The sequence below is a fragment of the Ursus americanus genome, chromosome 9, assembly GCF_024610735.1.
Source record: "Ursus americanus isolate L20-20 chromosome 9, mUrsAme1.1.p, whole genome shotgun sequence".
In the NCBI taxonomy this organism is placed as follows: Eukaryota; Metazoa; Chordata; class Mammalia; order Carnivora; family Ursidae; genus Ursus; species Ursus americanus.
Genome location: NC_142135.1, coordinates 13,738,029 through 13,882,207, shown reverse-complemented (window position 1 = coordinate 13,882,207; position 144,179 = coordinate 13,738,029). Strand labels below are relative to the sequence as shown.

The window sequence follows — 144,179 nt, the reverse complement described above, 5'->3', positions numbered from 1 at the left end:
CAAATTATCTTCTCAAGGTGGAGCAGGAAGAAGTCAGTGGCTCCACGGCCAGAGTCCATGCCAAAGCCCTCGGTCTGTCTCCTTCTCCTTGCCAGCTCACCTGTCCTTCCTTTGCCGTCTCTTAAAATGCTAGGTGTGGACACTGGCCGAGACTGAGCACTGGAAATGCCTATGTGGCAGAGGGGCACTCAAGAGGTTGGTTAGCAAGCGTATTTGTGGGTCGTTGTTTTGCTTAGTTGTTTGTTTTGCGCTGCAGTCTTTCTCAGGAACCAAGCCCTATCTGTCACCTACTGTTAAAGTAACCAGTCTCTGAGTTCATTCCAGGTCTTCAGCCCTATTTTTGCCCTGATGGGATGATGTTTTCCCCTCTTTTACCTGGGTTCTCATCACTTCCTTCTCTTCATCCTTATCAGCTTCTCAGAGATCTTTCTCTGACTCTTCAGACTAGGTTAAGCCTCTCTGGAACTCTCCCCGAGCTCCCTGGCATCTGCTTTTTGAGCACGTGTTTATATATATTTAGTTGCTACTTAAGGCGAAGCAGGGTAACACAGAGCTTAAGTACGTGGGCTCCAGAGCTGACCTGTCTGGGTCCGTAACCTAGGATCTCCTATTTACTAGCTGTATATATCTTGGGCAGGCTACTTAACCACTGTGTGCCTCAGTTTCCTCATCTGTAGAATGGTCTCATGATAGTACCCAGTATTCACCGGGGAGCAGTGCTGGTTAAATCAGTTGGTCTATGTGAAGTTCTCAGAACAGTGCCTCGCGCACAGAAAGCCCTCGGTCCTTGTGAGCTGTATCATTTTCTGTCTTATTTTCTCAATGGACTGTGGTTCTGTTGGGGCAGATCCTGTATCTGTCTCATTTGCTGTTGTATTCAGTGTCTCCCCACATTGTGGACGCTCATGAAGTATTTATTGCCTGCTCTAGTTACTACCTTTCTGCATCACACAGCTCTGTATCCTACTGAATGCTTGCCCCGTGCTGGGAACTTTCATACAGATAATCTCTCCTGGCTCTTGTAAGTTAGTTATTGGCATAACAATTCTACTGACAAGGAAAGTAAGGTTCAGAGAGGTAAACGGCTCTGCCTTAGGTCACACAGCCATTGAATAGTTGAGGTAGTATTGAAACCCAGCTCTGGGGACTCTGGGCCCCGTGCTCTTGCTCTTTTTTCTTCCCCAGGCTGGCCCTTTTTGCCACGGAAAGAACAATGAACCTTATGTAAACCCTATGTAAATAGGAGGTTTGGTTTCATGAAACCAAAGCCAAAGCCAAGTAAGCAGAAGTTAACAAAAGAGTGGCAGTCATCTGATATTTTAATAATAATAAAAAAAAAGACATCTCCTTTTTTTCCTAGATACCAAAACGGACGTTGATTCCCAAGTGAAGTTGGAAAACCATTAAGACCTCTCCTGTGGAGGTCACAGCTTTCTGTATAGAGGACTAAAGATCCGCTTGCTAACGCTGATTTATAAGTAACCGTGATGGTCCCCTGGGGCCACTCTGAACTCTAATAATTCCCAGTGTGGACGGCTGAGCTAGAGGACTGGTGGAGAACTGTGATATTTGTCCTGAATTAAAGGCAGTTAATGTTGGTGCTTCTCAAACTTTAATGCGCACGGGAACTCCCTGGGGGCCTTATCACAAAGGTGGATTCTAAATGAGTGGGTCTGGGGAGGGGCCTGCATCTGTAACATGTTTCCAGCTGATGTCGATGCTCTTGGATCACAGACGACCCTTTGGAAAGTAACGGTTTATGGGACTTCCTTGGGCTGCATTCTGGTTAAACATAGTGACTCCAGAAAAGAATAATCTTTGCAGGGAGGTGCCTGGTTGGCTCAGTCGGTTAAGCATCTGCCTTCGGGGCTCAGGTCATGACATCAGGGTCCTGGAATCTAGCCCTGCTTAGGGCTTCTCTGCTCAGTGGGGAGTCTGCTTCTCCCTCTCCCTCAGCCCTTCCCCCTGCTCATGCTCTCTCTCTTTCAAAAAATAAATAAAATCTTTTAAAAAAATAGTTTTTGCAGCAACGGAAAGAGCAGGAGTCTATTGGGGGAGCTACGTGCATTCAACTCCAGCTCTGCCTTTTACTGGGAATGGAATCTTGAGGTGTGGTGTTCTCACATAGAAGTGAGTGTGCTGAATATTGGGAAGAAGCAGTGGTTTGACGTAAATTACCTGTAAGTTTCTTGCAGTTACAAGATTGCATGACTGCCTGATTCATTCTAATGCCTGAACTGAAGTTGATTTTTTTTTTTTTAAGAAGGGAGTGGTGGGGGGCACCTGGGGGGCTCAGGTGGTTGAGCATCTAACTCTTGATTTCAGCTCAGGTCATGACCTCAGGGTCATGAGATCAAGTCCAGTGTTGGGCTTGGCACTCAGTATGGAGTCTGCTTGTTCCTCTCCCTCTGCTTCTTCCCCGCATGTGTTCTCTCTGTCTCTCAAATAAATAAATGAATGTGATTAAAAAAAAAGAAGAAGAATGTAGTGGGGAGGGGCTCAGAATCTTGTGAAGGAGATCAACAGTGGCCTTGGGAGAGTAAATACCCCCAGATACTGCTGTTCATGATACAACTCCTTAGCCCTCTTTTGCTTCTCTGTGCTCTCTGTCCATCCCACCAGATGGCCAAGAACATTTTGTCACCAGAATACACTGGCTTTGGTCCTAAAATTTCCTGACCATAAAGACGTCCTTGGAAAAATGACAGTGACCTTTAGCTAGAGCAAAATAGGTATGGAGCTTTACTGCTGGAGTGAAGCTTGGGTGCCACAGAGCCAAAAGACCTTATTTCAGAGAGGGGAGGAGACTTATCCAAGAACACACAGTCAGTTGCAAAGCAATTTGAGCCCAGAGCCCCTGTGGGCTCATTGCCAGCCCCACCTTTTCTCTGCAGTATAAATGAATGCAACGTGCGGGTTTTAATAATGTGCCTGGATGTCCTTAGGCCACTGTCATAAAATAGCATTCCCACGTAAGGTACGCTGTGTTCCAAGTTGTTCCTGATATTATTTATTTATTTATTTATTTAGCCCATCCAGTTTAAAAATAAGATTCCTAATAGCTTTCTCTGGTATTAAGCATTAGGCATTGTTGGCGGGAATTGAAAACACTGCACTGGAAAGTTGCCTTTCTTCTCCAATCATATGTGGCGAGAATTATGCCTGTTTCCCAGGGCCTAATGCTACCATCTTGCCCCAAGTATGCTGCACGCTGAGAAGTGCTTTCTGTTGGAAAGCCAGGAGAGATCAAGGAAAGTCAGAAAAGAAGATAAGAAACACAGGGGAGAAGACTGCGAAGTTGTTCTTGGCATCATGGAAAACTGAAATATGCCCTCACCACCTTCCTTGCTTCCCATCTCCCTGGGTCCCACACTTTCTGAGGAATTTGCATTCTGTGCTGTATTTAGGGCTTTTAGAATGTGGCTCTCAACAGGAATGAAGGCAGGGAGAAAGGAAAGAAGGAAAGCTTCTTGTTTCTCTGTTGGTTAATGTAAGACTTTATGAGAACACACTGTGTCATAGAGTATGATTTGTGTTGGCTTCTTCTCATGAAGTGAGATATTAAGAATACTACGAAAAGAAAGATGTACCTTCACAAGTAGCCTCCACACCTCACACGTGAGATCATCACACTGACCACTGTCATTGTCTTCAGGCACACCATTCATCAACATTTATTCAGAGATGATTTGGTATCAGGAGCCATGGAAGGTGACATATGAGCTACAGATATACATCGTGCATGGAACCGTGGTTCCCAGTGTGGTGAGCGGCAGGTCCCCTCCTATGAGAGAGCTGCCAGGACTCTACAATGTCAGGTGTATCCTTGCCCTGTCATAATGCAGCCAACCATTTCTACCTCCCATCCCTCCCACTGTTCTCAACGCCAGTCTTGAAGCTCATACCCCTTGTTCCCTACATCTCATCTCACCCTGCCATTGATCTTCCTAGCTCCCTCCTTTGTCATTCGTTCTTCTGTTTCATCGTGTCTTTCTGTCTTAGTGTTTAGGACCACTCTTCCAGCTCTGCTTATCTTCTTCCTCCTTGACTCGCCAGGTCACATTCTCTCTCTGGCTATACTCTCCCAGGCCATCTGGATAGGCGATAGTGAACACTGTCCCCAAGAGCTCCTGCATTATATAACTTCAAGGGTCTGTGCATTAGTTTCCTATTGCTGCTGGGACAAATTACCGCACACTCAGTGGCTTAAAACATAAATCAAGTATCTTACAGTTTGGAGATCAGAAGTCCAAAGTGGACCTCACTGGGTTAAAATCATGCTATCAACAGGACTAGGTTCCTGTGTAGGCTTTAGGGGAGATTCTGTTTCTTTGTCTTTTCCAGCTTCTAGAGGCTGCTTATTCCTTGGCTCATGGGTCCTTCCACCAGCTTCAAAGCAGCGATCGCCTAGTGGGTCTTTTTTTATGCTATCTTACTTTCTGATCCTTCTGCTTCCCTCTTCCCCATTTAAGGACCCTGTGATTACATTGGGCCACCCAGATATCCCAGGATATTTTCCTAACCATAAGATCAGCTGGTTTTAGCAAACTGTATTTCATCTGCAACCTTAATTTTCTCTTGCCGGGTAACATCCCAGATTCACAGGATCCAATTCATTCCCTGGACCTGGGAGAAGACTCTACCGAGAGATGGGCAGGAGGTGGCTTGGGGAGGCATTGGTCAGAGAAGATAAAAGAGGCCTCAGAAATATTCTTGCCACTGTACCACATGGCTTGCTGTCACTTACTTCACAGTTTAGCCAAGACTCCCCCTATCTTGCTAAAAAACGTATTAATCACTCAAGACTACAACACAAATCACAAATCCAATATGTAGTTATTGCCATCAAAAAGACAAAACGAACATGCATTAAATATTTAAATTACAACCTAAGGAACATCTAATATTCAATGCACATTATCAGTGCAATAAATAATACTCATAAATAGTTTTCGATGTTTTAAAGCCAACGCTCTCGGGCAACAAGCTGAGTACTTTCCACGCAAACTACCTTTTAATTTCTAAAGCAGCTCTATTGATACTCACATTTTTCAGTGAGTCAGTATAGACTCAAAGAGGCTCCAGATATTGCAAAAGGTTACATAGCTAAGTATGTGGAGAGGCAGGATTTGAAGCTGGGCTGGATTCCGTCACCCAGACACGACCACTAGGCAGCACTGCCACCTTAGGGGTTCAGAGGAGACACCCATCAGAGGAGGCTTGTAGTACCTAAGAAATGCATCCTGAAGGTGGTGATATGTGACCACACATTTAAGAGGTTGCTCAATGGGAATCCTCTTAAAATTCCTCTAAGACTATAGGGGAAATCAGAACTTACTTACACTCCAGTTACCAAAACAGGTTCACCCCAGGGCTTGCCTGTGCTATGAAGGCAATGTGCGTTCCCGAACCGTGCTCCTTTCATTTCAACTTCCCATTCCCATCTTGGCGAGGCAATGAAAAAAGTCATCCCTGTTTTCTTTAGGTCTTAGATAAGCTCTTGCCTGCAGCTGCAGAGGGAACATTTCCCAGCACAGCCAGATGAGGGCGCTTGGGTGTGGCGAAAGGACGGCTGGGAAACTGAGTGTGGGAGTGCTCCCAGTGGGCTCTGGAGGCCATTTTAGGGAGCACAAACCAACAGATGGAAATCACTCATATCCCTTCAGAGACTGCAGACCACACAAGTCATTCATTCATGCACGCATGCATCATCAAGCTTTCATTTTACAGGTGATATGGATACACATGTGAGCAAGTCATGACTCCTAAAATTCTAAGAATCCATAGGAGACCATAAATAAAAACTACCCTCTATCAACAGATAAATACAGACTCAGACATAGCAAATAAGTATTAAGCACAAAGCGTCAAGAGTCTGGCATGTATACTTAACGCGCATATGTATGTGTTCTGTATTCTGATGCGTTTGTGTACATTTTGTAGCTTCTACTAGGGTGAGATCTCTCTGAATACAAGACTGTTAGAGCCACTTGCGCTTCGTTAGAGAGCACTACATGAATTCTTCCCCACTGGAAAACCTGACAGTGTTGAGGCAGATGGAATGAATTGTAATTTACCAAGGAGACTCTGTGGAGTTGGCCACGCATATTTGTCTTGTTTTGCACCAAGTCGCTAATTCTGAGACAGGAAAAGGCATGGATTTGCTCCTTAGAGTGGTTTTTAGAAGGAACCTAGACCTTCAGGGGTAGATTGGTTTTCAGGCATCACAACTGTGCATGTGAAGCAAGGCAGCCTAAAGCTTCAGACCCTGAGCTTCAGGGGTAGAGAGATCTGGTCATAAATTTGCTTCTGCCCTTTCTGGGATATCATGGTTCATATATTAAAATACATCCATGATGATGATGATAAAGTTCATGTTCATTGAGTCTGTAGCTTGGCCAGGCACTGGTTACACGTAGGAGATCATTTCTTTCTCACACCAAGAAACGGTATTATTCTCATTTGTTAGATGGACAACCTGAGGCACAGAGGGGTTAAGTAATTTTCTCAGGGTCACCCAGCTAGGAAGTGACAGATTGGGATTCAACTCAGATATGCTGGGGCTACAGAGCCCGTCCTTTATTATTATTAAAACTCCTGGGGCACCTGGGTGGCACAACGGTTAAGCGTCTGCCTTCGGCTCAGGGCGTGATCCCGGCGTTGTGGGATCGAGCCCCACATCAGGCTCCTCCACTATGAGCCTGCTTCTTCCTCTCCCACTCCCCCTGCTTGTGTTCCCTCTCTCACTGGCTGTCTCTATCTCTGTCAAATAAATAAATAAAATCTTTAAAAAAAAACAAAACAAAACTCCTGTGATATTTGTGACTTCTCCAGGGGAAAGTTATATGAGGAACTATGGTTTCAGTAGAACTTGGGTGGAGGTCTCTCAAACCTGAGTTTGGAACCAAAGGTGGCTCTCCCTCTCTCTAAAATTATGAGCATTATCAAAGTAGAAGCCACATCATCTGCTAAGAATATTTTTTGATTTTTTAAAAACCCATTGAGCGAGTGGCTGGTGCTGTTGGAGAGGGGTCTCCCCCACCACACCTCTCTATCCTTCTGTAAGCAGAGAAATCTCCCTCTGAGTGGTATGAGATTGTTCATGCTATAGTGGTTGGGACCGAGGGGAACAGTTGTGTGTTTAAAGGAGGGTGAGAAGAGTTGAGGTGATGGTTAAACCCAGGTGGTCAGTCTACAGAAGAGAAGACTCAGGGCCCATGGTAGTGGTCCTCAAGCATGTGACAGATGGCTGTTCCACTGAAGACCATCAAACATCATGGTCAAGACCTGACGCATGATGTGCTACGGAGGTAGGGTGACCTGGGTCTCAAACCCAACTTCATCCTTATGAGCTATGTGTGTCAGGGAAAATACTTCCGTTTCTTTATTTGCACAATGGAAACAGTAATACAAATCCAAAATGCCTCATTTGCATTTCTGAAATCCAAAAATATCTGAAAACAGAAAATATTTTCATAAGCCCATGGTAAACTCACTTGACAGCTAAACTCGACTTGAACTGGCATAAGCTTGTTACGGCTGTCTCCCTCCCGCTCTGTGTGAATACGCATGTGTCTCACTGCAAAATATTAATGTGTTTGATTAAAGCACAATATCCCAGGCCCTGCTAATGGTCAGATTAAATACAACATATATACTCTATTACCTTTCTAAAATAATTAAGAGAGCGATGAATTTAAAAATGCATCTTGCCTCAAGAGTTGTGGATAGGGGATAGTGTGCCTGTACCAACCACGTCATTAGGTTTCCATGTGGATTAAGTGGAAAAGGTTTAGCAGTTACTAGCACATTCTAAACCAACAAATAGTCCATTTCCTAAATAGTTATTTCATTCAATGTATTAGGTACTTCGGTTAAGCAATTCTGTTGTACTGTGCCATCAATTTTATTCTCCTTATAAGAACATTGGAATGCAGTGTTTAAAGTGCTTCAGGATTGGGGTGCCTGCGTGGCTCAGTTGGTTAAGCATCCGACTCTTGGTTTCGGCTCAGGTCACGATCTCAGGGTCCTGGGATCAAGCCCCACGTCAGGCTCCCTGCTGTGGAGTCTGCTTCTCCCTCTCCTTCTGTCCCTCCTCCAGCTCCTGAGCATGGGCTCTCTCTCTCTCTCTCAAATAATAAATAAAATATTTGAAGGGCTTCTGTATTGCCTCCAGGATTTTTTTTCAGGATGCCTTCCAAACGTTGTCTTTTTGTGTTTTGTTTTGTTTTGTTTCCACGCTTTTGTGATTTTCAGGAAGTTTCAACTGCTAAGTTTTTTTAGGTTGTGAAGCAGACTTAAGTTCCTTACTCCAAAGGCACCATTCAGTTTGATGACTGAAGGAAGAGCCCGGCTCAAAGGTGCACAAGCAACAAGGAATCACGTCACTGCCTGCCAAGCACCGTCATAAGATGCCTTCAGCTGCTAAGGGGTCCTCTGCGTTCAGAGATAAAATGTAAAAACTATGCATCTTAGACTTTATGAATTGCAGTGTTGCCTCACAAAAAGTGGCCTTTAGATGGGGCTCAGGAAGGCCACTTTCAGATTGCCTCGAGGAAACAAACAACAAAACCTCCTTGGAGACGGAATCGTTGAAAGATGGAACGGGCTACCTTTGGTTTTATGAACCTGCCAGCCTGGAAACACTGTTAGCAGGGGTTTTGTGGTAGGGTTTCAGATTCCTCAGAGTGGTTTGCATGCGGTGACCTCTGAGAATCCTCTGAGATTCTGCAAGCCTCAAGGAGGACAGAAGAGACAGTCCAGGGGTCTGTGGGAGAAGCCCAGGAGCTCCCCAGAACTCCTGCTTCTGCGTGGCTCCTGCATTGTTCTCTTGAGGGGCTGGATTTGAAGGCTGAGCTAAGTGCTCATCAGGGGTACGTTCTGCTCTCTTCTGTCCAAAGAGCAAGGTGGAGAAAAAAGAGTACGGGGTTTTGGAACATCTTTCAACTGTGATGAAGAAAAGCATTTACATTTCACATGAAACTGTGGACCAACGTGACGTTCACAGAAACCTTGAGGAAGCTTCTCAGGCTTTAAATTGGCCACTGCTACTGCACAGTGACGGTCTCTGATGGAAGGGCTGAGCTCACCACACCCCCTTGTCCGGTCGGAACTCTGAATCAGCAAGAGACACAAGGGGGTTGATGGACAGAAAACAAAATGCCCACTTTCTTACTGACAAAGACAATACTGGAGATTCAGGAATTGTTCCCCAGAATTAGGCTGGCTTTCCCACCAGCCACTGATGTGCTAGAAAAGTCATGTTTCTCTTTGGGGTAGGACCTTATTCTCATGGCAGAGAGCACAACTGCCCTCAGCCAGCAGTTATGGGATGTCAGAGGGGAGAGAAAGATGAGCTCTGGAGACCCCATGCTTTGTCCTGGACTTTTCAATTCAGTTGTTTTAGGGAGTCACCACGGGGAGCAATGAGGCAGCGGGATGGGAGTGTTTGGCGAGAATTTTTCTTCAGGGAGACCTGTGGAGTGGGGAGCAAGCATTCCCCATCTAATTAGCCTTTCCTTGTGTGAAGCCTCTTTTGAGAGAAAAGAACGTATATCCTTTACAGTTTTGGAAGCATTCCACGTTGCTTCCTGGAATTTTCTATTTGCAAACTTCCACATAAAAAGAAAAAATTGTAGCTAACCCTGACTTGATGTTTGGGGAAAAAAAGAAGCGAAGTGTTCTGTCGAGAGGAGGGATCCATATAATTGCGTGCTGATGGACGAAGAAGCATCCCTCCCCGTTTTCTTTAGACGCATCTGTGTGGCACGAACTAGTTGTATGAACTTGGCCAAGTCACGTCACATCTCCAGGTCTCCTTTCCCGCAGGGGTTAACCCAGTGGGGTGTTGGATGGCTGCCTTAATCCCTTCCATCCCTCTCGCTCTCTCAGGCTCTGGTCTCCTATTTCCAAGAACAATAATTACCGCAGAAAATATCATCTTGCCCGAGATTGTGATCTTCATGACTTCATCTGTGTGAACAAACATCAAAAAACAGCTGAAGCATAACACAGGATCTACAGCAATGTCAAGGGGCCCTTCCCGAAACCCTCCAGTGGAGATAAACTTTCAAACAAACAGCACTTGTGTGTCCGGAGGGAGGCGGGAGAAGGTGGCAGGGTATGAAGCAGGGTCTTTATTCAGGGTGTAAGCTCCCCTCTCCTGGAACAGTGAGAACTTTGTCTTTTGGGAAAGTCTGTGTGAAGTGTTTGCCTGTGTTGTCGCTCGAGGACAGGGAAGAAGAATGACATGTGTATGAGCGGCTTCCTTCCTAAATCCTTCAGTCCTTCTCTGCAGCCCAAGCCTGCAGCCTCTGTGGCTTCTCGCTAGGCTGCTCTGCGGGACCAGGCCAGCGCGCGCGCGTGCGCACACACACACACACACACACAAGTGCATATACACGCCTTTCTAGCCCTGAGCTGAGCAAGGATGGGGTCCCCTGGAGGAAGGGCCTGTGTGCTTCACCCTCATGACGTGCACTCCTCCTGAGTCACAGTCTTGATTCACCTGGGGCCTTAACTGCTCCTCCCTTAAAGCCCCCAGGACACCGGGCACCTGTCTCCATTAGACTTTTTTGCCTAGTAGGGCATTTATCTTGTCTCATGTTGGTCCATCCCTGCTAGACCGTGAGCTCTTTGAATGCAAGGACTGTAACAGAATTAACTTTTGTTCCCTAGTCCCAAGCCTTACCATATAAGCAGCAATCAATAAATGCTTTTTAAAATGAATTTGGGGTTAAGGAACATAGGAAACACCATTGGGGTTTCTGCTTATCTTACAGCCACCCCCATTTACTGAGAACAACCACTGTTCACTAGTTGGGGTGGGCCCTTGGCAGCATGTTTTTACTACCTGGGACCCCTCCCCTGGCAACAGTAGAAGAGACCTTGGCCAGTCAGATTCCCTCTGGCAGGCTGAGAGGTAGGCCCAGGCGTTCCCATGGCAGGAACCAAGACGTAAGGTAGCTTTCTTCTGCCGGGTGTCCAAAGAAACAGTGTAAGCTCTGCAAAATACAGAAATGAAACCTGTTTTCATGAACAAAAGTAATGCTTGTTTAATGTAAATATTCAGACAGTGCATACAATTTATGATGTAGAAGTTCATGTTTAAGAAAGGCTAAGACCTGAAGCTGCATGATGGGAGGGAGGGAAGAAAAGAAGGACGGAAGGAAGGGAGGAAGGGAGGAAGGAAGGAAGGGAAGAAGGAAGGAAAGAAAGAAGGAAGGAATGTAAGAAGGGAAGGAAGGAAAGGAAGACAAATCCTCCATATCAACTTCGGCGGATTCTGTCCCTCGTGCAGTTCCTCCTCCAGCCACATGATGGCGGCATGAGCCTTGCAGCGCTCCGGCGGCGAGAGTCTGGCACTTTAAATCCCCATCTGTTAAAGCGAGGGGCGCCTGGGTGTGTTTGTGTTTGTGCCTGTGCCTGGGAGTCAAAGCTACACCCAGCTTCAGCACTCTCAGCTGAGCTGTAGTGCAGGTCGACAGGAGAATCTTCAAGGATTTCACGGGTTTCCTTTCTAGAAAAATCCCAAAAGGAGTTTGAGAGTCAAAAGGACTTTGTAGTCGTTTTCAAATGGGGAGAATTTCCTTAAACACACAGCATCTGCTCGGCGGGGTTTGCAATCTGTGTGCAGGTATTGCCATGAATGAGCCACCGGCTTGTGCTCCAGGGGCCAGGCTGGAGCAGTCAGCTGGTGGAAGGATGGGAGCTGCAATCACCAGCCCTGCACCAGCATGCCCCGGGATGGAAAATGTGATTTGTGACACAGCAGCTAGGGAATCATAATGAAAACATAATTGCTCCGGGCGGATTGCTCTCTCTTTCAGTTGCAAAGCTGCTTCACATCATATGAGAAGAATTGGAGTTCTTAGCTTTTGTTTCTCTGGGACAACCAAAGGCACACCCAGCCACTGTCCTTCTGCCCCCAGTTACTGAGCTGTTTCTTTGAACCCTGGAGAAAGGCTGTCCCCAAAGCAGGAAGAACTTGCCTCAGCTCCTGCTTCCTGTGGCAGCCTGTCTGGTCAAGCAGGGCCACCCGTCATGCATGTGGCTTTGAAACCTGTTCGTCCCATCCTCTGCTATTAGGACTGTGCTAGGATGTTTTTCTGTTTGTTTTCTCCTTTTTGAAAAAAATTAATTAAGTCCTCGTGTATGTCTTTGTAGTTTACGCACATTTGTCATTTTGTCTTCATTACGGCCCAGAAAGGAGGCAGAATCATTGACATGCTCTTAAGGACAAGGACCCCAAGAATCAGGAAGATGTCAATGACCTGTGTCCAGAATCCCCATCTCCCAGCTCAGTGACGAAGAGCAGAGGATTCTGATGTGGGTAGCCCAGGGCTGAGAGCCTGTTGGGCTCCCTTAGGTTACCTGATGTCTCTGAGGTCCAGCTTTCCCCTCTGTAAGTTGAAGAGGAAGATGCCAGTCTCCTGGGGCTTGGGGAGACCCGAAGGAGGTCGTGCACATCCATGTCCATACAGTACTAAGTCCTATGGCACTTAGCTCAGGCCTACGTCATCTGCTGTGCGGGGGGCATAAGTGGACAAACTGTGTATCAAGCCCATTTTTACACCTTTTCCCCTCCTCCCAGCCCCATATTCTGTGCACAGAGGTCCACGCAGTTTCTATAGGTTTTATGCAGGGGCAGTTCTTGGCCTGGGGATCCCCTGGCTCACTGTAGACCTTTGCTCAGCTTTTAAGGACTATAGGAGAGGTTCATACTGGAGGGGCACTCCTGACCGAAGGGGGGCTAGAACTGTTGCAGAAATCTTTTCATTCCCCCTCCCCCCTGTAGATGGTTCTGAGACATAGGTCACGTGGGGGAGAGACTAAGCCACAGTCACTCCCAGTGCTGACCAAATTGCGTAGTGTTATTTTCATGTTCTGGTTTCGCTCGCTGGTGCTCCACTCACATTCCCTGGGGTCCCCTCCCAAATAAACTACCTCCAAGAAAACTCTGAGTCAGGCTTTTCATTTGGGAACCCAAGCTAGGACGAGATGGGATAGAAGCCAGACCTCTGAGCTCTGCCTCCAAGGTCAGGATTCCTTCAGTTAACACGCGCACGCAGACACATGCACACGGACACACGCACACTTGTTCCACGTCCGTAGCAAGCAGGTGGAGCAAGATATAAATTTGATGAGCTCTAGAGTGTTTTCAGAGCATCTCATAGGTTGCCAGGGGCCCCCCAAAGGGCAGGAAGTGTTTGTCAGGTCCCTGAAGGACATGCGTTCCTACGCAGCAATGGGCATTGCCATCCAACCGGATAGACTGACAACAGCGATCACCTTAGACCCGAGGCTGGCATCAGGTGGAGTCAGAAGCTGTCTCCACGATGTGATTTAAAGGCACCATTAGGCTCTGCGATGCAAATATATTATGTGGGTGAGGTGACATGTTCACCTCAGGCTCTTGGCCACGGCAGGTAAGCTGGAGCTTGCAGGAGAATGGCAGTTGTAGGTGAGGGCAACTTGCCCCCCATCACTTCAGCTACCACTTACGGATGGCCAATTATGAGTCAGCCCCATGCGAACACTTCCATACACATCAGTGTTTTCCTACCGCAGGCTGTGTGATAGAATTACCTGGAGTGGCTGTGAAAATGCCAGGGGGAGCCTGTACCCCCCGTTCTGTCTTCATGGGTCTGAGGGTGGGGCTTGGGCACCCAGAAAGTTCATCAAGTGGTTTTCAGTGCAGTCAGGTTTGAGAACCATTGATCGGAATTGTCTGAATTGTCTGTTTTCGCTCGTCCCCCTACTTCCCCAGGAAGGCACCCCCGCCCCATGGCAGCAGGGGAACCAGTGAGTGTCTCAGAGCATGTAGGACACACAGCCAGTTAGGAATGGACTGAAGAGTCGCACGCAGGTCGGCCTGGCTCTGAAATGTCAGGCTCCGACAAAGGGTGTACTTGCCAAACTTCGCGGCTAAAAATCCTAAGAGAGAGGTGGATAAGCATGTTCCTCCAGGGGAGAATATTAGGGAAACCAAAAGCAGCCTGGAAAATTTGTTGCAGTCCCAGGCTGCCTCTTTAAAAACTCCTTGTTTGTTTTTGTTTTTTAATAAAAAGATAAAGATTTTGCATGATTTTCTATAAATGGATACTCCAAGGAGACAGGCTAATGGATCCTTCCCCGGGTCGTTCGCACCGCACCACCGTTGAAGGGGGACTGGAGGCTGTGGTTTGAGCAAGTCCACCTTGATCTGTTTACCACCCGCCTCCGCACACACGGAAAGGAGAAGATCGTCCCTAGGAGGGGATGGACACAGATGGATGAGAAGGAAGAATGTGGGGAGGAAGAGTGAGAAAGCCTGGGATTCCTTCAGGGTCACCTCTGTCACTATTTCCCCTCATAGTGGGAAAGAAAAGTTAGTAGCTTTGGAAGATGGAGTCATTAAAAGACTGGTGCAGGGACAGAAGCTCCCAGAATATCCCTTGTCTTCTGTTTCCGAGGTCAACAAACATTTTCTGTAAAGGGTCGGATAGTAAATATTTTGGGCTTGTGGCCCATCTGGTCTCTGTCACAACTACTCAGCTCTGTGGCTGTAACATAAAAGCAGCCTTAGACACGACAGAAATGCATGGGCGTGGCTGACAGCCAATAAAACGCCATTTACAAAAACAGGCAGGCGGACCGGATTTGGCCTGTGGGCAGTAGTTTGCCGACCTCTGCTCGATTTGCTTACTTACAAACAGGAGAGCGAGGCAATTAGCTTAACTCCTCCTATCCTCACTGGACTTATCTGTGAAATCTCAAAGCAAGGGCTGGGCGAGATGCTTCACCTGCACCTGCACACACATCTGCGCATGCGCCTTCGCAACCCGGATTTGCTTTCTGGGTGAAACGAGGCGGCTTAGGGCAATTGGGTCTAATGCTTCCCATGTAGTCAGTATAAGGCCAGAATTTGTGCCCAGGCCTTCTGGTAACTGAAGCTGATGCTCTTCCAGCTAAAGGAATGCTTCTAAGCGATTCTTTGAAAATACTGCTAGCGCAGAGATCTAGGAAGCTATGATTTCATTTACTTTCTCTAGGTGGCTCTTTGCCCAACATGCAGACGGTGCAGAAATGTACCAGCCAAGCCACTTTTTTTTTTTTTAATAATGTACCTAAGGTTAAAATCTATTCAACTGAGCAGGTTGACTTGGCATCCTATAGGCAAATGTCAGGAGACCCATTTCTAGGAGACCAGCCTCCTGCATCAAGGATATATTTGGAAATATATCTGAAGCACCTCCTTATTCTGACCGTGCAGCTGTCTCCATTCTCACAGGGTCACATAAGCACGCGGACAGTCCGATCCCAATGACACCAGCCTGCTGAATGCAGTAAATACACTCTCTGTGTGTCATTGGCTCTAAATGGCCTCTCTGGAAATATCCAAGAGGCCAGAAATCACCGTGGTCCAGATGCCTGCTTACCCCGTCACTCATTTTCCCTCTATTTAAAATGTCATCCCAGCATGTATTTATGTGTCCAACGATCCTAGGTGCCCAAATGAAGACTAAAAGTGTGGTCTTTGCATTTGCCCTCTAGGATCTGTGGTACCAGGGCTTATGTTAGATGCTTACATCCGTTACATATATTATGCCTCGAAATTCTTCCAGCAGCCTCATGAGGTAGACTTTATTATTTCCATTTTACATGTGGACAAGATGTGTGCCAGAACGGCACCTCTTCCCCTTGGAAAACTGCAGGAGTTGGCTCCAATCGTCCCTCTCGTTCATGGGGAGAATCTTCAGCCTCCTGGAGATCGCTGTGAAGTCATCAGTGGGTGCAGCTTTCATGCTTACTCTGTGATGACTTAAAAATATTTGCAAGTGGTTGAATAGAAAAGGGACAAGCCTCAAGTCATAGAGATGCATATACCAGTGGCCCTTAACTCTTTGAGATCATAGATTTGTTTTTAAATATATGATAAAAATTTAACATCTTTTCCCTTAAAAATGTACAATTATCCATAGTTTGCACAACATTTCAGAAGCTCCATGAACAAAAACAAGTATCTGCTCAATGTCGGTTACTATGATAGATGCTGGGCCATTGCCGGTGAACAGTGGTCACTGGGAGCAGATGCTTTTGGAAACCTCTCCCTGCACCTCTCCATATCCCATCCCCCTATCACTAAAGTGACACTGGACTCACTTCCAGGTGCAGCTCCTGCATTTCTCTGCCCAAGGGCTTTCTCTTACAGATAGATTTGCCATCCTCATAGCAACTGGAGCGCCAGGAGATGACTGCCCTGGGAGAACAGCTCTCCAACAAAGATTGACAGGTGTATAAATACCCCAGCTCCCTTTCCCTTTAGTGGGATCAACCCAAGGAGGCACACGCTCTGCCGTGTCTCCTGGTTTGCTCAGTGGGATTAAGCTCAGTTGCCCACCCTGATGACTCTCTTCTATTTCCCTACTCTTCCTCCAGTGCCCTCTTTCTTGTCAGATCAATCAGTTGCACTTGTATCCTCGTTTCAGAGACTATTTCTGGGAACTCAAACGAAGACAGCCCTAACAGTTATGTGTAGAATGATTTATCCCCTATGCTATATAAGGTGGGTCTTAATGGGTATTTATTTTACAGATGGGGAAATCTAACACACGAACAGGCTTAGTAACAAGCTCAAAGTTCTATGGAAGATTGATCTAAGCTCATCCTGGACCCAAGTCTCTTTATGCAGAGACTTGCTCTCTTTTTAATTTATTTAGACAATAAAACTGCTATGTGCTAGGCAGTAGGTAAGACATTGGGGATACACAGGATAGTCAGATAAGGTCTCTTATATGGAGCTCGTATTCTAGGGAGTGGAGAGAGACAGGAAGCCCATACAGCAATGAAATAATTACAAGTTGTGTTGAAGAATATCAAAGAAATACATAGCATGGTACAATATTCATGAAAAAGGAAGAAATTGGAGGGAAGGCCAACCTTAGAAAGGGTTCAAGAGGACTCTTCATCCTCCTGGGTTCTCCCTCTTAGTTCATTGTACCTCTGTTCTTACCTCCAGCAAATGTTGAATGCATAGTCTGTACCAGCAAAGAAAGTGGATATTATCTTTACTCTAAGGAGTTAGTCAAGCAGAAGAGATAGGGAATAAGCAAATAAGGAGATGAATGAGGAAAGATACCTCTTAATGCTCATCACTTTCAGAAGACTAACAATTGATAAGGGGACACGTGTTGCCTTTTGCAATAGGGGTTCCCCTAAAGAATTAAGTACAGCTGCCCTAAGGCATACTTTGGATGTTAAGTAAGTCACTTCTCTTTTATGACTCAAGAATGGTACTAGTAATATACAGTCCTTGAGAAAGTCTGAGGGAGAAAGGTAATGAAATCATTTGCTGGGTTCTGTGGTTCTGATGAGGAACCGCAGGTGAGAAAGTTATTATTTAAGCAGAGCTCTGGATGTCAAGGAAAAGCTAGCCATTGAGGATCAGTGCTTGCAGGGTGTGGAGAAGGGCCACTACAAAGCCCTGAGAAGGCCAGTGAGACTGGAGCAGGGTGGATGAGACGGGAGGGGGAAGGAAGTGGGACTAATGAGGTGGGAGAGGGCCACAATGTGGGCAGTTTTGTGCATCAAAGAGCATGACTCTATTCAAAGGGTAGGGAATAGTTCCTAGAAAGACAACAATCAAAGAAGGGAGAGCAGGTAAGATGTTATTGCAGTATCTGGACAAAAGGTGGTGGTGGATTTATCCAAGATGGCAGTGGAGTCAACAGGACTTGCTAATGAATTGGATATTGGGAGGAAGGGATGAGAAATCAAAGGAAATGCTTGGCTTTATGAATGGTGGATAAAGGATGGGGCCATTTACTAGGATGGGGAAGCCTAAGAAGGAACAGGTGGGCAGGAATAAATTCTAGAATTCTGTTTTGCCTATGTTACAATTGAAGCGCTTGTTTGAATCCAAGTAGAAGCGTTAAGGCGATTACTGAGTACGTGAGTCCTGAGTATATAGAGAAAGATTTCAGAATCTTTGCCAGGCAGGATGTGGTCACCTAGAAAGCCATCTGTGGTCCTATAGTACTTATTGTCTGGGTTAGGATCTTAGCTGTCTCAAGGTGGTCCTGTGTTGGATGGTAAATTATACAGGCACCCTCCATGGGGAGAGAATAGATGGAAAACTTAAGGAAATTTAGGCAAGATCCCAGGGTACTTCAGTATATTTGTAGGTTAAAGAAAAGAGGAAGAGCCAGAACAGGTGACCGAAGAGAGAGAATAATCAGTGAGGTAGGAGGACCACCAGCAAATTGTGGTCAGGAAGACAAAGGAAAATACATTTTACAGAAGGTGAGATGGTCAGCCATGTCAAATGTTGCTAGAAGGTCAAAGACCATCCAGAAGACTTCCTTGCTGGAAGTCGTGGTTCTAATGGATGAGATAGCCTCTCTCTAGGACACAAAACCACCTGCTCCTGGAGAAATCTAGTCTATGGTATCACAAATGATTTAAGGACAATTGGCAGGGTACTTGGAAAGACCACAGGGTATTTTATCTAGCATGCTTAGAACAACTTAGACAATTTGAAATTTCTTCAGATGAAAGAACAATGTCTTGCCTGCGAAAATTCCAGATCTTCCAAGAGCTCTGGCTTACTGATGACTGTTCTACTACTATTATTACTACTGTTGGTTACTACTACCAACTGTTTGTATCACCTCATCTCTTCCAGCTCCAGGCCAGTGCTATTTTCTAGCAGATTGTGCTGTCTCAGCAAAGCTCTCTGGCTGGTTACATAAAAAGCAATGTGGGAAAGAGTTAATTGGCAAACAGAGTGACTACATTTGCAACCCAAGAAGGCCTGCTGTGACTTGTTATCTGCTGAGCTAAGCAGCTTGCTGTACAAGTGATATTTGAGGCTCATTGCTGTTAATGCCAATGGGTGCATTTAACACCTCTCTGGAAATGATCTCAAGATTAATATCTTGCCATTTATTTTATATTATTTTTTTCCCTCTTTGGAGTGGAAGCCTTTCCTCATCCTTTGCCTTCAGGAGCCAGAGCCGAGAGAAGGTCAGATGTAGCGTGAACCTGGGGGGTGGGGGGGTGGAGATACTAACTTGATGGCTCCTTCCAGACTTCTCCCTGTGCCGCGTGAGTCATGGAGTTGGAGCATTACTCAGCAGAATGGAAAGAACATGGGTTTGGGGATCACAATGCTGTCTTAAAATATGTAATAACTGAAAGATCTACTTGACATAGCTCAACATTATTTTTTTCATTTATTAAAGTAAAAAAACATAATGAAATCTGTATTACAGGTTTACTATGAACAATATTCTCAAATCTGGCTTCTGACTTCTCCACTTACGGAAGGTGGTGTTGAGCTGCTACCATTTCTTTTTTTTTTTTTTTTAAGATTTTATTTATTTATTCGACAGAGATAGAGACGGCCAGCGAGAGAGGGAACACAAGCAGGGGAGTGGGAGAGGAAGAAGCAGGCTCATAGTGGAGGAGCCTGATGTGGGGCTCGATCCCGTAACGCCGGGATCACGCCCTGAGCCGAAGGCAGACGCTTAACCACTGTGCCACCCAGGCGCCCCTAGCTGCTACCATTTCAATTGAATATTCATCACAAGTGACCCACCCTCCTCCCCGAAACATACTCTTCCTTTCATATCTGTGATCTCACGCATTCCTGTTCTTGTTCTTGGTGTTTTTTTTTTTTTTTTTTTTACTACGTCTCTGACTGCACCTGCTCAAGCTTCTGCACGGGTTTCTTCTCCTCTCTCTGATCTCAGAACTTGAAGATAGGTTTTCTTCCCTCTTCCCTTTATAATCTCTCTCTAGATAATAGGCATTATCATCTCATTAAACACCACGTATATGCTGGTGACTCTCCAGACCAGGCGTATCTTGTGAGATACGGTCTCGTTCATTCCCCTGCCCACGTGACAGCTGCACTGAGGTGCCTCCCAAGCACCTACCACTCAACATGCCTATGAATCTTGAGCTTTTTAAGAATCCATTATATCCCAAACCTACCACATCTCAGTAACTAGCACCATAACAACCCTGTGACTCCAGATAGAAGCTCAAGGAACAGAGTTAATGCCTCGCGCCTACTCTCCGTATAAAATACGTATGCACCTCATGGGAATTCTATATCCAACTATATCTTGAAATCTTCCATTTACCTTTATTTCCACTATCCCCTGGGGGGGGCATATTTGCCATTTTCCCTTCCAGATCCATTCTCCACCCTTCTCCATCCTGCTGTATTCCTCGACAGGCTAGTATGCATAAGCTATGTCAATAAGACCCCTTGCCCTTGGACTTCTGGTCAGATTCAGTTCATGGACAGTAATGGCAGGAAACTGGAGGAAGGGAGTGAGTGAGGTTGAGGTACGTGTTCCATGGGCTCCCTCCTTTCAGGAGGCCACAGACTTGCAGGGATATGAGCACAAAGTCTCATTTTCTGACAGGAGGCAGCCCTTTGTCTCCATGAACTAGTTACCCTTCTCTCCATTTGTGCCTTTGTGCCTTCTGGTAGAGTACTGGCTCTCTTCTGTTCCTTGTTCCCGGGGAACTGCAATGCCCTCTTCTGGCTTCCCTATACCCCATCTCTACCTTTATCCGGTATTAAACTCCCAAACTGTCCTTGTTTGAAAGTGCTTTCTGTTTCCCGCTGAAGCCTGAATGATAAGTCATCAAAGAACAAACAAGAAAACAAAAAACATACTCCTCATTGGTCTCCTACACTCACTGAAACCAGCTCAATATAGTTTCTCTGCAACAGCATTGAGCAATCATTTTAAAACATATCATTTCACTCCTCTGCTGAAAAGCATTCAGGAGCTCCCTATTGTGTTTGCAATAACCTCCTTATTATGGGATTAAGTCCTTTTGTGATCTGGCCTCTGCCTACTTTTCCAAGCATGTCTTGCACTTTTCTATGACTTCTTTTCTGCATTTTGGCCATGCAGATATATATTTTTTAATTTACTTACTTGAGAGAGAGACAGAATGAGCAGGAGGGAAATGGAGAGAGAATCTGAAGCAGACTCCAAGCTGAGCACAGAGCCTGACACAGGGCTCAATCCTATAATCCTGAGATCACTACCTGAGCAGAAACTAAGAGACGCTTAACCGACTGAGCCACCTGGGTGCCCCATCCATGCAGATATTATTGTATCTAAAACACAAGAAGCTCTTCTCTGCCTCATGGATCCTATATGTGTGTTTGTTTCTGCCTGAAATGTTCTCCTCATGGAGAATGTATTTGTCCCCTCCTCATTGTTGAGTTCTAGCTTGGATGTCACATCTTCAGAAATACCCTTCCTGTTGCTCACCTTAAGTAGCCCTTTGCCCATTATTCTGTGCTGTAACTTTCTGTTCTTTTCTTTCATGGCACTGATTTCACTCAGAATTATTTATTATTTAATTATTTAATGCGTGTATCCCTGCTGTAGACAATGAATTTAAGGCAGAATGGCTGTTGTTTTTGACCGCGTTATGCACATTGCCTGATATATAGTAGAAATTCAGCAAATACTCGTGGAACTAAGAAATTAGGCAGACAGAAGGACCTGGCTCATAGCCTGTGCTGTAATTACTGAGGACATACTGTTTACCAAGTACTTTCTGATACTTGATATTAGTTAATAATATTAGTAACATCATCGGGTCCACTCTTTCTTCAGATGCTTCTAGTTATCATGGATTGACCTCAAGACATAATCCATGGGAATATGTAAGATGACTAATCAAATTTACGTGTATCATTAGGGGTGTGAAGATACCTATTTTATTCTCTAAAGGGACTATTTTCTACATGAGTCAGAATAAAAAGAATGAAGCAGGTTTACTCTTCTGGAAGTTTGGAAAATGGAATTTAGTGGAGACCAGGATCAACCTGTCCAAATAAATAAATAAATAAATAAATAAATATATTGCTTTTTTTTTTTTTTTTAAGATTTGTTATTCGTGATGAAGTAAATTCCAAACATAAAGAACTAGAGAGGGGCGCCTGGGTGGCTCAGTCGTTAAGCGTCTGCCTTTGGCTCAGGTCATGATCCCAGGGCTTTGGAATCGAGCCGCGCATCAGGTTCCCTGCTCCGCTGGGAGCCTGCTTCCCTGCTTCTTCTTCTCCCACTCCCCCTGCTTGTGTTCTCTCTCTCTGTGTCAAATAAATAAATAAAATCTTTTTTAAAAATAAAAAAAAAAAAAAACTAGAGAAACACTTCTGGATGAATTTGCCATGATCTGCGACTTCTCCACCTAGTGGTGTTTATCTGAATTGCAGGCACGGTGTGGGGAAGAAATCAGCCCGCCTCCAGGTAGCCACTGTTTGAACAAAGACAGACAATATTATTTCTATTTATAGATATAAAGAAATAGATATAATGAATAAATATAGATAGAATATAAATAGAAATAGATATAATGACTAATCGTATCACAAACAATTTTGGCCCATTTGGATGATGGGAAAGATGACAAATGCCTGCTATAGGACTTCGGTGAAAATAAGCACCTTTTCCCACGGAAGTATGCATTTTAAATGTAGAAGGGAATTTCAAGGGGTTGCTGTCTTCTGTGGACCCTGGCTCCTGGGGGATAGACGAAGTGTCATTCACATCATTTTATAAGCGAGGTAGCTGAGGACTGGCGATTACACCTTGTCCACCAGAGCCCGTGTACTTGGTATTTGCCTCCTGATACAGCGATGGTCTGATGCGTGCTGAGGAAGTCCTCCCTGGGTGCACATTTCAGGTCTTTTAAATTCATTCAGCATCCATTTTGCACCATGTGTGGCAGTTTTAACAAGAGGAGCAGGTCCAAGCAGGAGTCCTTTCTATTCCTATTCTTGGTTTAGCTTCATAGCCACTTTGTGAAGTTGGTATTTCGATTAAAGACTCAGATGGAGGAAGACATCAGCTTTCCTAGGAAAACAGGGTCTTTCTTTCCTTTTTTTTGTGAGATAGTGACAAAATAAGGGCTCAGATTGTGGGCATGTTGATTCTAGGTCTTATCCCCCTTCCTACCTTGTGATGCAAAACCAGTGGAAATGGCAGGGGGTCTCTTTTCTTTCTGTTTTGGTTTTTCTGCAACAATTTTCTTTTAACACCTGTCACCAAAGTGTGACACACATTTTGTTTTGCTTTACTTCTTTTTTAAAAAATTTTATTTTGTAACTGAAGTATAGTTGACATACAATATCGTGTTAGTTTCAGGGGCACAGCATAGTGATCGAACAGTTCTGTATATTACAAAATGCTCATTTCTTCCCTGAGGCCAAGGAGTGGCACCTTCCTCTGATGGTTGCTAGGGTGGTCATGTGTTAGCACCTGCTTCGGTGTGGGGCCACCTACAGGATCATGACAAGAGAATTTAGACCAAAGGACCTTGCTCAATAAAGACACCGAGAAAAGGAACGCAGAATGGAATGGGGCTTTCCCCCACTGTCTTTCTAATTACTTTTTATTGGCGATGTTATAGCAATGCATAATTGCAGACAAATAATCATAGCTCTTGTTCCCAGAATGCAGGCTACGAGGTTCTCCATAAATGGAACCTATCTTTCAGCGCTGTGTGGTGTGGAGGAATGAGGACAGGTCAGGGAGGACACGGACTTGGGTTCAAAACACAGTTTTATCACCTGCTAGCTTTATGGCCTCAGACAAGATGCTTCACATCTTTGATCCCTACTTCTTCATATCTCAAAGAAGGATAATAACATTGACCTCAATATGCTTTGGAAGTTTAATTCATAGAACTATACGGACAGTGCATAATATAGTACTTGAAATCAAATAGACACTTTAGAAACATTGGTTTCCTTGCCCTTCTCCATCTGATAGTGAGTAGAATAGACCTCTCCATAACACGTGCCAGTGGCAATGCAAATGAATCCTATTTTCGCCTGAGTGCAGGTGTGCATGTAGGAAATTGCTAAATGTTGTGATGCTGTCAGCTTGTCTAGGGAACCATTGGTCAAGGAAGTACCATTTCAGCTGAAATTTAAAGGAGGAGCTAGAAGGAACTAGGAGAGAAGGAAAGTGAAAAGTGTTTGGATCAAATGCCTTTGTGCAGCTGTGGAACAGGACGGAGATCAGGTGTGAGGAACCTAGAAACAGAGAGAGCCTGGGGCAGTAAGAGCCGAAGAGGCCAGCAGAGGCCAGGAACGGTCAGCAACTTGGAGGCCATGCCAGGGGGTGTGGATTTTATTTTAAGAGTGAGTAGAGGTCATTGCAGGTTTTAAGCAGGAGAATAGCATGATTTTCTGAGAGCTTGTTAGGTACTGGATATTGTAATCCTCACAACAATTTTATGCATTGAGCACGGTTGACTAGACTGAGGCCTAGGGAGATTAACTAATTTGCTTAAGAAAGCATAGGTAGTACATGGTAATAGCAGGATTTACCTGAGGCTAACCTGCTCCAGAGCCTTCACTTTCACCTTGGTCCTGTTGTTCAGGGTACAGCACACACTCTATGTGGTAAATCTCTCTTCCCTCTGGCCCGGTTCCATCTGGTTGCAATTCCTGCAGTGCCATCCACACACCAGTGACTTCCCCACTGATGAATCCAGTGCATTCCTAGGAATGACCCACTAACTGATCCACTTGGCATCTCCACCTGCACTTGTGAGAACGTGTGCTCTTGACTCCCCTGCAAAGTTCCTCATCCTACAGTCCTTCTCAGCCCAGCAAGGAGCGGCTCCTTCTGCCTACTGTCCAGGTTACAAAGTTGACTGTCAGCCCCCACTCCTGTCTCTCACACCCCAAATCCAATCTGTCAGCCACTTGGTTCGGCTCTACTTTCAAAACACGCTCTCCTTCATAATAGTGAGGTGGGAGATACTGGTGGTCTGTATTCATATCAAGAAACACGCTCTCCTTCTTGATATGAATACAGACCACCAGCATCTCCCACCTCAGTATTATGAAAGCCTCCTTACGATTACCCTGGTTTCCCAAGTGATCATGGTAAGTCACGGAAATCATAACTTGTTACCCCCCAGTGGTTTTCTGTCTCAGTGAGTGAAGGCCAGAGACCTCACCAGGACCCTCAAATCTCTACCTGTTTTGTTTTCTTGCTATTGCCCACTTGTTTACCTTTTGTCTGTGGCTGCTGTCTCGCCACAACAGCAGAATTGAATGCCTGCAACAGAGACCGTAAGGCCCCCAGATCTAAGATATTTGCTATTGGCCTTTTGCGGAAAAGGTTTGCTGAGCCACAGTCTGCATAATCTGCACGCTGTCCTCAAGATGGGCACACACACAGCACAGGCACAAGTCCACACCCCTCGCTAACCTCATGTTCCAGTACCCCCACCCCTTCTACTACTCTAGCTTCTGTGCAATTTGAGGAACTTTCTAAGCATGTCCCCACCTCAAGGTGTTTTGATTGCTGCTCACATTCCCCAGACCACCCTTCACTCATCTGTCCGAATGCAAAGCTCCCTAGTGCCCTGCAGGTCTCTGATTTAAAAGGTCTTCCCAAGTCGTCTCAGATAAAAGAGCACTGTCCCCATTGCTCTCTTTTCCTCTTACCTTGCTTCTTCATCTTTCCTCTTCTCCCTTACCTCCACTGGCAGTGTGTTTTTATTTCAGTATTCTCTGTCCCTCTACAAAAATGTCAACACTCTGAAAGCGGAGACTTGAACTTACTCAGTTTTATCATCTGTGACCTGAAAAGACCCAGGCACATAATAGATGCTCAGTTACCATTTTTGAATGAATCTGACAGTAGCTAGAGTGTAGTAGATAATTACAGCATACGTTCTAGAATGTTCCTTGGGTGTCCGCTATATGCTGGGCCCTTGCTGAGCACTTTCACATACATTGATTTCATGTTTACCCTCTCTACAACCTTGGTAGGAAGGGGCCCTTGTTTCTCTCCCGTGCTTTCCATAAAAAGATAAGGATATCCCTGAAACAATGCGCTATGGGAACTGTTGTGGACAGTGGCAGGAAGGGGCTGTGTCTCCGGTGTGCTCACAAGTGACCATTCCTGAGGTCTGAGCCACTTCTTTCCTCCAGGTGGCAGCTAGGAAAAGCGCTGTCTCTTTAAAATAACTCACATCATTGAGGTACTAATAATAAATCAGAGTTAGTCGATTTTTCCTAAAAGGATTAAATCCAGGATCCTTCCCCAGAAATTCAGTTCCCGCCACAATGGGCATCCTGTTTACTGTATTCTCGATAATAAAGTCCTTACTGGACAATGTCAGAGTGGAGTTAAAGGCCAAAGTACACGTGGGTGTCGTGCTTGGAATTTTCCTTTGTGTTGAATACCATATACATATGTACGTCTCAACGTGTTGCCTGGCACTGATCTTGTTTTGTTCATTGTGGTGTAAAACTACGCACACCACCCTGTCTACCATTGACCATTTTGAAGCGAACCCTTCGGTGGCACTAAGTACATTCATAATGTTGTGTAATCATCACCATCGTCCGTTTCTAGAACTTTTTCATCTTCCCAAACTGAAACTCTGCCCCCATTAAACCCTAACTCTCCCCTCCCCACTCCCCCCAGTCCCTGTAATCACCATTCCACTTTCTGCCTCTGAATTTGACTCCTCCAGGAGACTCACGGAAGCGGGATCATACAGTATTTGTCCTTTGGTGGCTGGCTTATTTCGCTGTGCGTAAGTCTTCGAGGTTCCTCCGTGTTGTAGCACGTGACAAGATTTCCTTCCTTTTCAGAAACTGAATAATATGCTATTGTATGTACGTACCACCTCGTTTTTCCGGTCCTGCATTGACGGACACTGGGTTGCTCCACATTTCGGCTACTGTGAGTAAGGCTGCTTTGAACATGGGTGTGCAAATATCCATTTGGTCCCTGCTCTCAGATCTTTTGGGGTGAATGTCCAGAAGTGGAATCCCAGGATTATATGTTAATTCTATGTTTATTTTTTTGAGGAACTGCCATGATGGTTTATGAAATTTAAAATTTTAATTTACTTAAATTAATTTTATTTAAATGTTAAACTTTTATTACAACTTTAAGTAATCCCTAAATGTCTAGAATAACATTTTAACATCTGGATTAAAAGACTGGTTTTGAAAAATGTTACGAAATAACAAAAAGTGCTGGTCTCTCATCTGGTCTCAAGTGTCACAACTTAGTCACTGACTTCGCAGACCGCCTTAAATACCACTTTATAGGAAGGCACAGGTATTCTGTATTTTTTTTCCTGTGTTTTTGTTCTCTGCATGAGTCAGCCGAGGAAGCTAAGAGGCTGAGGGAGCACTGGCAAGCTTTCTGTATTTTTTCCTTCCCTGTTCCCCTAATTCCACCGACTCCATATCATCGGGGCCTAGCCAGTGAGCCAAGCACTCAGGCCGTTTCCTCGCAACCCATCTGTGACCTTATGAACCTCCGGATGGGCATTAACTGACCTTGCCAGACCAAAGGAAAGAGCTGGAATCACACAATGACGTTCGCTCAGCACAGGGATCGGAGTATTAGGCGTGTGAAGAGCGCTGGCGCTTTGTGGGCACGAACGTCCCCCTGGAAACGGGAGTTAGAGGTGGTTCTGGGTCCTACTCTGTGCCCTGCTCCCAACTCACTTTGCCGCATCTTGGCGAACCTGATTCCCTCACTCTGGGAGAGAATGAATCCTTCTCTCCATTTTTTTTTTTTTTTATCAATAGGTCCCCCCAAGCAAATAAAATATGACACAGAATGTCAAGAAATAGCACAAATGATAATAAAGGTGCTCCAGGAAAACCATTTCTCTACTCACAATGCTTCGGACACCAAAGGTGTGGGATCTTTCCTCACAGCAACAACCGGTTTTCCACCTCTGCACACCAGCTGGGTGCCCTACTGTTCAGTGCAGTCTGCAGCCATCCACCTGTCAAGGTCAAGGGCTCAGTCAGATGCCAGTCACAGGTCCAGATTGTCATCTGTGTGCTTGACCAACCGGCTGTAACCGGGGGTTCCCTCAGCCCCCTCCTCTGGTTTGGTAGTTTGCTAAAATAGCCCAGGCGACTCAGGGGAACACTCACTTATATTGACTGCTTTATTACAAAGGATATGAAGGAACAACCAGATGAAGGCGGGGGGGTGCACAGGGCGAGGTCTGGGAGGGTCCCGAGGGCAGGAGCTTCCATGTCCCCATGGAGTTGGGGTGTGTCACCCTCCTGGCACCCAGATGCAGTCAACCCCGAAGCTCTCTGTGGCCTCGGGGTTTTTATGCAGGCTTCGCCACCTCAGCATGATCCATTGTTCACTCATTCTCTAGCTCCTCTCCCCTCCTCAGAGGTTGGGAGTGAGGCTGAAAGTTCCAAACTTCTTTTCATGGCTTGGTTTTTCTTGTGACAAGCTCCTATCTTAAAACTATCCAGGAGCCCGCCAAGAGTCATCTCATTAGAACAAAAAAGGCTTTTATAACCCAGAAAACTCCAGGGATATAGGACCTCTTGTGTAAGACTCTCCCATCACCCCCATCACTCAGGACATTACAAAGGTTATAGGATGGCTGTGTTAGGAATGGGAGCAGAGACCAAATATATATTTTTATTATGTCACAGGTGCTTTGCCTAAAAAAAGGATAGAGGGGAAGAAACTCATCTACTTATTGCCACTCACCTATTTCACCCCTCTTCTCTCCCCTCGAGACTTTGGAAGCTTCACTGGGGCACCCTAGCGCTCAGTGGAACCCAGTTTGGAAACCACTGAAGTCGATGACTCGATATTGTTAACCAGCTTCTGTGTACAGCAAACGTGAGAGACAAGAGCAGCATTCATTGCACTTCTCACCTCTGTTGTTCCAATACCGCTGTGAGAGGGGTCTGTCCCTGGCCAAAGTCACCAACCTGCTTCCTTGCAGAACCCAAGTCTCCTGGTGACAGCCCGGGGCCCACGTACACATCAGCAGAGCTCTTTAGCAAGTTCCAGCAATCAAAGTGATTCAGTTAAAGGTTCAGAGCTACAAAACAATTCATTTGGTCCAAGATTGGGTCTTTGGGATTGAATTTTCAATCAATTTCCACATCTCTTTTGCTCCTTCTTTTTGCCTTGTAAGGGGGGCTTGTCCTTTTTAATTATACAGATGCTTCCTCTTAGGTCTTATTTTCTTCCTCAGGGCTCCCTGCAGAGAATTTGCTACAGCCGATTGATAAGAAGGTATTGATTCCAAGGGCAGAGTTCAGGAATATTCTTATAAATGGATCATGTTGTTAATAAAGGGTCACCGCAGAAGGGCCTCTGGGGTGTGGAAGTTGCTGAAATCAGAGCTCTCAGCGATGGTAGCAAGAGAGAGAATGGCCCGATGACCCATGCTCAAGAAGGGAAATTAAGAGAAGGAAGGCATGGGATCAAAATTACCATTTATCAAATACCTCTGGCGTCCTGGCTCTGCTAATACTAACCTTGTGACCTGGGACAGGCTTTTTAACATTTCACACCGAAGCTGCTGGAACTGTGAAGTGATATAAGGTACATCTTTGAAGAGTATTGTCAGGGTTAAATAAAACAATATATGTCAAGTGCTTGATTGCCACCACGTAGACAATACTAGAAATGTCTGTTGTTATAGCCATTATTCCTGTTACTATCTATGCTTTTCATAACCTAGCCTAGCCTCCCCAGTGATAGGTATCAGCTGGAATTCTGGGCTTCGAAATCATAAAGCAAAATTGACATAATTCTCTTTTGTCGGGTGAAGGGACTTTGCTTCTGTTTATGACTTTCCTATGAAAATCAGACAAAAATAATGATTGTTGGGCAAGGGAAAGTTGCAGAGAAATGAAGCCAGTTGAAGGGCAGAACTTGTAAATTTTGCAACTGTCCTCGGTTAAATGTTTGGTGTTCTGTCCTCATTACTGACTGGGCATGGCTTCACAGCAGACGGAATTTGCTATGTGAGGAAATGAAGATTTATACAAAGCCAAATTGGACAAATGGTGAATAATTGATTTAGCTGACCTGACAACTCCCACTTGTACATAACACAGAATGTTTTATTCTGGTTGTAATTTAGTTTTCTGGGCATCCTAATTCCTTCTAGCAATTCACGGGAAAGGCCTAGTTGCCTTCTGACTTTGCCTTACAGCAGAAAATTTTAGATGATGTGCTCTGTTCTCACAGCATTCTAGCATAATCTATAATAAGTAGGGTTCATATTAGATACTCTTTGAAGAACGTGAGGATCTTTTGGTTAGTCCTCTGATGTAGAATATAGTTTGGTTCCTACTTAATAAAACAAATATATTTGGTTGGAGCCAAGAATTACTATGCTTACCCATCTTAAAATACAGTCTTTAGGAATAAAGTAAACCAAAAATAAATAAAAGAATCATAAAACCAACAATGCTGTGTCATTATTTAAAACCCCCATGCTGGCATCTGGGTATAGTACCTGCCATCTTAGAACACATTAGCAAAGGAAGCATTTATTTTCAAGCTTGGCATCCCAAGGAAAGGTATGAATATTCCTTGGACATTCCCACATCAGTGACTATGTGAATCACAGATAGCTTATTAAACAAAATACAGAAGCAAATGAGGACGTATAGAAGACCTCTCATAGTCCATGCTAAAATCATGCATTACTAGGATTGAAAGTGTCTTTGAGAGATCATCCTGGTTACCCTCTTCATTATAGATTCACTTTTATTCAGTAAACACACAGTGAACTCCTAGAAGGTGACAAGCATTGGGCTCAGGTTATTGATGGGGGCATATGTTTTGGGGGGACACTGAAAAAAAAAAGAGTGTGTCATCAAGGAGTTTATATGCTAGTGGAAGGGCTGTTTGGCTATACAAGGACTGAGGCCAATGCCATGAGGTCAGTGTGAATAAAGTACTCAAGGAGCAATTTGGGAGGAGAAAGCTACTTCGTGTTATTAGCCTAGCCAACAGATAACCATCCTTAAACATAAGCTCCTTTTCATTTTACTCATTCATCAAAAATCTGCTGACCATCTTCTCTCCACCAAAATCCTGTGCTGGGCATTTGGAGATGGCTTCATGGGCCCGAAGTGTAACAAAGATGGCTAGAAATTGAACAGGATATCACAGTGTTGCGAGTTTTCTTAAATGTTGACATGTTTCCCTGATTCACGTAGACCTGTATGTCTCCAAATGCCTGTGGGATGCGATGACCTAGTATGATGACAGATTGCCCAGTTTTTGACCCCTCGTTCCTAAGTTGCAGAGATGAGGTGCATGAATGAGAGAGTGGCTAGCTTATCTTTATTTAAAAAATAAGACCTCCAATAAACATGAGTTGTCCTAATTTTTCTAGCCAAAATACTAATGAACTGAAAAGGTTCTTGTGATTTCTTGCTATGATTTTGCACAGTTGGACACTCTCTGGACTGTGAATCAGGAGTTCTAGGTGGGTGTGTTAGCTTTGCCGCAGACCAGACGTGTCTCTTTATCTGCAGGGTCTTATTCAGGTATATTGAGCCTCGTTTTCTTTGATGGGAAGTGAGGAAGTCATGCTCGCTACACGCTGGGTCTGTGTGTGTTCTCGGACGGTTAGTGTAATGCTGTTTACTGACCCCTGGAAGTCACTCATGACCCTAGAAGGCTCTTTGGCCATATGGTACAATTAAGCTGACATACCTTTCGAAGGTAATGTATGCTTTGGACACAGACCTAGTTGTAGGGCCTGCAAGTGCCCCATCATTGCACTTCTGTTCATATTTATGATACGGCAGCTTCCCATTTTTGGTTTATATAAATATGAACCACCAACATTTAAAAAGCAAATGTTGCCAGTGCATCCTATCCTGGAGTTATTTTTAATGAGCAATGAGAAAATGATTATGGCAAGGTGCACAGACTCTGTGCATGAGTTTGTCATTTGTGGCTGTGTGACATTGGTGGATTTATATAACCTCTCTGTGTCTCTGATTTCTCCTCCTAAAAATACGGCTTCCATTGGGCCATTTAACATAGAAAAGGTATGTAGCCCACCCATCAGAGTGTCTGCCACATGGTAAATTCTCCATGACGATAGCTCCTGTTAATGTGGATTCCCCAGCTGACAGTGGTGTCTGCTCTTGAGTGTCTTTATGACGGGACTGATTTCTATTCATGTAGGGGGAAAGTGGCAAAGCTGAGATTTGGATCCCGTCAGATATCAGAGACTGAACTCAAATTACTGTACTGTCTCACTGATCAGAATCAGTGACTTTTATACAGGAAAACTCTGATAATATAAACCTATGGAATTCTCCTTCCTGCCAGGCTTTTCACACCTGTCTGTTGACTCTTCCATTTACCCAGTGAAAACTGGTATTTGTTGTTAATACAATTCTTCCTGCTTTGTCCTAGGACCAGAACTGCAATCCAATTAAGTTTAGTCGTGATGGAACATTAGGATCTCAGAGTATATTTGAGAGATATCATTAGAGAGGATTATTTTTAGATTTTTTTATCTTTTACATAGTAATTTGTGTGTGCCAGAGGTTTCTGATTTCCTGCTGTGTCACGGCTAGCCGGCTTTTTGATCTAGGGGAGCTAGATATTTGAAGTACATGATGGTAAAACATATTAATAATAGTAGCTGTTATTTTTTTAGCATGTCTTATGTGCCACATACTTTATGTATTTTATTTCTATTTTCATAATAATCTTGAAAGCTAGATATCATTTGATTGATTTAGAAATGGAGGCTCAGAGAACTTAAATACCCTGCCCATCATCATAAGTGTTAGAACCCAGATGGCAACCAAAATTAGCCCATCTCCAAACTCAGCAAATTTCACTTCTACTCTGCCTCCCCAGAGTGGAAGGGAATGATGGTTACAGGAGGAATAGGAAGGGAAAGCCTTGTTCTAACCAACAATGTGTGTACGTGTGCGCATGTGTAAGGTAGTATTTTGTGTGTGCAATATAAGATATTGCACACAAACAGCACAGAGGATCCGGGTGGGGGAAACTAATGGGAAGTCATGAGAGAGGGAGACAAATCACGAGAGAACTCTTCACTTTAGGAAACAAACTGAGGGTTGCTGTGGCGGGCAGGTGGGCGGAAGAGAGAAATTAGATGATGGGCATTAAGGAGGGCTTGCGATGTGATGAGCACTGGGTGTAATACGTAACTGATGAATTATTGAACTCTACAGCTGACACTAATAATGTACTATATGTCGGCTAATAGACTTTAAAGAAAAAGAGAAAAAAAGAAGATACTGCACACATTCTGAAGACCTTGCTACATAAATGAACCAAATAATTATACTTTTTGCAAAATAAAAAGTATTTTTGCACGGAAATAACAATCCCATAATAATTGGTGTGGGAAATCTTCATTTTGATCTAATAGATTTGCTTAAACGAGCTAGATATCCATGTTGTGCTTTTCTCGTGACAACCACGATTGATCCTGATTTCACCCCCATCAGGGGCAAAGGGGAAAATAAATACTGCATGAGGAGGTGCAGCTGTTACAAAAAGAAATAATAACTTACGTTCATGCAGAACTTCAACATTCGTATTGGATCAACTTTACAATTACACAGGAAAGTAGTCATCTCCGCATTGTCCTCATTGAATGACAGTGGTCATAGATGAGCAAAGTAGGGTACAAAGCAGTTAAGAGCTTGCCAGATATCAAACAGTCAGAAAAAGAAGAACCAGGACTTACACTTTGATCGGTGTGTGCCCAAAAGAATGTTCTTTCTTTTTTTAAAAAAGATTATTTATTTATGTATTTATTTGAGAGACAGAGAAAGAAGATGAACATGGGGGAGGAGCACGGGGAGAGGGAGAAGCAGACTCCCCACCGAGCAGGAAGCCTGACCTGGGCTCCATCCCAGGACCCCAGGATCATAACCTGAGCCGAAGGAAGACACTTAACTGACTGAGCCACCCAGGTGCCCCAAAAGAATGTTATTTCATCTATCTCACCCTGTTATGCTAGAGTAGCTGGGAGAGAAGAGATCCGGGAGTTTGGGGGCAGCAACGACCAACAGAAGCAATCATTAACATGGCGATAATTAGCACAGGTTGGTGTTTTGTTGATATTATTAATTTTTAAAAAAATTTTTTTAAAGATTTTATTTATTCGACATAGAGACAGCCAGCGAGAGAGGGAACACAAGCAGGGGGAGTGGGAGAGGAAGAAGCAGGCTCATAGCGGAGGAGCCTGATGTGGGGCTCGATCCCATAACGCCGGGATCACGCCCTGAGCCGAAGGCAGACGCTTAACCGCTGTACCACCCAGGCGCCCCGATATTATTAATTTTTAACCGAGTACTCACTTTGGTTACTTAACACAAAATTTAAATTACCAGTTATATCCCTAACAGTCTATAATCAGATTTTTGTGCAAACCTATTTTTTTTACAAATATATTTTTGTTAAAAAATATTCCAGAAAGTTTAGAAATATAATTTATGCAGAATTACTTGAGCATATACTCTGTGCAATGCCGTTTTCATTCTAGGAGGAGAAAGGTCAGAATACAAATTACCACAGAATAGTGGATGTTGTAGGAGTATAGATGACTTAGTCTTGAGGGTGGTGGTGAATATAGCCTTGGTTTAAGTGTCAAATGAGAAAACTAAAACAATTCAGAAATGAATTTGATTTCCTTTATTCAAAGGAAAACGTTCTATGGATTGGGAGAGTACAGTGCCAGTAAACAGTGAGCACTGTTCCCAAGGGGTTTTGGGTAAGAGTAAGTTTGAGTGATAGAAGGGGCAATATGGAAACGGGGCATGATTGGCTAGGGTGTGAGGAATTTTGTTATAAGATGGGCAGGTCCCGTTTTCTAGGGTAAAGTAAGCTAGCTAAAGCTGAGTTGGAGGGTTGTGATTGGTGCCTGTCAGTTTCCTTGACAGGTGTTTCCCATAAGTACAGACTAACTTAGGTTTAAATGCGTGGCATGGGCCGGGCCACTGGGGCAGCCTCCATATTGTGGGTCCCCACCTACAAACTAACATTACCACAGGTGAGGATATTTAAGTTGGGTCTTGAAGAATATTAGAAGTTCGCCAGAAATCCAGAGGGAGAAACCGAATCCCGATTGAGGTAAGTATCATATGAAGTACCATGAAGCCATGAAAAGACAGAGGGTGTTTTCAAAACGGCAAATAGAAAACAACTTAATGTGTCTGGAACATAGAATAGGAAGAGGAAATGTCTGTAGATAAAACTGAACAAAAATGTCTGACTTCTTTGTGATGAGCCTAGTTTGCTCTGCTAGAGAGTGTAGACTGTGTCCTGTAAGCCGGGCGAAGTCGTTGACTGTTTCCGAGACGGGGGGAGTGGCATGAGCAGATGTGAGGACTGTTTCACTGGCAGTGACGTGAGGAATGCGCGCAGGGCATGGGAAGAGGAGAGACAAGTTCAGAGGCTGATGCAGCAGGACTAGAAGGAGATGGTGGTCCGGCAGGGCAGTGGCGGCGGGGGTGGAGACGATGCCCCGAAAGGAGGAGAAACCGAGTTTTGTGGGAATGTTTCCCAATAGCTTGTGCGGACCAGATCTTTAACTTCTATCCCACACTCTTTGTGCCTTCCTCCAGTGAAGAGCCATGATAAGAACGTTTGGGCTTTTTTATTCATTGATTTAATTTATCTTCAAAAAATTACACAAGAAACTTGTCTTTGCTACAGCAAATTAAGCAGTTTAAAGACATGGAAAAACAGCTAATAATATTCCTTCAGCCCATTCCTTGTCCTTCTAGGAAACCAGTTTTAACAGCATGATGGATATCTTTGCCTTTCCGTCCCTCCCCTCCCCTCTTTCTTTCTTTCTTTCTTTCTTTCTTTCTTTCTTTCTTTCTTTCTTTCTTTCTTTCTTGATTTTATTGGAGAGAGAGCAAAAGAGCACAAGCGGGAAGGGAGGGGCAGGGAGAGGGAGAAGCAGACTCCCCACTGAGCAGGGAGCCTGAGGTAGGGCTCAATCCCAGGACCCCGGATCATGACCTGAGTGGAAGGCAGATGCTTAACCAACTGACCCACCCAGGCGCCCTATCTTTGCCTTCATTTTCGATATTCATGTAAAACATATAGACATATGCTTTTTGTCCTTTTTATTGAAAGCATCAGATTCATGCACACACACACACACACACATTTCTTCAACTTGCTTAAATTCTCTATAAATGTCTCACTTTTACAACTCATCATGGACATCCCTTGAGGGTAATAGATAGCAATTAAACTCTTATTTTTAAGTGGCTGGATAATATTCCTTGCGTGGATGTGTCACAATGTGCAGCCATTTCCTTATTTAAAAACACGCAGCTTGTGTCTTTTTTTGTCACTAGAAACTATTAAAAAAAAGATATTTACATGTCTTTTTATTAGATTATGTAAACAATGACCACAGAAGTTAAAAAAAAAAAAAGGCAACATTCTACACCCTTTCACGGCTAGAAAGGACCTTACAAATATCAGCCAACCTCCTAATTTACAGGGGAGGCATCAGAGGCACTGAAAAGTGCAGGGAAGAGCTCAGAGTCACATAAGCAGTTTGGTGGTGCCTCTGTAGCCAGAATCCAGTCCCCTGACAGCAGCCTAACCCCCTACCATAGGGCAGATGCTTGTAGAGAATGGAGATGTGGGTCCCAAAATGGTGGGAGATTTGTAATCACAACACAGAATTCACATGCAGAAGAGATCTTCCTGGCCTAACTTCCATCATTAAGACAGCCCTTCTTCTACCCAAAGCCTCCTTGCCACAGGCCAGGGCAGAGGTGAGGGAGAGCTCGGAACTCACCTCAGTCTGTCCCCAGAGGCAACCAAAGAATTCACCCTTCCTCCTACTCTAAGGAAGTACCCTTCCAGCAATAGTATGTCGTTTCGTGGTTGGCGGACAGAGGGCAGCTGCTCTTGCCTTTCTAGAGCAGACCCCCTTTGACCTCTGAAACATCCTTGGAGGCCCCGTCTCACTTACTCTCCTATATGCACAGCCTCCAGGCTCCCGGGAACAGGCAGGAGAGAAAAACACTTTGGTATTCCTACCATGAAATGCTAACCAGAAGAAAACCAGTGACCTCTTTCTCTAATGATTTTCAGACCTGTCTAATCTTCAGAATCACACAGAGAACTTATTAACAATTTACAGATTACTGATCCCAAATACACAAATATATATGTATTTATATTTTTCCTTTGGAATTGCCATATCTATATATGGCAATTCCAGAGAAGAAAATATTTATTATATATTATTTAAAGTCTATTATTTAAATATCACATATGTATTCTGTAGTAGTTTTCCTTTGGAGTCCCCAGGTATTGCAATGATTAGCACACTTTTGACCTGTGGACCATGTCCAACATTGTTATTTTCTCAGTGAGAAAGTCGCGGTCTAGAAATGTTGTACAACTTGCCAGAAACCATTCAGCATGTCTGTGGCAGAGCCGGGACCACTCCCTGTCTCCTAGGTCCCAGGTCAAAATTCTTTCACCAGATTTATAAATACAGATTCCTTTTAAAACCAAGAGAGATTTATCTTTGTCAAAGTGCCACTGTGAGAGGATGTAAGGGGGAAAAAAAAAACCCAGAAACCAGACAAGTGCTCAGGTTTTCGTGGTGTTGAACAGAAGCAGTGTTTCTGAACTGAGTGATGGGGGTGCAGGAAGGTGGGCGCCCAGAGTCCCGGCGATGCGTGGGGGGGCGCGGGTCTTGGCCAGCTTGTCCTATTACAAAGACTGGCGAGTGGACAAAGCCGGTCTAATTCGTCTCCTAAGCATGTGAAAGACATTTAGAGACTGAATGATTTTCAGTCCCCCTAGGTTTGGGAATTAAAGGTAAATATGGTATGGAAAATGCTCGGGCCTGGCTTTAAAGACTTGTGTGAAATGCTTCCCGAGGGGGGAAACGCGGGTCACTAAAAGGTTGCTTCTCACTAATGCCCTTGATTGGCTGTTGGTACGCAGCTCCCTCTGAAGTGACAATCAGCCCGAGTGACCACTGCCCTCTTGCTGCAATTATCAATGGTCCGGCAATTTCCCTCAATTTTAATCAATTTGGTTTGTGAATAGCCCTTTTCTTTGTTTGAGACAAAAGAGGCAAGTGTTCAGTCAGGATGCCTGGCTTCTCCCTGGCAGCTCTTGTTTTCTTTAGGAAGTTAGCAGAGACCCTGTCCACTTTCAGGCGCAGCAGAAGACTGGCATCTCCTTTTAGTAAAGCAAGAGCCATTCCAGGGCAGCCCAGTGTGACACTCCTGAGAGCCAGGGGTGCAGTCGAACGCAGGCAGCAGGAGAGGGGGTTGGGGGGGAGAACTGTAGAATGAACATGGACTTAATGGTTGGGTCTGTTGGCATGCCGGTGAAAATACAGGACTCAGTTAAATTTGGATTGCAGAGAAACAACAAATTCAGGCGGGGCATGTTTGTATTTGCAGTAATTGGTTGTATGAAATCCCGTCTTAACTGGGTGTCCTCCGTTATCTATCTGTATCTGACGACCCTAGTAGGAAGAGGTGAAGAGGAGGAAGGGCGTGAGATGCAAGTCCATGAATTCAAGAGGGTGAAGGGCAAGATGGGTGACAATGACCCTGATGACAAAGCACTTTCATTCATTCGTGTATTTGTGTATTCCAAGATTCATTGATTTAGAAAAGATGTACTGAATCTTCTATTGTGATGGGAATATTAAGATAAATGAAGCAGATTAGTCTGATTGAAGATGTACAAATCCATGTGATGATATTGTATGATAAATACAACAAAACTTGGTACAACTATGGTTTCTGGTGTTTTCCATCCATCACAGTGGAGAGGTATGACCAACAACAGCTGAGATCCCAAGCCAGTAAAGCCTGGGGATGTACCCATCTTTCCTGATCAGGAATCTTTCCCTTTTCATTTTCTTCTTCTCACCACATTCAAGGTATCGCTCCAGGGAGTAGCCGAGTGGGTGAAGCATGACCAGCAAACACCTATATGTTTTATTTCTAAGATAAATGGGCTTATCTGGATAAGCTTAAACTGGGTATCTAAGTATAGAAATTGGGCCATGGCCATTAATATGGTCCACAGCTGTGTAAGAGAAAAATAATATAAAGGAAGATGTGATATGTCTACTTGAAGTTCTCTCTAGATGAGAGGCCCTAAGGCATCTTATTAAAATTAATTTTTAAACTTGATCCACACCACTTTACCTGCTATTTTATTTTCTGTGAAGGGTTGTGATGCCTTTTGTATGTGGTTGCTGCTGTCTGTGATACATGCACACACACACACACACACACACACACACACACACACACCGCATTGCATGCACAAATACACTCTTTTTAAACCAGAGTTGGAATTACTAAAAAGCTAAAACCAATCTAATGAGAAATCAGTAAAACTGGGGTTTAAAAGCATTTGTGCAACACCCATTAGCTACTGATGGGGATGTGGAGATGTGCAAGAGACAGTCCACTTACCTTGTAAAAGGAATTCCGAGAGCGTTAGTAGAGATCAGATTGCTCCCCAGGGAGTCCTTGCTTCAGATGCTGGCCACGCCACAGCCACCTTTGTTGGATTCCCAAAAAAAATGCAAGCCACTCGCTTCAGAAGGCTCACTAGTGCCAGGTATGAACGGAGCACCCTGGCCAAGGTTGATTTACTTGGAGTGGACACCTGGCTCAAGGAGTGCCGGTTGGCCAGCATACCGTGGGTGGCATGGAAGGGCTGGTCAATGGGCCTAATAGTGATCACCTTGACAGTCAGATTTTCTCTAGCAGAGATGTGCAGACAGCAGAGAAGGACAAATGGGAGTCTAGTAGAGTCAGGGTGAGGGGAGTCCAGGCTCAGAGGCTCCACAGGCAACCCCATTTCAGGGGAGGCACAGGTGGCCTCTGGCCAGTGTGCGGATGCCCAGGTATGCACATAATGTGTGTGAGAACGGTGCTTGCTGGGACCCAGGGGACCTTCCTACTCTTGAAGGTGTTTCCATCTCTCTGAGGCCAAGAAGTCTGTCTCCATTCTTTCCAGAAGCCAGGTTGTGGGTTACTCCTGGTTCTCAGGAGACCTGGTGGAGCTTCTCTGTATTTTTACAGCCATGAATTTTATTACCATAACTTGTTACCTGAAGTAATCCAAAGGAGGCCTGTGCTCCTTCCAAGCAAAGGATTGAACTCACAAAACCAGACTCAGCAAGAGAACTCTGTGACAAGGCAGCTTAGAAGCTGTGCTTAGCATAGAGGGAAAAGAAGCGGCGAACAGTGAAGGGGGGCTGGTTTCTGCTGGGAGAATTAGACACAGTGTCAGAAACTGGCTCTAAAGGAGGGGTCAAGAGTTTCCTAACCTAGCCTGGTTACTTCTAAGGATTTAAATAGGACCATGTGGTTGTATTAAAGCATTCCTCTACCTAGTGAGTTGAAATCAGATGTCCATACCGCAACCCACTGACACACACACACACACATTTGACATTTACTGTCTCACTGTCGACATGATGAAACACTTTCATGTCTTTCCATTCACTCCTTCTTACAGGGAAAACTTATAAAGGAGAGAGAAACCTAAGAAAACAACAACCGGTCATGAAGCTTATACCTTGCCTCCTACCTGATGCACGTGTTACCTCCCAGGAAACTCACAAGAATTGGCTGGCACGGTGCTCCCTTTTTAAAGGTGAGTTAACTGAATCCGAATGGGTAAGTGATTTGCTCCAGTATCACACAAACGGTAAGGATACAAGTTTCTTTCTTTTTAATTAAAACAATGTAAAAACAAAAACAAAAAACCTCAGGATTGTCGTGTAGGACTTGTTCCCAAATTCTCCCCTGATACTCTGCTCCAAAGACCTCTGGTCACTTCTTCCCTTCATGTGGCTCAGGGCCCACCATGGCCACACTCAACCCAGTGTCAGGCTTCTCTCCAGTGACCTAGGGTTTATGGTAATTTTTACTCTCCTGACCTCATCTTAAAACTTACCTGCCCTTTGCCTCTTTCCTTAAGATTCTTGCTAAAGAATTGGTTGTGAAGTAAGCAAATCAAACACTGGGGTATTAAAGGATGATAATGGTCAAAATACGATTCCCTATTAAGACTGTATTTGCATTTGATCCTGGAGAAAATGCTTGAGAACTCAGCATATCCCTAAGTCTGGAATCCATGTTATCAGCTCAGAGGGTTTTTAAAAAATAGGTCAGCCAGATCACTAGTTAAAACCCACCAAATGGTCCTACTTACGAGTTCAGAAAGCGCTATTTGTCCTCAACTCTCCTTTATAAATCCTGGAACCCCCAAATTCCAGACCCCAAAAGTATAATAAATGGATAAAGTCTTGTAAAGCCCATCTCATGTTGAAACTTCAAGGGCAGCACCCTTTTTAAAATGGTGGAAATTAATATTTGTGGATTCAAATTGAAGTGAAACTATATTTGGACCAACCACAGTCCTAGACGGACTGACCAGTGTTTCTTTTCCCGATAACTACGGCCTTTTGCAGCAGTTCCTCGGTGGTGTGCGGGTACTGCCCTGTATCAGCTTGCAGGAATTGATTATTGAATTTTCAGAAATTTTGTGAGCTGGTTTACTTCACATTGAAAGCTTGTAATTGGCCGTGGTGAGAATTTATTCACCATGGAATTTGGCAAGCACTATAAATCCAGGGTTGATTGATTGACTGATCTTTATCTATTTATTTATGTACTTACTACAGAACCAGTTTTTTTTTTTTTTTAATTTGACAGAGATAGAGACAGCCAGTGAGAGAGGGAACACAAGCAGGGGGAGTGGGAGAGGAAGAAGCAGGCTCCCAGCAGAGGAGCCTGATGTGGGGCTCGATCCCATAACGCCGGGATCACGCCCTGAGCCGAAGGCAGACGCTTAACCGCTGTGCCACCCAGGCGCCCCAGAACCAGTTTTTAAATTGTTAATCATTTAGCAACATACCACCCTCTATCCTCTTTCTTTCCATCTCTTTCTTTTTTTTTTCTTCTCTTCTCCCTTCCTCCCTCCCTCCCTTCCTTTCTTCCTTCCCCTCTCTACCTTTCTCTCATTATTTTATTTTTCTTTTATTTTCTCTGTCCTCTAATATTTCTAATAGTACTGGGTGTTTTGACAGACTCCTTACAAAAAATTTAATTTCATCATCATAACAATTTTATACTATTTTAACGCAATTAAAAAAAAAAAGAAACTGAGGCTCAAAGAATTTATGTAGTGCCCAAAGGACACTATCGGTAAATAGAAGTGGGATCAAAACATAAATCTTGTCTTGTTTCAAAGCTCCTATTCATTCCTGAAGCCTATACTAACACACACACACACACACACACACACACAAAACAAAAACAAGCAAACAGAAGGCTTGGTTGGCAGTTTCCAAACAGACTTGCTTTTTTCCCAGGTCTTGAAAGATCTGTTGCTGGATGACAAACATGTCCTAATATCCCCACTGGACTTCTGCCCCTAAAGTAATGTATCAAATAAAGTTAATTATGAGAATGGGAGGTGGCAACCTGCCCTGATTTTATCTGATGGTAAAAGATTCAGGTAGAAGGTTTCACTACCCATTGGAGAAGTCAAGATTTCTTAGTAGGACAGTCCACATGAGGTTTCCTTGTCTTAGCAGAGAAAACTAAGGATAGAGGTGACTAGATACCACCCCCATTCCCTACCAACTCCTGTAGAATTTCCAACTGGAGATACAATTTAGAAATGTCCAAGCTCTTTTCTCCCCCTCCTTTTAGTCCTGTATCTCTAGGGGTTGCTTATTTCCCTCTCTGGGCATGGGTTTTACTAAAGGAAAAGCTCCATAACTCAGCTCTTGCAACACCAAATTCTGGTGAGTCCAGGGCGGATGAGTCAGAAACATCTGGATTTAATTTCCTCGTTAACAGACATGGGATTAGAAATTAAGGGAAAAGTTTTTGGCAAATGGTATTTGGGGGAGATTGTCAAGCCCCAAACTAAATGCAAAGCCTTAAATAGAAACGGATGAATTCATTTGCTCATTCATTCAACACACATAGTCAGCAGGCGTCTCTTGTGTAGCTGGCAACATTCAATGCACTGGAAAACAGTAGTGAGCTAGGCAGGGCAAGACAAAATTGATTTGTAAATCTGGAAACAAACAGGATACTTTCAGATGGAGTTAAGTGATATGAAGAAAATAAAATGAGGTCTTTAATAACGCCCTTCCCAAGTAGGTTATGAATAGTTCCTTAATTTCTCCAGCAATGTTTTCTAGTTTTCAGTATTCCTGTCTTGTACATCTTTTGTCCGATATCTGCCTCATATTTCCTATTTTTGATAGTATTTTCAATGGCATTTCTTTGAAATTTCAGATTTTTGTGGTATTTAGAAATGCAATTGATTTTTCATATTCATCTTGAATCCTGGAACTTTGCTAATTAACTTATTAATTATACTAGCATTTTGGCAGAGGGGGTAGGTTCTGTAGAATTTTTGATATACATAATCATGTCTTCTATGAGTGAAAAAAAACAGGTTCATTTTTCCCCCTTTCCAATATGGATATTTATTCCTTTTATGCCTTATTTCACTGGCTGGATTCTTCAGTACAATGTTGAATAGGAACAGTGGAAGCAGACATCATTGCCTTGTTCATGATTTTAGGAGGAAAGCATTCTGTTTTTCTTCATTAAGTATGATAGTAACTCTAAGTTTTTGGTATATGTTCTTTATCAAATTGATAAACTTCCTTTCTCTTTCTAGTTTTAGAAAGTTTTTATTAGGAATAGATAATACATTTTGTCAAATGCATTTTTCAGCATATATTATGATGATCATATGGTTTTTCTCTTGCAGTTAGTTAACATGGTCAGTTATGTTGATTACTTTTTGTGCACTAACTTTGAACTTGTAGGATGAGCTGCATCTGATCTTTTTTTTTTTTTTTTTAAGATTTTATTTATTTATTTGACAGAGAGAGACAGCCAGCGAGAGAGGGAACACAAGCAGGGGGAGTAGGAGAGGAAGAAGCAGGCTCCCAGCAGAGGAGCCTGATGCGGGGCTCGATCCCAGAATGCCGGGATCACGCCCTGAGCCGAAGGCAGACGCTTAACGACTGCGCCACCCAGGCGCCCCGCATCTGATCTTTATGTATTGTTGGATTTAATTTTTTCAAATTTTATTAAGACTTTTTGCTTTTACCTTCCTGAGCAATATTGGCCCTTAGTTTTCTATTAGTGTAATTTTTTGGGGTCTGATTTGGATATCAGAGTGTTGCTGGTCTCATAGAATAAGTTGGGAAGTATTCCTTCCTCTTCAAATGTCTTTAAGAGTTTGTGTGGTTGTTGTTATATTGTTTGCTTGTTAGTTTATTTGTAGAATTCTCCAGTGAAGCCTTAACTGTGACTAGAGTTTTCTTTGTGGGAAATTTTTTTAAACACTAGTTAAATTCCTTTGATAAACATAGGGCTATTCAGGCTATCTATTTCTCCTTGAGTGAGTTTCGGTAATTGAATGTTTCCAGGAACTTGTGCACTTTATCTAAGTTGTCAAATTTATTAGCATATAGAGTTTGTAATATTTTCTCATTTTCCTTTTTATATATAAAGAATCTGTAGTTATGTTGTCTCTCTTATTCTTGACATGGGTAATTTGTCTTTACTCTTTCTTTCATGATTAGTCTAGTGATCAATTAATTTTATGGTCTTTCTCAAAGAAGTGGGTTTGGATTCATTAATTTTCTACATTCTTTTCCTATTTTCTAATCTATTGATTTAAGATGTGATTATTTTGTTTCTACTGCTTATTTTGCTGTTGTTTTTTCTCTCCCTTTTTCCAATTTTTTAAGCTCAACTTACTGATATGAAGCTTATTTTGCTTTCTAATATAGGCTTCTATTTCTGTAAATTGTCCTCTAAATACTGCCCTAGCAACATCTCATATATTGAGGTATATATATATATATATAATTTTCTTTTTTCTTTTTTTTTAGTTCAAAAGGCTTTCTAATTTTCCTTTTGAGTTTTTTCACTGAATCATATCTGTTTAGAAGTTTGTTTTTTAGTACCCACACACATAGGATTTTTCTAGAGATCTTTTTAATGGTTGTTTTTTTCATTTTTATTTTACTGTGGTTTGAGAACACACTTTGTAAGACATAAGCTTTTAAACTTATTGAAATTTATATTAAGACTAAAAATGTGGTCTATTCTTTGTTATTAGATAATATAAATGAAAAATGACTAACTAGGGGCACCTGGGTGACACAGCGGTTAAGCGTCTGCCTTCGGCTCAGGGCGTGATCCTGGCGTTATGCGATCGAGCCCCACATCAGGCTCCTCTGCTATGAGCCTGCTTCTTCCTCTCCCACTCCCCCTGCTTGTATTCCCTCTCTCACTGGCTGTCTCTATCTCTGTCGAATAAATAAATAAAATCTTAAAAAAAAAAAAAAGAAAAGAAAAATGACTAACTAAATATAGACTTAATTTAATTTCACCTACTTCTATGTTTCTTTTTTTGTTTTTCTTCCCATGATGGGTGTTACAAAATATAATATTAAATATGCATTGCTGCAAAATAAATTCAGTGCTTTGAAATAGTTGTCACATATCACAACATTTGGTTAAAACTTTCAAACAGAATATGCATTAGATAATGTTTGCTGAATTCTAATTTACTTTTAATGGTTATCTCTTTTTTTCTTATTCTAATTACTCTCTCAAATGTCTGTTAGAAACTGAGAAGGTTTACTTGGTTGATCCATAGGAGGGCACATTACTATAACCTGGCATACCTGCTTCAAGGCTAGGGTTCGCACACCCCCAGCCAGCCTGTCTTGAACTCTCCACCTCAAATTACTTATCCTAAATCATATTTAGAATTGCTTCAGATTTTACATACTCAGGAATGAGTTTCAATGCAAGTGAGATCCATATTAACAAATGACAAATAGAAGGGAAAAAAATAATGATTATCTGAGAAGAGCCATTTGTCAGAGGGAAGGCTCTTCCATGTCTCACTTTGCTTTCAAGAAATGATACTGACCCAATGATTTATTGGCTCAATTTCTTATAAATGCAAAAGATATTCAAACTCTAAGGAATTTCCAAGATCTCACTCAAGAGAACTGGTGTTAGAGAACAAAATCCTACATCATAAATGGGTATAAATGCACAATTGTACTAACGGCTTTTGACTGTGTAGAAAAGTTACTAGGCTTTTCAAACTTGAAATCTATATGGTAGAATAAGCACCATAAATAATTTTTCTAGAAAGTGCAGAACATAAAAGGAAATCCATTTTTATTGGCCAGGTTTTATGTAAAGCAATTTTCAGGTATTATGTCTTTAATCCTCACTGTAATAATTTTCTGCAGTAAATATTATTTTCCTCATTTTCAGGTGTGACAACTGAGGCACACAATGTATGAGTAGCTTATCTAAGGCCACAAAACTAGAAAGTGGCATATCTAGAAAAGCTAGATAAGACTGGCTACATGTGTCAGTAACTGTGTTAAAATCTTAAAAGATATGATTGTTTCCTCATCACATCAACCCTCTGAGGTTGATTATAGCACTTTACAGATGAGGGTAATGAAAGCATACAGAGCTCAAGCATGTTACCCAGCTTTACACAGCTAGCAAAGATCAGTATCAGGACTCAAATCCAGGTTCATTTGGGTGTACAGTTCCTCTGACCTCCAGAATAATCAATTGTGCCAAGGAAGGGAAAGAGTCTCCCAGAGAAGTCTCATGAGAGAGCTCATGTTGAGGCCGGATCACAAGGAAAAAAGTATAGGCAGTAGTCCCAGATTTGAAGACAGACATTTGCAGGGGAGAGAGAGTAAAGGCTGAGAGGGCTTATGGGAAAGTGGAATAAGAATGCCATTTCCAAGCTGCCCAGTTAGCCTCGAAGGCTCAATTCTCAGAGAAACTGGAGAGGCAACTAGTCCCTGGGGATTCAAACAAGAAGCTCAAACCACTAGATTGGCATTTTGACCTGGGAAGACATTGAAGAAGCTGCCACACAGTGTCCTCCCAGATGGCCAAATGATTTCTCCAATGTGCCATCAGGTAAAGACATAGCTAAGTTCTCAGACCCTTTCTGCTGAGTGAAGGAAGGTCCTACTTCTTGTTAGTCTGCATCACATTTATGTTTCCAAACTCTGGCCTCAATCTGATGTGGTTTCTAAGCCTACATTAGCCACTTAATAGCTGGATCACCTTGGACAAATTCCTTAAGCTCCCTAAGCCTCAGTTTTCTCATCTGGATAATGAGAATAAATGAACACTGATTGCAGATTAGCAGGCAGATTGGGGCAAACAGGGAGTGGGGCAAGATACAACTTTTAGAGTAGATGCTATTTAGTGACCTGTCCAATTCTAGGCATTTCTGATACTAAATTTGAAAACCTGGAGTCAAAGATATTGTTATTAGAATATTGTCTAGCACCTCTCAAAAAACTTACAATCCCAGCAACTGTGTCTAAGATAGATCCTTTGTTTGTTTGCTCTCAGAAAGGAAAAAAAGAAACGAAATCTAAATTTATTGGACACTTACTGTCAGGAAATATGCTTTCCACTTAATATTCATTATAATTTTTAATCATGCAAGGCCACATTTTGCAAATATTCTGCATATCCTCTTGCACATGAGAGAAATAATATATAACATATATAAATATAAAGAAAATTTCCCCCAAATGTAAAGCTGACAATCTGAGCATCCAAGATTTGAACCTGCATCTGTCAAACTCTGAAATGTGTGCTCGTTACCCTGGGCTGCCATCTAAGCAGAAAGATCTGTTCTGAAAATAGACTGACTTCCTGCCATTGCCCCTGCTTGAACAGACCCTTGGTCTTAACTCGGAAGGGTCCAAAGAGGACTGGCCTTCCAGGGAAGCTGGGCATTGTTCCTTAGCATTCTGTCTACTGTTTTCTAACCTGCCACATCCTGTCACTCCAACTTCCTTCCCCTTGCTGATAACTGGGCAGACTGAGCTGCAGACCTAACTTAACACAGCACTTGCCTTTTTGTTCCATTGATACAATGATCCTTGATAGAGGAGATTTATGGCATTTCTATACTTCCGAGGAAGCACACTCCAGATGTAGAGTGAAGTTTAGTGACTCCCTCTTAAAAAACGAAACAAAACAAAAATAAATAAAACAAGGGCAGCTGAAGAGCTTCGTCCCCACCCTCTAGGGCAGACACTTAATGTCCCTCATGCTCGGGTGTAAGTGACTTCCCTTTTCCTTCCTTCTTATCGCTTTTCTTTAAAGTGTGCCTGGAAACATTGCAAAGGGGAAAGTATAAACAATGTCAGGGGTGGTGCTATATTTAAAGGAAATTTCGGCTTTGCATCCTGTCCTCCTCTTAAAAAAATAAATAAATAAATAAACTCGCAAGAAAGTCTGTACATTTTGTAGACTTGCCTGGGTATGCTGGCTTATGTAAATTAGATAACCTGTTTAGCTTTCAAACAATCTTGGAATGGGCTTTTTGATTTTCATGTTTGAAATGAAAGACACCAAATTCCGGCTTTCTGGACTAACTTTGTATCCCTCGAACAACTATGTTTTTTTATAATTTCAGCATTTCCTCTGTAACACCCCCAAAAGGTAACATGCTAGGGTTTGAGTTAGAATGATTTTCAGAGATGGAAGGAAAGGTAGTGAGAACAAAGTGGAAACCTGTGAGTGAAATCTTCTTATACGTATGTTTTACTTGACTTTAATGATATTTTAAAAGATGTGAACCAACATTTCATTAGTTGCAGGTTTCATATTTAAAACATCTGACTTTGGGGTTCCTCTGAAAAAGTGAAAGCTGGAACAACACAGGACTGTCAATCCCACCTGTAACAATTAGATGAAGGTCAGTAGCCACTGTCCCCTGGAGGACAGGTGTGTCTCTCTTATTATCCGGTCTCACTCCTCCCTCTGTGTCGCCAGCATTGAGGCCAAGGGTCAGTTGTCCTTTATGCCATTATATGGCCTTTGAACGGCTGCTGATGTTTTTAAGAAAATAACTATTTTTCTCTATCTATGTATCTATCAAAAATGGAATCATGAGAGTTGAACCAAGCTATGTGACATTTTCTTTATACCTTTAGTTTATGTTACCTGCCTTGCCCCTTGGCATTTAACTTGGTTACCCTTGATCTAGGCCAGTGCCTTTGACTAGGAGACCAGGGAAGGAGACCAGGACTCTGGGAGATAGATGGTGACTTGTCCAAGGTCAGGCACTGAGTTAGGTAATGCAAGAACAGTTCACATCTTGTAACTTTAATCTTATGTGATGCTACTTGCAGGAGATGTCTTCTAGCTTTTTGGTGACATTTCCGGTTGTCCTAATGAATAGGATGATCTACTGGCATTTAGTGAATGGGGACCAGAAATGGTAGGGATGATGGGATGCACAGTGATAGTCAAGAATTGTCGTGTGTCCTACTTGAGTTTTGACTCTGTTGCCAGCCATTTATTAGTTGTAAGACCCATTCATAATTACTTGACCCTACAACCTATTTTCATTTTACATACACACATACAAGTTTATTTTTAAATGTAGGGTTTTAATGTATGCAGAATTTTCCATAATTGCAATTTTAGTGTAAATCAAGAGAGGTTGTGTATTGGTTAAGACAACAGACCCTGAAACTAGACTATATGAGGATTTGAACTTCAGCTCTACTACTTGCCAGCTGTGTAAACTTAAGAAAGTGAATTGACCTCTCTGGGACTCATTTATTTATATATATATATATATATATATATATATATATATATATAATGGGGATACTAGTAGTAAGTAGTAACTATGTTATTTGGATGTCTTGAAGCTAGATAAAATAATACATATGAAGTGTTTGGAACAGTTCTTGGCACACATTAATTCTGATAGACACATTATTACTGTTATTTTGTTCAGAATTTAGAGTTGTTCACTGTTTCAGAAAATAGTGCTTGCCAATAAACCTTTCTCTAGCATTCTGCTTGTGTAGGGTTATATTCTTGGTGACTTAACATTTATGAGTGAGTATCTCATTACTTTATAATGCCTTCTAAGGTGTTTCTATGGGATGATACATGTTATTTCATTTTAAAATACTTTCCTTTTTCCCATTTATAGTAGTTTTATAATATTATGTTGTATTTTAAAAATCATGTGGGAGACTGTTACTGTATCTGTGAAATTTATTTCTGATAGCAAAGAAGCATTGCAAAAAACTTGCTCTGGAAAGAGGATATGAGTTTGATTACATTGAATATCATTGGTCTGATACTTTCTACTCATGGCCTGACTTCTAGGACTTTTAAGGGACCACTTTGATGAGTTCCCTGTCTGACTTTACAACATTTGAAGACCAGTGTTAGGTACAAACAAAATAGGCATTGTATTACTACCTTTGAGTGACTGAGTCACAGTTTTCTGGAAGTGTGACGCCTACTATTGGCCACTTCCCAAGAAGGGAAGAAGCATGTTTTGGAGAAAAGAAAAGCTTGAGAGATTTATCCCTTTGTAACCTACTACCTGGGCCTTGTGGTGTGAGGTTGAAGGAAGAGTTATCTAATATTTTATTCAGACCCCATTGTACCTGTTAATATAAGAGTCCACTTTATTCCAAGTGTGATGGCAAACTATTGGAGGGTTTTGAATAAATGATCAGAATTATGTTCTTAAAGTAATTTCTATAGGTGCTCTGAGGAACTTGAAGGAAGAGGGCAGACCAAGAGAGAAAGCAGTACCCTCAGTTAGGAGACACTGTCTTGGGTGAGAAATACAACCACCAATGCAAAGAGTGAGGGGATGAGATTTGGTCCAATTACAGATATATTTTGAAGGCTGGACCAATGGCTGTGCTGTCAGATAAGATGTGGGGTATGAATGAAAATCACCAAAGCTGACTTCTTCAGAATCAAACAACCATATAGAAGGGGGGAGCTATTGACTGAGATGGAGAACACTGGTTTGGAAGCAAGTTTGGTTATGTAGAATCAAGGGTTCCTTTCTGAACATGATACATTTCAGCAGTCCAGCCTTATCTGAGTAGAAATGCCAATGCACATTTGCATATGGGAGCCTAGACTTTCTGGAAGAGGTCGGGACTAGAAATATAGTTCTAGAATCACCAGTATATGAGCTTGGATGTCATAACTAGGGAGTGATCACAGGAGCCCACCAATGTGGAGAGGTTTGGGAATATGAGGAGGATCCAGAGGGAGAGAAAGAGGAAGAAGAGACAGAGATAGGAAAAAAAAAATGGAAGCACAATGTTCTAGAAGTCAAGTGACAAACATGTTTTAAGTGGAGGAAGTAATCAATTGTGTCAAATGCAACAGAAAGGTCAAGAAAAAAGATAATTGTAAATTGACCATTGGATTTGTCAAAAGAGCTTGTCAGCTCTTTCTTTCAGGTATTTAAAACCTGTCATTATCACATGCCCTAGAGTGAGGCTTTAAACAGTTTTGTACAGAGCACTCAGTTAGGTTTCAATCTGAGGACCTGTGTCCTTCTATTCTGAAATTTTTTCTCTTTTTATTTCATTTTTTTTTCTATTTCACTTTCTGAAAACATTCTTTCTGGAATTTTTATTATTTGGATGTTGAGCTTCCTGGATTTCTTTTTTTTTTTTTTTTCCTTTTCTTTTTCTTCTCTTTTCTTTTTTCTTTTCTTTTCTCTTCTCTTCTCTTCTCTTCTCTTCTCTTCTCTTCTTTTTTCTTTTCTTTTCTTTTCTTTTCTTTTCTTTTCTTTTCTTTCCCTTCTTTCTTATTTTATTTCCTCTCTGATTCTCCATCTGGGTGTGTTTGGTTCTACTTCTGGGACATTTGCTCGACTCTGGTTTTTAGAAAGAAAAAGCCAGGGTAGTTAGCCAGCATGGAGAAGAACCTAAGGGATTCATTTGCATCCCATACAAACCTTAAAACAATCTCTTCCAACCTTCTATCTCAGATCTGGGGTATTTTATAAGAGGATGTGCATATCCTTTGGCACTCTCTAGCAGGATTCAAAAGTTTTGAAGGAAGAAAAACATGCCTTGAGGGGAAGGAAAAGTGCCTGAGAGATCTACTTTTCTGTGGCGACAAGTTGAAGAAAACTTCCATCAATACTGTGCTAATCCCAGAGGTTCCTGTTGCTCTCCCAGGAATCTGAAGACTGCAGGGCTTGGTTCATTTCCCTGTGGGTGACTCTTCTGCTGAAAAGAAACACAGCCATGAAACAGTTATATCCCCAAATCATTAAGGCTTTGGAGTTATCACTACCCTCTTCCTGCGCATTCAGCTCTTTGACTCACGCTTTGTCAGGTTTTGTTTTTGTTTTTGTTTTTTTGTTTTGTTTTTGCCTGGTTTAAAGTCTTGTGATTCTGTAATGTTATGGTCTCTTGAAGGGTGGAAATGTTATGACGCGAGTGCATAATCTCCCATGGCATCTTCCACCCTGTCCTAAGTACCATGAGATATTTAAGAACACGAGACATGATCTCTCGCACTTTCGTAAACAAAATAAACAAAGGGGGAAGGGGGAAAGGAACACATAACAGACAAAACTGTGCTCTAAATACAAGATGGCTTTCTTGTTTCTTTGTGCACGCTAGTGCGGTGGGATCTGCAGAGGCTCTTCAAGTATCATGAATTTGTATTAAATTCATGTTGAATCATGTCTAGGTTTGACATGAAGTGCCACATTTGATTAGAGATACCAGCCTTCAGCACAAAATGGAGGAATAGAATTTTTTTCCCTTCTGTTTTCTATCATTCTCTAAGTACTTTAAGAATTTATGAAGGAGAGAGAGAGAGAGAGAGAGAAAGGAGGAGGAGGAGGGAGAGACCAGTGATGGGTATAAGCTGGATCAGTCAGAGAACATTTCTTTGGCTAGGTGGTAAGATTTTGCTATGAAGAGGGACTAATGAATGACATCCCAGGGGAGGAGAACAGGAAGAAGGAGCAGATACATGACTGTTTAATGCCAAAGCTTCATTAACATAACCATTAGCATCCAGGAGTTCTAACCTCTGGCCCCAGCTCCATCAGTCATTAGCTATGAGTCCTAGCACAAATCATTCCTTCATTCTCAGTCAGTACTGTCACTCTTTTTTGCATTTGTGACCTAGAAGTGCCATTCATAAAATGAGGAGAGGATGACATGATGCAGTGTTGTGTTCAGCAAAGAGCATTTCATGGAATTTTGTGTTCATGTGATATCAGTGCGTGTTTTCTGAGAGAGCATTCTGTGATCAAGTTAACTTAGGAAACACTGGCCAAACAAAACTAAACAATTATTTAGGACATTTTAGTGTCTTTAATATGTCAATAGTATAAACTTTATGAGAGGAATATTACATGCAGAAATATTCAAGTTATTTGATCACAGAAACTTTTTATATAGATGATCGTGAGGGGCAGGTATTGATGAGTTGCTGATCCTAATAATCATTTTCCTAACTCCTGGCTGCATGCAAGACACTGTGAAAAGATGCAAAAGGGGTAGATAATATACAGATAGAGCATGGGTGGTCAGTAATGCAAACTGGCTCTGAATCCCAAGGCTATAATTGTGTGATCTTGGAAAAGCTGACTTTTTTGAGTCTCAGTCTCTACATTTATATATATATATTTATATATATATATATTTATTTATATATATTTATAAGGGATGGTAACTTCTGCTTTGTGATTATTGTTAGAATATATGGAGTCCTAATAGTCCCTGGTACTACGTAGGTGCTTAATAAATGTTAGATCTCTCATTCCTTCCTACCATATAATTTTGTAGTTTATGAGGGGTGAATGTCAGTGGGGCTGATTGCCCAATGAGGCACAGGATGGGCCAACATCATGTTTTTGAGTGGTTTATGTGAAGGAATCAGAAGGGGAGAACTCTTCTTTTCACCCCAAAACATTATTGAATCTGCGGAGACAAAAGGAAAATGTCTGTACCACAGGATGACCAGATGTTCGTGAACTTATCGCTTGTGTGGGATCATAAATCTTGTGTAAACATCTGGTTTCATCTTTGAAGTGGCAAGAGGAAGAAAACACTGGAAATCAGATTTTAGCTGTGGTTTCAGAAGAACAGGTGTACCAGACCAACCTGTCATGAAATCTTGTTCTTTCTCGCATCCCGTTCCATTTGAGCTTCCCTATCCATAACGCCCTTCTTTAGAAAGAACCTCTAGTCTGTACTTGGTGCAGGGACGGCTAATACTCGATGGGGTGGGCAGCTGACCCAAGAGTAGCCCATGTCTAATAATACATGAGGATTTGATATCAAGCGTGCGGGGCAACTACTAAATACCGATAAAACTGGCTTCCGTTGTGATTGGGGCGAACACACAGAAATTGTCCAACCAAGGTAAAATAGGGCACATAGACACAGAGAAGACGTGCCATCATAATGGCTTTTCCTTGTGGCCCTAGTGAGTCCTTGCTTCTTAAATAACAAGAATATAAGTGGCATGTGGAGTTCGCTAATCCCTCTGCCTTTGTAGTCTCATCCTATCCTTTATGAAACTCTTCCTTCTTGCTAAAGTTGGGACGAAATTGAAATATCCCATTGCTCATTTTTCTTTAAGGCTTAGCTTGACATTATTTTCTAAAGTCCAAGATGGGAGGTGGTCCCTAAGTTGATTCCCTAGGAAGATTTACTTCAAAGTGACTGAGAGATGAAAATCAACACCTGTTTGTACAGATCCAGACGTGCCAAGCTTGGGTGGACTTTCTCTTCTTGCTTGTCAACAGCTTTGATGCTATGCCAGGTGAAGCTGTCTGCAGCCCTTAGCTACTTGGATGACATCAGACAAGTATTACCTGGCAACATCAGCCCTGAATTCCTGTGGAAACTCAGGTTAATCTTGGAGGATCCTCTGAAAAATTCCTTTTGTATGTTTTGGGGACTTTATTAAAAGTTGTTGCTCTTCTATATATCTTTCATATGAGGTCAATAGTTATACAATAATCCTTTCCTCTTTTGTAAAGCCACAGATCCTCTAAGTAAGGACCAGTGCCAGCAATTATACTTTTTTGCAGCGTTTTTTTGAGGACCCTCCACATTTCAGTAGCTATGGAGCTGAAATGAATAGGCACTGGGCTGGAATGGATAAATCTCACTTTTAACCCAACCTCTGCTACTGACTATCTCTGTCACTTTGAGCAAATGCCATCTCATCTCATAGCCCTCATTTTCTAAATGGGATAGATTTTGAATGACTGGAACTACAAGACTGCTCTAGAAATTATGGTGTCGAAGCCTTCACTTTGCAAGGGAGGAAATGGAGGCTTTATGGTGGAAGCTCCTGCTGGGATCCAGGGATGCTGTGAGCAAGGCTTGCCACTCAGCATTCAGTTCCCATTCTTCCAGAAATTGCACTCTGGTTTCCTTTGGTGAAGCCCCTGCTTCTCTCCTTCTCCATCCTTTTCAGATGGGCTGACTACACTCAAGCTCTGGGGGTAAACGATTAATTTCACAGACTTGGTGATTTGTGCAGGGACAGGTCATAACTCAAGCTGGGCTAATCAGAGACAATGAAAGTCAATCAGAAATCTTGCACTGCAAATTGTTGAGAAACGAGCCTTAGGGTTTCTGCTGGGGTGTTTGAGAGTAAAGGTGGAGTAAATGAAAGCCACGTTTTAGTCATCAGGCAAAGCTCTGCTTCAAAATGGAGCCAAAAAATAAGTGGGGGAGCATAGTATGAGAGGAAGATTGAGTCCTATAGATATATTCGACCAAGCCGTGTCTTAGCTAGATGTTGGGACCGGACAGGCCAGTTCGAGTCACAACTCTGCCACTGACAAGCTGTGTGACTTCCTTGGGTAAAGTCACTTGATCTCTGCATGTCTCAACCACCTCATCTGTAAAATGAAAACAGTAATTGGAAATCTACGTCATGAAGTCTCCCTGGGAGAAATAAACGTGTGTGTGTGTGTGTGTGTGTGTGTGTGTGTGTGTGTGTAGAGCAGGGCTTGACACATAGTAAATGTCACGTAACTATTTGTGAATGTTAGTATTGTTATACCTGGACTTTTCAGATATATGAGCCAGTAAAGTCCATCCTTTATTTTTGGAGCCAGTCTTGTCTCTGACAAAACTGATTCGTCATCAAGTTAGTGGTCAGTCTTAAAGCCAGGTCTTCTGAGCCCCTTTTCAGATAAATTAATTCCTCATCACCACAACCATGCCATCAGTTACAAGGCATAAAATCAGAGTATTGGACTGGTCAGAGGGCCAGTCTGTGCATTCTCTGAGTTTATCGAATTCCATGTCAATTGATGTTAAAGACCGGGTATTCAATGCCAAGAATTGTGGTTGAGTGTGATTTTGTCAGGTGTAATAATGTTGTGTTACACAGAGAAATGTTCTTTTTTTTTTTTTAAGAGAGAGATACGTGCTAAAGTAATGGGAGTCAGTGCTATAATGTGTATAATTTACTTTGAAATAATTCACCAAAAACCACAAAACAAGATGAAACAAATGTGACACAATCCTGGCAATTCCTATCCAACTGAATGATGGATAATTGGATGTTCATTATAAACTTCTCTCAACTTTTCTGTATGTTTGAAAATTTTTATAATATAAATTTTGATTACAATTGTTGGCTTAATTATATGTCTTCTCTACTTGAATGTAGAAACCATATGGGAGAGGAACATACCTACCTTGTTTATTGTTGTATCCCAGTGGCTATAATATGGTACGTCCTCAATAAATGTGTAATTAAAGATGAACAGGTTAGACCTTGTCTGATGAGAAGGAGGACCAGTCGACCAGGTGTAACTGAAGCTGTGGGTGCTCACCATATCCTATCATCACCAACCATCTGGGGCTTCCCTCCTACGGGCTGTCCCCCTGAGCACTCAAGCTCTGCCTGGGGCTGACCAAAAGTGCTCAGAAGTTGACATTCCCCATGAGTAACCTTGAACCAATGATGAACAGAAACTGGAGGATATATATTTTAGCTTCCTTGTCCCTCGAGTGGATTAACTCTGAGGCTTGTTTCACATTATGTCTCAGAGAACAGAACTTGGTCTCCTATTGGTGTGGGATTATTGAGAGGTAGATATTTCCCCCTGGGGACATCCCATGATTTATGTATGTCTGATCAGGTCACCTGGTTACCTGGACATTGGGAAAACCTTGTGCTCAGTACCAACTCTGCTATTTCTAGAACTAAATTACTCAGTTATTCCACTCTCACCCCTCCCCACCTTCTGCTTTCTCCATGGAGATATTTCTTGGTGCTGGTTTTTGAATCACCAGCCAAATATTCTTTTCCTCTCTGCATGGTGACTTTGCAGTGCAGTAAAGACATATGCTCTTCCCTGAGAGCCAAGCCTAAATTCCATCCCGGCTTCTTCAAATGCCCTTGGATGAAAATAGACATTCCTTTCTCCTGCAATCTTGTGTATTCTTATTCATTAGATATGGTATGTTAAATCCATAATTGGAGCAGTTATGCCTGTGAAGCTTCTAAATTATAACCAACTCAAAATAAAGCTCTTGCAAAATGAAACAAAAAGATGGCAAAAAAATAAAGTTGCCTTAGCTATTCATTGTCTGTGGAGTGTAATATAATCTGCTCAGTGTGACAGTCAAGGACCTCAAAGACTCAAAGCTCCGAAAGTAGTGGGGAGGATCAAACAGACCTAAATTTGATTTCTGACTCTGTTTCACCACCCTCCTGGGGGTTTTGAATCTATGCCCTGCGTTTTATTCTCTCTCCAAACAAACAATGGCACACACGATCCTGAGCGACGCTTCAGCTCTCATTTTCCCGGGCAGATGAAGAGCTTGTCTCTCGTAAGAGAACTGTGTTGAAGGGGTGAGTGAGTCAGATAATACAGCCTTTATCTTACTTCGTATTTCCAAACGCTCCCCCTGAACTGTTGTTATAAATCTAGACACCCAGCTGTGAAAATTCAGTCTTCCTCAACTTCTCTTGCTGAAACTTTTCTCAGAGATCTCCTTCAGTCCTGTGGTGCGTCTCTGCCGTGTGCCCTCAGACCTCTGCTGTGGTTTCCACGCACACTTCCCCTGACTTTGAGGAGATCCCTTTACCTACCAGCTGTATAACTTTATTTTTTTAATCCTTTTTTAAAGATTTATTTATTTATTTGACAGAGAGAGCAAGAGAGCACAAGTAAGGGGAACAGCAGAGGGAGAGGGAGAAGCAGGCTCCCCTCTGAGCAGAGAGCCTGATGTGGGACTCGATCCCAGGACCGTGGGATCATGACCTGAGCCGAAGGAAGGTGCTCAACCAACAGAGCCACCCAGGTGCCCCCCCCCCAGCTGTATAATTTTAAAGGTTTTGTTAACTGGTCTCCCTGCTTCCAGCATACCTCCCCCCACCCAGCTGCCCCTACTCCAATCTCTTACTTTGCTGCCAGTGTGTTTGTCCTAAGCAGAGGTCTTACTAGGTCAGTCTCTGGTTCTCAAATATTCAGTGGTCCCTGAACTGAAATCCACTGTGTCTGGCTAGCTGGATCTAGCCTTATTTCTCCAGTCAGTACCTTGAGTCCTATACTTCATCGTCCCAAGTCTAGAATGTTCCCTCAATTTTCCTGCCACTGTGCCTTTGCTCAAGCTGTTCCCACACCTGGATAGTCTCAAATATACATCTCTCAAAGTTCTCTGTATCCTTCTGGTGTAGCTCAAATTTTATTCCATTTCCAAGGAGTCATGATTTTTCTTTTTCTCTACTCATCATACCACAGCGCATAGTTTCTCTATAATAAAATTTACTATCCTGTTTTGGAATGATTTTGTTTTCTGTTTTTCTCATTTGCTGGTGAGCTTCTAGAAGATGACTACTGTTTTATTCATTTCAAAACCCTCAAGAATTCTGTCTACACAAAGCAGGGGCTCAGTAAATGGAATCCCCAGGAACCGCGGTGGGGGAGGGTGGGCTTTGGCTCTTGCACAGGCAAATGAGAATGGAGTAATACTTGCGCTTCTATAGTCAGTCTCTCCTCTGAGAAGCAGCAATTACGTTTTGATTTAAAGAAACAAAACTTCCAGGCATCTACTGTGGTAGGCAGTTTCTGACATCACTCTCGATGATCCCTACCTCCTGCTATTCGTGCTAATGCTTTCTGAGTGTGGGCTGGACCTCAGGACTCATTCCTAACAATAAAATATGGTGGAAGTGAGTGGATGTCAAAAGGCTATGGTGTCCATGCTGCCAGCACTCTCTTTTGCTGGCACTCTCTGCCCTCTTGCTTGCTTGCTTGTTGCCACATTGGACGGAGAGGCCCACATGGCAAGGGATCAAGGGAGGCCTCTGATGAACAACTTGCAAGCCACTCGAGGCCTCACTCCAAAAGTCAGTGAAAAACCAAAATAACTAACAACCATGTTAAGTGAACAAAGAAATAAATCCTTGCTCGGTGAGCCTTGAGATGACTGCAGCCTTTAAAAAAAATAATTCATTTTTTATTGGAGTACAGTTGCTACAACATTACATGAACTTCAGTTGTACAACATAGCGATTCAGCAAATTTATACATTATGTTATTCTCACCACAATATAGCTACCATCTGTCACCCTAAATACTATGACAATGTCATTGACTATATTCCTTATGATGTGCCTCTTATTGCCATGATTTATTTATTCCATAACCTGAAGCCTGTATCACTCACTCACCTGCACCCATTTTGCCCATCCCTCTACTCCCTCCCCTCTGGCAACCATCAGTTTATTTTCTGTATTTATTGGTCTGAGTCTGCTTTCTGTGGGCTTATTCATTTGTTTGTTTTTTAGCTTCCACAAATGAGTGAAATCATATGGTATTTGTCTTTCTTAGTCTGACTTATTTCACTTAGCATAATACCCTCTAGGTCCATCTGTGTTGTCGCAAATGGCACAATCTCACTCTTTTTTATGGCTGCATAGTGTTCCATTGTATAGATACACCATTTCTTCCTTATTCATTTGTCTCCTGATGGGCACTTAAGCCGCTTCCATACCTTAGCCACAGTAAGTAAGGCTGCAATAAACATAGGGAGACATGTATCTTTTCAAATTAGTTTTTATATTCTTTGGGTAAATACCCAGTTGTGGAATTATGGGATATTTTATTTCTATTTTTAACTTTCTGAGGAAACTCTATATTAATTTCCACAGTGGCTCTACCAATTTGCATTCCCACCGACAGTGTATGACTGAGCCTTTTCTCCCATATCCTCAGCAACATGTGATATTTCTTGTCTTTTTTATTTTAGCCCCTCTGACTGTAGCCTTATGAGAAACCTAGAGCCAGAGCACCCAGCTGATTCTTGGCCCAGATTCTTGGCTTATAGAACTGAAATCAGAAATGCGATTGCTTTAAACCATTATGTTTTCGGGTAATTTATTATGCAACAATAGGTAACTAAAGACATCTACCTTTGACAATTTCGACTACCGTGTCTGGGCTATCAGGGTGTAGTTTCTCCCTGATGGATTGCCAGGGGCATGTGTTTATACTGTCCTTCTATCCTTTCTAAGTGTTTTCTATTTCAGAGCTTTGTATAAAGATTGTCAGCTTTCTAAGAACGTGGCTTATACATTTATCTGGACAGAGCTAGTATGAAATTATGTAAAACCAGGACTTTAATAGATAAGAACTTAAAATAAATCCTAGTGAAAATATATCAATTATGGATTGTCTACTTGTTCAGGCATGCTTGTGATGGTAACTGTTTTTTTTCATTTTTGCAAAAAAGGAGAATGGCAGTCAAATTAAGACATTTGCACAAGGGCACGCATCCAGCAAGTGTCAAAATCAGATGCCAAGCCCAGATGTATGCATTGTCAAAACCAAACTCTTTTCCTTAAACCAAAGTTCTCAATCATAGCTGTCCGTTGTAATCACCTGAGGGATATTAAATAAACTTTGGGAGATTCTGATTGATTCTTCTGGGGCACAGCCTGGGCACTGGGGTTTTTAAAAGCTTCCCAGATGACTCTTAATATGTAGCCAAAACCATTAGACTACATCACAGACCCTCCTGAAGGAATTTAGCCACTGTGATTGCTCTCCGTTCCTGAATTTGAAATCAAGCCACTTGAATCCTTTCTGAAAAGAAAAAAAAAAAAAAAAAAATTCACCATGACAGAGCCTCTGTGGAATACAACTTGTGGGGAGAAAAATTCTAGGTGAGGAAGAAAGAGAGGGAAGAGAAACTCTGACCTTGAGTTACACTGACTTTGAATGGAGGAGATTTTATTACAGACCAGGAAACTGATCAGCAGTCCCCCCCCCCCCGTGCCTTATATAGCTGCACTGTATTTACTCATATTTCACTTGTCCTTGAATAATGGCCTTTTCCTTTGCATGATAGTATATTGACCTAGAAGGGAACCTAGATTTCAATCATTTATGTACAAAGACATTGAATCATAGAAAGGGGCAGTTACTTGCTAAAGGCCACATCACAAATTAGTGGCAGAACTGGTTTAGTCTAAACATTTAGACTCTCTTTGCTCAAATATTTCCTCATCAGAGTCCTACGCTGACCACTACGTATAAAATAGCAGTCACCTCCAGCATTCTCTGTTCCCTTTATTCTATTTTTTCTATAGGTTTTATCATCAACCAAAATATATTTTGTTCGGTCATTTCTGTCTCTTCTTTCTACCCCACTAGAATGAAAACTGCGTAAAGGCAAAGTCTTTGTCTTATCCTTTTGTTTATTCACCACTTTACCTCTAAGGCCTGGTATTCTGAAGGTGGCCCTTGGTAAACAGTAGCTAATTAAATGCAGAATGAGTAGTCAAATCTTCAAAGATGAACCATCCTGAGACCTCATAAATTCAACATCAGGAAATATATTCAAATATAAGTTGGGTTAACCCTTAAAGAAGATAAAGAAAGTGATATTCAAACACAAGTGGGAAATTGAATCTGTTAATTTCTTAAATCCCTTCCAAAACAGAATCTGCAATATAAAACATTACTTCTCCATACGAAGAACTCATGGTTGTAAGACTTTTCATGGATTGTTTGAATACGTGCTTAATTCATTCAACATTTTCATTCATTCAAGACATGTTTAGTGATCATCTGACCTATGTGTGTTGGTTGCTGCATGAATGATGCAGGGCTAAAGTTATTTTCTTCAGCCTAGCTCTCAACTCCTGATTGCCCATCTTCCTCTAAAATCTTCCTACTTGCAGGTGCTCCTTAATCATTTTTAGAAAGTCAGATTCATCATAAATGGTGGCTTGGGGGACACATAATAGTACATCAGTGGCATCATTTGATAGTTCATGACTGTTTTTGCAGAACTACTCATGAGAAAGGCAGCTGCATACAATGACTCCCCAAGCTTGAGCTCTTTCTAAAATGATGTGAAAGGAGGCTATGCCAGACTTTCTTTTTATTTCTTGCTCTTCGGTGACTTAGAGCTGTGATATAACCTAAAAATTCAGTCAGTTGCTGGTAAGGAATTAAAAGACGAGAAGAGTTTATGTCACGTGCCCTGAAGTATTAAACTCTTCTTGAAATTATTTCAATTGTCAATCATTCTCCATTATCCACTCTGGAAGAAGGACTAGAAATAAATATTTGCATTTTATTTTATTTTTTACTTTAAAAATTTTTTTTAATTATATTATGTTAGTCACCATACAGTACATTCCTGGTTTCTGATGCAAAGTTTGATGATTCATTAGTTGCGTATAACACCCAGTGCACCATGCAATACTTGCCCTCCTTTCTACCCATCACCAGTCTATCCCATTCCCCCACCCCCCACCGAAGCCCTCAGTTTGTTTCCCAGAGTCCATAGTCTCTCATGCTTCATTCCCCTTTCTGATTACCCCCCCTTTCTTTATCCCTTTCTTCCCCTACCGATCTTCCTAGTTCTTATGTTCCATAGATGAGAGAAATCATCTGATAATTGTCTTTTCTCTGCTTGACTTATTTCACTTAGCATTATCTCCTCCAGTGCCGTCCATGTTGCAGCAAATGTTGAGAACTCGTTCTTTCTGATAGCTGAGTAATATTCCATTGTATATATGGACCACAGCTTCTTAATCCAGTCATCTGTTGAAGGGCATCTCAGCTCCTTCCACCATTTAGCTATTGTGGACAATGCTGCTATGAACATTGGGGTGCATATGGCCCTTCTCTTCACTACGTCTGTATCTTTGGGGTAAATACCCAGTATTGCAATGGCTGGGTCATAGGGTTTAAACAACCAAACCTGACCCTCCTTAGGTGCCTTCACTCCCAGGCATTTAACTCACACCACCTTCCAAAGATTTTATCAAAAAAAGTTTTTTGATGTGCCAAAAAACTGTATCGGACTTTGTGATTATAATGAATATCATTGAAGAAAAGTACCAGATTTAAAGAGAAATAATTCACATACTATAAAATTTACCCCTTTAAAAGGTAAACTTAAATGTTTTTTAGTGTATTCATGGAATGTGCAGCCCTCACCACTATCTAATTTTTTTTAAAGATTTTATTTATTTATTTGAGAGAGATAGAAACAGCCAGCGAGAGAGGGAACACAAGCAGGGGGAGTGGGAGAAGAAGAAGCAGGCTCATAGATCCCCCATAACGCCGGGATCACGCCCTGAGCCGAAGGCAGACGCTTAACTGCTGTGCCACCCAGGTGCCCCCTCACCACTATCTAATTTTAAAAACATTTATCATTCAGAAAAAACCCTGTACCTTAGCAGTTTCTCCTCCATTGTCCCTTCCTACCAATTATTGACAAATGCAAATATACTCTGGCTGTATGGATTTTTCTATCCTGGACATTTCATACAAATGGAATCATACGACACATGGCCTCTTGCCCGGCTTCTTTCACTTAGCATAATATTTCAAGGTTCATCATTTTTCTAGCATGGGCAAGCATTTCACCCGTCTTTATAGCCAGATAATACTCCATTGTGCAGTTATTACGTGTTTTGTTTACACATTCATTGGCTGTTGGACATTTGGGTTATTTCTACTTTTTGGCTGTTATAAATAAGGGTATGGTGAATATTGGTGAACATGTTTTTATGTGGGAATATGTTTTTAATTCCCTTAGGTATACAGCTAGGAGTACAAGTGCTGGGTCATATAGTTACTCTTTTTTAAGTTTTTGAGGAATTGCCAAATCCTCTTACAAAAAGGTTGCACTCTTTTATATTTTCAGCAGCAATGTATGGGGATTCCAAATTCTTCATAGCCTCACCAACATTTGTTATTGTCTATCTGATCTTAGGTGTCCTAATGTATGTGAAGTGACATCTCATTGTGGTTTTGATCTAATTTCCTTAGTAACTAATGATGCTGAACATCTTTCCATATTAACCATTTTCATAGATTCCTTGGGGAAATGTCTGTTCAAAGTCTTTGCTCATTTTTAATTGGGTTATTTATATTTTTTATTCTTGACTTATATGAATTTTTTATATATTCTGGATATGAAGTCCCTTATCAGATATATAATTTGCAAACATTTTCTCCTATTCTTTGGGTTGTCTTTTCACTTTCTTGATGATATCTTTGGAAGTACAAAAATATTTAATTTTGATGAAGTCGTGTGTGTGTATTTTTTTTTCTTTTTCTTTTGGTTACTGTGGTTCTGGTGTTATATCCATGAGACCATTGCCTAATCCATTGTAACAAACATTTACTCCTGTGTTTATTCTAAAAGTTTTTTTTTTGTTTTGTTTTGTTTTATTTAGTTTTAGCAGTTACATTTAGGCCTATTATCTACTTTAATTTTTGTATGTAGAGTGAGGTAGGATTTCAAGTTTATTCCTTTGTGTGTGGATATTCAGTTTTCCCTCCACCATTTGTTGAAAGGACTATTCTTTCTTCTTCGAATTTTTTTGACCTCTTGTCAAAAATCAATTAACCATAAATATAAGGGTTTGTTTCTGGACTCTCAATTCTACTCCATTAGTTTTACTGTCTATTGTTCTGCCAATATCAGACTGTTTTGTTTGCTACAGCTTGGTAATAGGTTTGGAATCAGGAAGTATGAGTCCTTCAACTTTTTTTCTTTTTTAATAGTGTTTTGCTATTCAGGACCTCTTGCAGTTCCATATAAATTTTAGGATTAGCAGTCAATTTCTTCAATTAATGCAGCTAGGATTTTGATAGAGATTGTGTTGAATCTGTGAATCAACTTGGGGTGTACTACCACTACAGCAATATTCAGTCTTCAATTCATAAACATGGGGGGTTGTTCCATTTATTTTGTCTTCCTTAATTACTTTCAATGATTTTTTGTGGTTTTTAGTCTGCAGGTCTTGCACTTGTTTGGTAAAAAGTATTCCTAAATATTTTTTTCTTTAGGTGTTATTGTAAATAGAATCATTTTCTTAGTTTAATTTTTGGATTGTTCATGGTTGTATATAAAAATAAAATTGATTTTGTATATTAATCTTATATCTGGCAACCTCATTGAAGTCATGTATTAGTTCTAATAATTTTTGTAGTTTCTTTAAGATTTTCTGCATAAGACATGATGACATTAGCAAATAGAGATTGTTTTACTTTTTCCTTTTCAATCTAGATGTCTTTTTTTTTTTAACATGTATAATCTACCCTCATGGCGCTGCTTTGAACCTCCTGTACAATGTTCAGTAGAAGTAGCAAGAGTAGACAACTGTTTCTTGTTCGTTATCTTAGGGAGAGAACATTCAGTCTTTCACTATTAAGAATGATGCTAACAGGACGCCTGGGTCACTCAGTCAGTTAAACATCTGCCTTTGGCTCAGGTCATGATCCCAGGGTGCTGGGATCAAGCCCCACATCGGGCCCCACATTGGGTTCCCTGCTCAGCAGGGAGCCTGCTTCTCCCTCTACCTCAGCTGCTCCTCCTGCTTTTGCTCTCTCGCTCTCTCTCTGTCAAATAAATAATAGAATAAAATCTTGGAGAAAAAATAAAAGGATGCTAGCTGCAGGTTTTTAATAGATGTCCTTCATGAGAATGAGATAAAAAGGCCTCTTGTTTTCCTACTTTGTTGAATGTTTTTGTCATGAAAGGATTTTTTTGTCAAGTGCTTTTCTGTATCTATTAAAAGGATCATGCTTTTTGTCTTTTATTTTATTAATATGGTAGATTACACTGATTTTCTTATGTTAAAACAATATTCATTCCTGGAATAAATCCTACTTTGTCAAAGTGCACAATTCTGTATACGTGTTGCTGGCCTTAGTTTGCTAGTATTTTATTGCATATTTTTACATCCATGTTTATAATGAATATTGGTTAATGGTTTTGTTTTGTTTGGTTTTGTTTTGTTGTGGTGTCTTTATCTGGTTTTGGTATCAGTATAATACTAGTCTCATTATAAGTTGGAAAGAGTTCCTCCTCTTCTATTCTTTGGAAGAGTTTATGAAGAATTGGTATTAATTCTTTTTAAACATTTGATAGAATATATCCATAAAACCATATGGTCATAAACTTTTCTTCATGGGAAGTTTTTTGATTCATAGCTCAATTTCTTTTCTCTATAACATAATTTGTTATAGAGCTTTTTAGATTTTAGATTTATTCTTGAGTCTATTTTTGCAGGCTGTGTCTTTCCCATAGTGTATCCCTTCTCTCTAGGTTGTCTAATTTGTTGGCATAATTTGTTAATGTTATTTCTTAATAATGTATTTATATAAGATCAGTGTGGTGGATCCTTTAATTTCTGATATTACTAGTTAGAAACTTCTCTCTTTTTTTCTGGTCAAGCTTGATAAAGATTTGCCAATTTTGTTGATCATTCCAAAGAACCATTTTTTTTTGTTTTCTTTAATTGTTTTTTTCTGTTTTCTGTTATTTATTCCCATTCTAATTTTTATTATTTCCTTCCTTGTTCTTGTTTAGAGTTTATTTTTTTATTTCAAATTTTTATTTAAATTCTTGTCATTCATAGAATATAGCGGTTGATGACTTACCTATAATACTCAGTGCTCATCACAAGTGCCCTTCTTAATGCCCACCTCCCTCTATTTTTTATAATAATTTTTTATTATGTTATGGTATTTACCATACAGTATATCCTTAGTTTTTGATGTAGTGTTCCATGATTCATTATTTGCGTATAACACCCAGTGCACCATGCAATACGTGCCCTCCTTAATACCCATCACCGGCCTGTCCCAATCCCGCACCCCCCTCCCCTCTGAAGCCCTCAGTTTGTTTCCCAGAGTCCATAGTCTCTCATGGTTCATTCCCCACTCTGTTTAGAGTTTAGTCTGCACTTTTTTCTAGTTTGTTAAGGTGTACCGTTAGGATACCAGTTTGAAATGTTTTTTCTTCTTCCTTTTTCTTTGTTGCTTCTTTTTCAGCACAGGTGTTCAGAAATTCAGATTTCCTGATAATCACTGTTCTGGCTGCATTTCATAATTTTTGGTATCTTGTGTTTTAATTTTTCATTTATTCAAGTAGTTAATAATACCACTTTTTTTTGAAACATTGGTTCAACAGTAGAAATGTGTTGTTTAATTTCTACATATTTTTGTATTTCCCCAATTTCTGTTATTGAGTTTTAATTTCATCCTATTATTGTCAGAGAGCATACTTGGTATGATTTCAGATTTATAAAAGGACCAAGTAAAAAATTCTGGAGTTGGAAAATATAATAACCAAAATTAAAAATTCATGAGAGGAGGCCAACAGCAGATTTGAAATGGTCAAAGAAAGAGTCCACAAACTTGACAACAGGTCAGTTGAGACTGTCAGTCTGAGGAACAGAAAGAAAAAAGAATGAAAGAATAAAATTTAACAGTGTCTCAGAGACCTGTGGAACAAAATCAAATGTACTAATATTCGCAGTCCTACCAAGCCTGATTTTCACGTGGAGTAATTAACAGGTAGTGAGTAGCAACTACAGAAAATGTGCACTTCCTTTTGCTGCCATCCCTACAGCTCCCTATTCTTTTATGTCAGATGATCTACACTGATTTTATGTTACCTTCCAGCTCCCATGGGGACTGAATTTTCAACCTCCTGCTTTTGCTCTCTCGCTCTCTCTCTGTCAAATAAATAATAGAATAAAATCTTGGAATAGAATAATAGAATAAAATCTTAGTCGTAAAGGGCATTTTAGGAAGGAAAAACAGCAGAAACAAAGAATAAGAGGTAAGAAAATATATGGTTTGATGAGGGGAATGAAGATGGGTTTGGCTGACAAGGGGCTCTCTGTGGGCAGGCACGAGTAGATACATCTGGAAAAAATATTTGGAGCTACACTGTGTAGAACTTAGGAAGGCTTTTACATACTGATTTGTAAATCTTAATGCATTTCAGAAAACAGGAACACCAATGATCCTATTTGATCTCCAAAGGTACTCTGAAACAGGGATTGTGGTTATTATTCTACAGCTGTGGAAATTAAAGCTGAGAGTTACATGGGCTATCAATACTTAATGGAAAAACTGGACCCAGAGTCCACATCTCCAGATTCTGTTCCACTGCAGATAAACAGAAAGCAAGCTATCCCAAATAAGTCAGAATTGAGCCTGAACTTTGTCTGGTTCCCTGTGCTACTGTTAGCACCTGGAACAATACCTAGCACTTGGGTGAACGGCCAACTACAGTCTGCTTACTAATATGGCCAGATATCATTTTGGCTTCCATGGGGGCTCAGCCCACAAACAGCTCCTGGAAGGCAGAAAGGTTTATCTAAGAACAGCTGTTCAACTTCAGCTTCCTAGCTCCTTCCACAAGCTGAATCAACTCTTTCATTGGGAATTTTCTGTTGCGGAAGTCACCAGGCCTGGGCTCATTACAGGATTCCTTCAAATGAGGAAAGCTGGCTTCCCTGTGAGATGTGGTGAATAGGCTGGACAGTGGATAGGGATTGGGGGCCATAGTAACAGGCAGTTGTCACTTGAACACAGACTGTTTCCACGTCACTCCCAATAACACTGTAAGATGTGACCACTATTTGCTTAGGAAGGAAAATTAGTCCCAAACTTATGCTCTCTGGGGAGGCATTCTTAGGACCTTATATCAATATATCAAAAGTTAGTTTTGTGAATAATTTGTGGATGATTTGATTTAGAATGTGGCATTACAAAAGATTTCAGAATTTTCAAAACCCAAAACATAAAAGTTATCCTATATTGTATTTTGTTCATGCATGAATTAATAGATATCTAATCTAGATTTAGGTCAGTTTATTGTATAGAGAACTAGACAGGGAACCCAGAGTCCTGGGTCTTATATGTGTTCCAATCTAGTAACCCTTAGCTAGGCTCATAATATCTTCGAGTCTCAGAATGCTTCCTTTATAAAAACAGGGATGAATAATTCCACAGAGTCTTCCAAGTGTGCAGTTCGTTTACTTGAGTTTTGCAAAGTTCTCTGAGAAGTTTCACGTTCTGTGATTGATTTTGTTGTTATTGTTGTTCCTAATTCCAGTTGAAAGGAATGAGAGCTTAGTTACATCTCTGACATATTTTTACAGTGATCTCAAATGGTTCCAACCAAATTAAATATTTGTTCTAGAAATATTTTGTATTTGCATAGCATCTTGCAATTTTAAAAAATAACATGGATTATTTAATATATTTTGCTTTTTCACAGTAAAGTAGGGAGACCAGATAGGTGATGGGGAGTTAAGGGAAGTATGCCCGTTTTAGACAGGAGGAAACATCTTCAAATTTCAGTGATTTAGCTAAAATAATGTGACTAATTTATGGAAGAGATGGAACCAGATACAAGCTCATCTGAGGCATTGTCCAGAGCTTTTGAAATTATTTTTTTTAATTTTATTAGTTTTTACTTTTTTTTATAATAATTTTTTATTATGTTATGTTAGTCACCATACAGCATATCCTTAGTTTTTGATGTAAAGTTCCATGATTCATTATTTGTGTATAACACCCAGTGCACCATGCAATACGTGCCCTCCTTAATTCCCATCACCAGCCTATCCCAATCCCCCACCCCCCTCCCCTCTGAAGCCCTCAGTTTGTTTCCCAGAGTCCATAGTCTTTCATGTTCATTCCCCCTTCTGTTTACCCCCCCTTCATTCTTCCCTTTCTTCTCCTACCGATCTTCCTACTTCTTATGTTCCATAAATGACTGAAACCATATGATAATTGTCTTTCTCTGCTTGACTTATTTCACTTATCATAATCTCCTCCAGTCCCGTCCATGTTGCTGCAAATGTTGTGAAATCGTTCTTTTTGATGGCTGAGTAATATTCCATTGTATATATGCACCACATCTTCTTAATCCAGTCATCTGTTGAAGGGCATCTCGGCTCCTTCCACAATTTAGCTATTGTGGACAATGCTGCTATGAACATTGGGGTGCATATGGCCCTTCTCTTCACTACGTCTGTATCTTTGGGGTTATTTTTAAACAGCTACTTCTGTGTAAATCATTGTGCTAGACACTGGATATGTCTTTAAGACATTTCCCAGCTTTCCGTGGGTTTCCAATCTGGTAGATCTGTAATCAGATAATTTGGATGATTTTGTGACAGTAGTAATTGACGTGGATATGTAATTTGAGATAACACAGAACAAGCAAGAGAAGAGTCCAACCCAGGGAGCTCCTGAAGTATTCCTGCAGGAGATGACGTCTGACTTTGGTTTTAAAAGAACTGATGTGTGAGTCCGGCATGAACTGGAAGAAGGGCTTTCATGGTTGAAGGAACAGCATGAGTACAGGTACAAAGATGGGAAACATTTTCTGTGTAGGACAAGATAAGCATTTCTTTCTGGAGCAGATTGGAGAGTGGGGATTGGTGTGAAATGAAGCTAAAAAAGTAGCTGGGGTCATTTTTGGGAAGTTTTATTTGCCTTGCAAAGAGCTTGGACTGTTCCTGGAGGTTATGGTGGGAAGCTATTGAAAGATTTTATATGGGGGCACAACTTGTTCCCATTGCAAGTGGACCAGTATCGTGGCTACCCAGAGGTTGTGAGATAGTGACATGACAGGAGAAAGGGAAATCAGTTTGGAGGCTTTAGGATGGGATGAAAAATCCTCAAGTGTCTTTTATGGAGCTTTCGTGATAACAAAGCAAAAGCAAGAAGGTGAGTAGAGAACCTAACAGAAGTGATTATCTTTCTAGAGGAAAGTGATCTATTTGGCTCAGTCCTCAGCTGCTTAAAGTTGTGCACACCAATTCTCTTAGAGTTGGGGAACTAAAAATGTGTCATAAACAAGATTAAGCTATTATTACCACTAATACATAAAATCAATTGACTACAATAGTCCCCATAATGAGGTAGGTCCCGCAAATTCATATATTACTCAATATTTCCAACAGCTTTGTAAAATAGGTATACTTATCACAGATGGGAAAATTGAGGCACAAAGCAAATAAGTCATGTGCTGAAGTCATAGAGCTAGTGTGTGATCAAGCTAGAATTCAAATCTAGACTGATTGTTTTCTCAAATGTAGCTCTTAACTGCAACAGGGTGTTCAGTAGTAATAATCAAATAGGGAAAGAATGGAGGACACAGAATACCAGCAGGAGTGGAGGGGTGTTGAATGTAAAAGGACATGTATTCCATGCATGCAGCTCATGAGCAGCTGTGAAGCTCTGTGGCTTATTGGTATCAATGATCCCAACATTCTTAACAGGGAAGAAGAGAAGACCTGGCTAGTTACTCTCCAAACCCTAAAGAAATAATGCAAAACTATTTTTTGCAGGCTTGGATGGAGGGCCAGTGAATGAAGTTTAGTGCTTTCCATTTTAGGTTGCTTATATAGACTTCATGTTCTGAGTCCTACAATTTTTTGTGTTGTTATTTAAAACTTAGATTTTGGGAAATTTCCCAAATGTTTGGCTATAGCTCATTTTCATGACTATTGTTTTTGCTATGGGCAAAAAAAATAATCTACTTTGGAACTCAAAGACATCAACTCGATTCATTGCTCCTTTTGGATTATTTTCTGTCATCTTTCTTTAGCCTCTGGCTTGGAAGTGAGGAAAAGCAGGGACCAGGGAATTTTGGAGATGAAAAAATGTGCTAGGTCATAATTCAGAATATGTAAACACAAATATTTATAAAACACCAGAACAACCTAGAGTGATGTTATCACTTTCCACTAGGATTTACTACATGAGCTCCCTGAAGGCAGGTGTTACGTCTGTCTTGCTCACTGCTGTGTATCACCAGTGCCCACAATTGTGCTCGACACATGGTGGATACTTAAGAAACATCCGTTGGTTGAACAAATAAATTAACAGTTTTCAAATAATCTACTCCTCTCTGCATTCATATCATAGTTGACTCTACTAATATTCCGAAGTACATCAAGTACGTGTGATGTTTAGGTAGAAAGGATGTCAGTATAGGGACATAGATCTGACTTCAACGGTGGTAAGTCTGCTTTTGAAAGAGAGAGTAGGTTGGAACAGTGATGTTCCAAAAGTCAAAGTAGAGACCCATTGGTGCAAGCTACAAGCAGGTGGGTTTCAGTCATTTAAAGGAAATATCCTGACAGCTAGAGCAGAACAACCATAGTATCATCTGCCTTAGGGTCTTAATGAAAAGCATGTTTACAGATCAGTTTAGATGAGGGCTGAGCTCGTTGATCACTTTGATAAGGTGGTTGCAATGGAGCAAAAGCCAAGTGGGACTGAGTGTAAGAGAGAATGTGAGGAATTGGGTAACATTTAGAAGTTTGCTAAGAAGGGCTATAATACAGGATAGCTGGATAGCAAGAATGGGTTTAAGAGAGGGTTTTTTTTTCTAATATTTGCATTTTTGTCATTTGGAAAGAAGAATAACTTGGTTGTATGCTGGAAGGAATAATCCATCAGATAGGAAAACCTGATGATAGAAGAGAGAGTGTTGCATTACTGGAGTGATGGTCTCAGACAGGTGAGAGAGATGGTCTGTCTGCTGCACGAGGCGAGGGTTGGCTTTAGCCTGAGGCATGCATAGTACATCTTAGTGACAGAGAAGGTAGATGTCTATCGCTGAATACAGATGCTGTTGGGTAAGTGGATAGAGGGTGGGAGAGGGTGGAAGTTCTCTATGCAACTTGTTACGTGTTATATTTGGCTTATATGTTCTTCTCTGTCATCTGGCTATGTGTGTTTTTTTTGGGGGGGGACAGTGTCTTAGGGTTATTTAACCCTGTTTTTCTGGCAATTTTTAGCTATGTAGCACTTGGTAGGTGTGTTTAAATGAATAAATTAAGGACTAACAGATACACCCACATTTTCCAAATATTAGTGTAATACTGGAAGTCTCTGGAAATAGAGGTGGTGGGGTGCAGTTTAAACCAAATCACAGCAGATTTAAGGAAAGAGGGAATGTGTTGCAGGTCTGGAAGGGCTGAGAAGTGAGCACTGACAAGGTGGGTGGGGTCAATTTTATGGAATGGGTAAGCATGTTTTATTAAGAGCCTCCCAGCCCCAGCCCTGTATTTGGTACTGTTGGGACTTGAAGAGAAGAAAGATGTGTGGCGGCTCTTGAAGACTTCCTAATATGGTTGCTGAGCCCAGACCTTATATGGAGCCTGGTGATAGATTGCATGGCTCCAACTCTCAGCCTTCTAGCATATTAGCTAATTGTGCAGGCTAATAAATTTAAAATGTCTGGATTTGAATCTAGGCTCTGAGAAATAGTCATTGGATAATGACTCAGTCCTTAGCTGCTTAAAGTTGTGCACACCAATTCTCTTAGAGTTGGGGAACTAAAAATGTGTCATAAACAAGATTAAGCTATTATTACCACTAATACATAAAATCAATTGACTACAATAGTCCCCATAATGAGGTAGGTCCCGCAAATTCATATATTACTCAATATTTCCAACAGCTTTGTAAAATAGGTATACTTATCACAGATGGGAAAATGGAGGCACAAAGCAGTCATTGGATAATCTCACAGAAGTTATTTTCATTGTACTTCAGTTTCCTCCTCTTTGAAAGGATAAAAACAGTGTCCCACATTGTAAGGTGTTCCGAGGATTAAATGAGTGAACGTGCGTGAAACACTAGGCAGCATTTGACACATAGAAGTCAGTCCTACGTACTGGACATGATCATATAAAGAAGAAAGTGTGAGTATTCACGAGGCAGGTAGGATAGAGAAGGCACACTCCGGGGGTGCTGCCTGTCCCCAGATGACTCCTCCCAGCAGCCATGTCCTTCTTTTTTTTTTTTTTTAAAGATTTTTTATTTATTTATTCGACAGAGATAGAGACAGCCAGCGAGAGAGGGAACACAAGCAGGGGGAGTGGGAGAGGAAGAAGCAGGCTCATAGCGGAGGAGCCTGATGTGGGGCTCGATCCCACAACGCCGGGATCACGCCCTGAGCCGAAGGCAGACGCTTAACCGCTGTGCCACCCAGGCGCCCCCAGCCATGTCCTTCTTACCTTGTAATTCCCAGGTATGTTGCAGTGAGGAAAGGGGCTCGTTTATTCACCTGGAACAACTAAACTCTCCCACTTGGGAGTTTGGCATCACAGCGAGAGACACAGGGTTTGAGACTAGTAGTCACATTGTGGTCATCAGTTGGACACAAAGGCCTGCAGACTCCTAATGCTGACATCCTTATGGCTCTGAGATGGAAGTATTTAATTTCTCATTTGAATCTGTGACAACTCTGTTATCTTTCCAATAAATCTTCATTTCACCTGAAGAGCAAAAGTTGTTCTCTGTGGCTTACAAACAAGTACATTTTTTTAGATATGTAAGTAGATTTCAGGCTCAAGGGAGCTCCCTCAGGGAGGATTCTGCATCATGGTCAGGTAATTCATTCACTTATTAAACTGGCATTTAGGGAGCCTGTTTTATTTTATTATTGCTAAGTATTGGGATTATATAGATGATTCACACACAGTTTCTGCCTTCAAGGAGCTTGAGTCTTGTATCCCAGAGATTTATGTGCTAGATTCAGAGGAGGAAGAGACTGAGTTATTTTGAGGACTCTGGGTGAAGTGACTAGGTGAAAGGTAGTACCATCAAGTATTGTTGGATCTAGACAAGAAATGTAGTCTTCAGAGAAGCGATCCAGTATCATTTGTTTAAAAAAGATTTATTTACTTTTAGTGGGGGGGGGGTGGACAGAAGGAGAGGGAGAGAGAGTCTCAAGCACACTCTGTGCTGAGCGTGGAGCTCTGTGGGGCTCGATGTCATGACCCTGAGATCATAACCTGCACCAAAACCAAGGGTTGGACTCTCAACCAACTGAGCCACCCAGGCGCCCCCAGTATCCTTTTAATGAGGGTCAAACTTCTGCCTTTATACCTATCTGAGTACCTCCAAATGATTCCCTTCCAAACGAACAAACACAAAATTGGAAGTGGAAATCTATGGGCCTGGTGAAAAAATATCATTAGAAACACATGCTATTCTATTTATTTGTTGAAGGGCAGTAACATAACACCATAACACCTTTCCCATTTTTGTTTGTCTAATTTTAAAGTTTTGGTGTGGTATCATATTTCCAAGCACAAAAAATTTCTACATTCTGTCCACTCTTATATATATATATGTATTTTTTAATTTTGGAATACTTTCATCACAGTTGTTTTTTCAATTTTCTTTCTCACTATTCCTCTATAAATACTTTATACTCCAGGCGTCATGCTGGCATCCCTTACATGCTCCATATTCTCTTCCCTCTGTGTCTTTGTTCACACTGTTCTTCTCCTCATATCCTGAAACAGCTTCTTCCATGATTTCATGCATAAATCATTCTTAGTTTTTGAAGTTCAACTAAAATATTGCTCATTCTGTGATGATTTTTTTTATCATCTCTCAGCTGGAAATTCCTCCTTCAAATTTGCAAATGTTACCTGTCCTTCTTTTTACAGATTTTATTACTTGATACCTCATGCTGTAGTTGTTGTCTTCAACAGTTTTCCGCCTTTCTAGAATTGTTTGAGGGCATTCAAATGAAATGTTCTAGAGGCTCTTTCTCACCACCCCTGCCCTCCATAGTAGGCCCTGCTTAAGACCTCAGGCATCTTCTGACACTGAGAACAAATACAGACTCTTGTTAAGTGTTGGTCTGTGAAATGGAGATTTCTAGGTGGCTTGATAAGCAAAATGCAAATAGATGAATTTCTGATAAAGATTGTGGTAAGATGACCATTTGACAGATCCAGTAGGAAGAAAGGACTAAAGAGAACAGAGCAGATCAGAAGAGATCTGAGACACCTCAGTGACTTAGCCAACATTGGGAAATAAGGACAAGGAGGAAGAGCAGCCTGGGTTCCAGGTAGATATTGACCCAAGGAGAGGTGATAGGTTGTGTGATAGGTTGAATCCCCCAGGAAACAGTCTGACATAGAAATTAGCATGCACTTGTTTTCTTCTGGGGTGTTTTTGGAATCAACACATGTGGAGGGGATGGGAAGGAAGTAGGATTCGGAAGTGGGAGATGTCATGCTGCAATGCAGTCTCAATAGGATCCTCGGTTTACACTGTGGGGAATTTTGAAGATGAGATGGCCCTTCAGAATTGTCCTGAGTTAGGCCAAAAGGGCCTTTATCCCCAGGCATCGAGCAGTCATGGATGGCAGGCCCTCTGACAAGGCGACTTCTTTCAGAAGAGGTACTCTGAAAAAGGATTGACAGATAAGGACTGTCTGCCCGCAGCACTTTCAGAAGCTGGGGCAATTAAGTCTCTGACTGTGAAAGAGGGATTTGGGCAGTGCATTACTGTCTAGCACAAGGTGTTTGTGTGTCTAGGGGCCATGTGAGTGAACTGGAAGACAAAATGATGAAGTTATAAGATTGGCTTTCAGTTTATGAGCTTGGATCTAAGTAGTCTCAGTAGGGCTTAATTTCCATCAATCAATACACTGGTGACCAAGATTATATCAGTAGTGACCTCTATTCAGTTATGAAAATGTAGCATTACTTGGTCTATTTCTGATGGGAACAATGCCAGATAACCTAGCAATATGTGCACAGTGCCTTGCACATAGATTATTCAGCAAATGACTGTTGAATGAATGAAAAGCCAACTAACCCTACCAAATTGTTTAGAGAGCTGAAGATTCTGTTCTATTTTATGAAACTCTCCTCATTTCCTTTGAAGTCCCTCACATTATCTTCCCCATTTCAATCCTGGTTTATGCCAGGACTGTCCATCTTCATGGTTTCAAGCCTGAGGTATTTCATTTTATTTCTTTTCAGATTTGAAAGTTACCTCTTCTGTACACAGTCTCTCCTTCTTGGCATTGAAGGAACTTTGCTCCTTTGTTCTTTTTGTACCTGAGGGGTGTGTGTATGTGTGTTTGATCTTCAGCACACCTTTCTCCTGGCCTGGAATGAAAGTTTCTCATTTACAACATCTCATCTTCACCACCCAGGCACAGATAGATCCTTGTGAAAATTCAAATAAAAGTACATAGAAAGGAGAGGCGGTCGCTTAGTAATGTCCTTTGGCTAGCTGCCTAGATCTTACTGAAGCCTTTCCTGCTTGAGTCTAAGCCCTGGGTGGTCTGGGGCTTGTTTCCTAGCTTTAGTAAAATCTAGACAGAACAGAAAACTCATGGATGCAAAAGATGATAAACTAATATAAGGATGGAAACAGGTAGTCCTAGGGAGTCATGGTTCCAAAAAGAAAAAAAAAAAAGGATGGATTACAAATTAATTGATCTTCTCTAATCCCCAGTTTCCTCATCTATAAAGATAATAGCATCTAATTCATATATATATTAGGATTAAATGCAATAATATGTGCAAAACACTCAGCATAATAGTGTGTGGTCTTCAATAAATGGACATTTTGTTGCTTAATATTAACAATTATTATCATAATCCAAGAATGTAGGCTAAAGTAATGTATTCAATAAAATAATAATTTCCTTAGAAACAAAGATATAGAAAAATATGGCAGCCAAGGGGGGCAGTAACAAAGTGGGTTTCCAGTCAGCAGAGAACAGATCTTTGTAGAATACTTAAAAGGCAGAGAGATGGGACACTGCACTAGACTCAGGATAACATCTTCCCTCAGTGATTTTGGGGGGACGTTTCAACTTACAGGGGAACTATACAATTATATTTAAAATAATATCATGGGATAGATAGTTTTTGCTTACCACATATTTCATGCGCCCCTCAATATTCCTCAGCTTTCCTTGTAGTTCAGTTGTGAATAGTTCTGACAAACAAGCTGTGATCAGAAGTGACGTGTATGTACTTAAGAACAGGTTCATGGTCTTCCTTCCGTTGCTATAGTGATTGTGGAGAGTATGGGTTGAGACGAAGGAGCCACAAGATGGAACCAGATTGAAATACCTGAGTCAGCACATGGAAGAGTGTTGCCCTAGGGGAGATACTGAATGTTCAGTGGGAACAGTCTATTATTATAACAGTAAATGCATGTTTATGTGTTAAGCCATTGTCTGTTCGTTTGATAAGGAAACACAATATAGCCTATCCTGACTACCATAAATGGCATAGGATTTCTGAGATTTCTCTTGGCTTTAATGGTTTTTATTTTGACCATTCAGGCGAATGAAGAATGTGAACACACTGTACATAAACTTACTTCCATACTGTGTGGTGTCACTTTAGAACTTAGGACCCACTCTTTGCACAGGGACTTTTCATCACACAGGTGGCAATTAGAGATGACTTTTTAAACACATACACATGTGTATGCGCATATATATACATATATATATATTCTCTTGGATGAATACATATTTCTATTACTGCTTTTAACCCTTTATAATCTTATATACTATAACTCAAAATAAGATTAATAAGCAACGGCCCAGGGCACTCATTTAAAAAAAATGCCAACTTAGTAAGAGACAAAGGAAAGTGGGAGAAAATTATTTAATTAGGGTTCGGTAAGGTAGGGGCTCCTGGGTGGCTCAGTTAGTTGAGCACCCCACTCTTGGTTTCAGCTCAGGTCGTGATCTCAGGGTCCTGAGATCGAGCCCCATGTCGGGCTCTGTGCCCAGCGTAGAGTCTGCTTGAGGATTCTCTCTCTCTGCCTCTCCCTCTGCCCCTCCCACTCGTGCTCTCTGTCTCTCCAATAAATAAATAAATCTTTAAAAATTAGGGTAAGACAAAAATGTGGAATGATTTAATGACATACTTAAAATAGAGATAATTATAGAGTTTTACATTTAAGTTCAAAAGACAGATATATATGCCTATTTCCTAAAACACAGTCATACAAAGGTATTAGGGAGTTTCAGTTGATAGAAAAGTCAATGTGAACCAACAGTGTACATTTCATCAATAACAACCACAAAACACATGTATACACACACACACACACACACACACACACAGAGATACATGCTGAAACTCTACATCTATGCAAACTTTAACTCAATTATGTTAGAGCTAAATAGCAATGAGATTGAGATTTAAAGTAAAATATCTCTTATTATCTGGATAAATTTAGAAAAGTTATTTAGTATCTCTAAAGCTCCATTCCCTAAATTGTAAAAAGACAATTACAGTAGTAGAATAGTGGTACCTCTCTCATGAGGTTTTTCTGAGGAGTAATCGATAATGATGTACGTAAAATATATAACATAGTGCTTGCCATAGAGAAAGCACTAATAAAAGTTATCCATCAACATAATTAAATCACCCCAAAGAAAGGAGCAGCCTTTATGTGATAGAAGATTGTTTACCTTCCTGGCTGGCAAGACCATGTGTTTGGGAAAATGTTAAGGTAATTTCTGTACTGATGTGGTATTTCGGACAGATTACTTTTCAATCGAAGATTATTTGGTAATATGTTTCTTTGAGACTTACGTTTCATAAAGAGGCTTTCCTATAAACCTAAACTTACCCTGCCAAAGTCTGAAAATGGGCTTTAGTTCCCGTCTTTCTCCACTTAGCCTGACCGAGGCATCACTTACTTCTCAAAAGGGACAAGCTGAATGGGTGATTTTTCTACTGAAGTTTGGAAAGGGACATAATGGCTTTCTGATTAGCATTTGGGACTTTCTCATATAAGTTCATAGTGCATAACATTTTTGGAAGGAGGAAAAATGGATCTGTTTTCTAAATGCCCAGTTATGCATAAAAAATTACCTTTGCCTATTGCACACTGACTTAAAATATGTTTCTATCATTAAAATTAACACTAATCAAAAGAAAGTTGGAGCAACTCTATTGATTTCATATAAAGTAGACTTCAAAACAAGAAATGTTACCAGGTGTAAAGAAAGATATTTCAAAATGGTAAAGGGGTCAATTCACCAAGAAAACATAACGATTCTAAATATATATATATATATATATATATATATATATATATATATATATATATATATATCTTAATTATTTAATAATGTATATATTTTATATAAATAGAGCTTGAAATACATTAAGCCAAAAATAATAGAAGTAAAAACAGAAAAGGAGAAATATGCAAATCCATAGGCATATTTGGATATATGCAAATACTCATATCTCAGTAATTGATAAAATGTAGACGAGTATATTAAGTGAGATTAGGAATTTAACAAATGGGTCTGGAATAAATGAATATTTATACCTTCACTCCTTACACAAAAATGAACTCCATAGAGATATTATGGATATAAATGTATAAGTAAGAACCATAAATATTTTAGAAGAAAGCATAGGAGGGAACATTTGTTACTTTGGATTAAGAATGTATTTGTCAGGGGCACCTGGGTAGGTCTTGAGATTGAGCCCTGTATGTGGCTCTGCCCTCAGCAGGGAGTCTGCTTGGGATTCTCTCTCTCCCTCTCCCTCTGCCCCTCCCCCTGCTCACTCTCTCTAAAAATAAAAAAAGAGAGAGAGAATGTGTTTGTTAGATAAGACATAAAAAAGTCTAATCATGAAATAAAAATTTTTGACATAATGGATTTTATAAAAATTTCTAAAAATTATGCTCATGAAAGGATACCACTAAGTAAATGAATAGCCAAGCCACAGACTGGAAAACATATTTGCAAAACATCATACAGATGGTAGACTTCCATAAAAGATATATAAGGAGACCCTAACAAACCAGTAACAAAAATACAAATGGTCCCATAAAAATCATCAAAATTCTTGCATAGACATTTCTTAAAAGAAAATACTCAAGAAGTTAGTAAATCCATGAAGTGCAGCACATCATTAGTTATCAGTGACCTGTAAATAAAAATATCAATTAGATACCATTTCATACTCACCATAGTGGTTACGTTTTAAAAGGTTGACTGTACCAAATGATGGCCAGAATGTGGAGCAACTGGAACTCTCATATGTTGATGATGGAAATATGAATGGCACAATCATTATCTTGTGGCCGTTTGACTCCCAGGTATTTACTCAAGAAAAATGAAAAAATATGGCTGTAAACATACTGTGCAAAATTGTTCATAGAAACCTGGTTTATTTAAATTTTAGTCATTCTATAGGTATGTAGAGGTGTCTCATTTTAGTTTTCTCTTCCATTTTTTTATTACCAGTGCTGTTGAGCATCTTATCATGTGCTCATTTGCCATTCATATATCTTTATTTGCTGAAATGTCCATTCAAATATTTTGCCATGTTTACTGAAGTGCTTTTCTTCTTATTATTGAGTTACATGAAATTTATCTGTATCTATGTATCCATTTTCATAGTTGTGCTTTGCAAATATTTTCTCCCATTCCATGTCTAGACTTTTCTTTTCCTAACAATATTTTTTAAAGAGCGAAAGTTTTTAACTTTGATGAATACAATTTATCAAATTCTTTTATAGTTTGTGCTTTTGTGTCTTATCTGAGAATTTTTTGCCCAATTCACTGTCATGAAAATTTTCTCCGATATTTTCTTTAAGAAGTCCATACACGTAGCTCTATGATCCATTTCAAGTTAAATCTTGTATATGGTGTTAGGTAAAGGTTTTGTTAAAATATTTGCATATAAATATCCAAATGTTGCAACATAATTTATTGAAAGATTATCTTTTCCCTTATTTTATTAAGTTGGCATCTTTGGAAAATTTGGTTACATATGTGTTGGTCTTTTTCTTATGTTTCTGTTCTGTTCCATTTATCTGTATGTCAATATTCACTGTTTGATTATTTCAGCTTTATAATAAGTCTTAAAAATAAGATAATATGAGTCCTCTAATCTTTTTTTTTTGTTCCAAAATTATTTTGGCTATTTTGAGTCTTTGTATTTTCATATATAGTTTATGTTCAGTTTGTGCGTGTCTATCAAAATGTCTACTAGGATGGAATTGCCCTGAACATATCAATTTGGGGAAATTTTATACCACAATATTAATATAAAATATTTTAAAATTTTATTATATATTCTGATATATCCCCTTTACAGTCTTTTTCATTCTGTCCTGCAGATCTGGTTTCCAACTGTTATATTTTCCTTCAGATGGAAAATTTTCTTTTAGTATTTTTTTTATAGAGATGATCAAAAGAAGATAAATTCTTTTGCCTTCTGCCCTAACATGACTTTATTTCACATTTATTTGGAGTCTTTTTTTGCTGGATATAGAATTTGGGGTTGATAGTTTTTTGTTTCTTTTTCTTCTTCTTTTTTTTTTTTTTTTCAATTTAAGCCTTTTAAGTTATGTCATTATTTCCTGGATTCTAATTTTTACTACTGAGACATCAGCCATCAATCTTCTCTTTGTGTACTAGTATATAATGTGTGTCTTTCATTCTCTTTAGCTATGTTTAATATTTTCCTTTTATCTTTGGTTTTTAGCAGTTTGAATATGATGTGTCCAGGTGTGGTTTCTTTAGTTAAATCCTGCTTCAGGGGTGCCTGGGTGGCTCAGATGGTTGGGTGTCTGCCTTTAGCTCAGATCATGATCTCCAGGTCCTGGAATAGAGCCACATGTTGGGCTCTCAGCTCAGTGGGGAGTCTGCTTCTACCTCTCCCTCTGCCTCTCCCCCGTTTGTACTCTCTCTCTTTCTCTCAAATGAGTAAATAAAATCTTAAAAAAAATAATAAATCATGCCTCAGATTTATCAAGTTTCTTGGAAATGTGAGTTGATATATTTTAGCGGTTTGGAGAATTGTCCATAATCTCATCAGTTTTTTTTTCCTGTCCTATTTTTGGCTCTCCTCTCCTTCTGCAACTCCATTACACATATGTTAGACCCTTTGACATTGTCCCACAAGTGATGTCTTATCCTTTAATTTTCCTCACTTCTTTTGCTCTTTGTGTTTCAATTTGGATAATTTCAATTAACCTGCCTATAGATTCATTGATTTTTTTTCTTCCACTAATCCTATCAGCTGATAACCCCATCAAACAAATTTTTCATCAGTGATATCAGAATTTTTATTTTCATTTTTGTAGTTTGCATTTTTCTGTTTTGATTTCCTCCCTTTTAAAAGCATGTTTTCAGCTTTCCACTAAACCCTTTAAAATATTTAAAGTCTTGGGGGCGCCTGGGTGTCACAGCGGTTCAGCGTCTGCCTTCGGCTCAGGGCGTGATCCCAGCTTTACGGGATCGAGCCCCACATCAGGCTCCTCCGCTATGAGCCTGCTTCTTCCTCTCCCACTCCCCCTGTTTGTGTTCCCTCTCTCACTGGCTGTCTCTATCTCTGTGAATAAATAAATAAAATCTTTAAAAAAAAATTTAAAGTCTTGATGTGATATATCCATTACCTGTGCCATCACTGCTTCCACTTCTTTTTTGTCTCGACCTCACATTTACTTGATTCTTCACATGTCTCCTAATTTTTACTGAATATTAGCTATTATGTGTAAACAACTGTAGAAACCAAAGTAAATGCTACTTTTTCCAGAAAAAGTCACACATTCATCTCTGAGGCTGCTAACACGGAAGCTCAAATCAATCTTCCCATAGCTTAACTGCATCTGGATTTTATGTTTGTTTTATTTAGATCCAGAACACCACTGGCTTCCAGTGATCTGAGATCCGGGTCAGGAAATTTTCTTCAACTGCCTGGGGATCTGAGCACCAGGGAGAGTCTGGAGATCTCTTTGTGGTTTACAGCCCATCCACCAGCTTTCCAAACTGTGGAAAATCTTTCTCTCTGTATTATAGTTTGGGATTTTGGGGTTTCTGGAGAGTTCTCTTTTCTTTTAAGGATGTTCTTGGATATCTGCCCTTTGGGGGATTATTGGCTTCCTGCTGCCTTGGTCAGCCTTCAGAGACTTGTTCACACCATGAGGCATGAAGAGGAGCCTCAGAATGTAATCTTTCAGTCTCTTGCCCCTTCTCCAGCCTCAGCACCTTCTGCCTTGCACTCCCCCCTTCTGGTCTTTGTCATCCATTGTCTCAAAATAAAAAATCCCACAGAGGGTTTTTTCAGTTCTCACCCTGAATGTTGGAAGTGTGGGCAGACTTGTTCCATGCCTGAGGTTCCTTGGGGTTATAGATCTTCACATTCCTCCCTCTGCCATTAAAACCTCATCAGGCATTGAGCTGTTCCCCCTTTATTCATAGATGGTAGGTTCTTCTTCCTCTTCCATAATAGATGAAAGCAACAAAAGCACTCCTCTCTTCTAGAAGGACTTGTTCCTATCTGGAATTTATTTCATTTAGATTTATCGTCCTCAGATTTCTTTTTTTTTTTAATAATTATATTTTTTTTATTATGGTATGTTAGTCACCATACAGTACATCCCTAGTTTTTGATGTAAAGTTCCATGATTCATTACTTGCGTATAACACCCAGTGCACCATGCAGTACATGCCCTCCTTAATACCCATCACCAGCCTATCCCACCCCCCCCCAAAGCCCTCAGTTTGTTTCCCAGAGTCCATAGTCTCTCATGGTTCATTCCCCCTTCTGTTAACCCCCCTTTCTTCTTCCCTTTCTTCTCCTACTGATGTCCTCAGATTTCTGATGGGTTTTCTCATTGTAACAACCATGATTTTATAATTTATCCAGATTGTTCTCATTGTTTGTAGTAAGAGTGAGGGATTCTTACAACTTTTTGTATCCTAACAGAAATCCTATAATTCCGTATTATCACTGTTGCTGTTTAACATTTTACCACCTGGGTTAGTTGTCAGCACATGAATGGTCTGCAGGCCAGTCCAGCTAGCTGTATGTTCCTATAGCCTGTAAACTAAGCATGGTTCTTACAATTTTAAAGAGTTGGAGGTGGAGGAGGAGGAGTCGCACCATAGACTGTATATGGCCCACAGAGTCGAAGACACTATCTAGCCCTTAATAGGAAATGCTCATGGACCCCTGACCTAGGCTGTGCCAAACTCTGTGCCATAGGATTGCTTCGTCTTCTCTGTGAGTAAAAAGAACATTCACTTTGTAATATTGGTGAACACATGGAACAGAGGAAGCATTGTAGGAGGGAGAAGATAGGGAACTTCGGTGTGGGATGCAGGGAGATGGTGTAGGCCACATGTGCTGACTTCGACACAGCTCCCTTAGGGCTTCAATTCAAAGAGACATGTAAGACGTATAAAATCTCTGGCATGATTTTCTGAAACAGTCTTTCTGAAATTTTGGCTGGCGATACAGTATTGGCCAACCAATGTTATCATACTTTGGGGATATTTTATCTATAGCGTAAGGAATTTCGCTCCTAAAAGCCCTTTCTTAGTAACAATGGTGCTGCAAACAGAAATAACTTTGTGTGAACTCTGTCTGTGAAGATAAGTCACTGGCTCAGCATCCCAATTATATGACTTCATGTCTGGGTTGACCAAAAACACCTTTTGTGATGTTTATACCATAGAGATGGGATCCTGCCAGACACAATGCCCCTTTATCTAAAGCCATCCAAATCCTTTTTCCTGTCTTTATCTTTCCTTCGTTATCTCTGCTCCGGAGGGCCAGGTGATGGCTGCTCAAAATAGAAACAGCAGAAACAGGGTCACTGTCACTGTGGTTAGGGGTACATCATTTCAGCATGTTAAAGGGAAGTTTGAAATTTGTCATTCATGATTTATATTTGTTAAATGTCCACAATATTTTGGTACATTTAAGGAAGTGAGAAGAGCAGCTTTTGTCATATATACCACACTGTCAATGAATGCACTTTTAAGAGGCAGCTATGTTATTCTAGGACTTGTGGGGGATGTTGCCTTCAAAACCCTCCAGTGTTCTTGTTGCTACGAATATTCACATACCTCTTTTTATACAAGCTTTACCACAACCCTGTGAGTCACTTATCATTATTACCATCATGACCATCATCATCGGTCATTCTATTTTATAGCTCAAGAAACTAGCCATGAGAGATTCAGTAAATTGCCAGTCACCATGCCCCTAGATGTGCAGAGCTGGAACTCAAACCAGACCACCAGATTCTTGGTCCCAGATTCTGGATCCTGGATTCTAGACTCTGGTTTCTGCATCACTGCTGTTTCTCAAACCCATAGCTTCCTCTTGGGCCTAATTTTGATGAATTAAACAATGGGATTATCACCATCACTTTTTATCAACTCTTAGTATACTGGTGCTCTTAGAATAGCTGAATTCTATATGCTTGTGGGAGCCAGTTAGCTGACAACTGTCCTTCAGAGTTCCAAGAATTTCTTTGTCAGTATCAGTAGGTTCGAAGCCATGGAGTTGAGTCCAAATCTATTTTTAAAATATTGCAGGAAGAAAATGTTCCATATAATTTCTATTATAATCACTGATCTAATGTAGCTCACAAACCAATGACTTGATTACTAGAATATGAGGGAATCCCTGAAGAGTAGGGATAACATCTCACAATACGTCATTCATTTGTGGATGAGGAGTCTGAAGTTCAGAGTTGTTAAGCAACATGTGCGTACTCATTTACTTGTTCCTGATGAGACTTGCACCCCCCTTCTCTAACTCAAAGCCTAGTGCTCTTTCTGCAACACTGCCTTGCAATACTGCAGATTTGCCTCTCCTATGCACTGTAACTTACATGAATGCAACCATATCCATTCAGCATCTGTCGAAATAGACAGAAAGAAATAGATAATTTAAAAATGACAAGGAATGCTATCCTGACTTCACTCTGCAAGCATATCCTCAAAGGGGCATAGCTGTGATTTAAAATCTGTTCTTCTCTTTGGTAACCTCAAGTGTTCAAGTGGTCTCTCATTGTGACCATCTTCTGCCTTTGGTATGGCTGTGGTGCCTTATAATTTGTATCCTTTTTTGTATAGCTCTCAGCCCAGTACTTCTTGCTCAACCAAAGAAAGAACTATCTCTCTCACACTGAAGGAAAAAACGGATTTTGTTGGGTATAATGGAATTGATTATTGTAGGTGTACTGGTCCTCAAAATTCCCAATAGATTTTCGAGGGGAATTAATGTTGAACACGATTTTCTTCCTTTACATTGATTTTAAAATGTAGGCTTTCCCTCTCTCCTGTTCTTCTGGTAAGATGGAGTTCCCCCATCTCCTTATTAATCATACCTCCTGCTTTACGTAACTAATGAATCATTGAACACTACATCATAAACTAATGACATACTATACAACAACAAAAAAATATGACTTAATCCTTAAAGAGGGAAATGTATTTATCAGATATGTAAACTCTTATTTAAACATTTTTCCTCTTTGCATAATACTTCCTTTTCTTTCTATACTCATAATTGTCCTGTACTCAAATTGTCAGTTTAATTGGTTTGGCAATTCATCAGCTACATGAGCCCAACTTACTTTCGCCTGATCTCTTTAAATCTTTTATGATTAATATGTTTACGGCTTATCTCCACACCTAGATTTTAGGTTACTTGAGGGTCAGTGTCTTGCATCTTAGATCTTATTGCTATCATGCCTTATATACACAAGGCCTCTAGTAAATACCTAATAGTTTGAACAAATGCCCGAAGAAGTATCCCAATAGAAGTTAACATGATTAAACTTTCCTCCTATATCAGGATTTTGTGAAGTACTTTATGTATACCATTTCAAAAATGCTATGGGCTAAGGCATTTTAAAGCAGAAGGAACAACTCAAATCTGGAAACTGAGCCTGGAAGAAATTCTCTGAGTTGCTAGATATTAGACTGCTAGTAAGTGCAGAGGGGCCTCTGTTTCTGAAAGCTTTGTGCTATGACTCATTCTCTAGTGGGTATGCACCACTGATGCTTGCTGAGAGGAGAGATGAGGCAAGCCCTTGCACAAGCTGTTCCCTCTGCCTGGGACATCTTTTCTAGCCATTATTTGTCAAGATCAAGGTTAAATGTTACCCCCGCTGTGGAACCATCCTCAAGCAAAATTTGTTTTTCCCTCGTCTAGGCTCATACTCTGTGCCTTGTAAGTATGTACTGTTTTCATTCACTCCATCACAACCGTGGTTAATTTTGGGTGGTAAATATCTGACTACTTGTCTGTTTTCTTCACTGAAATGAGAATCCTTTATGGATAGAGGCTGTGTTCATCTAATCTCTCTATCACTAACTCTAGTAGATGCCTAATTAAAATAATGAATTAAATTCTCCTCTTTAGCATGTGAGTTTCTTCTCATGACCCCTTAAGGAAGAAAATTTTCCAACGTTCAACTGTTTGCCCACAAAATGCCTTACTGATATGTGCAATCTAAGGTCCTATGTAGCAAAGTGATTCATGGTGTTTGGCATGGACATTTGGAGTTGAGGAGACACATCTCTACTGCTGTATTTCCTTCTGTATTAGTCGTGGAGGATAAAAGAAACCAATCATTCTTTCAGGCTTTGCTTTGTGACATTCTGAAAATGGAGTACACAACAGGCTTATAAATTATGTCACCTCCAAAGCCCTAATGAGCTAGCTAGTGATGATTTCATCTTTGAGGCAATGTCTATAATCATCAGATTGTTCCTTTGGCTTAGACCCCAAAAGTCCCTGAAGCATTTGCTTTGAGCATAGCAGTGGGAAATTTCCCTCACATACTCCTACATGCTTCCAGGCAATAAAGTGGTCACAAATTAGATGCAGATGAGTACATCAGTCCCTCAATCACTGAGTGTCTTGCTTCCCCTTTTCCAGAGTAGACGGAAGCAGAACTAACACCCTTGGCATTTGGACTTGCAGAGCTGGGTTGGTGACAGCAAAATGCCCCAGCCTCCAGGCTTTAAAATGCCCTTTAGCCTCCAGAGAAAACGGATGACTTTCTGCAAAGCCCTGGTAGATCTTTGTAACCTGTAGAGAGAGGCTGGTGAGTCTAGCCTGTAGTTTTCTATAGCAATGCCTAGGAAAGTTGTCTAGTCCCACTAGCTTGAAGTCAAAGGATGCCCTGGTGAGTGCTTACAAGATTCCAGGGACTCAAGCTTTGGAATGCTAGGGCCTCAAGGGGCCTTCAAAACCCTCAAGACTTCTCTGTACCCACAGTCTTTGATATAGTATTGATTTCTCCTTCCCCTTTCACCATTTCATGGCCCATCGTGCGCCAACCCCTCAGGACTACCTAAGGACAACATTTCAGTATGTTCTCTCTTCTCCAGATCCCTTGTCACCCTCTCCCCTGTCTTCATTGCCCACACTGTGCACTCATTTCCTGTTTCCCTTTCTCTGGTCTCTGCCTGTATCTCCTTTCAATCCATGCTCACACAACTGCTATTTGGTTTCACAAACAACAGAATAATATTGAATAAACAGGAAATGATTTTACAGTCAGACATACATGATTCAGAAGGCCTGCTTTACCAGGTGCAGGTTCCCTGACCTCTAGGCTTCAGTGTTTCTATTTTTTTTAAAAAAAGAGCATATATATGTTCCTTAGTAGGATTATTATAGCTTGATATCATCTATTTCAAGCAACTAATAGAATGTCTGAAATGAAGTAGATGCCCTTCTCCATTACCATGCTAATCCCTCATTAAAGATCACAATGGTTCCATAGATAGATAGATAGATAGATAGATAGATAGATAGATAGATAGATATAGATATATCTCCAATATGTATATAGCTCCCTATATGCAGACTATTTGTAGTCTGAGTTTGCCTGGGAGCTATAATGATTGCCAAGCATTGTACAGCTGAAGTATCACAGGAACACATGAAGTCTATCATTTGAAGAAGGGGGTGAGGGTGGGCAATGCCAACTTCTGCCGTTTCTGGGGGCCAAACGAGATGAAGTGGTCTTTCATTATAGCAGGAGAGAATTTGGCTAAAAGTAAGGAGGAACTGACAGATAATAAATTGTTTATGCAAAAGCCATGCAAAACTAGTCATAAAATCTCTCTATTGTATCTAGAAAACTTTAGGATACATTTAACCGTCTATACCTGATTCATTGCTAACATTATAAAGATGTGGATATAGACCAGGTACACCTACTGGTCCTGCCCTTATATGTCAGAATAAAGTTATATTTATATAATCAAATGTACAACGCCATAATTTCCTCATCTGCAAAATGGAGTTGGTAACAAAATTACTTTTCCGTAGGAAAAGTAAAATTAGTCATGCAACATGCTTAGTGCACTGTCAGGCATACAGTAAGTACTTAATAAATGATAACTGAAGAGGAGGAAGAAGATGAAAGTGATGATCATGACTGGAAAAGATGGCTACAATATAAATTGTTTCCTAAGGGATGCAGCTGGGGTCTCCTGCAGGAAACATTTGAGTTAGAAGCAAATGACCTGATTGAATCTGACTCTGAACTACTGGCCACATGATTGGGGGAAAGTTGCTGAATTTCTTTGGGTCTTGGTTTTCTTCCTCTCTAACTCTATGTGTCTCTCACAAAATTGTTATGAAAATTAAGTGAAAGAGTCTATGAGAGTGTGTACAACATTTGGTAAATACTAGGCACCTCCACGTTGGAAGTGGGTGAATGATGGACATTTGAATTCCCTTTATCCGTACCAATAAATAAGTAAAGTGATAATTAAAGTAGTCAACATAAGCTCATTTGTTCCACTGGGAAGCCCAGAATGCAAGCCAGGGTCCTACATCTGGGCCAAGTCACCAGTCACTTCACGGTGTATTTTGACAAATACCAAGAAGGTCTTTTCATGTCTCCTGAAATTCCACTAATAGCAGCGTTCTGTATTTCATTGACCCTCTCTTCATGACCTTTTACATAAAATGCAAATCCTCTTATTAAGGGTTAACATTAAATTCTTAATGTCTTAGAAAGGAAAGGAAAATTGCTTCAGTGACTATCTCTTTATGTTCTAATCCCTATTCTAACCCCTAAGGAGGAATTCCTTGTTGCTTTCAAAAAAGACTATGCATTGGCATTCTGGAGAAACTGGAAGAGGTGAGGATACTGAAAACAAACAAGTTTTCAAAGCTGCAATCCCCCTTTCATTGAGCGAATGAGAATAGATGATTGTGAGTGAAACAAAGGATTTTGCACACTGAGGCTCCCTGGGAACTCCTAATAGCCACAGGCATAAACAACCCATTTAGTGCTTGTTGTTGCTATTACATACCATTTTCTTTTAAATTAAGGAATCTAACTTAACAGAAATTTAAGTATAGTTGTCTTCTAATTCAGACATTTTTAAGGATGCTGGGAAAGCGAGACTATGCCACTAATATTTTATAAAACTAACTATCCTGGGGAAATTCATAAAAATGTGCATGCACAGGAGTCTTCCTAACTATGCATGGCAGACAATGGAAGCCATTGAATTCAAAATGTTTAAGGTATCAAGATGTCCTTGCGCATCTATTCACTGTCCCAGGTGAACTCTTTCCTCCCTGCTCTTTATTCATGTGCAATCGCCCACCCACTGCAAGCTACGGAGCTTCACGTCCTTTCTATCACTGGGATTTGGGACAGAGAAATGCTCATTTATTTGCTCTCCTCCTTTGAACAATTACTCCCCTCACCTCCAAGTTGTTAACTATTCCTATCAAAGCCAGGGACATGGGTTAAGAGAACTTGAAAAACAAGTGGGAGGGCCAAGGCTGTGCCCGATTTCAGCTTCTATTCTCATCTTGGTCCCTAACTGCTGGCTCCATTGACTTCCAGGAATTGGGCACAGGTGAAGCAGAGTTGGTGCTTGCTGTTATCAAGAACTTGCCCTCCAAAGATACCATGTAAGACCTGGCCTTCTCAGAATTCTCTCTTCCTGTAGGTGAAGTATACCAGCCCGGCCAGCTATAGCTTAAGAATTATCTGGGATTCTACTCAAGCCACCATGTCATTAATGGTCAGTTGCTTCCCCCACAATACTCTGGTTCCCTTTTCCTTAACTCTGATTTAAATCTATATTTATTGGTTGTTTATCCCCCCCCCCCCCAATCTCATCCCAGTTAAGCTTCTTGGAGTTAAGAACTTTGCTTTATGAAGTGCACAGAAGATTTTATCTATCTATCTACCTACCTACCTATCTGTTGCAGAAAGGAAAGAAGGTTGGAAGGAAAGAAGAAAGGAATAGATTTTTGTGAAAGTTACATATTATTAATCATTTAGTAGAAAATGTTCTTAGAAAAGTGAAGATGTGTTTGGATCTCTTGGGCCAGTATACTGGAACACCTGAGCAAAAGTGCTTTAGATTGTATATTAGTTTGTTATTATTGCTGTAACAGATTACCACAATTGTAGTAGCTTAAGACAACAAAAAATTTATTATAGTTTTGGATGTCAGAAGTCTACAATTAAGGTGTTGGGAGGGCCATGTTCCTTCTAAGGGCTCCGGCTCCCTTGCCTCCCCAGCGCTATAGGATGTCTACATTCCTTGGCCTGTTGCCACCTCCTTTATCTTCAGAACCAGCATTGTGAACTCTTTTCTCCTTTCTGATTTCCTGCTTCCCTTTCTTTAGGGATCCTTGCAACTATATCAGGTCCACCTGGATAATTCTGGATTACCTTAATATCCTTAACTTAGTCACCTTTGCAAAATTCCTTTTACCATGTAAGGTGACACATACACAGGTTCCAGGCATTAGGAATGGAGATACCCTGGGTGGGGGGCATTTTTTAGCCCATCAAAGATAGGTAATTATCCTCCCTGTTTGTTAAGACAATAACATAATAAGGATCAAAGAGACCATATAATGAGCAGGAGTACTTTGTACAGTGTAAAGTATGCTATCCAGAGTATACCAATGATGACCAAGATCATCCCCTTCTTCCTGTGTGGCCCTGTCTCCTTCCAATGGAGAGGCCATTGATTCCTCAGACATTCTGTTGAGTCTTCAGCCATCACAAGAGCAAAACATTCTGATCTCTTGCTGTCTTCATTAAGTGGACTCTATCAGGAGTAAGACGATTTTTAAGATTGTGCATGGGTCTTGAACTTTTATTTTTATTTATTTATTTATTTATTTATTTATTTATTTATTTATTTGTTTGTTTATTTATTTTTTGGGGTCTTGAACTTTTAGACAGCATCTCTGTCCATAAGTAAAACATGGCTCAATGAATGTCTCAGGCTCTGACCAATCCCATCTAAAATGTAAGGAGGAGTTAGCAATGGACATGGGCAGAGGAATATAGTGAGAGGGGCAGATATGTCTCCATTCCTAACATTATATAATAGCTACCAAATTCAAGTCCTTCCTATGTGACAGGTACTGTGCCATGATATGAGCCTTAATAATATTATGTCTAATCCTCTGTATATCCATGAGATGCTGGGCATCTGTGTATCTGCCACTGCACTGATACAGGGCTAGATGTACACTTAGGCCGTTAAGGCTTATTGGATAAATGTAGTGCTCTTACATCTGTTAAGACCCTATTTCCAAATAAGGCAACACTCACAGGTGCTGGTGGACATCTCTTCCTGGGGGAGTCTTCAGGGCTGGTTGAACAACAGCTCATGAGTGAGACTCATTCCCATGCAGCCAGGTTTAGGCACGGAGTAATGAGGGTGACACACATTTTACATTTCAGTATGATTTGGGGTTTTATATCCAAATACCTCTCATGAGGCCCTACTCTAATAGGAGGATTCTCCACGGAGAAGTGAAATTGCTAAGATGAATTCCCATGCTCCGGTTCAAGACCCAGTGTTGTGAGCCTGTGTAAGTCATTCCCCACACAGCTAAGATCATGGATATGAAAGTACTGCAGAACTAGAGAGAGCTATACAAGGAATGGCCATTTCCTCTAAAGGCTGTATAATTAAACTCCGTTCTAATTTTTAGCCTTTTTCACTGACTTGCTGTGGTACAGAAAGTCTTTTTCTACTGGAAGCTAGGCCCGGGCTGGACCTCACACACACAGAACTTCCCAGATTGTCAACAAATCAATGAGAGTGTTTGACTCCTGGTGAGCTTGCAGCTTAGCATGACCCAGGCGTCTTTCTTTTTCCTGGAGGCCCAACACCTTGCCAGTCACTCCTCATTGGCAGTTCACCCTGTGGCCTTGAACGCACTTTCTCCATGTGACCCCAGTGCATCTCCACCTGTTTATGCAGCCACTCACCACTCCCTCTCCCTGCTTCCTGCCTTTCACCTCCGCAGTGACAGCAAAGCAATGGCAGCGAATGGCAGTGGACTTCCAGGTGATGGAGGATTGGAATGATGCCTTTTCTGTTGATGTCTCCAGCAACTTTGCCTTCCCATCTGGCTTTATCTCTTCACACACACACAAACCACGAATGAGAAAATGTCTTTAATGGCCAATTAGAAGAGGCACTTGTATCAAATTACTTAAAAAAAGACAAGTGTTCCAGACTATACATGATTTCTTAGAGTCTGATGGCGTCAAAAGCCTTTTGCCTATAGCAGAGGCCTGGGTTTGGGGGTCAGACCTTGGCCTTGGATGAGGTGCACAATGTCTCTGAGCCACTGTTATCAATAGGATGTGATTTATTACAGAACTTTCCTCTCAGTTCTTTGCACAAAGATACTGAATCTGTATGCCCTTAGTAAATATTTGTTCAATGATTGATCAGGTGGGATTGAATGAGGTGATCCAGATAAAACATTTCACACAGGGCATGGTACAAAATAGGTGTTCAATGCTCAATGGCTATTACTGTCACCTAGAGTACTGCTTCGGTCTAGGTGACTGTCCAGGCCTCTTCATTGTGCATCCTTGTCCCTTATTTTTCGTAAGAACTTTACAGAGTGATTAACAGCTTTGACTCCAAAACTGGAATCTTTGGATTTGAATCCTGGCTCAACAAGCTTTGTGACCTTGGGCTAGTTATTTATTCTTTTTCTGCAATTGTTTCCTTGCCTGGATGATAAAGATAATAATGTATATTTCGTACAATTATGAGGATTAATTGAATTTATGCACGCATTATGCTGAAAATAGTGCCTAACAAGTAATAAATACTTGGTGAAATTAATTTTTATTTTAAAATTATTATTGGAGTCCATCTAGCTTGGTTCTTGGCATGTCCATACACAAGGAAAATTGCTCTAAAGGTGTTCTCCAGGCACATAACCATGTTTCACATTGTAGTATCCCATTGGCCTCTTTACAAGTCTTCGTGATATTGTCCCCCTGGACCATGACTTACTCCAACAACTGTGGTCTTTCTTTTATTCCCCCCTTCCCCACTGCCCCTAGCATATTGCCATGGCACCTTGCTTAGTGCTTTCTTACTGACTTTTAAGAAGTGTGTGTTGTAGAATTGATGTAAGATGAAATCTTTTTAATTATGAAGTTTTAAATCTCACAGGGCCTCAGCTCTACTCTTCCTCATTCTACAGGTGGCAAAAATGGCCCACAGAGGTTGGAACTGGCCCACAGATACCTGGTTAGTTGGTAGCTGATTCTCAGAACCAGGTCTCTTGGCTTCTAGTACAACACACCTCGTTCACCCATTAAACAAACATTTAGGGAAAAAAAATATTCATAGCATATGGATCCTAAAATCTGTCTTAAAACATATAAAACTAGGGTCCTATGCTACAGATTTACCAGTGGTGGTTGTTGGAAGGTAAAAGCCACCTTCTGCTGAGCAATCACCCCACCAAATAAGAGCTATGAATGGGTCTGATGACCTGAGATCACCCCTTATTTTGTTCTCTGTCTGGTTTAGGTACAAAGAAAGGGAAGTTTGGCAATGAAAGGAGAATTTGCAATTGTGAAAAGAAGCAGGGTGGTATTATAGGATGTATGTCGGACTGCAGCCAGCATTTCACTTCTTCTACTTACTTCCTTTTGACCCTTGCCTGGTCAGTTCCCCTCCTGGAGTCTCAGTTTTTTCATTTTTTAAATAAAAGGATTGGAGCTTGCTGATTTCTGGTCCTCTTCCCGTTCTACCATTCTGTGAGGCTAGCTATGGATAAATGCTAAGTAGCTTGTCTGTGCACAAGTGTTTCATTTATTATTAGTTCCTGCCCCAGCTAGGAGGTTCTTTACGGCCAAAATTCTTTTCCTACAATGCATCTCTTTGAATGACACATGGATAACTGTTAAACATGACTGTAATGTGAGGCTATGCGTTAAATTAGTGTAAAAACTGCACGCCTCACAATTTCCAGATGCCAGAGTCTCGTAATGTTGTCATTTTTCTTTTTTTCTGCTCAGATGTTCATACAAACGGAAGGCAAATGGGCGCGGGCCCCATCCCCCAACAGCACATGCCTTTCAACTTGCTTCTACCAGCTTGTTCCTGGGGGTTACATACTCTCTGTGGGCTCACCAAAGGAAAACCGACTTTCAGACTCTCACAGCACTGCGGCAATGCCTCCCTTGTGCATTGCTTAACTACTGGCTGCTGTGTAACTTTGAACACTCGAAAACACAGACAGCTTGGTGGTAGGTAGTATTTACCCAAATTAGAGAAATTAAACTCTGAACTGTTCAAGTTTCAAGCAATCAGTTCCAGTTGGTACACACGCAATTCCAACCTTAGGCATCTGAAGGGAAAATGTGATTTTGGCAGCGAGAGTTGCTAGTAGGAGCTTAAGTCCCAATCAACATAAAATGTACATAAGTGCCAAAGCTGAATATTGATCAGGACGTTTTCTTTTGCCTACTTTAGATCAGCTGAGATACTTAAAGGCTGTCTTCTTTTATCAGAGAAGAAAAAAATATGCAAACAATTTAAAGAAAAGATTAAACCTCCTTTTTATGGCACGAGGACGTTATAAAGCCATAAGAGAAAAGCTATAAATTATCCTACCTATAAAGTCATTGTCACTTTAATCTTTTCATTAAAGATGAGACCAAATTCTTTTGTTATGGACACTTAGAAAGGGAATGTACTTTTCCTTCCGAAACCGTATATAGCTCAGTTGAGCTACACAGCTTCAGCAGGCCTGGTTCATGTTGTACTCTACACATAGATCCATCAACTAGAATGGGATAGTGCCCTCTGGGGGTGTTCAGTAGGCTATCCTTGGCCAAATCCAAATGGGAACATGGGATAAAAGAATGAGAATCAATACAGAATATATGCATATGTAGATATGTTATATATTCATTTTTTTAAGATTTATTTATTTGACAAGGGAGCATGAGCGGAGGGAGGGGCAGAGAGAATCTCAAGTGGACTCCCCACTGAGTGCAGAATTGGACATGGAGCTCAGTCCCAGACCCTGAGATCATGACCTGAGCTGAAATCCAAAGCCATCTACCTAACTGACTAAGCTACCCAGGCACCCGGAAATGTCATATATTTTGATCATTATGAGAACCCAATGGAATATTCAGATAAGGAAACTGAGACTCCAAGAAGTTAAGCAACTTGCTCTAGTAGAATGGTGGGCTAACTTTGGTGACAAACAACCTCAGAAGCTTGGTATTTCTACATAATGAGGAATCTATTTCTCATGTTATATTCTAATTGCATATTTAGCATGTGGCCTTCCAAGTAGAGATTCGGGGACCTGGGTTCCTTCTATCTAATGGCTCCAGCATCTTATGAGCTCAGCGTCCTGCAGAAGATCCTCTGCTTTAGGTCTGCAGAAAAAAAGAGAGGAAGCCTTGAGAGTCTCCTGGAAAATTCTCAGTAGGACCAGGCTGTAAGTGGCTGGCCCGTATCACTTCTATCCACATTCCATTGGCCAGAACTCACTCATATGGCCTCATCCCACTGTAGGGAAAACAGAAATGTAGTTTTTCTGCATGCCCAGGGCAAAAAGGAAATGCGTTTGCTGAACACAGTGCTTTGTCTTTGCCACTTGCCAGCAGGATTTGTAAGAACAAGGATCTCTTCTCTGTAGCTCCAAATTCTATGATCTTCCCACTATACCAAGCTGTGGGATCATCTTCGAAATGACTTTTGACCCAAAGTAGAAGAACAGGCAGAGGTACATACTAGAGCCTGAGGTCAAAAAGAGAGACTGAAAAGTCATCCAGATGTTCCTAAAATTCTTTATTTTACTTATATGGGCACAGATTTGAATATTTGATTGACTTTTCTAGATCTCATTCACGTCTAGCTTAGACATTACCTAAGAGTTTCTTTTTTCTTTTTTTTTTTTAAAGATTTTATTTATTTGACAGGGATAGAGACAGCCAGCGAGAGAGGGAACACAAGCAGGGGGAGTGGGAGAGGAAGAAGCAGGCTCACAGCGGAGGAACCTGATGTGGGACTCGATCCCACAACGCCGGGATCACGCCCTGAGCCGAAGGCAGACGCTTAACCGCTGTGCCACCCAGGCGCCCCTACCTAAGAGTTTCTTGAAGGAATTTGGTCTGGCTGTATTTTTGATGCAAGATATCATCTTGGGAAGGCTCTTGTCCTTGCCAATTTCCCCTTCTTTCTTTAAGGCTTCATCTTTAAGACTGTAGCTATTTCCATTGTTTCAACTACACACACCACATGGTTGACCTCCCCACATGTACTCTCATTATCTCCTTCCCACTCTCTCCTGACCCGAGGGGCTATCACCCAGCTGCCTACTGACTGCCTCCTCAGCGTCCCACATGCTCCTAAAGCCACCTTATATAACATTGAGTATTTTTTCCCTCTCAAAACACGTCTCTATTACCATCTTTCTAGTTACTTAAATTATTGAGTTGTGATTCATCTACATCAGTCGATCCAAGTTTTATGGGAACCGAAGCTTTACACATTTTCTAATACAGCATTATGAATACAAACTAGATTCAAATGTAATTATTTAGGAGGAAAGCAATTAAAACAAGTTACAAATTAAAAAGCTTGATAAATGCTATAATCCCACAATTCATTAAAATGACACATAGTTTTATTTGTTAACAGCCTGTCACAACTCCGTAGTGTTTTTCTCTTACATTTTTTGGCCTTATAAAGAGAAAAATAAAGATAACTTCATCTTATTTCTATCACTGTTGATAGCAATTGGGTTTTGTTACTGATATCTTATTGGACTCTTTTTAGCTTCTCAACTCATCGATCATGTTATGTAAACTTGCAGAACTTTTCGTTGAATTTGAAAAACTTCTATCTTAGTTTTTTCCCAGCATTTATATTTTCTTTTGAAGTGATTTATCATAAATGTCCCTGGAATTTGCAATACTCGTTAACCTTGGTAGAGTCCCCTGCCAGGTTCTTGGAAGGGGTCTGTACAATTCGGGGACCCCGAGTTTGCATTTTATTGCCTTCATAGTAAATCTATACTTCTTTACCTGTGTTCACCCTCGCTCTCTTTTCCCACAACTAATCAATTGCCAAAGTACTTTCAACACTTTCCTCAGAGTGGATTTTTGTCTCCATTCCACCAACCTTTTTAAGACCATGTTACTTTAGACAGGAACCACTGCAAACTTTTCACCTGAGGACTTTGCCTCTTCCTTGTCATTCTGAAAAATAGTTCCAAATTAATCATTTCCAGTTTTTAAAACCTTCTTATATGCCAAGTTAAGTTCAAAACCTTTTATCTGATTTTGCAGTCCATGTGTAATCTGGTCCCAACTCATCTTTCCAGTCTGATCTCCTATGATTTCACTCTGGTCTAGAGGTTTGGACTTTATCCAGAAAAGGTTTACCAACATGCCATCCACTCCATCTTGAACATGACTCCCCCTTATATTAGAGGAATGAAATGGTCAGCATCTCATAAGTGCCTTGACCTTCCAGAAGGGAGAAGGTAGCATACACAATAATCGGAGAGTTCAGATGTCGCTCAATGACACCTGATTCCTTGTCCCGCCTTTGGTTTTTCTCCATGATCCTTAAAACCACAACAACTTTCTAAGTATTATACTTCTTTTCTGTTCAGTAGATCACAAGCTCTATGAAGGCAAAAAATGTTTGGTCTGCTTTGTTCATTGTTATATCCCACTGCCTGTAAGAGTGCCTGGAATACAGAAATTTCTGGAAAATGCTCAAATATTGGCCACATTTGCCTGTGAGATTTTGAGAAATTACTAATGGTGCAAAACCTGAGTTTCTTCATCTATAAAGTAACAATTATCATAGTGTTTCACACAATTATTGTGAAGATTTAGTGATTTAAAATCAACTAAAGCTTTTAGCAGAGTGCCTGGCACACAGTAAGTGCTCAATAAATATTATTTAATGTTTTATTTTAATTAGAACCTGCGCATAGGAATGCTAAGAAAGCAACAGCTTGGGATAGCAGAAAGAACTTGAGAATTTGCGTCCCAAAGGGGCATAGCTACCTCTGGGGTTTTGAGGAACATCATTTGATGTTCTGAGCCTCAGTCTGATGCATCTGCACAATGGGGATAATGAGAATAATGGTGCCACGAAGTTATGATGGGGATGAAATGAGGTCTTAAAAAAACCCCAACCGTATGAAGTCCTAAAAATACCATTATTAGGACAGATATGAGAGTAGGAGAACTTTCTCTGGGCCCCTCATAGGCAGGCAGAGTGCCTGCTACTACTTATACAGTACAGAGAGGACATTGAGCATTCCCAGTGAAATGCACTATGGAAGCAAAAGGTATCATTGTTTTAATTGCAACTCAAAACTGTTTTTACAGAATGACATCTATGATGAACACTTCTAATTTTGGAGATAAAAAGAAATCTGAAGATAATTATTTGAACTAATTTTACCAGACAGGAATTAGACTTTAAATTTGTTCTATTCCCAGCCAACTTTGCTCCTGGTATAATCCAAGGAGATCTTTTTTCCCTTCTCACCTACTTGTTTTTAAGGGGTGGGTAGAGAGCCTGTTTTCCTCTCTGGGAAGGACACATGCCAGTGCCAGAGGGTGAACGAAGCCAGATTGACTAGAGGTTTCAGAGCCTTTGAAACATGGCCAAGGCCAGATTCGAACTAGAATAGGAATTTCTCCAAGCTGCAATAAACAATAAAAATCCAAAATAGAAACTACCATTGTGATGCAAAGAGGAAAGCAAACACGATTAGCACAAAGCCATTCTGGAGGAAGAAACCTGAACTATTGAAATGATCTCAGTGAGTGCCACATTGATTCCATGGGCAGACTTCAAGCTTAGTCATGTAGCAGCCAGTAGTTATGACCAGACCCCATGAAGAGGAGCTGGCCTCAAATCCCAGCCAAAACCTTTCATTTTTTTGGTGTTGCTGTCTGGGGGTCATTGTGGTGGAGATAAAATCCTGCTATCACAGAGAAGGTATGACATTTCTGCCATGAGGACGAAAGGAGATTGTCTTCAGATAATAGGGGAAGAGAACCACAACATTTACTAGGAGAGTTAGCATAACCATTATGGGCATGGGCTCTGGAGGTGGGCAATCTGGAATGAATCCTGGCACCACTCTATAGGAGCCATGTGATGCTGACCAAGTCATTTAAATTCTGAGCCTCCTTGTTTCTTCCTAAAGCATGAGGACAATAATTGCAATACCTCACAGGGCTGTTGTGAAGATGAAATGAATTAATCATGGAAGGCACTTAGAAACACAGGTCACTATGTACGTTCTTCACCTGAACTACCTCCTTCAATTCTTGCAACAATTCTCTGAGGCCAGTTTTGCTCTTCCTATTCTATGGATGAGGAAACTGAGGTTCCTAACTCAATTGCTAACAAGGTGTATAGTCCAAGTCTTCAAGAAGTTGCCAGAATGAAAGATATCCCTGTCATTTTAGAATGGAAATGAGCACCCTCAAAAGGAGAAAAGGAACATTCGAAGCAGAATCATTTCACCAAGACCACCTCATTGAACTATTGATTCTGGGTCATCCCCTCTCTGAAGAAAATTTAGGAGTTCCTACCCATTGGACTCCCATTTCCCACCTTTCCCTCACCCTCCACCCACCCTCTATCACAACTGTGGCTCAAGGCAGTTCTAGAACAACAAGAAACATTGTAAAACGTTCTTCCAAAAGGTAAGCTCACTCTGTTAATGAAGCAAGAGGAACTCATGAATCTGATTATTGAACAATCGTGTTAAGAGCATCACTTGAGTTATGTCTTGTAGAATTTCTCATTTGTTTAGAGGCTGACTGTATTTCAAGAAGTTCATTGTTCCTAAGAGATCTCATAAGACTACAGGAGCTGGAAAGGAAGTGAGGGGTCATCTAAACAAGGCTCCATGGTTGACAGATGAAGAAGCCGAGGCCCAGGGAAGGAAGGAAATTTCCTAAAGTTCAGTGGCAGAGTACAAGTTGAGTGCTGTCCACATTGTTCACCACCTCCTTCCCTTTCACCAGACTGAACTCTTTGCAAATCCCCAAATACATTTTCTCAAGGCTCTTTGCTTTGACATGTAACACATATAATCCTGGAATACCAAATATATTGCTACTTTTTGTGTTTTCGTTTTGTTTTGTTTGTCTTTTCTTATCACCTCCTGATCCATAGTAGTCAGATCAAGCATCATCTCCTCCAGGGAAACTTAACCTCTTATATGCTCCTACAGTAGTCTCTGTTTATCAAACCCGTAATCTGATTTAATTATTTCTGTGTATATGTCAGTCTTTCCTGGAGGCAAAAGATCATGTCTACTCTGTTTATCACTCAATTACTTGTGTTGGGCACCATGACTGTCATCTAGGTGGAGGGTCAAATACCGGATGGATGGATAGATGGGTGTGTGTGTGGATGGATAGATAGAAGCATGGAGAAATATGGAGATTCTCTCTTGAAAATTATGGAATTACGAAACCCTCTGCAAGGTTTGGATAGCGTGAATCCTTTCATCCTGTTATTGGCCCAGCATATGGTTCTGTGATATTTCTAAAAGCAGGAAAAAAAGGCATGGTCTGATCTAGTAGCAGGTAGAAATCAAATGCCTCCTCACTGTGAGCTTTGGTTGAAAGCTTTCACTCTCTATAAGTATTTCCTTTCAATACTTTTTCACGTGTGTGTGTGTGTGTGTGTGTGTGTGTGTGCGTGTGTGTCTATACTCATTGATTTGTCCCCTTCAACCAAGAAAATAGAAAGAGAAATGTAAATGCAGGAATCACAAACAGGCTCTTGGATAGTCAGAAAGGTAAAGTGCCTTCATGTGAACCTATCCTATTTTATGGGGAGTCAATGAGGTCTGGACAAGCCCTCATGGCTGCTTTGGTTAAATACCACCTTGATTTAAAATCTCTGCTATTGGGAATTCCATGTGATATATGCAGTACCTCAGCCTCGCTTACATTTCAATTCTGAGGCAAGAAAGAAAGAACACTTCCGGGTTCTTTGAATGACAGAATAGTAATAGACCATTGCATGTTGACTTTTAAATTTGCCATAATTTTGATTTTCTTTCTTCTGTGCATCTTCTGTTTTGTAGTCTCATTAGCTCAGAAGGTCAAAGTTGAGATACCTGTCTTGACGGTCAAAATGTGGAACAATAAATCCATGACAAAAACGAGGCATGATATTAATTGTATATTAAGTTTATAGGTCTTTGAGTCATTCATCCCTCTGACAGTGGTAATAGGAATCTTGAGTGCTATTATATTTCCTTCACGGCAAAGATCATAAAAGACGAGAGGAATTACACATGCTTCTACCCCATCTTATCCGCACTCAGACGAGGCCTACAAATGTGCATAATCACAATGAGTTTCAAAAGGTGTCACCTTGATATTTTTGCTAATTTAATTCAATGTAACACATTTATTGAGCATCTATTAAGTACTAGGCACCATGCCTGGTGCTGGGGATAGAGAAATGTGTAAGTAGATGTGGTCATTGCCAACAGAAGTAGAAAGTAGAGACGTGTAGCTGGTTTACATGTTAAGTGAAATTTGGATTCTTTGTACCAAGTAGATTCAGATATAGTTGCAGTTCACCTTTGAATATTATTCAAATAAATATATTATTTATGTAACTTTGGAGAAGTCAGTTTACCCATGGAGGCTTCAGTTTCCTCACCTATAAACAGAATCCATTTGAGCCTTTGTCTTGGAAGAGTATCTGCTAAGGGTGACACTGGAACTGGAAGTCTGGGTTGAGAGTCTGAAGTAATAGTCACAGATCCCCCCTCTTGAATCAGCTCTACGTAGCAGGTTGTTTCTTTGGAGTATCATGGAAAACAGCATCCTTCCTGTTATCACCATTTCATGGGAGACTCTAAAAAGATATTGTCACCATAAGTCTATGTCAAAGACTTTTACCCCATTCTTTGTTGTTTTTTGTTTTTTTGTTTTTTGGGGTTGGTTTTTTTTTTTTTTTTTTTTTTTTTTTTTGACGGCAATGTCGGGAGATGTTTTATTTTCACACATTTGCTCTGCACCTTCACTGGCTAGATTCATGAATCCTCAGTCTTTATCTTTTTTTTATTATAATAACATTTTTTATTATATTATGTTAGTCACCATACAGTACATCCCTGGTTTCTGATGTAAAGTTCCATGATTCATTAGTTGCATATAACACCCAGCGCACCATGCAATACGTGCCCTCCTTACTACCCATCACCAGCCTATCCCATTCCCCGAACCCCCTCCCCTCTGAAGCCCTCAGTTTGTTTCTCATAGTCCATAGTCTCTCATGCTTCACTCCCCCTTCTGATTACCCCCCCTTTCTTTATCCCTTTCTTCTCCTACCGATCTTCCTAGTTCTTATGTTCCATAGATGAGAGAAACCATATGATAATTGTCTTTCTCTGCTTGACTTATTTCGCTTAGCATTATCTCCTCCAGTGCCGTCCGTGTTGCAGCAAATGTTGAGAAATCGTTCTTTTTGATAGCTGAGTAATATGACATCAGCCACAGCAACCTTTTTCATGACACATCTCCAAAGGCAAGAGAAACAAAAGATAAAATGAACTTGTGGGACTTCATCAAGATAAAAAGCTTCTGCACAGCCAAGGAAACAGTCAAAAAAAACTAAGAGGCAGCCCACAGAATGGGAGAATATATTTGCAAATGACACTACAGATAAAAGACTGGTATCCAAGATCTACAAAGAACTTCTCAAACTCAATACACAAGAAACAAATAAACAAATCATAAAATGGGCAGAAGATATGAATAGACACTTTTCCAATGAAGACATACAAATGGCTAACAGACACATGAAAAAATGTTCAAAATCATTAGCCATCAGGGAAATTCAAATCAATACCCCATTCTTTGAAATCATATTCAGGTGGGAAGGAGAGAAAAATCAGTTGCAACACATGAGGATCTTGTGAAACCATCTCTCCTCTCTCGATGGATGCTTTCCATGGTAAATTAGGACGATGTGGTCAATTTTAGGGAAGTTGAAATACTAGATATTTCCTCAGTATGCACTAAGTGAATCATTACAATGAATGGGTCTGTTTTTCAGTTGTTTTAGACAATCACATTGAATACTCTGAACTATTCATTAATGATAATTAGAGTCTATAAATGAGAGATTGCAAGGGTAGTACCTGCAGCTTACTTATTAAGAATCTACCTAAGACATTAACATATCTGATTATACTCTACGGTGGTAAAAGTTAAAAGATAGATACAGTGCCTATGATTCTTATCCCAAGGCTTTGCAGGAAGATATTTTCCTTAGATTCCTTAGCTTTCCTTAGATTCCCTAAGTATTAGGAGAAAAGATTAACTAGGGAAACAGTGGATTTGGTGGACAGAGAATGGGCTTCAGAGTCAGGCCTGGCATGAATTCCATGTCAACAGATTAATAACTGAGTGACTGGGTAAGTCATTTAGCATTTCTGAGCCAGTTTTCTCACCTGCAATATAAGGACAATGCTAGTTCTTACCTTCCTGGGTTTTGAGGAGGATTAAATAAATGTTTTCGTGAAAGTGTCGTGAAGGGTAAAAACACAGACTACAAACAAGTTAGTAACAGGGGAAGGTTTACAAATGAGCTGGTAGTATTACATTTATTAAAATTTCATAAATAGATATTAAATGTTCTTTTCTTTATTAAGAATATGGAACGAACATTGACTGTAGCAGATGCCCCCACCCAGATTCGGGTTTAATGGGAAGTGATTTTGATCCTATTTTCTTCAGCTGGAGAAGAAAACATAAGACAACATCCCTTGACTTTTCTTGGTCTTCCTTTTCAAAAACCAGAGAGAGGCTGAAGAGATATATTTGGCTTCTAGAAGTTTCTTTTTCATCTAACACCTGAAATTTTCAGCCAGGTGATACAACCCAGCCCCTATTAGGCTTCTTGAATTGCTGTGTAAATGGTAAAGCCGACAGTGCTCTTCCAAGTGTGATCCAAGGGTGGTAACTCTAAAAGCCATGTGTTGCCAGTGCAAGAGATAAGCACAGAAATTGAGAATAAGTGTTTAGAATCTTTATAGAAATTTGACAGAGTAGTTTTGTTTCTGTTGAATCTAATAATACAGATTTTGAATTAGTATTTTGATATCTTTTAAATTTAATTTTTCTAGTAATTCATTTTTTATACTTTACAAAAGCATCAAACCATGACAGATTATAAATTATGTTTAAAGATGGAATCCTTCAGCCGTGACAGCAAGGAAAGCCCTGCCGTAAAACATCATAGACATGTTGTTATTGAAACTGCGCACTATCTAACTTCTCAGGTTATTTCTTTTCCTGTTCAAAATATTGCATATGGAACCCAAGTTTTAATTAGATAAAGATCGTATGATACTTCAGATTTCTATTTCAACACAAATAGAGAACATCAGTAGTGTACCGTGGGGATGACACTGGTCTGGGTGTCCTGGGGAATACCAGCCCTTGTGAGGAAGTGGAGGAAATTCGTAGAACTTACAAGGTTGTAGGAGATAAGATATGCCCACCATTAACCACCATAGGAAACAGAGGGTGGCAAGTGCCAAAAGCAAGATATGGATAAAGTTATAGGAGAAGTCAGATATGAGAATTTACTTCCTGTTAGTGGAAGGAGAATGAAGAAAGGACAGTGAAACGGGATAAACGTAACCGGAGGCCATGGTCAGAGGACTCCAGCCCCCTTAACAGTAAATGATATCAACACTAAACCTAGTATGTATGAATATATGAAACATGTCACTGGACTGGTTACTGTCCATCTTAGGATATAAGGGTTGAGAGGAATCACTTAAATTTCATCTTTCACAGAAGTAGAAAACAAGGTACAGGCCAGGCAAGTGATTTGTCTAAAATCAAATGAGAAATGCATGTGAAGCCATTCAAAGATCAAAATGTGCTATGTCTGCCTTACCAGTATTAAGTCCATGCCCACTGGACTGGAAGAGGTTTTGTGAAGTTGATTGTAAGGTGACCATTAGTATTTCAAGGATAGTGTTTAAACAAAGGTAAATATTGCAAGATACTTGCAAGGCAGCATGATATGGTAGAAGGAACATGGAATTGTGTTCAAAGTTTGGATCCTCCACATTGTGATTTTAGACACAGTAGTCCACCGCTCCGAGCCCATTTCCTCGTGTATGGAATTACAACTAGCACTGGCAAGAGAGATTAAAATACAAGATATATATTTAAGGAGGCAGCATAGGACCCAGAGTGAAGTAGACCCTGAATGTACGTTATTCCCTTTACCAGGCTCACCACCAAGATAGCAGAGCAATGAGGCACAAAAAAGCATCCAAGTCTCCACCTTCCCAGCCGAACTCTTTCCACGTGTACTGTGCTGCTTCTCTTCTCTGCTGAGCTCCCCACCTGGCTGTGTTTGTGGCAGCCTCGTAGCAGCCTATTCTAAAGTTGTGATCATAGCCATAGCCACAGCCAGGCTAAGAGTTTTGGGAGCAGGACCACATACCTTCAGGAACGGGCTTATTTCTTACAGGCAAGATGTTTATGTGTCCAGTTTTTTATTACCAGAAAATGAGGGTAGGGCTTCTTTAGCATGAATTCAGTGTTTCACCTGGTTGACCATCTGCCAATGAGTCCAGTCACCCAGGAGGCATAAAAGTAGGTCTTTTCCTAAAGCAAGAGAGATGAAATGTCAGCCCACTGTTTGGAAATATAAGGTGGGCTTTCAGCAGCCCCAAAAGCATTGCATTCGTTGCATCCCTCATTTTGTCCTAATTATAAAATTTGTCTGGGGAAGTTTTGTTTGCTTCTTACCTTGTAGTTACCACATGTGGACCTTTTTCACTGGTGCTGTGGCAGGAGTGACTTGATAGAAACCTGGAAGCCTTAAAATGACCGGGGGGGAAACAGAACACAGCTCACAGTACTGCGTAGTTAGCTTACACCCTCTTCACAGTCCCTATTCCAGGCCAGGGGTAGAGGGGGAAGAAGGAGGACCTAATGTTGTCACTTGCCCATGACTTGCATTCTGTGCAGCAGAATTAACCTTTCACTCAGTGCTGACCCCAGGGCTCCTGCCTTTCAGTGAGCCACCTTGCTTTTAGGAATGTGTGTTGATTAAGTGCCACAGCTGGGAACATTGTTGGGTTTTTCATGATGCTGTTTAATGTTCAAAGTCATCCTTTGAACCTTACATTGAACCCTTGAGGGTGAAACCTTGAGAAGGTTCGTTTATGTGACAGCTTCCTCTCATTCTCCTCACTATTGTTGGCAACACCATCTATTACCCTGGGAAGCCATTCCTACTCATGTAGGATATCCTGTTATGTGCCCAAATGCTGTCTTTATAATTCTACACTGGCCACAAATAGAAGGGGAAGGAAATGGGTATTTATTGAGAGCTTACATAGCATCAAACCCTCAACATACATTATCTCATTTAGTCTTCACAACAATAGGATGAAGTACAGATTTTTATTCTCGTTTTACTTATAAAGGAATTAAGGTATAACACATTGGTATAATTTGCCTAAGGTCACACAGCCAATAAATGACTGAGTCAGGAATAGAATCCCTGTTTTGAACGCCAAAGTTGATCTTTGTACTCCATCATGCTGTTCCCTAAGGATAATTCCTTTTGGGTAGCAGCAAACATGAACAAATTGGGCTTCCCCTCATTTGACATATATTATATATATGTAAATAAGCACGTGTACTTATATGTACTTATTACTGGTTAGGATCTGAAGATAAAGCAGTAAAATAAACAGATGGAGTCCCTGCCCATAAATATTTGACAAATAAATATATGTATATTGAGATATACAAATAGACAGTTACACTCCAGGATGAAAAGTAATATAATGGGGGAAATTTGAGGTCACAGGAGAGCACACAGAAGAGGCACTTAATTCGAGGTTAAGGAAAGTTTAAGGAAGAACTCGTGCCTTCGAAATTCTTAAGAATGTAGGAGATAAATGGAGGTGGGTTTGGAGAGAGGGATCAGTAAGTTCAAAGAAATAGAGACAAGAGAGAATGCTGTGTATTAGGGGAAGTGAAAGTTGTTCTACATAAATTGCATGGGAAGAATTGTTTACCAGCACCTCATGCCTCAGGCCACTCCTGGCCCTTAACACATTGGGTGCTGGGGATGCAAAAATGAATAAGCCATGGTGTTTATCTGTAGGGAGTGTGCAGTTAGAAATAGTCAAGAGGCAGGAGATGCTAGAGTAAAAGGAGAAGCTACTTTATAAAGTTGGTGGGGGCTGGAGATAAAGTCAGAGAAGACTTCAGAAAGGCTCTGAAGACTGAACAGAGTTTTGAAGATCAGGGTCAAGTTCAAGCAGGGATCCAGTAGGTAGGGAAGGCAGAAAAGTGCATTCCAGAGGACATGGCATTTTCAGTGGGGGGTTGGATAGGAAGCTTTTCTTCGAGATTTACAAAGAGCTCATTAGTCATCTCCCTTTCTGGATTTATTTGAATACATTCTTCACCAAGCGGCAGGAGGATACAAGATGATATCAGGGTGTTGTTACTAGAATTTATAATTCTAGTCCATTGAATGTTCCTTGTTGACTGGAAATGTGTGTAAGAAGAAGCTTGAGGAGCCGTTGCACTACTGGGTATTTACCCCAAAGATACAGACGTAGTGAAGAGAAGGGCCATATGCATCCCAGTGTTCATAGCAGCATTGTCCACAATAGCTAAATCGTGGAAGGAACCGAGATGCCCTTCAACAGATGACTGGATTAAGAAGCTGTGGTCCATATATACAATGGAATATTACTCAGCTATCAGAAAGAACGAGTTCTCAACATTTGCTGCAACATGGACGGCACTGGAGGAGATAATGCTAAGTGAAATAAGTCAAGCAGAGAAAGACAATTATCAGATAATTTCTCTCATCTATGGAACATAAGAACTAGGAAGATCGGTAGGGGAAGAAAGGGATAAAGAAAGGGGGGTTAATCAGAAGGGAGAATGAAGCATGAGAGACTATGGACTCTGAGAAACAAACTGAGGGCTTCAGAGGGGAGGGGGGTGGGGGAATGGGATAGACTGGTGATGGGTAGTAAGGAGGGCACGTATTGCATGGTGCACTGGGTGTTATACGCAACTAATAAATCATTGAACTTTACATCAGAAACCAGGGATGTACTGTATGGTGACTAACATAATATAATAAAAAAAATTAAAATAAAAAGAAAAGAAGAAGCTTGAGGAAAATCAGCTTTTAAAGGAAATAAGTTGTCTGGCTACACAAGCAATGGACTTGCAGTCAATTATCACAAGATTTTAAACTTTGTAAAAATCAAGGATTTTGTCTATTTATCTTTTTTCCTGTGTTCCCAAACCTAGTCTGACTCATAGGAGGTGTTCAAAATATTAATTGAACAAGTGGAAGAGTAAGAGGTATTTTAACAGTGTTGGGGTTGAGTTTTCTCATCTGAAAAATGTGTCCCGACACTGTATGGCTGAACACATATCCGGACTCAGCTGGAATTTGAATTATGTGCCACCACATACTCCATGTTTCATTTTGGATACATGACCTCACTTCTGGTGAGCTTTGGGTGCTCATCTGGAAAGTGGAGTTGACATTAGCTCCTCACATGGATGGCGAAGATGAAATGAAATAAGGCACGTTAAGTGACTTAGAATAGGATGAGGCACACAGAAATTTCTTAGTAAATATTAACTAACATTATGACAATTGTTAAAAGGTGATTTTCAAAAAATGTAAAATCATGAGTCTCATACATATGTAAAAATAAATCCATTTTAAAGATCTCATTTAATTCATTAATTAGGGAACTAGTGAGGTGTTAAAACCCAGTTCAATGGAGAGTCTGAACTGCAGACACGTTTCTCCATCAGGAATGTTAAAATGAATGTGCAAATGGAGGATTTGCACTCTGGAGTGGGGGAGGAAAATCAGTTGAACTTCCACTGGACATAACTGAAAGAGTTTACATGCGTATGGACAAGAATCACTTTGCATTGCTATCAGTTATCTATAAGGTACAAAGCTGTAAAATAGCTTCCCTGGAAGCAGAATTAAGTAACTTGCAATAATGTGTTTCAGATATTGCATAGTTTTCCATTGAGGTAGAAATTTTGTTTAAAGATTTTATTTATTTAGAGAGACAGAGCACGTGTGCATGCATATGCACAAGTGGAGGAAGGTACAGGGAGAGGGAGAGAAAGAATCTAAAGCAGACTCCGCCCTGAGCACGGAGCCTGATTCAGGGCTCGACCTGACAACACTGAGATGATGACCTGAGCTGAAATCAAGAATCAGACGCTTAATCAAGTGAGTCACCCAGGTGCCCTGAAATTTTTTTAATATTATTATTATTATTTACCTGAGACTATTTATTTATTTTTTAAAGATTTTATTTATTCACTTGAGAGAGAGAGACAGCCAGCAAGAGAGGGAACACAAGCAGGGGGAGTGGGAGAGGAAGAAGCAGTCTCCCAGTGGAGGAGCCCGATGCGGGGCTCGATCCCAGATCGCCGGGATCACGCCCTGAGCCGAAGGCAGACGCTCAACGACTGAGCCACCCAGGCGCCCCTGAGACTATTTATTTTTATTTATTTATTTATTTGTCAGAGAGAGAAAGAGAGAGAGAGAGAGAGCATGAACAGGGGGAGGGGCAAAGGGAGAAGCACGTTCCCGGTTGAGCAAGGAGCCTGATGTGAGACCCTATCCCAGGACCCTGGGATCATGACCTGAGCTGAAGGCAGACGCTTAACCACTTGACCCACCCAGGAGTCCCTTACCTGAGACTATTAACATCGGTTATATGAGATCATATTACATACGATGTTAGGTAATGAGAAATGATTCTTCCTTATCTCTTCCTGCTTTTCATACTAGCCCTTTTAGTATTTTTATACCATTATTACTTTTCTCAGCATATGTTTAGAAGTTATTAATATATTTTATTTCCATATTGGTAATGGTTCAGTGTAAAAACATTAGTAAATACAGAAAGGCATAAAAACAAAGTAAAATCATTAGTAATCTACCACCCTAAGATAACCTTGTTAATATAAAAATATCTACATTAGATAGATAGATAGATGATAGATAGATAGATAGATAGATAGATAGATAGATAGATAGATGATAGATAGATGATAGATAGATGATAGATAGATGATAGATAGATAGATGATAGATAGATAGATAGATAGATAGATAGATAGATGATAGATAGATGATAGATAGATAGATGATAGATAGATGATAGATAGATAGATGATAGATAGATAGATGATAGATAGATGATAGATAGATAGATAGATAGATAGATAGATAGATAGATAGATGATAGATAGATGATAGATAGATAGATGATAGATAGATGATAGATAGATAGATGATAGATAGATGATAGATAGATGATAGATAGATAGATAGATAGATAGATAGATAGATAGATAGATGATAGATAGATGATAGATAGATAGATGATATATGAAAAGCTGACGGATACAGGGTGCTACTTGATATTATGGAAGCTAAGAAATCTCTGAGTGCCTGATGTCCCTTCAACCAATCCCAACAGGCATTGCCTCTCCTCTGAGAATCTGAGAGGACATGTTAACTTAGAGGAGGGGCTGGATAAACAGTAAGGGACAAACTATGAGCATGATCATATTCAATCCAGTGAGAGTTGTCCCTAAGTTTGGATTGGTCCCCTTTGCACTATATGTCTGTCTCTTTAGATATGTCCTTCTTCAGGTAGCTCAAAAGCTCATTGAGGAAGAGGATAACATCTGATCCATCTCCCTAGGACTCTTGTGACCATCAAAGTGCCTGACACATGATAGATACTCAATTAATGTTACCTGTATGGATGAGTGAATAAATAGTGAGTATAGTGAGGTAGATTTCTATTCATGGTTCCTCTGCTAATGAGCCTGATCAGAAGCTCCATTACTGCCTAACTGAAGGATCTTTCCTTTCTATACCTGCAGCTCTTGGAAGGATACCCACCACCAACTGAATCCCTCAGAGGAGGGGAAAAAATTCAACTCAGACTTTCCCATCATCTGTACTACCTCAATCTTCCACTTCCATTCATTGGTGAAGTTTGATGGGTTTGTCTACTTGGCACCATCCTTTCTCCCCCTCCCACCCTCCTTTCTTCCACTCCTGCTGCTCAGAGCCTTCTTCCTTCTCTCTGATTATAGCAACAGCCCCAAGGGGTCTCCAGGTTTGCAATTGTCAATTCATTCTTTATCAGTGGCGAGGGTGATCATTTGAAAACTCAAATCTGACCATGTTTTTCTGAATAATCCTTTGCCTATAGCTATAGTTATCAAAGTTACATCAGAATCTCCTGGATAATCTGTCAAAACATGGGTCCCTGTGAGTCTCATAGTTTTTGATTCATTAGGTCTGGGGTAGGGCCATCTAAGTTCCTAGGTGATGTGATCCTGCTGGTCTTGGGATACACTTTGAGAACCATTGGCTTGGGGTAATAAACCAAATTCCTCAATAAAAATTTTACTGAGGATATTCTAATATTTATGCTATAATGCGTATTATACTCTGCTTTGCTAGATGCATCTTCTATTACTTCTACACTCTTTTCTCTCACCTCAGGCACATACAGCTTTCCTGTCAGCCACACAAAACCATGCATCTCTATGTATGCCCTGTCCTTCCCCAGTTCTGCTTGAAATGTAATATTCTTCCTCATTTGCTTTAATCTGTCAAAATTCTACTTATACTTAAAGGCCCAATACAAACAACCACAACTTCCTCTTGAAAGAATCACAGCCCATTTATGAATTACCCCTCTTCCTGAAAACCCAGGTAGACTCAGAATCACAGGCAACTTTCCCTGTTTACATTTCATTCTGCCTCTTCCATAAAACCCTAAATTAGAGATATGTATTTGTGTGCCAGTGTACTTATATTAATTACAAGTTCTTGAAAGCTTTCTTTTCCTTCATTCCTCCTTCCCACTTCCTTCCTTCCTTCCTTCCTTCCTTCCTTCCTTCCTTCCTTCCTTCCTTCCTTCCTTCCTTCCTTCCTTCCTTCCCTCCCTCCCTCCCTCCCTCCCTCTTTTATTGTCCCTTTCTTTCATTTTCTTTTAAAATCAGGAGATCCTAAGAAATAACTGAATGAATGATTTCCATTAAATATTTATGGAATTTAGTTGAATTTATGGTTCACCTTAGTTTAAGGAATGAGCTATCAGATCAGTTCCTAATATTGTTCATAGCTGGACACATGGGCACTTGGGGAAAGATTAGGTAAATAGTTGGGTGATCATTCATCTGCAAAAATAGATTTACAAGGGAACATTTTTTATTCTGGGCAGGAAGTCATAACCAGTGCTGGTTTTATAGGAGCAATACATATAAGAAAGAAGTCATGAGAGCAACTGGCTCCTTCATATCTACATTTAGGTAGAGGGCAAAGGTAAACACAAGTGCTATTACTAATAGTAATATGTTCATATATGAACACATTTCATTGTTCAGGTTTTGATATTTGCCAAGCACTGTTATAAAAATAAAGTAGAAGCCATTTTATCTGAAACAATCAGGATTTTTTCCAGCATAATCAAAAAAGTCATTTTTGCAAAAACATTCCATAGTCATCAATTTTCTTAAGGTTTCTCTGAATTCCTTGAGATTAAAATCAATCACTTTTAAATCTCTTATGCTGTCATGATCATATTAATTTTTCTCTTCTTCAGTTGTTAGCATATCTGATCCAGATCTTTGTTGGCAAACGTCTTTGAGTATGATTCAAGCAAGTCACTTTCCTGAACCTTTTGTAATATTCATAATTTCATTTGAAAATTGATTTGTACCATTCAGTTGAAGTTTTCTTAGTTAACTCATAAAAGTAAAAATATATCTTTTTTCCCCTTCTGTAGTACTTTATTTTATTTTTTAGTAAACATTTTTAATTTAAATTCAATTAATTTACATTAATGTAATATTGGTTTCAGAGGTACAGGTCTCTGATTCATCAGTCTTACATAATACACAGTGCTTATTACATCACATGCTCTCCTTCATGTCCATTATCCAGTTACCCCATCTCTCTACCCCTCTCCCCTCCAGCCACCCTCAGTTTGTTCCCTATGAAGAAGAGTCTCTTATGGTTTGTCTCCCTCTCTGGTTTCCTCTTGTTTTATTTTTTCCTCTCTTCCCTTATGAGCCTCTGTTTTGTTTCTTAAATTCCACATGAGTGAGATTATATGATAATTGTCTTTCTCTGATTGACTTATTTCACACAACATAATACCCTCTAGTTCCATCCACGTTGTTGCAAATGGCAATATTTCATTTTCTGATGGTGGCGTAATATTCTCTTGTACATGTTTACCACATCGTCTTTATCCATTCACCTGTCAATGGATATCTGGGCTCTTTCCATAGTTTGGCTATTGTGGACATTGCTGCTCTGAACATTGGGGTGCAGGTGACCCTTCGGATCACTACATTTGTATCTTTGGGGTAAATACATAATAGTGCAATTGCTGAGTCATAGGGTAGCTCTATTTTTAACTTCTCGAGGAACCTCCATACTGTTTCCTAGAGTGGCTATATCAGCTTGCATTCTCACCAACAGTGTAGGAGGGTTCCCCTTTCTCTGCATCCTTGCCAACAAATGTCGTTTCCTGACTTGTTAATTGTAGCCATTCTGACTAGTGTAAGGTGATATCTCATTGTGGTTTTGATTTGTATTTCCCTGATGCCGAGTGATGTGGAACATTTTCTCATGTGTCTGTTGGCCATTTGGATGTCTTCTTTGGAGAAATGTCTGTTCATGTCTTCTGCCCATTTCTTGGTTGGATTATATGTTCTTTGGGTGTTGAGTTCTTTATAGATCTTGGGTACTAGCCCTTTATCTGATATGTCATTTGCAAATATCTTCTCCCATTCTGTAGGTTGTCTTTTAATTTTGTCGACTGTTTCCTTTGCTGTGCAAAAGCTTTTTATCTTAATGAAGTCCCAATAGTTCATTTTTGCCTGTGTTTCCCTTGCCTTTGGAGACATGTCTAGCAAGAAGTTGCTGTGGTCGAGGTCGAAGAGGTTGCTGCCTGTGTTCTCCTCTAGGATTTTGATGGATTCTTGTCTCACATTTATGTTTTTCATCCATTTTGAGTCTATTTTTGTGTATGGTGAAGGAAATGATCCAGTTTTATTCTTCTGCATGTGGCTGTCCAATTTTCTGAAATAAAAATATATCTCAATAATTAACTTCAAACATATGGATCAACCTTTCTTTTCCAAGTTTTTCGTTGAAGGGCTAAGGCCTCACATTCAGATGTGAGTCCAAAACATAAGACTTCTATGTTATCTTTTGCATTAATGCATTAGTACATTCCCAATAATGCATTAATATATTCATTTATGACTTTTGTTTGTGCTTCAATGGAGAGAAAATGTAAGGAATATGAACTGCAATCTGAAGTAAAACCCCTCTAGATTTTTGTTTTCCCCAGTCTTTTACAATGGTACTTATGGCACATACCACTTTGGTGAGGCTCGCCTTTGCCACTCTTCCAAAATATTAACTTAATTATAAAGAAATAAAACTCGTTTTCTTTACAAAATCAGATTTGATGTGTTTATGTAGCACTTTATGAATCATCAATTCCACTAGAATAAACAGGTTTGGAAGTCAATACAGTTGATTCTTGGCACATATGAAATTTAACTGCTAAGAATAGAAGTATCCAGGATAACCTGAAATTGACCTACTGGAAGCCAGCATCAGATTATCATGGAACTCAGTCAGAATGGTTTGAAGAGAGAAGTGATACTGAAAGTCAATTAAGAAGTCAGTGGAGATCAGAAGGGGGAATGAAGCATGAGAGACTATGGACTCTGAGAAACAAACTGAGGGCTTCAGAGGGGAGGGGGGTGGGGGAATGGGATAGGCTGGTGATGGGTAGTAAGGAGGGCACATATTGCATGGTGCACTGGGTGTTATACTCAACTAATGAATCATTGAACTTTACATCAAAAACCAGGGATGTACTGTATGGTGACTAAAAAAAAAAAAGAAGAAGTCAGTGGAGGCTTCTGGATGGCCCAGTTGATTAAATATCCAACTCTTGATCTCTGTTCAGGTCTCAATCCTCAGGGTTATGAGTTCAAGCCCCAGTTTGGGCTCCATGCTGAGCATGGAGCCCACATAATAATAATAATAATAATAATAATAATAATAATAATAATAATAATAAAAGGGAAAAGAACTGCTATTGTAATTTACATGTAAACCTCATAAGAAATCCTAGCAAGCTGGTACTATCCTTTGTTAGGGATTCCATTTTCTCTTTCCAGTGTTTCTGAGCAGACCCATTAAATAAGGACATCTGTCTTCTTGGAACTATTAGAAGCACTCTAAATCCTGGTATTTCTCTTCCCCACCTCTGCTTCTCCAAGGGATATAGAATGCATAATTGGATTGGCTTGGAGTGGGATTGGCAAAGGAGTCCTGAACACATGTCACCCACCTCTCTTCTCCATTCTCTCCTAGATTCAGCCAGCTCCTAGGATGCACACATTTCCTGGGCAGTGTGAGTTTCTTCTCAAGGTAAGAGAAGTCAGCTGTTGACTCATGGCTTTGCCAGTCTTGAGTTCATTCACATCTGAGTGAAGAATACGGGGACCTATTTGGCTTGGAGCCTAAGCAGGGGTGTCTTCATCCTGGATTTACTAGCAACAAGTCACTATTTCATACAGTTGGTCTGGAGAACTTGGAGGGAAGAGAGTGTGTCAAATATCAAGCTTGTTATTCTTATTTTACCCACTGTTTTATCATAGCTCAGGTATATGACTTAATTCTGAAAAATCCCAAAGAGGTAGGTGCTGCTATTATCCTAGTTTTATAGAGGAATTTGAAAATGGTAGAGGTGAGATGCCTAGTTGAGTTTCTTATAACCAGTAGGAAGGAGGGCTGATTTTTAATCTATTATTCAATTATTCAACACTGGCATTAGACATTATGCATGCAGGTGATATGTGAACAAAATAGTTATAGCGCCTACTTACATGGAGTTTATAGCTTAGTGAATAAGATAAATGTTAAGTAATCACATAAATAATTATATAAGTACAAGCTGTAATTGTATGTCTTTAATGTCCATTCTCTTAACCATTATACTCTCCTGCTTGACCCAGAGATTTGCTAGAACTGGGGTTCACATTATTCTTTAGTCTTTTATTCTTTTATTGAAGCATTCTGTCATTCCTTATTCAATTGCTTTATTATGACCAACTGATACAGAAACTCCTGAAAACCGCCAACTTGGCAAGATCGCGAGGGTGCTTGGAAGCCTCTTTGCCACCACTAGTCCCTAACCTACCACCTGTATTAACCTTTTACAGGGACAGAATAGTTCCTAACATCTACATCGCGAAGACAACCCCCCCAACAGAAAATGTTAATTGTCGAAAGAAAACTTAGAGACAATCTAGCTAAGCCCCCTTCTATTACAGAAGAGGAAGCCCCCACGGCTCAAATAGTTTAAGAGATCGGTCGGAAGGTTACTGAGGTTATGTTTACAGGCTCCCCGTCCGGAGAACTGCTTGCTATACCTTTTAAAATGTTAGCTCAAGTTGTCTACATATTGAAATTAGCAGAAAATAGATCTATATTCAAGAAGAGGTCATGGTAAAGCAGACTTCTGTGCTCTTTCATTGACAGAAGAAGAGAGGGTGTGGGATTAAGGAGGGGGTGGACATTGGAAAATTTCCCTGGTATGGAAGTCTCAAGTGAAGACTGTGATTGTTTCACCCTCTCCTGTCCAGTTTCTGAACTATAGAGTGACTCTGTGTAACTTGGGTGGTTACTTGAATGTGCTTCATGTGCTTAGCCTCTTCATTTGTGATGCAGGGTGAGGATAGCACAGAGCCCACACTGTTACGAGATTTTAATCGTGTAATGTATGCAAAGGGTTTAGCACAATGCCAGGCACAGATGACACACTCAATAGATGTTAACTTTTGTGATCGTGTTGTTGTTGTTGTTCTTGTTCTCTTGTTACATTAACATATAATGTTTCAAATAAATTATTTAAAATTTTAATGCTTGAATAGGAGGGTAATGAAGGAGGAAACGGGGCATATGTTTAAGCAAAAAGCTTCTGATGTAATTCAATTTTATTCTACTTCCAACCTGGTTGAAAACCACTGGTGTGTAAGTTTGTTGTATTTTCCTATCTATTTTAGTGCCTCACCTGGGCATTATGCAGAGTAAGAGTCGCTTTACACACGTTTCCGTAATTTGGCAAATGAGTCAAGATTAATTAGTGGAAGAGTGTTGTCTAGACTTCAGGTCTCTTCAGCTCTAATCTGCTTCTCCTTGCTAGACAGTGGAACCCTCCAAAACACTGTCTTCGTTTCAGCCCCCAACTAAAGCTTTTCAGTTTAGAGCAAACTTTCCTTCCAGCCCCATTCGGATGATCAGCCCCCCCCACCCCCCCCACCCCCACCCCCCCGCCAGCCCCACCTCATTTCCATTTCCATGTTTCTGACTTCAGGCCTTGCTACTAGATGAAGGCAAAATGTTTTCCCTTCCAATTACTTTAGTGGAAACCTCACATGTTGCATATTGTAGCAGACAATGTTTCATTATGCTCTGGATTTGAACAGAGAGATCGCTGTTCCTGAAGGCCGCCAAGGCACGCTCTGAGAGGTAGAGTTACCGAGTTACAGCCCAGAAAGGGAGACCAGGAGGGAGGCTAGACTCCATCGAGAAAATGTACAGGCAAGTGCGGCTCCACAGGAACCACAGGAATGCTTCAGGAAGGGTTTTATGATCAGCATCAGTAGATGTGTGTGTTTTATGAATCAGAGTAAGTGTATTCGTGTTCCTAAACTGCTTCAAAATCTCTGGCTGAAAGGTGCTCCTAATATTTACCCTCACGGCTCCCCCTGACATAACATGCCATTTTACATGCAGGAAATGGTGGGTCAGAGTTTCCCCAGGCCCTCACACACCAGTGGGAAGTTGTATCTTAATTGTTTAAGGCTCTGAAACTGTTTTTTACTATTTCTGCAGTAACGGAGCCTAAAACCAATAGTCAAAAAGTATTTCCAGATCCTCCCCTAAAATACACAGACAGTTGTCAATTACAAAAATAAATCAAATACATACAATTTCTTTTTGGGACTAGGGAGTTCAAAGAGATAAGCAGGCAAAAAGGTAGGAGAAGAACATTCCAGGTGGAGGGGTCCAGTGATGGAATGACCTAAGACAAAAAGTACAGTTGTTAGAACATTAACTGTAGGCAGCAAGTGGCTGAAAACAAAGTTGGAGACATAGGGATTTATTCAAAGTGCCTTTCTTACATGTGGGGTTAAATCCCAGTGGATCCAACAGAATGGCTTGATGTACATTTTGCACTTGTATTATGTACACTTGCAATTTAAATTTTCTTCCAGGTTTTTCTTTTATGAAACTGGGACATCTATTTCTATCTTCATCCTTCCAGTACTCTGCAAATTGTTCCAGTATATCTCAGAGCTTGAATTCATTATTGTTACCATTAAAAATGGCACAAATGGTCAGAATGACCCTAATTGCATTATGTCATTTAATCCTCATGATAACACTGGCAACAAGGCACTATTGGCTTTATCATTTCTACTGTATGGATGGAGACCCCCAGGCATGGGGATGTTAAATGACACAGGAAGTGGTATTATAGCATGTTTTCTTGTGATATTCCTAGTTATGACCGTTACATTTCTTTGTCCCCTAGTATTTCTTTCCAGAGCCCCCCCACTTTTGCCTGTGTTTACTAAGTCATATTACACTCTAGTCTCAGCTTCAACTTATAGTAAAATACCCACCTTACCTTGCCTCCTTCTAGATATTTTTAAACATAAACTGCAAACCAACCTGATCGTCTACATTGAGATCAAATCATGAATTTTTTAAATCAAAGTTGTGGGGCATTATCATTCATGTCATGTGATATGTTTCAGCCTGGCTTGTGCAGGTAATTTTGTTAGCCCGATGCTGTCCTCTGGCATGCTAACTATTTCCTCCAGCTCTGTGATCCTCTTGAATTTAAAACCATGAGTTAGCAAGGGCCTGAAGGAATGAGAAGCAGGGTTTTCCCAGGAGACAGTGAGGTCATGTACTCCCTAGTCCTTGGGCTGTAGAAGGATATCATGCCAAAGCCACGTACTTGGGGGCATAGTTGTTGTAAAAAATGTAGGCCAAATGAACACCATATCTCACACTTGTACCAAGTTCAGTTTTGCCAACCTCCCTAAAACCCTGCCTGCCTTCGTTCTGGAGAGAGCCAGACTGCATTTCTGAGCAAAAATGCAGAATCCTTGGGGCGCCTGGGTGGCGCAGTCGTTAAGCGTCTGCCTTCGGCTCAGGGCGTGATCCCGGCGTTCTTGGATCGAGCCCCACATCAGGCTTCTCCGCTAGGAGCCTGCTTCTTCCTCTCCCACTCCCCCTGCCTGTGTTCCCTCTCTTGCTGGCTGTCTCTCTCTCTCTCTCAAATAAATAAATAAATAAATAAAATCTTTTAAGAAAAAATGCAGAATCCTTTGATTTCATTCTCAGTGCTACCCATTTACCCTGTACACCAGCCATTTTGCTACTTTCGGAGTAAGGAATTACCTCTTCATGGTCTCTAGCAGGTATGAATTTGAGACCTCCTTTATTCATGTGCAGGGCGTTGTACTAGGTGCTGGGAATATAGCAAGAATGACGGCAGACCTTTTGCCTGCCTTCAAAAGAGTTACTATCTGATGGAAATTTAACAGAAAAACAGAATAATAGAAGTTCCAAGAGGTACTGTTTGGTCAATGTTGTTAAAAGTTCTTCTCTTACCCCTTTCTCTGATGACTTCTATTTACCTCCTTTTAAGTTATCTTGGCAAATAGATTTTCTGAGTTGTCTTTCCATGCTAAAGTGTACTGTGAGCCTGAGAGGTAATTTTATTATCTTGGTTTAGATTCTATTTATACGAAAGTAAGTGATGAGCTTGCTATATTTGAAGTTTGGAAAGTTTAGGGGTGAGAGGTAATTAACTAATTCTTTCAACCCTTGTCTCCCCTTAAATAGGGCAGATTTACCCATCTCGAAAGCAATTTCAGTTGTCAAAACATTGGCCCTCTACATGGTTTTTGGATCTTAACAACCATCAAAATTTGGCAAGCAGCCCCTACCTGCCTGGCAGGAAGTTATATTTAGTACTGTGTGAAACTTTATTTTCCAGTTTCAGACATGCTTAACCCCTGCTGTGGAGTTCCAACACTCACACTTCCAAATAAAGAGAGTTTCTGGAATTCTTCTATGGCTGGTGATGCTTTGACCAAGGTTCTCACCGAATCCAGAATAACCTGACACCAGCTAGGCCCGCTCTGTAGTCTATTGTTGCAAGGCCAAATTAAACAGGCCAGTTCTTTGTCATTACTGTGCTTGTTTGTCAGCCTAACTAATGTGCAAGGGGAGCCTTCTGGCGTTGGAAATCACACAATCAAATTTTAAAAAAGAGAGACTTGAAGAATTTTGAAGTGAGACTCAGCTCGGGATTTACTCACTTGTGTCCCTGTAACATGCACAACGGTGCCTCAGAATTACATTGGAAACTCTGAGGTGGTCCTGGCATTCAATCACATTCAATTCAATCATATTGCTAGATTTGGGTAAGAATACAGAATTTGTCCCCAGCCTTTCTTTCCTTGTAGATGTGCTTTGTTGCTAAACATTCTTGAGTAACAGTATGATGTAGTCTGGGGTACCGCAGTGCACTAGCTAAGCCCCAGCTCCTCCTTCTCCTCTCCCAACCCCATCTCCTTCTCTTAACAGCTGTGTAACCTTGGAAAAAGTAATCAATGTTTTTGATCTTTAGATTCCTCATTTGCAATTTTAGGATAGCAAATTAGCAGCCACATCTGTCTCTAAAGGATGATGTGAGGAATGAATAAGACTGTAGATAATTTTTCTAATAGATGCAGTTAATGCATACCTGGAGTAGAAGAGGTATTCAGTAAATGTTGAATAGTTGCATGGATAAGGAGATGAATGAATGATAGCAATATATAAAGGGAAACTTTTTATACACTAAAAAGTAGGCCACAGTGACAGTGCTCACTTAAAGAAACCTAAAGGCCTTGGCAAAGTTTTTATATTCATAGTGATTTTATGTGAAGGGGTTTCTGTGAGCCTAAGAGGCAATTTGATTATCTTGGTTTAGATTTTATTTATACTAAAGTAAATGGCTTTACTGAGTGAAGCATTTCCTGGGACTGGACTTCTTGTTAGAACACGCTTCAGCTAACCATGGTCAAGCCAGGCAGTGACGGTATAACCCACTATTGAGTGGGATTTTGCCTGTTGTTCCAAAATTATGATTAGAATGCAAAGCTGTAAAAAACCACTAGGTACCCAAAATATCTATACAGAGCCACAAATAATCACAGACAGACATTTTCTCGGGGGTTCATTAAGAGGCACTTGTACCGTTCTGCTGTTTTCCACCACCACCCCAGGCCCCCATATACCTGCCAATATCAATTTTTACACTAATGTAAATGAGAGTAAAAAAGCCGCTTTGAGTGAGGGGTAGATAGAGGAGAAATTGATCAGTCATGAATTGTTGGACTAGTAGAATATACAGTAAAGCCTTCTTATACTTTTCTAAAGCCAAGGAAAGGGAGTAACTCCATGAGAACCACTCATAGATACTCAGTTTCTGCTTAGGCAGCGTGCTCAGCACTGGAGTCTACTGGAGGTTAGAAGAAGTGGGAGAGGAACAAGGGGGCAGAGAAAGCATCCTCTGCCCTCACCATTTAGTGAAGATGTATGAATTCCCACAGGTCAAATAGGAACCAAGGAGGGAGTCCTTTGAGAACAAAGAGACAGCTAGGATGATGGGCTGTGGCCTGAGGCCCACAGCATCCGAGGCTGTAAGATGTACAGCCACTAGGGATTTAAGGATCAACTGGTGTGTTTCACAAGGCATCCAGAAGAGCTTGTGTAGGCCTGCAGAAAGCCAGCTTTGGCTCTTGCCTAGGATAAGGCCATGAAGAACAAGTAGGCATTGCCAAAGAAGCAGAGGCATCAACAGTTAAGGAACATTCACATCCTTCTTCTCACTTTCCTCCAAGACCTAGTGAGGGCCCTCCAGGCCGAACTAAAGAAAGAAAAGAGATAAAGCGGAAAATGGCCTGTAATCCTTTCAAATGAGAATTTAAATCTGTTGGAACCTCCCCATATAAGGTAAATTCTTTGGTATTTATAAACAAGTGGAAGCTATAGCATGGGCTGCCTCAGAAAGAATTCCTAGTCCCTGGGAGCCTGTAAATCGATGATACGGAATCAGGTTGTTGGGTGTTGCAAATGTAAATAACTTGGGTATCCCAGATGGTCGGTGGTGGATTCTTCTGTCCCCTGGTGCCATGTTTTCAATCACTCTGCCTAGACTGCAAGGTGGTAGGAGCTTAGTCCTTACCCAGTCCACCGCCCATTTCTCCACAATACACCTGCTATATGTTCGTGCAGTCTCAGATTTAATATAATTCAGGGAGAATCCGGACACCTGAACAAGACCATCCCATACTGGGATAATTCAGGTTCTAGGAATCATCCTCATCTTTCCATGAAAGCTGTCTCCCTTGTTGTTTGTACTCTTACACACTTCTTTTGAACTCTACATACTGCCGGGCTAAATTGACTAAAAGCCACTATTGTCAGTGGCCTGTCTTAAATGGAGAAATCTAGAGGTATCTGTGTAGAAGTTGTAAAATTGGAAAAAAATGTTAACAACCTTAAAATCATCAGATATTTTATCCTTGGACTGACACTTTCTACAGGACTGTTAAAGTATCGTTTCTCCAGGTTGGAGGACAGTGACTTTGAAGCTGTTGAACTATGTCAACTGTTCTGGGTGGAATTTTTTAAAATCAGAAGTCAGCACATTTTCTCTGTAAAGAGTCAGATTATAAATATTTTGGGCTTTGTGGGCCATACAGTTTCTCAACTCTGCCATGTTAGTGCAAAAGCAGCCATCAGTAGAACATAAATGAATTAGTAGAGCTGTGTTCTAAAAAAACTTTATTTGCAAAAGCAGGTGGGAGGTTGGGTTTGACCCATAGGCTATAGTTTGCTGACCCCTGTACTAAAGAATCTTGCTTCTGGAATGATTAAAGGAAATGTCTTTGGATTTTATCACTTTATAAAAAAAAAAGTCATGCTTGCTCTAGAAAAACTTTGCGAACAGAAAAAAATAAAGAAAAATTACTAGCATCCTCAGATAATCACTATTAAATCAGTATGTTTTCTTTCAGCTTTTAATAAGTTGTTTTATATACTGTGAACCTACTATTTAAATAATTTTATACCCTGCTTCTATCCTTAACGTGCCATTGTAAGCTTTTAATATGTTATTTTATACTCTTTATTGGCATCATTTTTAATAGCTATATAATATTTCATTAAGTAAACGTGCAGTGTGGAAGCTGCATAAGCAAACGTTCTTCCTCTGTTAACTATTTAGGCTGTTTCTCATTGCTCGCTATTTGAAAAAATGCTACAGGGAAGCATATTTATATGTATTTCCCTTTGAATTTTAAGTTATTTCCATAGGTTAGACTTTAAGAAACGGAATTACTGGATGGAGTTTTTGAATGCTTGAAGGCTCTTATTACACCCTGCTAAATGACTTTCTAAGGGGTCATTGCCATCTACTTTCCCAGCAGTAATGTATGACCACTTATTTTAATGAATCCTTAGCACGCTACAGCTTAGCATTAAAAAGAAGAAGAAATCTGTGTTGCCTTATATAAAAAGTGGTACCATTGTTTTAATTTATATTTTTTGTTGGACATTTTTCTATGTTTATTATCCATTTATTATTTTCCTTTTTGTGACTTGTATATTCATGGCAAGACCATTTTCTAGCACGATGATTAATCTTAGGTACAAACCTAAAGCGAGAGAAGTTTTCTTAATAAGAGCCATGAAAAAAAAAAAAAAAAAAAAAGAGCCATGAATTACTGAATGCTTACCATGTGCCAGACAATTATATATAATTGTGTGTGTATGTGTAATATTATTTAAGCCACACAGTGACATTATATGGCTGCTATCTGAGCCTTTTAACGTAGGCTGATATCCCACGTGAGTGGACCATAAAACACAGTTCAGAGAATGAATTTAGTTTGTATTTGTCTTGCACATATCTCTGTTCGCTCCTTAATAATACTGCATTTACTAAGCATTTAGATCTTGGAATTTAAGCACTCAGATCCTGCAAAGTATTTTACATGTATTAGCTCAATGTCATCTTATAATAACTCCATACTGTGGGTATTATTCTTCCATTTACCAAGAAGGAGTCAAGGTCCTGGGAAATGGAATACTCTTTCTCTGTCAGTGTGACTTGTAAGTTGTATAGGTGGGAACCCAGGTGTGCCTATCTGCAAACCCACTACGAAATGATGTGCTGCTGTGAGCACCCTTCCTTTCCCTCCAGTTCCCTGGATTTTCATTACGCTTCTTAATCTGTTTCTTGTAACTTTGTTTGGGGATTCTGGTGGAACCCTCTATGGGCTTCTTGGGCTTCTGCTTCCTAATGGTTCCTTTTTGCTCTCCCCTCTAGTTTTGCCACAAATATGTACCCCCCCCCCAAACACACACATACACAAGTTCATATGACAAACACTTTGTTCCAGAATGCATTCCAGGATAGGAGAGCCAGGGTCTCAAATGACAAGTCCTTTCTATGTGGAATTTAGTTTTTAGTGTTCTAATGTTCGAGTTCTTTCACAGAGGGAGTTCTAGATGTTTGTAAGCTTCTTCATTAAACACCACCTTCCTATAGTTATGCAATAGTCTTTCTTCCAATTTACATAAGTAAAGTGGACCTAGATTTTAACTTTAGCATCACTAGGGCTTTTTGTTAAAAGAAAAAAAAATCTGTGTTGAATTATGTTAAAAAATGGTATCATTGTTTTAATTCACAGATCACATTACACAATTTTAATAAGGTTGGCTTTCTATTTTACATGTGTGAGGGACTTCATAGTCAAATCTCTTTTTTCTCTATGCAAATTAGCTTCAAACAAATGCATTGCGGATCCCCACCCTTCTTATCCCCTTTCATGCTTTTATTTCCCTTTTGGCCCCAGAAAGGAACCACATATTTGAATATGACTTATTATGTAGTTTTTAAATTTGGTTGTGGTTTGTACTTAGAAAAACTGCCTGATACTGGAAAGATACTCTTGTGCAGTTTGTGTTTACCTACAAGTTCAAAGAGGCTATTCCTTGCTTCAACCTTGTCTCCTTTCAGAGTCTGGGTAATGTTGGACTTGTGCCTATTTTGCATCTTAAAAGGGGTGTTATGAAGGTAAATGATTAGAGTATCCCAGATGGTCACTTATAGGTCCTTCATCTGACTCTCATCTCTCCCCAGCTGCCATGTTTTCCATCACTTTGCCTAGATAACAAGGTTGAAAAAGCTCAGTGCTTACCAAGCCCATTGCCCATTTCTCCACAATATGGCCTCTACATGTTCATCCAGTCTCAGGTTTGGTACTACAGTGGGGAATGGAGGTGCCTAAGCAAGACCATCGCATACCTGAATAATTCAAGTTCTAGAGATCATCCTTATATTTCAGTGAAAGTTGTTCTCCTTGTAGTTCTTGCTCTTAACTGCTTCTTTTGAACTCTACATACTGCTGGCCTAAATTGACTAATGGCAACTATTGTCAATGGCTTGTCTTAAATGGAGAAATCTAGAGCAATCGGGGTAGAAGTAGTAAAATTGGAATAGAATAACAAACACCGTAAAAATCACTATTTCATGAGGCAAACGCTGTCTAGTGGAGTGCTGAAATGTTTCTCGCTGTTGAATGCCATCAATTGTCAAACTGTAAGGTTACCTCATGGTAACCTCAAATAGAATGAGGACCCCATAAGCTTCTGCACAGGTAGATCTGTGACCCCACATCCACCGTCTCAGGCCAATTCTGGGCTTTCTAAGAAGCCCTGTACTAAGGGATGTTTTCTAGGATCAGGAATACTATTCCCAAGGCATCTGCAACATAATCGCTTTTACCAAGAATAGAGAGAGCCTCTCAGGCAGTGAGATTAACAGATACAAAGTCAGGGAGATTCAAGTGCTCCCTCATTTTTGTAACAACACTATAAAAGGTACCCAGGATTAACCTCCAGTTCAGCAAGCCAGGAACAAGGACCATAGAGCATATCGTGATTGTAAATATCAGAATCAGTTGAACCTTTGAGGCAACCGTTGTCTCACCCGTATGACTTTGCTTCTCAATTCCAAATAATTTACTCTCCATCCATATAAACACAATTTTCCTGAGAAGCTTTGGAAAAGAGTAGAAATTTCATCGGACTGAATTGAACACCTCCGGGTGTGGGTCCTGCCCATGACTCTTACAAGTCTTGTCTGCTTGGGTAAATCTTATAATCTGTGTAAGCCTCGCTTTTCCTATGAGAATAACAACACGTCTCACAGAACATCTGTGAGATGTCGACAATGTGTGAACATTCAAAGCATAGAATGTGGAGCATAATAAATACTGACAAAGTGAAGTCCTGCCTGCTTCTCTCTCCTCTTCTCCTTTTTACTCCTTTCCTCTCTCCTTCTTTCTCCCTTTTCTTTCCTTTCAGTCCTCCTGTCTTTTCAAAGTCTAGTTGTTAGTGAAATCCACTCTTTACTTCCAAGCAAAGCCTTGTTTTGGAAGGATAGTCTAAAACCTGGGAGATGTAAAGTTGTATGTACTTTCTGGGCTGGGGAATGGGTCAAAGTGCAGAAGGGAAGGTAAGTGGAAATGCCCTTTGAGATTATGAATCTACAGTGATAGCTCCGTAGACCAAGGACAAGAGGCCAGTCTTGAGTTTGGGTCTCAGATTGATAATCGAACTCTCAGCAGGACATTCAGTGACATCCAACCCCTATCATCTCCTACTCATTCTTATGACTCTGACTTCTTCTAAACTATTAGTTCTCAACACATGGTCCCTGAATCAGCTACATCAGCATCACCTAGGAACCTTTCAAAAATATAGATTCTTGGGTCCCACTCCAGACTTACTAACTCAGAAACGTTGGGGGTGGGGTCCAGCTATCTGTACTTGGAAATGCCCTCTGACTGATTCTGATGAACGCCCAAGTGTGAGCACCACTGCTCTTCACTAGCCTCAGCTCAGGATATCCCTCATGCATCAGGATGGGAAAGGCAGCTAGAAACTTGACACCGATTACCAGAGCTTCTCAGACAGGTCTCATACCATCTGAGCCACAAGTCAGTTAACTAAATTCACTACCTCAGGCTATGACTGTGATAAGGGTAAAGGATGTTGATTCATCTGACACGAATCCGCAAATATTTCTCCAATACATGCTTTTGAAGTGTCTGAGTTAAATAAACATTTGCAATGAACCCAAGCTTTTCTACTTGGCCTCTTTCATCAAGTTCCTATGAAAATCTCCTCTTGGATCACGCTCAAAGGAGATGAAGAAGACAAGACAGGTTTATAACTCCTGCTTCCTAGGTCAGAGGATTCATGCACTACAAGAACAATGCTGCTGCATTTTTTTCATATTTATCACCCTTTCCCCAAAGCATTTAGGGCAAACATTTCTTCTTAATAAAAATGGATATAGAAAATTTTAATGCTCACAACTCTCCTGTAATAGATAAGGCATTTTTATTTAGAGACCAGGAAGTCAAAACTGGGATTGATTATTGTAATAGATGCTGTTGATTTCCTATTCCACATCCCCAGAGCCCACCACTGAGTTCACTTGAAGCTGACAACTTCCCACTTCAAGCACTTCTCAATTCATGGGCACAGCAGCCCTGAAGTGCCAGGGGCAACTCTCAAACAGTGAGAGAAAAATATCAGTGAGTAACTGTCCCAGCTGTGCTGTTCCTTGGCCAGACAATTCTGAGGTGCACTTTACAGGATTACTGAGATGTTCTCCAGAAGGATCGGGTGCCAGAGGCCCAGAGTGGTAATGGCTCATTCAGACACTGTAGAGCTTTGTCTCTCCTTTCCGTGTCACTTTTCCCATATTTGGGATAAAATTCCAAATATCCTCACTGCACCCAAGTTTTTGCTTCAAGATCTATTTCAGGAACTGATAGGAAGACAGTTGGGTAATGTGATCAGGTCATACACATAGTTAAGGAAGATGAGGATTCATCCTTTTTCTACCATATTGCAAAGAAGGTGCATGATCCTGGTGTTGAATTTAGTACTTAATTCTATTCTTGTCAACATGCCCCTAGATGAGAACATGGCACAAATACAAATGAGGTGATTGAGACTTATTTGGTAAATCGATAGCTGTTGAATTTTCACACTCCCCAAACCCATCAGCTTTTGTATAGCAAGTTGCGTTTCATGGTGTGCTTTCCAGAAATCCTATTACTGTTGATTTTCTCAATAACTATGTACCTATATAACACGGGCAGAGGCGTAATGCCTGACATGTAACCATTTTTAATTTGCTGAATGAATGAGTAAATCATGGAGTACCTTTCAGGTTAAGAAATAGGGGCCTAAAATTTTGAATTCCATCAAAGGTCACATCTTTTTAATAACCCAGGAGGGACTAAAAGCCCAGCCCCTTCAGGTTTTATTTAGTACATTTCCTATTCCATCTCGTAATGCCCTTTAAGGCCACATATTTTTCCAATTTTTTTTAATCAGTAGAAGAAAAAATGTATTGTTTAGAGCTATCTATTATTGCGGTACTATTCAAACAATGTAATTGTCTGGAACAAATTTATACTGAATAATTCTAGTTTGGGGTTTGGGACAAATGAGGTCTTTTGGCAGATGAATATGAAAAGTATAATGATTAGTACAGCAAATACTCTGGGTGGACTGTGACCAGAGAACAACTCCAAGCAAGAATCTTCTGGAGGCTATAATAATCTCCAGACTATGTCACTCTGAAATAATGAGATTGTCTTATGACACTCTTTTTTTTTTTTTAATCTATCAGTGAATAAGTATGTTTTGGACATGTTAAGTGCAGAACCCTAGACTAGGTGATTCTCAAAAAATATGTGTGGTGGGTCTCTGCCATTAAGGAGATGATAAATTCTCCTATATCTGATTCCCTCCATCTTCTACCCCCTCCCCCAAATACAGGCCACTATCCTAATGTAAGACACCTTTGTCTTTCATGGATATAATTGAAACAGCTTCTAACCTGATGCTTGCATTAGGTTTTTGGTAAACACCCTTCATCAAGTTATGGAATTTCTCTTTTGTAGTTTATGAAGTTTGTCATGAATAGATATTGAAATGTATCAGATCATTATTCTGTATCCATTGAGATAATCATTAGATTTTCTTCCTTTACACTGTTAATGTGGTAAACCATTTTAATTAATTTTATAATGATAAGCCAACCTTAATTTCCTTGATGGGGAGAAACAAGTTGGTCATGAAATATTCTCATTTTTATATACTACTGGATTAGGTTGGCTGATATTTTGTTTAGATTTTGCATCCATGTTCATGAGTCATTTGGCTTATAATTTTCCTTTATTCCGTGAGTTTTGACAGGTTTTATAATTGAGATTCTCCTAGCCTCATAAAATGAGTTTGGAAGTATTCCCTTTCTTTTTATATTCAAAAGAGTTTATTTAAGATTGGAATTATTTTTTCCTTGAATATTTGGTAAAACTAATCCAGATAACCATCTGACTCAGTGTTTCCTTTGTACTGAGAATTTAAACTACCGGTTTGATTTTTTTAAATGTTTATAGGAATAATTAAGTTTTCTGCTTCTTATTGAGTCATATTTTATAAGCTTTGTAGGGATGTGTTTTTTATCCATGAGTTTACGTTTTTATCTATTCATCTATTTTTTTTAATCTATTTATGTTTTTATCTATGCGTTTATCTATGCATATATGGGGATTTTATCTATGCACATTTATAGGGATGTGTCTATTTTATCTATGCTTTAATATTCATTGATAGAAAGGTGCTCTTAAGACCCCTGTTATCTTTTTAATCTCTTCCATAACTGTATTATGTCCTCCAGTCCATTAGGGCTGCTATAACAAAAACCACAGACTGAGTCACTTACTATCAACAAAAATTGTTGCTTCTCACAATTCTGGAAGCTGGAAGTCTGAGATCAGGGTGCCAGCAAAGTCGGGTGAGTGTTCTCTTCTGGATTGAAGACTGCTCACTCATGTGTCCTCACATGCTAGAAGGGACGAGGGAGCTCTCTAGGGCCTATAAGAGATTTATAAAAACAATAATCCCATTCATGGGGGCTCCATCCTCGTGACCTAAGTCCCTCCCAAATGCCCCATCTCCCAAGACCATTGCCTTGGGGGTTAAGATTTCAACGTATGTATTTTGAGGGAACACATATATCTAGATTATAGCAACCCCTTTGTATTTTTGACCAATTATGGCAGCAATGGAAATCTAACACAAGTGCATACATAAAAGGAGTGTCGTGTGTTTTAAATGAGTTCATTTGTGTAATCCACTAAGAATAATACCTAGCAGGTATTAAGTGATAAATTCTTACTGTTATGGTTAGGCTACTCCCTATATTATTTCATTCACTTGAACAAGATCTTATTATTGTAATTATTATAATGTTACAGTGCATATAAAATGTACTGTCATATTCTTTTTAAATACGTTCTTGGATATTCTCATTTGTTTATCTGTCCTCATTCTGTGAAATGGAAATCACCACTGCAATTTTTATTAGAAACACTTCAAAATGTATACATTTAATTCTTTCTATTGATAAAAATCATAGCTTTTGTAAGAAAGAAAAATGTGGATGTTGTTTTGGTATTGGCCAATGGGAATGGGCTGGAAAATTTTTGAGAAGCACGATAGAAAAGCTAGATTTTCTTGAACATATTATTAGTAGATACATGGATATTAATGATTCTGCTAGAGAGGACTGAGAAGGACATAACGAGCCTAACAGAAAAAAAAATATGCATGGAGAATACCTAAATTGTCTTAAACAGACTGTTGGTAGAAATGTGGATATTGAAAGTGTTGTTGATGAGGGCTCTGATGGAAATGTTATCGGAAATGGAGGCAGGGGAGCTAAGCAGAATGCTGAGCAGAATTGTGCCCTGAAGTAATGTGGGAAACAAAGCTTGTAAATAATTAATTTGGAAATTTAGCTGATGAAATTTCCAAGCAAAACACTGAAGTTCAGCTTGGTTTCATCTTGCTACTCATAGTAACATGCGAAAGGAAAGAGACTGTGGGAAGACTGTTAAGCAAAATGTCTCCAGGACTGGGTGATTTAGGAAATTCTCAGCATATCTACATTCTTAAGAGACCTCATGGAATGATCTGGTAGGTAAAGGAGTAACACAAAGAATATTAAATTGTTCTATAAAATTAACATAAGAATATTTCTCTGTGAGGAGTCCAAGTAGATGAGTTAGTTGAAGTGGCCCAGAAGTATGAGAAATGTTGAAATTAAGAGCAAATAGAAAAAAAAAAGAGGAATTTAACAAGATGGTGGGAAGATGTGGGCTGAGGAAAAGTGGGAGCCACCAATGTGTTCTGAAGAGCTGGAAAAGCCCAGGGTCAGAGGAATTAAGGTGTCTAAGAGCCAACATTAAGCTACTTCTTGTGATGCCCTGTGAAATGTTTCCTATCCCTATGTCTATTGCCCTGAAACTTTAGGCAAATCTACTAGAAGGGAGGAAAAATTAAACTGTACAGGACCCAAAAGGGAGACCACTAGAAAGAGAGGAGACACAGGACAAAAGAAAAAGAAATTGGGATGGGGGGATGGGACAAAGGTGATTCGAAGTGTAATTCATTACAATCTAATCACCCTCTGATGATCCGAGAAATAGCTGGAGAAGGGTTAGGATGGGGAAATGCTTTGTGTTTCCATCTCTGTGGGAAAGCCAATCTTGGTCAATTTTATTTGAAGCACTAAAGGACAGAATGATCTCAGTAACCTGAAATATTGGAGGTACTCAGTCAGGCACCTGATATCTGGATCCACTAAGAAAATCACATCAGATATGAACATTTGCATTATTTGTTTCATCATCAAGAAAATGAAAATAACAATGGTACTCATTTGGGATACTCCACTCCCATTTCTTTTCTTTTTTTTCCCCCTTCATTTTTTTTCTGTATTGGAAATTAACCTCATTTTCTCATTTCCAAACACAGTCTTTAATAATATCTTTCTGATGCTTTCTGCAAACCACATTTCTGCTTTACCAACTGTCTTTTTTTTTTACATCATTAGTTTCAGATGTAGTGTTCAATAATTCATCAGTTGCATACAACACCCAGTGCTCATCTCATCACATGCCTTCCTTAATGCCCATCATCCAATTACCCCATCCCACCACCCATCTCCCCTCCAGCAACCCTCAATTTGTTTCCTATATTTAAGAGTCTCTCATGGTTTTTCTCCCTCTCTAATGACTTCCCATTCAGTTTTCCCTCCCTTCTCCTCCAATCTTCTGTGCTGTTTCTTATATTCCACATATAAGCGAAACCATATGATAATTATCTTTCTCTGATTGACTTATTTTGCTCAGCATAATACCCTCCAGTTCCATTCATGCCAATGTAAATTGTAAGTATTCATCCTTTCTGATGGCTGAGTAATATTCCATTGTATGTATGTATATATACCACATCTTCTTTATCCATTCATGTGTCAATAGACAGCTCTTTCAAAATGGATGAAAGATGTAAATGTGAGACAGAAATCCATCAAAATCCTAGAGGAGAACACAGGCAGCAATATCTTTGACCTCGACCACAGCAACTTCTTGTAGACATGTCTCCAAAGGCAAGGGAAACAAAGGCAAAAATGAACTATTGGGACTTCATCAAGATAAAAAACTACACAGTGAAGGAAACAATTGACAAAATTAAAAGACAACCTACAGAATGGGAGAAGATATTTGCAAATGACATATCAGATAAAGGGCTAGTATCCAAGATCTATAAAGAAGATATCAAACTCAACCCCTCTCCAAAAAAAATCCAGTCAAGAAATGTGCAGAAGACATGAACAGACATTTCTCCAAAGATGACATCTAAATGGCCAACAGACACATGAAAAAATATTCCACATCACTTGGCATCAGGGATATACAAATTAAAACCACAATGAGATACTACCTCACACCTGTCAGAATGGCTAAAATTAACAAGTCAGGAAACAACAAATGTTGGTGAGGATGTGGAGAAAGGGGAACCCTCTTACACTGTTGGTGGGAATGCAAGCTGGTATAGCCATTCTGGAAGCAGTATGGAGGTTCCTCAAGAAGTTAAAAATAGAGCTACCCTATGACCCAGCAATTGCACTACTACATATTTACCCCAAAGATACAAATGTGGTGATCTGAAGGGGACACCTACACCCCAGTGTTCATAGCAGCCATGTCCACAATAGCCAAATTGTGGAAAGAGCCAAGATGTCCATCCACTCCCATTTCTCACTATTCTTTGATGTAGGAACATAATTGCAGGATTCTCTCCAGGTGGCAGCAATTTAGAGAGGATACAACATGGCATAAACAAATGAGTCTCACAGGGACTCTGGCCTTTACATTTGCTATAATGAGTTAGCTCTCCCCCAGGGTTACTGGAGGCTTGGCCTGGGATAGCCCATTCACAACCACATGGCTAGAGAACTGTCCATACTAAGTGTTCTACTTTCTGGGACAGCCAGATGAGTGCTTTTCCCACCTCCAAACAGAGGTAATTGTGCCAGAATTGAACATCATTAGCAATTATGTGACTTTTACATTGGCCATCCATTATTGTCCTTAGTGCTGAAAAATTTATTTTGCTCTATGTAGTGAATTTTCGAGAGGGATAAAAATTAAATTCCTCCTCCAAGATTTTGTTTCAGTAAGTTTCTCTCTGTCTCTGAAATATGAAACATTAAATAGGAAATAGCATTGAAGGAGATGTTTATGTAAAGAAACCAACCATCATCTTGCCTTCTTAATGCTACTATTCTTGTTTATTTGTATCTTAATTTTTGCATTTACAGGCATACCTCATTTTATTGCAGTTTGCTTTATTGTGCTTTGCAGATATTGCATTTTTCGTAAATTGAAGGTTTGTGGCAACCCTGAATTGAGCAAGTCTATTGGTGCCATTTTTCCAACAGCATTTGCTCACTTTATGTCTCTGTGTCACACATTGATAATTCTCACAATATTTCCAACTTTTTCATTATTATTTGTGATGATGATCTGTGATCAGTGATCTTTGATGTTACCATTGTAATTGTTGTGGGACACCACAAACAGCACCCAAAGAAGATGGCAACCTTAATTGATAAATGTGTGTGTTCTGACTGCTCCATGGACTGGCCAGTCCCCATCTGTCTCCCTGTCCTCAGGCTTCACCATTCCCTGAGACAAAACAATACTGAAATTAGGCCAATTAATAACCTATAGTGGCCTCTATGTGTTGAAGTGAAAGGAAGAGTCACATGTCTCTCACTTTAAATAAAAAACTAGAAGTAATTAAGCACAGTGCGGAAGTCATGTCAAAAGTCAAGATAGGTCAAAGGCTAGGCCTCTTGTGGCAAACAGTTAACCAAGTTGTGAATGAAAAGGAAAAGATCTTGAAGGAAATTAAAAGTTGTACTCCAGTGAATATACAAGTCATAAGAAAACAAAATAGCCTCTTGCTGATATGGAAAAAGTTTTAGTGGTCTAGAGAGAAGATCAAACCAGTTGCAAGATTTCCTTAACTCAAAGCCTAATCCAGAGCAAGGCCCTGACTCTCTGAGGTTCCATGAAGGCTGAGAGAGGTAAGGAAGCTACAGAAGAAAAGTCTGAAGCTAGCAGAAGTTTGTTCATTAGATTTAAGGAAAGAAGCCATCTCCATAACATAAAAATGCAAGAGGAAGCAACAAGTGCTGATGTAGAAACTGTAGCAAGTTATCAGATGACCTAGCTAAAATAATTAATGACGGTGACTACACTAGACAAGAGATTTCCAGTGTAGACGAAACACCCTTATACTGGAAGGAAATGTTTTCTAGGACTTTCATAGCTAGAGAGAAGTCAATGCCTGGCTTCAAAGCTTCAAAGGAAAGGTTGACTCTCTTGTTAGGAGCTAACGTAGCTGATGATTTTCGGTGGAAGCCAATGCTCATACACCATTCCACAAATCCTAGGACCCCTAAGAATTATGCTAAATCTGCCTGTTCTGTATAAATGGAACAACAAAACCCAGGTGACAGCACATCTGTTTACAATATGGTTTACTGAATATTTTAAGCCCATTATTGAGACCCACCACTCCCCCCAAAAAAAGATTCCTTTAAAAATATTACTGCTCATTGACGATGCAGCTAGTAACCCAAGAGCTCTGATGGAGATGTACAATGGCATTAATAATTGTTCTTATGCCTACTTATACAACATCCATTCTGTAGACCATGAATCAAGGAGTCATTCTAACTTTCAAGTCTTATTATCGAGAAGTACATTTTGTAAGGCTATAGCTGCCTATGTAGTGGTTCCTCTGATGGATCTGAGCAAAGCAAATTGAAAACTTTCTGGAAAGAATTCACTATTCTCGATACCATTAAGAACATACATGATTTGTGGGAAGAGGCCAAAATTTCAGCATTAATGGGAGCTTGGAGGAAGTTAATCCCAACCTTGAGGGAGGGATTTAAAGGGTTCATGACTTCGGTGGAGGAAGTAACTGCAGATGGGGTGGAAATGGCAAGAGAACTAGAATTAAAAGTGGAGCCTGAAGATGTGACCCGTTGCTGCGATCTCATGATAAACCTTTAATGGATGAGGAATTGCTTCTTATGGATGAACAAAGACAGTGGTTTCGTAAGATGGAATCTACTGGTGAAGATGCTGTGGAGATTGTTCAAACAGCAACAAAGGATTTAGAATAGCGCATCAGCCTGGTTGATAAGGCAGCAGCGGGTTCGAGGAAATGGTCTCCAATTTTGAAGGAAGCTCTCCCATGGGTAAAATGCTATCAAACAGCAGCATCATAGGCTACAGAGAAATCATTCATGAAAGGAAGAGTCAGTTGATGCAGCAAACTTCATTGTTGTCATATTTTAAAAATTGCTACACACCCCCCCTTCAACAATCACCACCCCAATGGGTAAGCGACTATCAACATCCAGGAAAGATCCTCCACAGCAAAAAGATTACAAGTCGATGAAATCTCAGACAATGGTTAGCCTTCATTAGCAGTAAAGTACTTTTAATTAAGGTATATACATTGTTTTTTAAATATAATGCTATTTCACTCTTAATAGACTATAGTATGGTATAAACATAAGTTTTATACGCACTGGGAAAACAGAAAATTCATTTGATTCCCTTCCTTGCTGTGTTCGCTTTATTGCAGTGGTCTGGAACCCTGCAATATCTCTGCGATATGCCTGTATCACCAACTGAAAGAAACCAATCTGAAAAGGCTACATATCGTATGATTCCAGCTGTACAAAATTCTGGAAAAGACAAAACTATGGAGACAGCAAAAAGACCAGTATTTGCCAAGAGGTGGGGGTGGGGGAGGAATGAACAGGCTGAACACAGAGGGCTTTTAGAGCAGTGAAAGTATGCTATACAATCCTGCAGTGGTGCATACATTTCATTATATATCTGTCAAAACTCATAGAATATGCAGCACCAAGAGTGAACCCTAATGTAAGCTATGGACTTTAGGTGGCAATAATGTGTCAGTGTAGGTTTATGGATTTTAACAAATGCACTGCTGCAATATGGGATGTTGATAGTTGAGGAGGCTGTGCACAGGTGGGGACAGTGGGCATATGGGACTCTATATTTTCTGCTTAATTTTGTTGTGAACCAAATACTGCTCTAAATAGTAAAGCTTATTAATTTTTTAAAAAATCGTATGGTTTGTAATAAAAAAGCTTTGGGTCTTGCCTTTTACAAAAAGACAAAATACACAAAGAAACCAGGGATATGTAAGTTTCAGAACAGAATGATTGTGAGTTATAGCCATTGAACTCCGAACTTACATATTTACTCATGGCTTTTAGAGGAGCTGATGTGATGGAAGGCATAGTCACACCTTTGAATTGCTTCTAAGCCAGTGGTTCTCGAAGTGTGGCCCTGGACCATCAGAGTCAGCATCACCCAGGAGCTTCTTAGAAATGCAAATCCTCAGGCCTTATTTCAGATCTACTAATCAGAAATGGGTATTGGCTCCAGCTATCAGTGTGATGAAGCCCTCTAGATGATTCTAATGCTTGCTATGAGTAAGCTAAGAGTATGAGTAAGAACTCCTATCTTAAAATATGGTGCATATTCAACCAACTTATTATCTGAATGCTCCCCAGTGTATCCATCCATTAGGGTCTGCGGTTGCATGGAACAGAAATTGTCTGAGCCTGACTTAAATTAAAAAAAAAAAAAAGAAAAGATTATACCAGCAGTTTTAGTATGAGTAACTTCCAGAATCAAAGAAGAGAGACACAACCAGACATCAGGAAGAGTAACCAAGGAAACAGATTTTTTATAGGGAGTATTTTAAAATTGATGTTTGTTCAACTGCTTTCTGTACAAGTCTGACTTCACTGAGATCCAGAGTGCTAAAATGCAGTCTATGAGTGGCAGACAGAGGAGTGGGTGGGACTATGACCAACAGGCTCAGTAGGTCCTTTCCCAGTGCCTGCGCTAGAGACATGGGTGGTGGAGCAGCAAAACCCCCAGTGTTGACTGTAGGGAGGCAGATGACACAGTACATGGGCTCTGGCACTGGGTGTATCGGAATTTGAGTCTGAACTTTGCTGCTTATTAACCTCACCATCTTGGAGAAACTGCATAACCTGCCTGAGCTTCAGTTATAAAATGAGCAGGGTTGACATGTGGATTAGAGAAAACATAGACAAAGCACCCGGTACATAGTAGGTGGTAACTTTCACTGGGGCACTCTCACCAATCTTTGAATCACCACCTATTATTTATTTCACCTCCCACAGGTTTTGGGAGGGTTCCTTGGATGCCATGTATGTACTCCCTAAATGTTACCCAATGGTGCCCTAGGTGTCAGAACAGGTTAATACTCTTCCCAACATGCCCCACACTTCCAGAGATTAAATTCAGCTGTAGAGGATTTATCTGAAGGTGGGGGAAAGTAGCCTTTGAAATAAAGTCATTAGGAGCTGGCCTACTCATTGTATTCCAGCAAAGGGAATGAGTCACCATTTCCCTGCCAACATGTATGTGTAAATACAGACCAAGGTTAAGCAACTAGCTGCTCTTGCTTTATTCTCTGTGGCCCTAACCTGCTGTCATAGCAGCAGCTTTTGAAATGGAGAAAAATGCAATGATTGCATGACCTAATTCAGGCCTGGTGCTTCGAGCGGGAAACATGTGTGGGCCTCTCTCTTTCCTACACACGCTCAGAGCCTAGAGTAATCAGCAGGGATTTTGAAACAGGTCCTTGTGGAAATAAATCCAGGGACCTACACCTACCTATTACATAACTAGAGGTTAAGGAAACAAAGCCCTGTGGCTGGGTGTGCCTGAGTATGCAAGCCAGAGAGATACACACCAGATACCAGAGCCCTACCCCGTCCTTACTAAGCAGAAAAGGAAAGCCAGAAATGACCTCTTTATCAGGGATGGCTAGAATACTATCTTCTGAAGAGGGTCAAGTGGGAGAAGGGAAGAGAAGATAACATCTGTGAGTACCTCTTAGGTATTAGAAAACAGGCTTGATGGTTTTGCTAAGTATATCTCGATCTTCACAACACTTCCTAGTTTTCAAGCTGAGCATGATAAGGTCACAATTATCACATCATGGATGAAGAAACTGAAACTAGAAAAGTGAAATGAGCTTGCTAGTGGATGGCAGTGGGAGGTTCGCAAGGGATATTATGTGCGGCCACCACATTCTAGCTCAGCATCCTGCTCGAGTGGGAAAGAGACAGAGTGAGGCCCCCCGTCCTACTTGCCCCCATCCCACTGAGGTGGGCTATACCAGTGAGATGAGAGTCAGATTGTCATTCACCTTTACTTGAGGCAGCCTCAGCCCATTAGAGATGCTGTTACGTCTTCCTGGAACAGAAAAAGGTATGCACTATCCCTAGTAGCCAAAAGATGAAAGAGGCTATGCCCTTTGATACAGAGATAAACTCTGGGGCTTCCCAACCTCACCTTCATCTTTGCACAGGATTCTGAGAGAGAAAAAGACAACAGATTTACAAGGCAAAGACCTTCAGTGCATTGTACAAGACACAATAAGTTTTTTTCTTTTCGTTTATTTTTCCATCTTGAAACATGATGGTGATGAAAAGAGTTTTGCCAATGTCTTCTGAAGTCCAATCAGTGTCAATGTCTAATCAAGCCAAAGAATGGATCATCCACATTTTAAAATAATTCCTTCCTTCTTGCCCATATGCATTGATTTATTCACTTAAACACAATACATATTTATGGATGACTATTCTGTGTCAGGCATTCTGCTCATTGCATGCTTGGCAGAACTAATTAAGACAGAGACCTGCCCTTAAGGGACTCTTAGTCGAGGGGTGCAAACAACAAGTCTCCTGGGCAATGATACAGGTACATGCAGGGCAGAAGGCAGGGGTGACATCTGCTAAAGATGGGGAGAAGTAGAGAAGGACTGTGTCTCAAGCAGAAGCACAACCTTGAACACGAGCAGAGAGGCATGAAAGAGTTTTATGCTTTTGGGAAATAGAAAGTAATCCAGAAGTTGGACTGTGAAGCTTGAGAAAGATATAAAAGGAGATGAAATTGGAGAAATAAATAGCTAGATCAGGAAGAAGGTTAAGGTTTTGTTCAAGATCACAAGGTTTGTCAGGTGGTAGGCATGGGACTCAAGTCTTTTCTTTAAATTATAAAGACCTGTCAACTCTACAAAGCTAATTTGTTTATAAATATGCTCCCTGGCCTTCAGTGACTATTGAAACCTGCTTTTAAAAATGGAAGGATTTATCACATATCCTTGTGATAAGTCCATCTTAAATCATACTTTTTGAAGTTGGTATCTTTTATGATTATTCTTCCATGTGCTATACAATCCATATTGCTGATCAGTTATATGGATTACTGGATAACTGGATGAAGTACTGGATAACCCCTTGGTGTTTGGCTAAAGTTAAATTAACCACTTCCAAAGGTCCAGGGCCCCTTGTCCATCTACTATTCATCTCTTCATCTGCATGCATTTTGAATTTTACATGTACACTACTAGTTAGCTCTTCCTTCCCTCTGCCTCTCTCTCTCTTCCTACCAGGGCACTCTCCTAGAACACATGCTTTGGAGCCCCAGGTCATCACTTAAGAAGCCCGACTATCTGAATCCACCATGCTATGGTGACCATGTAGACAGACAGCATAGGTAGAGAAAGATGCCCAGGGCACCCCAGCTTTTCCAACCTACAACCCTTTGAGTCTTTCCAACCCAGGTATTAGACTAAAGAATCCTTTGAGATGATCTCAGCTCCAGTCACCATCTGAAAACAACCTCCTAAGACACCCCAATTCAAGAAAGCCCAGCCATGCTGCTCCTAAATTCTTGACCCTCAGAAATGGAAAGATATATATATATATATATGTTATTAACATATTATGTTATATATGTTAATATATATATATTATGTTATTATTATGTTATATATATATAACAGACTATATATATATATAGTCTGTTAAGATACTATGTTTTGGGGTGACTTATTATGCAACAGTGACACAATTTCTAAAGGGTGTTTATGGAAAGATTATGATGGAAAGGCCAAATGATACGGAATATGATTTGTTTTTTTTTTTTACAGTGTCTGCCCCTCTGTGTCTTTGACTGAATGTTCCTTCTCTTCTCTTCACCTATCCAAACTTGCCCGTGTTTGAAGGCTCAGTTGAGATCCTAACTTCTCAATCTTTTTCTGATCACCCTAATCCTCAGTGATCTCTGTCTTCTTTGAGGTCAAGACCAAGGGTTCACAGACCTGCCTGAAAAGCAGAATCCTTGCTGAGTTTGTTAAAGAAATGCATGCCTATGCCCTACCCTGGGCCTACTGAATCATAATCAACAGGGTGGGGACCAAGCATCTTTACTGGTCTGACATCAGTTGGTAGATTGGTGTGGAGCAGCTTTTGGATACCATTCATCTGGACCATGAATCTGAGTACAGGATTACTCAGTGCCTTGTAATACCCTCTCACTGCAATATTGTCTTTAAATATTTTAAGAGAAGAACTCTTTTCCTTTGTTCATTCACTTAATGGAAATTAACTGGGTACTTGCTATTTGCTGGGCATTGTACTAGGTGATGGCAATATAGAGATGAGTAAGCACTAGGACCTATCTCAAAGAGATCTCAGGCATAACTGCAGGGCAAAAGACTGGGCAATGACTCAGGGAGGGAAGCAGCCGGAGGTGGAATGCAGTGGCATGTCAGCTGGTACTAATGATCCCTGAAGCTCTTGTAAGCACAGTCAACCAGGCAAACAGGTAGGACCAAGATGAGAAGGCTGCATATCATTTGTTCTTCTTCCTTCTACCCATTCCTGTTCATGCACAAATCTTTTCCCCACTTCCAGGCTTTCTTTGATATTCAATATAATCCAATTTTACCTGTAGAGAACTGTTTCCAGGAAGGACCAAACAATGTGTTCTCTGAGATCTGTACCCTCCAAGGGATCGCTTTGCCCTCGGGAAAGTCAACACTGTAATAGCCATTTTTAAACCATGTATTAAATACTAATTATATTCCCGGTTACTGTGCTAAGCATTTTCCCCATTCTCTGCTCGGGCATCTCTTTGAGATAATTATTTATATTTTACCCCTTGTCTACTCCATCATCTCTCTTACTGCTGCACCTGCCTCTGTGTCTAACCTATTTGGTACTTTCAGTGATAGGCTCACTGAAATCTATGTCTAGTCTGGCTCCAGCTAATATAGACATTTGCTACCTCAGAATATGTTTCCAACATTTCACTCAAACCCAATATATTATTTTCCTACTGCTGCTGTAAAAATATTACCACAGTTTAGTGGCTTACACGAACATAAATTTATTATCTTATAGTTCTGGAGGTCAGAAGTCCAAAATGAGTCTTTCTGGGCTAAAATCAAAATGAAATTCCTTCTGGAAGCTCATGGGAAGAATCCATTCCCTCACCTCTTAGAGCTCCTGGAAGCTGTCTGCATTCCTTAGCTCATGGGCTCTTCTTCCAGCTTCAAAGCCA

The 144,179-nt window shown here is 40.5% G+C and overlaps 1 long non-coding RNA gene across 1 annotated transcript; it reads left to right on the top strand.

The window, feature by feature from the left end:
• Positions 1–26,485: 26,485 nt before the first annotated feature.
• LOC123801900 (uncharacterized) lies at positions 26,486–139,382 on the top strand. Its single transcript, XR_006782361.2, has 3 exons — positions 26,486–26,738; positions 40,353–40,490; positions 117,466–139,382. It is a non-coding gene; the product is annotated as an uncharacterized LOC123801900 (long non-coding RNA).
• Positions 139,383–144,179: the final 4,797 nt, after the last annotated feature.